General features: G+C 35.3%; 1 pseudogene; it reads left to right on the top strand.

Moving 5' to 3' along the window:
• The first annotated feature begins 73,124 nt into the window (after nt 1–73,124).
• LOC131066533 (probable protein phosphatase 2C 55) lies at nt 73,125–132,554 on the top strand (annotated as a pseudogene).
• Nucleotides 132,555–144,179: the final 11,625 nt, after the last annotated feature.

Below are 144,179 nucleotides of genomic sequence, written 5' to 3'. Positions count from 1 at the left end.
AAATAGTTCTTCAAAAAATATTAAAAAATTTAAATTAAATATAAACATAACCCAAAAGAAATTATTTTATCTTTAGTCCCTAAATCCAAATTATCTAACTCGTCTTCTAAATTTAAATTATCTAGAATTATAGGAAAATTGCAATGACTAGGTCCTTCCTACGATATTTTAATAAACTCTTATTCTTGAAATCTAAATCGTAATTGTATTACCAATGATTTCTCATACATTTCTCATAAGTAGGCAAGTCCTCTCTTACACCAAATTCTTTGCCAAATTTAGAGCACACAAAAAATTTGGTACCATGCTTTCACTTGTAGTTTTTCTATTATTTATAAAATCCCTTTAGCAGTTTTATATGGGAAAAGTGAATGTTTTCCTTGTATCTAGTATATAGTAGAAGCAAGGTTCCAATGTTATTTGAGGTAGTAGGGATAATGTCCATCTCGACGTGTCTAATGATTTAAAAATCTATCTTGTTGGAAACTACAAATCTTAAGCTCCTTATTTTTAACTCTCTTAAGCTCCTTAATAATAGAATTAATTTTGACATTACAAACCTAGCATCTTTTGAGTCTTAAAAAATAACGTTAACCTAGAAATTAATATATTGGGTATGATTCTAATATTTATAGATTCTGTTTTATAGATTCTATATATTCTTTTGGAATTTGGGTACAAAATTTAAAATTGCATTTATTAAAATTTTGTAAATCTTTATTAATGAATTAAAATTTGTGCATATATTGTGATTATGGAGTTCCATGAGACAATATTTCTTTAACTAATTTTGTCAGATACTTGAAATTCCTTGTATATGATTGCACATTTTCTATACAAAGAACTTTAAGTATTTGGCAAAATTAGTTCTATGGGATAATAATTCTTTAACTAATTTTGTCAAAAACTTGACGTTCCTTGTATATGCTTGCATATTGTTAAGGTGTTTCCTACAATTATAACATCTTACAATTTTCCTCTATCATATATACTTTGATGGATGTCAACAAGCCATATTCCAATTCTTCAATTTTGGGTGCTTTTGGGAAGGACTATGGCACCTAGTGCCCTAATCCACAAGGACTATGGAACCTAGAACCATATTCCACAAGGACAATGGAAGCTAGCACCATAGTTCAGCTAGAAAAGGGTGAAACATAGGCAAATGTTGAATCCATAGGTTTCTAGGAAAATCATCTCATGAGTTTATGACGGTAGTTTGGATGTGAAAGGGCAAAAATTGGTTGAAAAGACCTAAAAGGAGGCACACTATGGAAAGGGACCAAAAAGGAGAGTGAAATTGTAAGGGGTTGCAATTTATGACACTATGATTTAAATCACATATTTGGAATAAAGGAATTATTTCTTGGTATATAAGTTTCATAATGTGGAGATTGAATATTTATGCTCTAAAATAATGCTCTTAAGATATCATATAGAAAATTTAGATTAAGAGTTACCAACTAGTTCAAACACCCATCTAAATTGGATTTAAGTTGCCCAACTTAGATTTGCAAAATCTAGTGGATTCCAATATATATAGAGAATTGATGGGATTTTTTTGTACTTAACAATTGCTTCAATATACATATCATATATAGTGAACATGGTACCTAGATTTGTGTTATAATCTAAGAAAACACACTAGATTGTATCTAAGAAGGTACTCAAAGATGAAGGAGGAACATTTAGTTAGAGTCTCATATGTCACTGATGCTAGGAAAATATAAAAATGGCAAAAGTGGGAATGGGTACTATGAGAACAAATAGTGAAACCCCAAAGGATGATGGTGATGGTGAAGGGAATGGAATCGATGGATTCTTTATATTGTTGATGGATATGTTAAGTATTTGGCTTTAGCTTCCACCATGGGCACGTGATGTGTTGGCTTTGTGTCTATTGAAAGAGGCTTGTCTTTGGTTAATGATGGTGTTGGTGCTTGCTATTCTATGACAAATGATGATGTTGTTGGTGTTACCACTACTCAGGACTTTTTGGCTATTTGTGGTGTGGTTGGAGACAATGGTGGGGTTTTATTGGAAGAGGAATACCATTTTCCTTCTTCCCCATCTTCATTTGATATCTCATTTTTTTATGGTGATGACCTTGATGAACACGATGACCTCCTCTTGAATATCCTCTCGGATGCTCGTTTGATGGAGAATAATATTGTTGACATTCTTGTGGTTAATGACATCAATAGTGATGATTTATTTGGTATGATAAAAGGGTTTACATCCCATTGTTCAGGTCGTTTGGCTTCCTTGTTAGAAAACACAATTTTGGATTTTCCATAACTTTTCCATCAAATTTCTTTGATTGTTTTGTTTAACCTTTTGATAAGTTGGAAGACTATGTTGGGAAGGCTACCGAGGATGTTATCACTCCCTTGAAGTGTGTGAAGATAGACATAAATTTTTGTGTTCCTATAAATGTTGCTTCTTCACCTTTGGTTAATTTTTTTGACCCAACCACTATTGTGAGTTCTATTGTACCTATTGTAGGTTCTTCTTTAGAACAATTGACCTTTTTCTGGACCCAACCCCTAATTTTAGCTCTAATATTCCTATGAATTCTCCTTCTCTACTAGTAGCTATTCTTGATCTTAATGCTAAGGGTGTGGAGGAAGTCTTTTCTATTTGGAAATATGTTATGGGAATTTATCCTTTGGATATTGATGATGCGCAGATTTACATTGATGTTCTTGATTCTATTCTTATTGAATCATCTATTTGTCTTAGGAGCTCAGTTGTAGGAGATTCTATGGTAATAAAACCAATAAAAATAATGTTATAAGATGGATCATTTAGGTTTTGAAGCTTCACGAAAGGGTTGAGGTACAATCTATGTTGAATGGTTTTTTCCTCTTTTCATTTTCTTGCCAAGAGGATAGCTCTAGGATTCTTCATAAAGGCCCCTATTTTTTTGGGTTTAAAATGTCTTAGTCTTCAAATTTGGTCTCTTGGTTTCGACCAATGAAAGATATATTCAAGTTTCCTATTTGGATTCGTCTACTAGAGTTATCTTTAAATTTTGGACAATATTGTGCTATTAATAAGATCACTAAATTGATGAGGAGGCTATTGATTGCTAGATTTTGTGCATTTGTGGACAGAAACTAAAAGCTCCTCACTTAGATTCCATTTTCTTCAAAATTTGGTACTTAGCTGCACTAAATAGAGTATGAATTCTTGATGATCTACCATTCTTATGTTAAAGTGGGTCATGCCTCAACTGCCTACTTGATAAATAAATAAATAAAAATTCTAGAAGAAGAAGGATTTACCAAATCCCAAGATGGATTCCCTTATTCTCCTTGACGAGGTTGAAAGTAGATATTAAAGGTAAATCTCAAATGGATTGTTCAATGATGGACTCCTCAATTAATGGTTTAGGCCTTGTTGATGGTTTTGTTAGTGATTCAATGATTCTCCTTTCAAACAAAAAAAGATTCATACAGAAGGATCCCCATTTTGAGATTAAGGAAAGATCTTTGGATCATTTTTAAAACCACCTTAACTTAGAGTGGGTTCTTTAGTTTTTGTAAGTATCTATTCTTAATAGTATTTTTTTGGTACAACCTGTTGTTCGTTGATGTCTGGTTGTTCTTAAAGATTTACCCTTTACTCTATACAATATTTAGAGCACTTTCAAAACCCTCATTATCTTAGCAAATAATATATTAAGTTTAAATTCAAATAATAGGTCGCATCTATAGTTTGAGGCTTATTTAAAGCCAACACTAGTTGTTCAAGTTATTAAGCATCACATTTCGAGCCACTCCTTTGCTAGAGTAGGTCTCTATGTTTGAGATAAAAAAAAATTCTTATTTAGAGAAGATTTGTATAAAAAGACCAGTTACCCCTATTTAAATTCAAATTTTATCTTTGGTGGGTCAAAATTGGAAGTCAAACAATCCCTTTGGCAATAATTTTGTGAAGATAAGATTGAATCATGTTAATTAGGAGTCAACACTTGTATGAGAGAATATTCTTAAACCTAAAGCTCTTCCTTATTCTAATCTAGCTTTTGGGGCTATTAGTGCAACTAATTTATGAAGATTTTATTGTATTTTGATAGATTTATTAAGATATAGCAATCGTAATTTCCCAAAGCATCTAGTTCATGAAAGTTCCCAAACACTTAGACATCTAATTTGGCTTCTTTCTAATAATGATTATGAAAGAAAAATATTCCCACAGTGTCCATTGATATACTTGGTTTATCTATGTTGTAAATGATTAAAGCATTATAGTTTAATTGATTAAGTTTAGTTAATGAGGATGGTGGTGACCTTTAATAATACCATCCAAAAATATTCAATTTTTTTGGAAATATTAACTAAGTCAAATTTAACTTTCCAAAATTTTATATATCAAATTATTTTCAATAAATTTGATTTTAAATACTATTACACAATAATAGAGAAAATGTCTATCCAACCCTTAGGATACACCAATATAGGAATTACCCTTATACATCATTAGTTATATATTGGTGCATCCTATGGACTAGATAGCCACTTCCAAAAATATGATCTTAACAATATTATGTTAATAATCTTTACAATTTTTTATGTTTACCTAAAATTGTATGCCAATGTTCTTTAGTGAAGATTGAAAGTAAAATCTATCACTCATGATTGTAGTTTATTTAATGGATGATAGTGAGCATTTTTTTGTTTAGTTTAGCTATTACTTTTTTATTTCTTGAAAATGAAATGTTATCAAATAGTAGTCAAAATGTTGCTTTCAATATAATGTTTTTTTATGTGACTATCATGATTCTTTTGTCCCTAGTCTTTACAAAGATACCATTGAATCAAATTTAACATAAAAAATAATCTTGATGAACTGGTACCCATTATGTAATTGAATTATCTCAATTCAAAAACATACATGATCTAAAATACTATTACACAAATATATTAAAAAAATTACATATTATGATTTAGACATTTCATCGCAACAAACAAAATAAACAAACAATAAACAAAATAAACAAAATTAAAAATTGTGACTTAGACATTTCATCACACCTATGTGACAAACATGACTAAGCATTACAAAGGAAGTGGAAATGGAATGTACGGTAACACTTAAAAATTCCCTTAAATAGAGTAGAATGATTAAAAGAAGAATCTTTTTGTTTCTAATATAAGACAACAATAATCTTTGAACACGAGGAAAAGTCATACATTCTTAAATTATAAATGAATATTAATTATAAATAAATATTAGAGAAATAAGAAACGGAAATGCAATGTCAGCATAAGGAATAATCTTTGTCAGCACTGTTTTATATAAAATCACTCTCAAACTTATAATTAAGAATAATTAAAAGTAGAATATTTTGGTTTCTAAGATAGTAAAGCAATTAAAGAAGGGGACTTTTCATGGCCTAAGATATGTGATAATAATGGATGAAAGAGAAAAATTTATATGAGAGGATTGTTTATTAAAAAAATAAATATCTATTTGGAAAAACATATAGTAAAACTAAATTAATTAAGTTAAATCTTTATAAGATTTTTTTTTAATCAGTAAAATAATCATTTATATTGATTTATTGATTGTTTTAATATTAAAGGGATATAACTTCAATTTTGAATAGATCTTTTGTTCATGGAGTTGTTAGCATTTGTCTATTTTCTATTGTCATGTAATGGTTATTCCTAAAGCGTATATAAACAACTTGTCTTTGAAGTATTGTAAGAAATTTTTTTTCTACTAATATAATATTATTTATCTTGTGAAATAACATAGTAAGAAGAACTGGACAGTTATTGATCATAAAGTGTTTTTTTAGTTGAATATTTTTATAGAGTGTATTTTTGTTATTTTAAATGAGAATTATAATAATGATTGAGTTATTATTTATTGGTTATCAAGTGATTTGTTAGGAAAAAAATGTTATGGATTAATTGTTTAGTTTTATAAAAGAGAATTGTAGCACTAAAAAAAATTCCTATAATTTTGTGAATTATAGGGAGTATGGTTTTCGAATATATATTGTTTTCAAGTGCATTCCTTCAATTTATTGTTAGTGATTTCATAGTTGAAATTGTAACTGAAGTAAAAGTTAGATATTGCTAGATGTTATTAGTAGTGCTCTATTATAGTAATTGTATATCGCTAATTGTAGGGAAGTTCAATTATTCCTAGTCATTTTGCCAAAAATAAATGAGTCAAGACTAGTAATAGAACATTGTTATAATAAATGTGAGTATCAAATAACATAATTTATGTTTTATAGATCATGGACCAAAAGTTACTATGGGTAGGTTTTTTATAAACTTATAATTGACTAGATACAATATTGAAAGAGCATCATCTAAATATTTGAAAAGAGGCAGAGATTTCTTTTTGAATTGTGAATTTATTTATATGGTGTATTGTCTTCATATTGATTGGTGAATTGTAATGAATGTTGAAAAAAATATAATTAGTAGCAAGGACATCCATCATGAAATTGATGAAGGTAAGATAGAAGGTAAATTTTATCCTATAGAATATACCTTCAAGAATGAGAGACTATCAAATCAAATATGAATGAATTGTTGGGAGGGATTCAAACTTTAGAATTCCACTATATAGAGACACTTATCATAGAACACAAGATCTTACCTTATTGCCCATTATCCATTTTTCTATAATACTTCTATTCTAAATTATAAAGATAGCATATGCATGTCCTCACAAAATTTTAATTATTCCACTTCAATGGACCAAAGAAAGCATATGAAGGTTTTCTCTAGTTTCAGTGCTCTACAACTTGTTTGTGCCAGGGTTTCCTTCGTGTGTGTGAGCCTCCCATCGACGCGAGGGCCGGACAAGCCTCATTCACTGAAGGAATGTACGGTCCCTCCTTCCGATGCCCGTTGGGTTGTTTTTCTCCTCCACATTCATTAGATGGCACATAAATCTCATGGTGGTGAGTGTTCTCTGTCATCGAACAAGACCTTCAAAGAAGCCCTAGTTGATCGCCCCAGCGTGCATTTGGATGCGGCGTTTCTTTTGCAACCAACGACTTCCCTTGACTTTGACAACGATGGAAAAGGTAAGAACTCTAAACCTACTAGACTCATAGTTAGACCTAATTCTCTTATGGCCCAGGCTATTTATTTAAAAAATAATAGACTTAAGACTTCTGCTATTTTCTTTGTTGCCTTGGATTTGAATGCTCTTCCCTTGCGCAATTTTATCAATAGTTGGTTCCAAAATGTATGGGGAAAGAAACTCAAGTTCTTTGTATCATTTTGCAGAATGATTCAAAGAGGCCTTTTCATTATTTTCTTTAACTCTCCTAAGTGGCAATATGAAGTTGTTAAAAAACAATTTTGGAATGTGGGGAAGTGTTGCTTTAGGGCTTTAAGTTGGTCACTTGAGACTAAAAAAGAAGAAGTTATGGCAGTGTCATGCCCTAGATGGGTTCTGGTCTAAAATGTTCATTCATTCTTCTAGAAATTTCTTCCTAAAGCCATGGCTAATCTTGGTGATGTGATCAGAGTCGATAATTCTGCTAGTCTCCTTTGACATCTTGATGCTAGGATGCTTATTGCCATTTACCCTGGTATTAACCTACCTAGAAAGCTAGTTGTTGACCTTGATGAGGAGTCTTTCTCCTACCTTGTGAAATTCTTGGGGGACTTTAATGCTTGTTTTTATTTGTAAAATGGATGGACACCTTTGTAGAGATTTCCCACTCCTTGTGAAGCCCAAGCCCCCTTTTGGTCTCAGTGCGGATTCACCTCCTTCTGTCATTGATGGCTCTCCACCCTTGGCCCCTCCCTCCTCCCCTTTGCCCTCCTTGCCTACCTCCATTTTGGTCTCTGGTTGTGCTTCACCAGTTGACTCTACCTCTCCCTCTCATTTCCCCCCTCCTCCTTCTACCCTCGCCGAGCCCCACCCCACCCCCTCCTCTCACCCTGGGTTGCCCGACTAAATCTATACCCCATCCCTTCCCCCCGAATGCTCAACAACTAGTTTTACAAAAGATTATGAGCCGAACAGTAATTAGGAAGATAATTGAGAATCTTTTTACAGAAGACAACAAGCATGTTGTTGCTAATTCAATTGACAACTACAACACTCCTACTATGGATAGGGGTGGGTTTGTAGGTTCCCATGCCCTCATTCTTAGTAGTGCTAATGAGGTTCCTAAAGTGAGGTCCAATAGGGCCATGCAAGTTGTTTCTAAGGTCTCCTTGGAGGCTAATTCTCAGGACTCAATTTAAGTCGATTTTGAGATTACAAGGGCTTATAATTTTGAGGTCCTACTTATTGATATCCTAATTTCTGTTGAGCCCTCAAGCACTCCTCCCTTCAGGATCCCCAGTAACCCTAATAGGAATGAGGGCTTGAACCTTGTCAAATACTCCTCATCCACTAATATGAATGCTTTTTTTGAAAATACTAAGGCCATAAGAGCCTCTGTTGTAGGCAGTGGTTTCAGCAAGGAAGGCTTGGATTAGAAGAAATGGGCTATAGTGCCTTTTTCTTCTTTTTTTGTTCAAAGGATGATTGAAAAGGCTATGTCTGATATTAGAATTTAGAGTTCTTCGAAGAAGACTCATAGGCCCCACAAGATGTCTAAGAAGAAGACCTCTTCCCATTTAGGGGCTAACCAATCTACTGGTCTTAAAAAACATAGAGGTAGACCATTGGGGTCAACCAATAAAAAAGTAATCTAGGCCCCCCTAAGAAGCATATCCCGAAATGTTATATCCTTTAGGACCCCCATGGACACTAATCGCTAATTATTCCTCTATGACCCTGCATATCATCTCTTGGAATGTTTGGGATTAGAGTCCCTAGATAGAAAATATGTCATTAAAATATTTCTTAGACTGAGGAAAGGGGTGGATTTCCTAATGTTGTAGGAGCTAAAATCAGTCAAATTTGTTCTTGACATAAACCTGAACTGTATATGGAGGGATGCTACTCAATTTAGCACTAAACACATCAAAGTGAAGGGGGGCACTTCCATTCTTGTGTCAAGCAAGTGGGCTAAGTTTGTAGATATGTGGGGTATCTCTCCATGCAGCATAGTTGTTTGGCTCAAGATCAACTTCAATGGTACCTTTTTTAGTATCATCTCATTATATGCCTCCAATGATCATAGAGAGTTCATTACATTATGGAAGTGGTTGGCTAAATTGGATGATATCCCCTAGATTATTGGGAGGGATTTTAACATGATTGAAAATGATGAGGACAAGAGTGGAGGTTCTAAATTTGAATGGAAGCCAAATGAGAGGTTTCCTTAGAATAGGATGATCAACAAGCGGAGCTTAGTGGATCCTATATCTGGAAGGAAACATGATTATGGTGCTATTTGGTATACTTTGTGTAACTATCAACAAGTGTCTTAAAGGATCTACATCAGATTGGATAGGTTCTACTTTAATAGGGTTGCCTTCAATGAGATTTATGGGCTTGATTATGTGAGTGTCAAGACTAGCCCCTACACTATGTCTTATCATCATCCCATTGCCATCTCCATCTGCCCCGTTTTGTCCCCCATCACCAACCATCGCCCTTCAGATGGCTTTGCCCTCAATGTTGGCCTGCTTAAAGATAAATGTGTCACCCATGCTGCCTTCCTCGTTAGACAATACAATTCTTGGTTCCCTACCTTTGAGAATGCAATTGATAGATGAAATCAAAATGTTGACAATTGGAGAGCCCTTTTTTAGATTGTAGGTAAGAATAAAGTAATGGATGGTAGGAAGGTTGAGCTCGATCTGCATAACCATCTCTTGGAAGAAGAAGACTTTATTCAAAAGCATAAGGATGACATTGAGACAACCTTTCACATCAGGGTTACCAGAGACTCCCTAAGAGTTCTTCAGGATAAGAAGATCTAGGGGGCCAAGGTTAGAGCCAGAATTAACTAGGTGGAGTATGGGGACAAGGGATCTAAATTATTTTTAGTCTCCTCACAAATAAAGAGGCTAAGGCGTGGGTGGGCTCAATCAACGAAGGGGATAACTTTATCACTGAGCAAGAAGATATCCTATCTGCCTTCTCTAACTACTATAAGACCATGTTCACTTCAGAGGACCTGGTTCTGAATGTGGATGCTCAATTTTTTTGTTCTCTTATACCCAAGAGGATTGAGGAGGAAGATGCAATGATGCTTGATAAGGACATCACTTTAGGGGATATATCTCTAGCCATCAAATCCCTGAAGAAAGAGAAGGCCCCTGGGCCTACTATACTACCAGTGAAATTCTATCGAGTGAATTGTGATTGGATCTGTGAAGACCTACTACAACTTTATTAGGCAACCATTAATAAGGGATCCCTAGGTTGTAAGATTAACAATGGCACCATTAAACTCATTCCCAAAGAAGGAGACAAAACCCTATTAAAGAATTGGAGACCCATTACTCTTCTAAATGTCTCCTACAAAATAATGGAAAAAATTCTTGTAGATAGGTTAGTAAAGGTTCTTCCCAAAATTATCAACTCCATTCAAATAGGATTCATCAAAGGGAGATACATTCTGTAAAACTTAATTACTTGTTGGGAAATTGTCCACTGGGCAAAACAGTCCAATCAAAATGGGGCAATGTTGTTGACAGATTTTGAAAAGGCATACAATAGGATAGAATGGAACTTTGTCATGAGGATACTAGAAAGTCTTGGCCTCCCTCCTTTCTTTTCCAAGATGGTTCAAACTTTACTCTGAGATGTTTCAACTTGTGTGGAAATCAATGGCCAAAAATATAATGTTTTTACCCTATCTAGATCCATTAGGAAAGGGTGACCACTTGCCCCTACCATGTTTGTTATAGTAGCAGATGCTTTGCACTACCTTCTCAGAGATCGCTCCCTTTCCACAAGAGTATTTGGGATCAAATTGCCTAATAATTCTCAACTCCTAAATGTTCAATTTGCTGATGACATGACCATTCTTCTGGATTTATCTAAGAGCAACTTGGATGCACTAATGACGAAGCTCTTAATTTTTTGTAAGGCCTCGAGGAGAAAAATTTCCCTCTCTAAGTCTATAATGTTGAGTTGGCAATCACACCCCCCTCCTTGGTTTGATAAATACTCTATCTGATGGGGTGGCCTAGAACACCAAGTGAGATATCGTGGTATCCCTTTTATTGTTAACCCCAACCTGAAGGAGATGTGGGAATGGGTTAAGATTAAGATTGATAAGAAACTTAGGAAGTGGAACACACATTATTTATCTATGGGAGGCATATTTCAAATCTGCCAAAAGGTTCTATCTTCGTACAATATCTTCTACTCATCTACATGGTTGTTCTGTAACTATCAGTTTTCTTTTATTTAGAAATTTATTAGAGGTTTCCTATGGTCTGATGGAAAGGGAGGAAGAAAAAGGCATGCAGTCAAATGGAACTAGTGCATTATGAGTAAACACAAAGGTGGCATTGGATTAAAGGATTTAAAAACTCAAGGTATTGCCTTATCTTCTAAATGGGTCTTCAAATACCTAAAAGACGATGAACCTTGGAAAGTCCTCATAAAGCATAACATTGCAAATTATGTCCCCAAACGAGCTCCTTCTTGGAAAGGGCTTCCATTCTATGACATGGTTGCAAGGAACTTTGTTGTGAAACCCATGGGTTCTCCTATTTTTAACTCTCTTTGGAAAGCCTGGGAATGGGCTATAAGTTTTATCTACAACAATGGAATACTAAAAATGATTAGACTATATGGGGGTAGAAATATGGTGGAATTTATTCTGCAAGGATAGGCCTCTTGCTCTTCTTTAGGGGTGTTCAGCTAGAGCTTGGGCGAAGAAGGGGATTCAAGTGTTTGATGATATTTTTCATGATTGGAATCTTCTCTCTTGGCAAGAATTGTTAAGAAAAAAGGGTAGCTTTGACTCTCAATACCACACTTACTCTATTATCCATTCTTCCCTTGCCCCTTTCCCAAGTTCCCTCCTGATTTGCTCTGACCTTGACTATGTTGGATCCTATACATGGCTCTTTGATCTTCTTATGTCCAAAGTCTCCTCTAAGATCATCTACCTCACCCTTTGTGACTCTCAAGATGTTCTTTCTCACCTCTCCCATACCTGGACCCCTCTCCTTGTTGGCTATTGGAGCATGATCCTTTCCTGGCTTTGGTCCTCTCCCATTGAGCCTAAAAAGAAATTCTTTATTTGGAAGTTGATTCTTAATAAACTCTTGGTGTGTCAATCTGATGGTGATATCCCTATTTGTTCTTGTTGTAGAACTCTTGATAATGTACGACATATTTTCTTTGATTTCTTGCTGGCTAAAGAGATGTGGGCCAGCAATAGTTTTTGGTTTGTTTTATCTGTCAATATTCTATGGGCCATATGGAAGATTAGGAATGATTGTGTTTTCAATAGTAGGTCCAGATCTCTTATTGAGTCTCTAAGGAGAATCATCTCTTATGATGATTCCTTCTAACTCTTCTGTTGGTATTATGGATGACTTTGTCATGTGTTGCATTGGTTTTGTCATTGATGTCAACATTTATTCTTCTGGAGGTATACATTGTTAATTTGCCACTCTGGTTATATTGGTTTGTTGTTGAACCGATACATTGTGGTCCCGACATGGATATTGACTTATCCACAGTCACCGGTATATGTTTCACCGACATCTCAGGAAGTTGATGATGACTTGTTATTATCTAGAGATCATTTGGTTATATCGAAGACATGGATTGGATGTTTACATTTGGTGTTTTTCTTATTGGACTAATCAGGTTCACATATTTTCCTTAATTGACAGATAGGTCTAGGTTATGGACCGGTACAAGATATCATGTTCCAATCAGCACGAAATGTTTTGGAAATGGTTTGTTGATTGAATAATGTGTAAATGTATTGAGCCAACATATTGTATTGCATCAAGACTTATTTTGTAATTGTAATATCTTTAATGAGCTGACCTCATAAGATCTTAGGGTTTTGCATAAATAATTGTAAGATCTTAATTTGAAGATCATTATGAGTGTATGTGAATATTGAAGATCGTTGTGAAGAACGGATCCTTGTGCGAATCACACAGATATTATCTAAAGGTTAAAGGAAAGGTTATGAAGGCATTTGGCACTCATGGTCAGAGCTTAAACCAATACTGAATCCAACATTGTAGATGCTATACTGAAGCAGTACATTGTTATTGGATTTAACCATCCAATTGTAGTCAGTGTGACTCCTATTTTTTGATTGAGCAGTGAGCTCTAGGTGGTTGGCCTTTCTACTTGTGTAGACCCCATTATTGTATTCACTCACTATTTGTAGTAGTATCATCTGATTGTGGGTAAGGTTTCCCATTGTGGTTTTTCCCCTTATAGGGTTTCCACATCAAAATCTTTGTCATGTGTTGTGGATGTTGTTTCTCTTTCTATTTCATGCATTAAGTTGTATCGGTACTACTATAACTATTAATATGTTTTACTGACATTGAGTTTTAAGTTGGAATAATTAGTTTTGGCTTGTAATTTATTGACAACTGATTCACCCCCACTCCCTCTCAGTTGTCCTTCCTGGTTCCTAACAATTGGTATCAGAGCCTAGTCCTCTTTTTGCAGAAGCCTAACAGCTTGAGGAGATCCTATGCCAACAAATATCTTTAGGAAGGACAATCCTAAACTTGATGGAACTAACTATGGTATATGGAAGATCAGAATGGAAACACATCTAAACTGCATTGGAAGAGATATATTGGATGTTACAAAGAATGGCTATGTTGGTCCTACTCTGCATAACCCTCATCCACTGACATTGGCTAAAGACTTGGAGAATGACTGCAAAGCAAGAGAAGTACTTCTAAGCACATTATCAGATCAACAAATCATGAGATTATCAGATAGATCTACTACAAAAGCTATTTGGGATAAACTGGAAACATTGAATTAAGGAGATACCAGTGTCAAAATTGTAAAATTGGAATGTTACCGGGTCAGGTATGAAAATTTAAAAATGGAAGAAGATGAAAGAATTTATGCATTTATGGAAAGAGTTAATGAAATTGTTTTAGGAGTACAATGTTGTGGAGGATCTTTAAGTGAAGATGAAATTGTTTCTAAAGTTTTGAGAGCTTTGCCACCAGCTTACAAAATGAAAGTGACTGCTATTAATGAGTTGAGAACAATTCCTAATACATCAGTATCTAGAGATACTTTGGTTGGAAAAATTTCAGCATTTGAGCTTGAAGAATTTGGTCTTGTTGCTACAGTCAAAACTGATATAGCTTTCAAAGCATCATCATCATCATCATCTAACAAATCTGATTGGAAAGCACTTTATGCAAAAGAACTTGAAGATATAAGGAGAGAAAATGAAGAACTTGAAGAACATGAAGCACTATTTGGAAGGAAGATGCCTAAAGGTCCAATAGGAAGTAAGTATGAAGGTGAAGCACCTTTCAAATGTTTTAATTGTAATAAAGATAGTCATATGGCGTCTAGGTGTCCTGATAGACATGCAAGACTAAGAGATGAAGCTAAGAGAACATATAAACCTAACTCTGAATATCAAAGATACAGATTTAAGAAAAATAGAGATAAGACATGTTACTATGCAAATGAAGGTGTTATAGATGATTCAGATGAAGATCCAGTAGATAGTGGATGGGCATTTGTTGCATTAAAAGAAGATCAACCGGTACCTATTGTCAAACTAGTAGAGCAAGCATTGGCAACAAAAATCAAAGAAAAGTATGAATGGATCATTAATAGTGGATAATCGCATCATATGACTCATGATAAAAGAAAATTCTTATCATTACAGGAAATAAATGGAGGTCTAGTAAGATTTGGAGATGACAAAGCTTGTTTAATCAAAGGAAGAGGCACTATATCTTTGGATGGTAAGCACAATATTGATAATGTTTATTATGTTGATGGTTTAAAACATAATCTCTTGAGTGTTGGACAGTTAATGGAAAAAGGATTTCAATTAAAATTCAAGAATGGAAAATGCAAAATCACAAATAAAACTGGATTGGAGATTGCAACCGGTAATCAAACTAAAGGTAATATTTTTCACTTAAATACTAGTGATAAGACATGTTTGATTGCTCATATTGATGAAAGTTGGTTATGGCATAAAGGGATTTGTCATGTGAATTTTGATTGCATTGTAAAGATCAGTTCAACTAAGGAAGTAAGGGATTTACCTAAGATTGTGAAACCTCATAATCTGATATGGAAGGAATGTAAAATGGGAAAGCAAGTTAGAACAACATTTAAGAGTATTTCTAAGAAATCCAATAATATTCTTGATTTAATTCATACTAATTTATGTGGTCTAGCAAGAAAAGGGAGTCTTCAGGGTGATAGATACTTTATGCTAATAATTGATGATTATTCTAGAATGTGATGGGTTACTTTTCTCAGGGAGAAATTAGAAGCTTTTGGGAGATTCAAGATATACAAGGAAATGGTAGAGAATGAAACCGACAAGAAAATAAAATGCTTGAGATCTGATCAAGGAGGAGAATTTACATCTATGGAATTCAATGCATTTTGTGAGGAGAATGGAATCAAAAGACAACTATCAACATCTCGAACACTTCAGCAAAATGGAGTTGTGGAAAGGAAGAACAAAACTATACTGAATGCAACAAGAACCATGATGATGGAAGACAATCTACCTCATGTGTATTGGAGAGAAGCAGTGAATACAACGGTTTATACTTTCAAAAAAGTTCACATCAAAGGTGAAACCGGTAAGACCCCTTATGAACTATGATTTGGTCATACTCCTACTCTTAAATATTTCAGAATATTTGGAAGCAAATTCTATATTAGGAGAGATGAGTCTATTGGAAAATTTGATCCTAGAAGTGATGAAGGAATATTTATTGGTTACTCAACTAGAAGCAAGGCATATAGATGATATAATAAAAGATTGCAGAAAATCATTCAAAGTACTAATGTGAAGATAGATTAACATTTTAGAGGAGATTCAAGATCTGTAGAATCGACAGTAGAAATGTTTATAAATGAACTAGCACAGATTGCATCGAAACAGAATGAAGAACTAGTCACACCGGCATCATCAGAAAACTCAATTGTAACTGAAGAACAACAACCTCTAAATGTAGGTCAGAATAAAGCCAGGTATGTAAGATTGAATCATTTAGAAAATTAGATAATTGGAAATAAAAATCAAGGTGTTATGACTAGAGGAAGATTGGCAAATGAAGAGGTATGTTTAATTTCTCAAGTTGAACCAACATCAGTTGTTGAAGCATGTCAAGATAAAAATTGGATAAAAGCAATGGAAGATGAATTAGAACAAATTGAAAAGAATAATACTTGGACATTAGTTCCCTGACCTAAAGACAAAAATGTAATTGGAACTAAATGGGTATTTAGGAATAAACTTAATGAGGATGGTGAAGTAATAAAAAACAAAGCAAGATTAGTTTGTAAAGGTTATTGTCAGAAAGAAGGAATTGATTATAATGAAACTTTTGCACTGGTAGCCAGGATTGAAGCAGTTAGACTATTTCTTGCATTTTCAGCTCATAAGAACTATAAGCTTTATCAGATGGATGTGAAATGTGCATTTTTGAATGGAGATCTTGAGGAAGAAGTTTATGTATTGAATATCCTGATGGATTTTCATTAACAAATGATAAGGATATGGTTTGCAAGTTAAGGAAAGCTTTATATGGATTGAAGCAAGCTCCCAGAGCTTGGTATTCTAGACTAGATAAATATCTTTAAAGCTTGGATACACAAAAGGTAATGCTGACAGCAATTTGTATTACAAAATCACCAATGATGATATTTTAGTTATTGAAGTATTTGTGGATGATATCATTTTTGGAGGAGAAGAAGACTTATGCAAAGACTTCACTAACAAGATGCAGGAACAACTTGAAATGTCTATGGTTGGGGAAATAAAAAATTTCCTAGGTTTGCAGATTTCTCAAATAGATAAAGGTATATTCATATGTCAAACAAAATACTTGAAGGAACTCTTGAAGAAATTTGGAATGGAAAACTCCAAACTGGTAAGCACTCCTATGACTACAATAGATAAGTTGACATTAAAGGATGATTCAGCTCCTATAAATCCAACAAGGTACAAATCCATGATTGGAGGATTATTGTATTTGTTACAAACCAAACCTGATATAATGAATGCAGTGTGTATTGTTTCAAGATTTCAAAGCAATCCTAAAGAAAATCATGAAATTGTAGTAAAAAGGATTTTTCAGTACCTACAAGGCACAACAAATCTTGGTTTATGGTATCCTAAGGATGAAAATTTTGAGTTATGTGCATATACAGATGCAAATTGGGTAGGAGATGTGGATGACAGAAAGAGTACCACTAGCAATGCATTCTTTCTTGGTAGAAGATTAATTTCATGGATCAACAAGAATCAAACTTGTACATCACTATCTACAACAGAAGCATAATATATTGCTATTATGGATCAAGAAAATTTTGAAGGATATAAAGGTAAAATGAAAATAACCGATAATTATTCATTGTGATAATTCAGCAGCAATAGATATATCAAAGAATCTGGTATTTCACTCTAAAACAAAGCATGTTTCTATTAAGTGCAATTTTCTGAAAGAGAATGTTGAAGCAAATGAAGATTGGTTTATGTGAATACTAAAGAGAAAATTGTAGATACCTTTACAAATCCTTTGCCTGAGGAAATATTTGAATATCTCATAGAGCAACTTGGGGTAAATTCCCTAGTGGCAGAGACTTGAATGATAAAGATTGGCATCAAACCAACAGGGACTAACAGAAAAATATTCTTTCGGCTTTGATGAAGGAGAGCTACTTCTTAGGGGGAGAATTTAGATGTATGTTATGTTCAGATTTTTGGTTCTTGACTACTTTGGCATTTGATGTCAAAGGGGAGAGATACCTATGGAAAAACATTGTACTTGGGGAGAGATGTATTTTGGTTGTATTTTCATTTTGGTTTCTATTTTTGGTATAGAACTTTGTATTGATCTATTTTGGGAGATTGGTGGTATTTGGGATTCTATTTTTGGCACTTAGATGTTTTTTCATCTAGTGTTGCCATTAATGCCAAAGGGGAAGATTGTTGGTATTATGGATGACTTCGTCATGTGTTGCATTGGTTTTGTCATTGATGTCAATACTTATTCTTTTGGAGGTCTACATTGTTGATTTAGCACTCTGGTTATATTGGTTTGTTGTTGAACCGACACATTATGGTCCCGACATGGATATTGGCTTATGCACAGTCACCGATATATGTTTCATTGGTAGCTTCGGAAGTTGATGATGAATTGTTATTATCTTGAGATCATTTGGTTATGCCATAGACATGGATTGGATGTTTACATTTGTTGTTTTTCTTATTGGACTAATCATGTTCACATATTTTCCTTAACCAGCAGATAGGTCTAGGTTATGGACCGGTACAAGAGATCATGTTCCAGATTAGCACGACACATTTTGGAAATGATTTATTGATTGAATAATGTGTAAATGTATTGAGCTGACATATTGTATTGCATCAAGACTTATTTTGTAATTGTAATATCTTTAGTGAGTCGACCTCATAAGTTCTTAGGGTTTTGTTTAAATAATTCTAAGATCTTATTTGAAGATCATTATGAGTGTGTGTGAATATTGAAGATCATTGTGAAGAGCAAATCATTGTGCGAATCATGCAGATATTATCTAAAGGTTGAAGGAAAGGTTATGTAGGTGTTTGGCACTCATGGTCAGAGCTTAAACCGGTACTGAATCCAACATTGTAGATGCTATACTGAAGAAGTACATTGTTATTGGATTTAACCATCCAATTGTAGTCAGTGTGACTCCTATTTTGTGATTGAGCAGTGAGCTCTAGGCGGTTGGCCTTTTTGCATGTGCAGACCCCATTATTATATTCACTTACTATCTGCAATAGTATCTCTAATTGTGGGTAAGGTTTTCCATCATGGTTTTTCCCCTTATAGGGTTTCCATGTCAAAATATTTATGTCAAGTGTTGTGGATGTTGTTTCTCTTTTTATATCATGCATTAAGTTGTATTGGTACTACTATAACTCTTAATCTATTTTACTGGCATTAAGTTTGTTTTACCGACATTGAGTTTTAAGTTGGAATAATTGGTTTTGGGTTGTAATTAATTGACAACTGATTCACTGCCCCCCACTCTCAGTTGTCCTTCCTGGTTCCTAACATCTCCATGGTGGTTGAAGCTAACAGGAAGAAATTTGAAGACCTCATGAAAGATGGGGTTGTTAGACTATTCACGTGGGAAGTATCTCATGGCTTCTCATGGTCCATGAATGACACAACCAGGTCTGATTTTGAGATATCTTTACATAATTTTATGAGAGATCTATCTGTCAGCAAAGGAGATGTTGGAGGGTAGCAGTTGGATAGACTCCCTATCGCTCAACTAGGGGTTCAACCATACTCAGAGCTGATTCAAGAGGACAAAGTGTTAGTTTAGATGGAGGGTCAAGCCAGATGGGCATCATGGACCCAGATGGAGGTCTCCTTCATTCCTATAGATGGATAATTTCAGTTTATTTAGATGACAGCAGAAGTCTCATTGACTTTATATTTTGTTAACAACATGTTTTGTTATGTAATTAGGGCTGGCATATCATACTTTATCTCCTTATTCCCCCTATTTTATTATCTAATCTTGTATGTACAATGTTGATACTTCTAGGAGCAACTGTTGAGGTAGATTTCCTTTTAACTATTATGTATGATTTTCATGATTATCAATAGAAAAAAGAAAGCATATGGAAGGAGTGTGGGTTAGATAATTCTTCTATCCTATGCACATGATACATTCATTAATAAATTTAACAATTAATTTCTATATTTTATGAGCCACATTAGCATCTATAAGATAAGAGATGCCCATTTATTATGAGGTTTTCAATAATTATATCATGTCAATGTATGTAGCATCAAAATTTGAGCCCCATTGTGTTCATATTATTTCTCATGTTAACATTGCAACATTTTTTAGAAACTTATTACTATTCAAAAATGATCAAAGAGACTAGTTTAATTATCTTAAAATATATAAGAAACACAATCCAATCATATCTTAAAAATTGTTAAAAAAAAGAATGAAAAATTTAAATTACATATAAACATTATGTAAAAGAAATTATTTCATCTTTAATCCCCTAAATCTAAATTATCCAACTTATCTTCTAAATTTAAATTATCTTATGTTATAAGAAAATTGCAATGACTAGGTCCTTTCTGCGATATTTTAATAATGTCGTCCTAATTTTATTATGAGAATGATTTCTCATATATTTCTCATTAGTAGGCTAGTCCTCTCTTACACCAAATTCTTTGCCACATTTAGAGTACATCAAAAATTTGGTACCATGCTCTCACTTGTAGTTTTTCTATTATTTCTAAAATCCCTTAAGTGGTATTATAAGAGAAAAGTGAATTTTTCCTTGTATCTACTATATAGTAGAAGCAAAGTCCCACATGGTATTCAAGGTAGTAGGGATTACGTCCATCTCGATGAATCTATCTTGGTGGAACCCTGAATTTTTAATCGCAGGCATATATATGGGTACCATTGTCATAATAAGCTGATTTTTCTTTTATTATACTATTTTTAGTTGTTTTTAATAGGAAATCTTGTAATTGTTTATATTTATGAATGTTAAATAATTTCAAATTTGATTAGACTACATTTTTATCATAATAATGATAAAATAATTTTATGTTTATTGGGTGGTTTGAAGATAAAATTCTTTTGTATTTGATCATGTAATTTTTTTTTCTAATAAATGTCATATATCAAATTATATGATTAGGCTCAGATTCGCCCGATGTACATGGCTTGCGAGCGGTTGTGTACATCCCTAGAGGACTAGTCTCCACTCAGCTTGCCCATTCCTGTCCTTAACTTGGCAATAAAGTAAGACCAGGGTACGGGTTGGACGCTGATTAGGTCGCGGGGATACCTCTAGAGTATGGAAAAAATTAAAAATAAAAATAAATAAAAGAATAATAATTTAAAATCATTATAAATTGAAAATATTATTAGTAATAAAAAAAAAATAATATAGTAATATTATTCAAATATAATATATAATTGGTATAAATCTATTATAAATCTATTATAATATTAATATTTGAAATTTCTTACTATTTGTTTTATTTCTATTGTAATTAATTTTGACATAATTATATTTTGTAAGATGTATAATCTATAATTTTGTTTACTATATCGATTAATCATTCACTTCTATTTAGTTATTATTAATAAAGACAATTTTTACTTTTTATGATTTTTAACCCTTTTCTCTTACACCCCTTTTGGTGCAAGTGCTACTCTTAGCTCTCTTGAGCTCCTTAATAATAGAATTAATTTTGACATAGAAATTTGGCATCTTTTGAGTCTTAAAAAATAATCTTAACCTAGAAACTAATATATTGGGTATGATTGTAATATTTATAGATTGTGTTTTATGGATTCTATATATTCTTTTGGAATTTGGGTACAAAATTTAAAATTGCATTTATTTAAATTTTGTAAACTCTTATTAATGAATTAAACTTTGTGCATATATTGTGATTATGGAGTTTCATCCAAGATGATATTTCTTTAAGTAATTTTGTCAAATACTTGAAGTTCCTTGTATATATTTGCACATTTTCTTTACATATCTATGGGGTTTCCTAAAATTATAACATCTTACAACATTCCTCTGTCATATATACTTTGATGGATGTCAACATCATATTCGAATTCTTCAATTTTGGGCCCTTTTGGGAGGGACTATGGCACCTAGAATCATAATCCACGAGGACTATGGTACCTAGCACCATAGTTCACCTAGAAAAGGGTGGAACATGGGCTAATGTAGAGTCCATAGGTTTCTAGCATAGTAGATCAAATAATCTCATGAGTTTATGATGATAGTTTGGATATGAAAGGGCCAAAAGAGGTTGAAAAGACCTAAAAGGAGGCACACTAAAGAAAGTGCCAAAAAAGGAGTGTGAAATTGTAAGGGGCTAAAATTTACGACATCATATTTTAAAATGACAAATTTGGAATATAGTAATTATTTTCGTGGTATACAAGTAACATAAAGTGGAGATTGAATATTTTTGTTCCAAAATAATTCTCTTAAGATATCTTATAAAAAACTTAGATTAAGAGTTACCAACTAGTTCAAGCACCCATCAAAATTGGACTTAATTTGTCTAACTTAGACTGCAAAATCCAGTGGAATCCAATATAGAGAGAGAATTGATTGGATGTTTTTTGTACTTAACAAGTACTTCAATAGATATCTCATAAACAGTGAACATGGTACCTATATTTGTGTTAGAATGTAACAACGGACACTAGATTGTAGCTAAGAAGGTACTCAAATATGGAGGAACATTTATTTATAATTTGATATGTAAATGATGCTAGGAAAAGAAAAAAAAGGCAAAAGTGGGAATGGATACTATGAGAGTGGGAATTGTAGCGAATAGTAAAACCCTAGAGGATGATGGTGATTGTGAAGGGAATGAAATCGATGGATCCTTTATATTACTGATGGCTATGTTGGTTATTTGGCTTTAGCTTCTGCCATGGGCACATGATTTGTTGGCTCTGTGTCTATTGGAAGAGTCTTGTCTATGGTTAATGATGGTGTTGGTGCTTACTATTCTATGGAAAATAATGATGTTGTTGGTGTTACCACTACTCATGAATTTTTAGTGACTACTGATGTTTTTGGAGACAAGGATGGGGTTTAATGGGAAGAGGAATATCATTATCCTTCTTCCCTACCTTCACTTGATTTCTCATTTTTTGATGTTGATGACCTGGATGAAGAGGATGAGCTCCTCTTGAATATCCTCTTGGATGATCATTTGATGGGGAATAAGATGGTTGAGGTGCTTGTGGTTAAGGCCATGTATAGTGATCATTTCTTAGGTATTATAAAAGGGTTTACATCTCCTTCTTTAGGTCCTTTGGCTTCCATGTTAGAACACAAAGTTCCAGATTTGCCAAATTTTTGCTAGCTTGCTAAAGAAAAAAGGTGTTTCCAATAAAAATTTGTTGATTATTTTGTTTCACCTTTTGATAAGTTGGAAGACTATGTTGGGAATAATACTAAGGATAATGTGTCTCCCTTAGAGTGTCTAAAGATACACATGCATTTTTTTGTTCCTATAGATGTTGCTTCTTCACCTTTGATTGATATTTTAGACCAAACCCCTATTGTGAGTTCTATTGTACCTATTGTTGGTTCTTCTTCTCAAATGATATTTTTTAAGACCCAACCTTTAATTTTAACTCTAATATTCCTATGGATTCTTCTTTTTCTGCTCTCCTAGTATCTATTTTTACTCCTAATGATAAGGGTGTGGAGGAAGTCTATTCTATTGGGTGTTGTATCATAGGAATTCTCCTTTCGATATCAACGATGCACAAATTCACATTGATGTTCTTGATTATATTATTATTGAATCATCTACTTGTCTTGAGAGCTCATTTGTGGGAGATTGTATGGGAATAAACCCAATACATACAATGTTAGAAGATGGATCCTTTAGGTTTTGAAGATTCACGAAAAGGTTGAGGTATCATCTATGTTGAATGGTTTTTTCCATTATCCTTTTTTTTTACCAAGAGGATAGCTCAATGACTCTTCATGAAGGCTCCTTATTTTTGGTTTAAAAGGTCTTAATCTTCAAATTTAGTCACCCAGTTTCAACCAATAAAAAATATGTTCAAGTTTCCTATTTGGGTTCATCTACTAGGGTTGTCCTTAAATTTTGGAATGAAAAGCTTTTCATGATTATTGCTAACTCTTTTGGACAATATTGTGCTATTAATAAGATCACTAAATTGATGAGGAGGATATTGTTTACTAGATTTTGTGCATTTGTGGATGAAAACTAGAAGGTCCCCACTTGGATTCTATTTTATTCAAAATTTGGTACTTAGGTGCACTAAATAGAGTATGAATCCTTGATTATCTACCATTCTTATGGTAAAGTGGATCATACCTCAACTATTTGTAACTTGATAAATAGAAAACACTTTATCTAGAACAAGGAGGATTTACCACATCCCAAGATGGATTCCCTTATTCTCCTTTAGGAGGTTCAAAGTAGATATTAAACATAAATCTCAAATCAATTGTTTGTCGATGGACTCCTCAGTTAAGGGTTTGGGCCTTGTTGATGGTTTTTTTAGTGATTCAATGACTTCTTAAAATTTAGGGAGAAGGATCCCTATTTTGAGATTAAGAAAACCTCTTTGGATCATTTTTAAAACCACCTTGACTTAGAGTGGGCTCTTTGGTTTTTATAAGTATTTGTCCTTAGCAGTCTTTTTGTGGTTCCTCTTTTTGTTCTTTGATGTTTGGTTGTGCTTAAAGATTTATACTTCACTCTATACAAGGTTCAGGGCCCTTTCAAAACCCTAATTATCTTAACAAATAAAAGATTATTTAAAATCAAATAATAGGTCACATCTATAATTTAGGGCTTATTTAAAGTCAACACCAGTTGTTCAAGTTTCTAGTTATCACATTTCCAACCACTCCTTTGCTAGAGTGGTTCTCCATGTTTGAGATGAGAATTTTTCTTATTTGGAGAAGATTTGTATCAAAAGACCAACTGCCTTTGTTTCAATTCAAATTTTATATTTGGTGCATCATAATTGGAAGTCAAATGATCCCTTTGGTGGCACTTTTGTGAAGATAAGGTTGAATCTTGACAATCTGGAGTCAACACTTGTATGAGAGAAGATTCATTCTTTGTTCTTTGCCTAACCAATCTTATATAAGTTTTGCTCGTCGATTGGAAATGATTCATATTGCATTTCAATATAATATATGATTCACGATATTGCCATAACAACTTGGTATTGTATATATTAATAGATTTATAGTAGTATTGTCATCTTAATATTCAATTTTGATTATTATATGTTGAAAGTAAATAAATTTGTCTTCTCCCAAAGTTCATTGTATTACTTGGACACGAGTATTGTTGTTCATATTGTTTCATTTCAAGTAATCTAGATTAATTCTAGTTAAAATATTCTTGGGGTTGGAGCAAAATATAAAATATTGATTGGATATATAGATTACAATTGGGTAGGTTATACATATGACCAAAAGTTTACTTTTGGGTATATTTTTAATATTGGGTCTAGAATATTTTCTTATTGAATGTGTCACTTCCTACTTGATAGAGGAAGGGTACAAAATTCCAACACAAACAATTTAATAAACAATGTTGTTTAGATTGTTATTAGAGGATTCAAAGTGAATAGAAAATGGACCTACCATGTTGTACTCTGACAAAGACATTATAATAAAAATTAGAAAGAGTCCAATGCTTCATAGTAAGACTAAAAATATTGGAATTCAACATTCTTACATCAAGGTCTGTTCGGCTAGGATTGATTGAGGTTAGGTAATATAGTACATATAATGAAAAGAAAATATCTTTCCAAAGCATTTTGTTTATGGAAGACACTTAAACATCTACTTCAGGGTCTTTCTAATAATGATTATGGAGGAAAAATATATCAATAATGTCTATTGATATTCTCGATTTATCTATTTTGTAAATGATTAAAGCATTATAGTTTAATTGATTAAGTATGGTTAATAAGGATGATGATATGATCTTTAATAATACCATCCAAAAAGATTCAAATTTTCTGGAAATATAACTGAATCAAATTTAACTTTTCAAAATATGTCATAAAAATATTACGTTAATATTCTTTACTATTTTTTTTTGTAGTTTAGCTATTTGTTTTTTGATTTCTTGAAAAGGAAATGTTATCAAATAGCAGCCAAAATGTGGCTTTCAATACAATGTTTTATCATGTGACTATCATGATTCTCTTGTCCCTAGGCTTTACATAGATACTATTGAATCAAATTTAACGTAGTAATAATCTTGAAAAAGTGGAATCCATTACACAATTAAATTATCTCAATTCAAAAACATACATGATCTAAAACACCATTACACAATTATATTAAAAAAGTCATATATATTATATAAGTATAATAGACATATACTTAATTCAATGATTTCTACTAAATAGTATAATGTAGTGGGAAGTGCATTGTGCGTGAGAGGATGAACAAGTGCAACAATCCCAAAATAAACAAAATGAAAAATTGAGTGATTTAGACGTCTCATTAGACCCATGTTGCAAACTTGACTAAGCATTACAAAGGAAGTGGAAATGGAATGCCCGTGTCAGCATTGTACGATAACACTTAAAAATTCCCTTAAATAGAGTAGAATGATTAAAAGTAGAATCTTTTTGTTTCTAATATAAGACAACAATAATTTTAAAGTAGGGGAGCTTTCATCGGAAGACATTCTTTTAACACGAGGAAAAGTCATATATTATTAAATTATAAATGAATATTAAAAAATCAAAGCAAGAGTTATTTGTATGGATTGCTGACATATCTCAATTTAATATTAATTAAAAATAAATATTGTTTTAGTTTCATTATAGTGTACGAAAGAAAATAATTTTTTTTGAAAATCTACACTATAATGAAACTAAAATAAAATATTTTGAAAATCTAAATTATATTTGATATATATTCATTTATAATTTAATATTTACTTGAAATACCTATATATTGCATCTCATTAGTGTTAAAAAATGTTGTATTCTATTCTGTTTGGATGTGCTCAAATTTATTATAAGCCTCATTAAAGTCTAAACCTTGTTAAATAATAAAATTTAAAGGTAAAGTTTAAATGGGTCTTAATATTACATTGGAAAAGTCAATTTTACATTAATAACTATAGTTTAATTTAAACTCATTACAATTTTTTGTGATGATTTAATATAAATATTATAATATATAATTAATATAATAAAAAAAATTAACCATAAACCTAATCATAATTGAACAATAAACCTAATTTAACTCAAGTTCTAATTCTAACTATAACCCTAATTGAACTCTCATTATAAGCATGTTGAGATGTTGTCATTGATGGCAACTCATATTAGTTTTGATATCCGCACTTCAAGTTTTCATCATTTCAGTAGATTGAGTTGGGATTGATTGAGTCCAGTGAGGTCCAGGAAGTAGAACAAGTATCTGGTAGTGAACAGTTTTGGTTGGCAAATTATCTTGGTTTTGTATTTTTCTATTCAGATTTTAGAGAAAGTTTGTGGTCATGTAATATGCCTTATTCTTGGATTATGGCCTTCAGTGATGCATTTTGTGTTAGTTGGAACATCTGGTAATCATGTTTTTGGTATGAACAGTGTATAACAGTTATAGTGTGTGGTGATTCGCTTTGTGGATCTTGCGGTTTTTATCTTATGTTTTGTTGATTTATACCTTATTGTTTTTATCTTATGTTCATGTTAATCATTATTTATTTTTGTTGTAATTTCACGGAATATAGGTCTATTGAGCATGGTTAATAGGCTAATTTTTGGCATCATAAAGAAGAAAGATCTAATCATGGAGTTTTCCACAATTAAGGAAACTTAATTTTCAAATTTGCATATGAGTTTCTGATTTTCATGTTGCTTCTATTGAAGCCTTAAATCTCATCCTTTGATTATCTTATTGGATGGAGATTGTGATGAATAATGATGAACAACAGATACCCTAACTGGTACTAAGAGAGGGGAGGGGGGTGAATCAATACAGACAAAAACTTTCTTTGACAACTTATCAGGTTAAAACAATATCAACCAGTTGTCTTCATTACTGAACTTAACAATGGTAATACCAGTTAAACATAGTAAGACTTCAGACAACATAAACTGATAAGTCTGATCACTTCAAATACATTCAATACTTGATAACAACTTCACCCATAAACATATGCATGTGGTAAACCAATAATACCATAACCTAATAGCTCTACATGCATAATCACTCAAACATAGAATACTTAATCATCACATGAAAAATGCACAACTCATGACACACATATTTTTCACGTGGAAACCCAAATGGAAAAAACCACGGTGGGGATGAATACCCACAAGCTTGTTTTGAACTCTTTTGAAGCTCGCTACGTTAGGAGCCTAGTCCGGTTAAAGACTTTACAATAAGGTTCTGCTAGGAACCGATCTTGTTAAAGATCACCCGGTTAAGGGATGGCTATATATCCTATTAAAGGTTGAAACCCTGTTAGAGGTTACCTCGCTAGAGGATTTGAAGAACTCAATGATCTTGAGTCACCTGGTTAAAGGATTTACAATAAGCCTGTTAAAGCTACCCGGTAAAGGGATTTTGCAACTGTTGAAATTGTTAGAAGACAACAGGTAAAACTATGATCTAATAACAACACTACATACCAAGGCAGATCCTTTTCATTTCCTCTAATCTACAATCACTCTCTACAGTTTTCCTCTTACTGGTCTGGCAAGTATCTCATCACTCAGATACACACAACATTTGCCAACAACAAACAATAACAAACATCATCGACCTTATAGACAACACTTAGGTCAATGGCATAAACCCTAAACCCTAAGATCTTAGGTTTGCAATACAAGCGGTCCAATCCTGACCGTCCAAACACTTTGCATAGAGCAATACAATCTCAAACATATCACAAGACAATCTGCATCATCCATTCTTTGCCGCATATGGGAATCAGTAACCCATCACTCCTTCTTCTCATACCACTAGGAAGAATGTTCATTCCCTAGGTAGACATTTAATGCAATCAATCTTCACATGCAAGATCCTCAAGGAAATCCTTCACGCACACAAAACTGACGTGGCACCTCAATATCATTCTTATCTCTTAGCTAACTCATCATAGAGTATCATCAGTTGCATCGGACAAGTTGGATTGCCAAATCGGAAACCCTAGAGCTGAGACTACCAACCGGTAGTCACACTTACTGAAATCTTGACACCGGTTCACTTACAAATCTTCATACCGGTTCACCGTCTTCTTCCAATCTACATACTGGTTCACTTATACTTATTGACATCAATGAAAATAACATTATCATCATATCAACATGTTGGTTCATCATATGCCAACAATATCCAACAGATTGATCTTCACAATCTCTAGTATTGAACTTGCTTATTTCCCAACTATAGCCTTATGACCAAAATTATTGTGCAATTAAAACTGTAGACACCTAAAATTGTCTAGTCTAATTAAATAAATATCTTTATTTATTTAATTAATTCATTTATCCTCTTCTTGCCTTATTTCTCATTTAAATAAATACATTTATTTATTTAAATTCCTATTTTCCTAAATTAAATAAATATTTTATTTATTTAATTGATCCCTATTCTTCTATTAATTAAATAAATCTTTATTTATTTAATTAATTCATTAGCCTTTTCTACCTATGACACATTTCATTCATCTCTTAATTCCTACACTACCTACCCTCTAATCATAGCCGACCTCTTTTACACCTCTCAATCTTATCCCTCCATTTCATATAGTGTCTTCTATATAAGGAGATGCTTTCTTCATTATCAAACCACTGAGTACGCTTTCGAACTTGCATATGCAATCAAGCCTACTTGCAACCACATTTCTGTTCTTTGTTGAGCTCTTGTGCACATATAAAATTTGAGAGCAAATATATCAAGCAAGATCAATGGAGATAGGAAGAGTGGAGATTCAAACCCTATTGGATATTTGATGGTATAATCTTTGTGATTTCATTTGATTTGCATTGTCTTAGGTAATCTTCATATGTTATGGTGGATCTTTGTTGTTGTTAGGCTAGGGTTTTGTGGTTCAATTCATTTGGTCTTTCAATATTGTTGTATCCATTTTCACCATAAACAAAAACAATAATCGAAAAGAGAATAATTAAACCTAGTATTGAATCCTTATCCTCCTTATGCTTGCCTTTTGGATCTTATGTTTTTCCTTTTAACCTAAATGAAACCATTTTTCATCTTCTTTCTCTCTTCATTTGTCATAGCCTTCTCAAACTTTGAGCTTTTAGATCCTTTTTTCTTCTAGATTACTAATTCTACCTTCAAACATTTTTCTACACTCTTTCCCTTCTATTCTTCAGTAAAACCAATACCAATTTTGATATGAGGTGATCTTTAACTTCCAATAATCTAATCCATGATCTTTTTCTATACTTTTTCAAACTTCATCTTCAGCTAATTATTTTCTTTGACAATATGTTTCCTTAATACAATAATCTTTAGTTCTATTTTTTCATAGTTCTTATATTTGTTTAGAAAACTCACTATCAACACTTCAATCCTCTTTTCCTCTTTTATTTTAACATTCACCTCAATAATTTTTCTCTTTACACTTTCAAGTTTCTGAGTTAACTTATCAAATTTCTTTACTTCATCTATCCTCTTCTTTAGTCCTTCAATTTTGATGCAAAAGAAGCTTCTTTACTAGGTTTATTTGATCATCAGCATCATATGATCTCATTCTAGCATTGTTATCTGAAGTCTCTAAGGCCATGAATATGTTGGAATCCAAGAACACTGAGAGGGGGAGATGAATCGGTGTTCTATCGGTAAAGATAGTTTTGAACTTATTGCTTATTAACTGGTTAACTGTACATAAAATTAAAGTGCATACACCAAATAACACATAGAAAGGCAACACCATAACACCAAGATTTATACGTGGAAAACCTTGCAAAGGGAAAAACCATGGTGGGGCTGATACCCACAATATCTATATACTTGATCAAAGTATACAAATATTACATGAGGGGCTCTGCACATGTAGAAAGGCCAATTGCCTAGAGCTCACTTCTCAAACACAAAATAGGAAGTCTCACTGACTTACAAAGTATTAAAAAGTAATTACAAATTAAAATGAACTTATGAAATGCATCTAACCATGCTAGATAAGTTCTGGTGAATGCTTTGATATCCTTCTCTATAAACCGGCTCATTGATGCTCCGATCTACTCTGTTCTTCTATTGGTTATGTCGTGCATGTGAAATTGCACATAGACGCTTCTAATCGCTGACCAAAATGTATACCAATACTCACTGAAACATTTGCATTCCATCACATATCTGATCTATTGCTAAAATGATCTTAAATATCCTTCCACCTTTACCATGTTAGCTTCAATGAGAAATATAAACATGTCGGTTGTCAGTACATAATGAAATCTAGACATAAATCTAATAACCATGTCGGCCATCACATGTTACCTCAAAATCAAGGAAAGAAATAAATGGGACCAAAAGATTTCCTATCTAGATCCTATCCATTACCGGGTTCCATATACATGTTACTAGGATTGGGACTTAGCTAGGTATGAAGTGAATGTCAGTGCCGATGTAAAGTAATGTGAATACCGGTTAAGTGCAATGAATATCGGTTAACTAAACAATCAAACCATTTATCTTGAGATGATGACTTGCCATCAATGACAACCCAAAATGCCATTAACTGTTATCGGATGAGGGTCAATTTCCAACAGTCTCCCCCTTTGGCATTGATGGCAACACTCATGTGAAAAATGGTACCATCCATGAAATTTCCACTGAATCTCCATAACCTCCTGACCTGTATATGAATCTACCATATACATTTGATGCTCCCCCTGAGAAATATATGCATTTTTCACTTATTCCTCCCCCTTTGACATCAATGACAAAGCGGGGTGCCCACAACGAATTTTGTACAGTTATAAACATGAGCCGGTTCTATACGAACTTCAAAATATCTGCATACATATTCTTCAAAAATGAAAAGTAGTTATCCCAACCCTGCTTAAGAGATTCAAGAATGGATATGAAACCATTCAAGTGATGAATAATGATGAATAGTAAGTACTCAACAGATACTAAGAGGGGGGGGTGAATCAGTAGAGACAAAAACTTCCTTAAACCAATTTGACTACAAAGACTGAACTAACTGGGAAATAGTATCACCGATCTAAAACAGGGTACTACTAGTAAAACACGGTATGACTGTGAAAGACATAAACTGGTAACACTTAGATCTTCACCACACCTAATATCTCCTTTCCACTTCACCCATATGTATAAATAAGCAATACATCAGAAATATAAAGACCACAAGATCAACATGCATTACCACTTAATAGAAAATACTAATCATCACATGAAAAAGGAACACACATGACACACTAATTTTTCACGTGGAAACCCAACTAGGAAAAATGACGGTGGAGATGAATACCCACAAGTTGTTATTTGAACTCTTCTAAAGTTGACTCTATTAGGAGCCTAATCTCGTTAAGGACTTTACAATAGGTTTTGCTAGGAACCGATCCTACTAGGGATCACCCACTTAAGGGATGGCTAAATACCTAGTTAAAGGTTAGAACCCTGCTAAAGGTTACCTCACAAGAGGATTTGACGAACTCAATGAATTTGAGTCACCCTATTAAAGGATTTACAGAAATCCTTTTAAAGCTACCCAGTTAAGAGATTTTCCAACTACTAAAATGGTTAGAAGTCAACAGGTAATACACTAATATGATAACAACACTCAATGCCAATGTAGATCCACTTTAGTTCCTTTGCTTATACAATCACACTCTGCAGGTATCAACATTTCTTCGGTCTGGCAAGAATCAAGTATCTCTTCACTTGGTACATGCATAACATTTGCCAACAACTTCACAATGCAAATCATCATCGACCTTATAGGAAACATATAGGTCGGTAGCATAAACCCTAAACCCTAAAAATTTAGGTTATCAATACAGTCGGTCCAATCCTGATCGTTAAAATACATTGCATTGAATAAAATAGTCTTGAATAGATCTCAAGATGTTCTCCATCATTTGTTCTTTACCACTTCTGGAAGCTGATAACCCATCATGCGCTCTCCACCATTTACTAAGACTTCGCACATTCCTGAGGTAGCTAGGATCAATCTTCTTCATGCAAGATCCTCAAGGAAATCCTTCATGTGCACAAGGCTAACGTGGCAACACGATATGATCTCCATTTCAATTGTAACCCATCACAGGATGTCAACGGTCGAGTAACACAAAATTGAAATGCATCGACCAAAAACCCTGAAGCTGAGACTACCAACTGGTAGTCATATCAAATGAAACCCTGATACAAAACTTTGCACATACCGGTTCTCATTCCAATATACCTCTTCACCTTTTCACATATATCGGTTCACATCATCATATTGGTTCTCTTTCTAGTTTGCTTACTTAAATATACTGGTTCATACTACAACATATTGACATCAATGACAACATACAATATCATCATGTCATCAAGCTCTCCACATATGCCAACAATCTCCCCCTTTGGCATTGATGGCAATATACAAAGGTATCTCTCTGCTTCACATCGTCTCCCCAATCTCTTCCATATTGTGTTTTCAAAATTGTAGATATCTTCTCTTCTTCACATCTTCTCCCCCTTTGACAACAATGCCAAAGTGGAGGCATAGGCATCCATGTTCCACTATGCTTCTTCCCTTGAGGAGCAGCATCCTTCAACACATCAATCCTGAAAATATTTGTCAATACAATACCTGACTGATGTGGAGCACATACCTTTAGTTCACCTCTTGAATGGGTAACACCCCTAATTCAGCTCTTAAATAGGTAAATGTAGCCTTCGGTAGAGGCTTGGTGAATATGTCTGCTAACTGCTCCTTACTAGAAACATGTTCCAATACAACCTCTTTGTTCTGAACTTTCTCCCTCAAGAAATGATACTTGAGCTCTAAATACTTGGTTCTAGCATGTAATACCAGATTTTTGGAAATATTAATTGCACTTGTGTTATCACAAAATATGCTCACCGGTTCAGATACAGGGACTTTGAAACCACTTAGTACATGGTTCATCCAAATTGTCCGAGTGCAGTTCATAAATCCTGCTACATATTTACTTCTACTGTAGACTTAGAGATACAACTCTTCTTCTTACTCATCCATGAGACTAGTCTACCACCGAGAAAGAATGCACAACCAGTTGTGCTCTTCCTGTCGTCCACATTACCAGCCCAATCGGCATCTGTAAACACTTTGAGATTGAAATCATTACTATATGGATACCACAATCCATAGTCAATAGTTCCCTTCAGATATCTAACAATCCGCTTGACTGCTACAAAGTGGGATTCTCTTGGACTTTTCTGGAAACGTGCAGTAATGCCCATTGCATGTGCAATGTCTAGTCTACTGTCTACTACATAGTGCAACTTACCAGTCATTGATTGGTATTCCTTCTTATTCACCAACACTAAGTCATCTTCTTTTGACAATTTACAACCAGACACCATTGGTGTACCAATTGATTTGCTATCTTCCATGCCAAAGGTCTTCAACACCTCTTTGACATACTTGGACTAAGTGATAAATATACCATCTTTCATTTGTTGAATGTGTAGTCCAATGAAGAACTTAATCTCTCCGATAAGTGACATCTCAAATTCCTTCTTCATCTTATCTGCAAAATCATGACTCATCTTGTCATCTCTGCCAAAATTTATGTCATCAACAAATACTTCACAAATTAAAATCTGATCTCCTTCTGACTTTAGATAGATATTGCTATCTTCACTTGTTCTTTCAAATCCAATCTTCACAAGATGGGAGTGTAAACTTTCATACCATGCTCTAGGTGCTTGCTTTAATCCATACAAAGCTTTATGTAGCCTACACACCATATCACTGTCTTCTGATAGGGAAAACCCATCTAGTTTCTCTATATACACTTCCTCTTCAAGTATTCCATTCAGGAATGCAGATTTAACATCCATTTGATACACTTTGAATCCCTTGAAGGCTACATATGAAAGAAGAATTCAAACTCCTTCCAATATAGCTATTGGAGAAAAGTTTTCTCCATAGTCTTCTCCTTCTTCTTGAGCATATCCCTTACACACCAGTCTGGCTTTATTTCTTACCAATGTGCCATCTTCATTCAACTTGTTTCTGAAAATCCATTTGGTGCCAATAACATTTTTATGCTCAAGTCTGGGTACCAAAGACCATGTACCATTCTTTTCTATCTGGTCAAGTTCCTCTTCCATAGCCTTGATCTAGTATTCATCATTATGTGCCTCTTTAAATGTTTTAGGCTCAAATTCAGAGATCATGCAAGAGTTTTCTCTAACCTTTCTTCTTGTAAGAATTCTTGCATCCTTATCTCCTATGATTTTCTTTGGATCATGATTCAGCTTTACATACCTAGGAATGATCTTAACAGATTCCTCTTGCTTTTCTTCTTCATCCTCATCTTCATTAGCATCAACATCTACTGGTGTAGGAGCCTTGTTACTGGTACTTGGTTGTTTTGCAACCAGTTCCTAGAAGGTTACAACTGGTTCATCTACCACTTGCTCACTATCGGTTTCCTCAGGTTTCTTAGAGGTTTCATCAACTCTAACATTGATACTTTCCACAATTCTTTGAGTCTTATTATTGAAACACTTGAGAGCTTTGCTCTTGGTGGAATATCCTAGGAATATTCCCTCATCACATTTTGCATCAAACTTGCTCTAGTGTTCACTCCTCTTGATTTACACTTACTACCAAACACTCTAAAGTAGCTTACTACAGGAGTCTTACCGGTCCAATACTCATAAGGTGTTTTATCCTTACCTTTCTTGATGAGTGCCCAGTTCATAGTGTAGATTGCAGTACTCACCACTTCTCTCCAAAACGTATGAGTAACCTTTCCTTGAATCAACATTGTTTTGGCTGCTTCAACTATAGTCTGGTTGTTCCTTTCTGCTAGGCCATTCTGTTATGGAGTCCGAGGGGTAGACAGTTGCCTCTTGATGACATTTTCTTCATCGTACTTATTGAGCTCACTAGAAGTGAACTCATCTGCTTGGTTAGTTCTAAGGCATTTGATTATCTTACCACTTTCTTTTTCAACCAGTGCTCTAAAGGCTTTGAACTTTCCAAAAGCTTCAGACTTTTCTTTCAAGAATGTGACCCACATCATTCTTGAGCAATCATTAGTAAGAATCATAAAGTACCTATCTCCTTGAACACTCCTAGTTTTCAGAGGACCACACAAATCAGTATGCATAAGATCAAGTAAATTTTCTGTTGTGAAAGATTTACCTTTAAAGGTTGAGGAAGACATTTTCCCCAGTTGACATTTTCTGCATAGAGCATTCTCTGGTTTGTTCAGTATAGGCAATCCTCTAACTGCCTTGATCTTACTGGCCTTCACAATATTATCAAAATTTACATGACAAAGTCTCCTATGCCATATCCAACTATCATCAAACTTAGTCATTAGACATTGGTTGATATTTGCATTTAACTGAAATAGGTTACCTTTGGTCTGCATACCGGTGGCCATCAGTTCACCACTCTTTCCTTTTATTTTGCACACTCCATCTTTGAATTCCAGAGTGAGTCCATTATCATTCAGATGAGCAACACTAAGAAGGTTATGTCTGAGACCTTCTACCCAATACACATTATCAGCACTACTTTTTCCATTTAGAGAGATGGACCCTTTTCCTTTTACCATAAAAGGTGCATCATTACCAAATCAGACTACACCTCCATCATACTCTTAGAAAGACAAAAACTTTCTATGGTCACCAGTAATGTGGTGAGAACAACCACTGTCAATAATCCATTCATTAGAATTATCAAAGCGAGAGACAAGAGCCTTCTTGTCTGACACATCTTCCTTGACAACTACAAATACTATGTCTTCACTTTCTTCATCTTTTGATTCATCATTAGTGACACCTTCATCAATTGCAACAAGACAGTTTTTCCTATTTCCTCCTTTGAACTTTTTGAACCTCTCCAATTTGTCCTTATTATCACCATTAGGATAGTTAACAACAATGTGTCCAATCCTATTGCAAGAAAAGCATTTCAAAGGGAGCTTACCTTTGTATTTACTAGTTCCCTTAGGAAGTCTCTTGGCCAGAAGAGCTTCAAATTCCATTAGGATCTCCTCATCATCCATATCTCTTCTTTGTATAGGTTCACAACTAGTACTAACTTCTTTACCCTTTCTAGATAGTGCAGTAGATGCTTTAAAGGCTGAATCAGTCTTTTGAACACTACCATCATAATTGTTTATCTCATAAGCGGTCAACTTAGCAATGATATAATCAAGGGATACCTTTGTCTTGTCAATAGATCTCAACTCCTGAATAGTGGCAACCCTTATTGCATAGACTAGTAATAAGGTTCTCAAAACTTTGCTAACAATGGTGGAATCATCCATTGTACCTCTTTCTCTCTTGATGTCTCCAACAATAGATTTAATCCTTATCACATATTGTTGAATGGTCTCTCCTTCAACCATCTGCATATCTTCAAACTTTCCTCTAAGGCTTTCTTCCTTGGCCTACTTCGCATGCTCATCACCGCCATACATAGACTCCAGAGTATCCCATACATCTTTGGGATTATCTTTTTCTTGAACATTAATAAACTCAACATTAGATAGGTTGCTGATAAGAGCTTCCATGACTTGTCCATTCTCTTGAATTTCTCTTTTTTGATCATTGGTCAGAGTACCGATAGGGACAACATAAGTATTCTCAACATAGCTCTAGTGTTGAGCACCCATGCTTTTAATGTATATCTTCATTCTGTCCTTCCAATTCTTAAAGATGTCTCTATTGAACTTAGGAACTTCCTTCTTCATCATTAGAATAGGATCTTTTCCTCAAGTGGTTAAGCTTACAACATAGAGGACCTCAAGGACGCTCTGATACCAATTGATGAATAATGATGAATAGTAAGTACTCAATAGATACTGAGAGGGGGGGGTGAATCAGTATAGACAAAAACTTCCTTAAACCACTTTGACTGCAAAGATTGAACTAACTGGTAAACAGTATCACCGATCTAAAATAGGGTACTACTGGTAAAACACAGTATGACTGTGAAAGACATAAACAGGTAACACTTAGATCTTCACCACACCTAATATCACCTTTCCACTTCACCCATATGCATAAACAAGTAATACATCATAAATATAAAGACCACTGAATCAATATGCATTACCACTTAACAGAAAATACTAATCATCACATGAAAAAGCATCACACATGACACACTGATTTTTCACGTGGAAACCCAACTAGGAAAAACCACAGTGGGGATGAATACCCACAAGTTGTTCTTTGAACTCTTTCGAAGTCTGCTTTGTTAGGAGCCTAATCCGGTTAAGGACTTTACAATAGGTTCTGCTAGGAACTGATCCTACTAGGGATTACCCGGTTAAAGGTTAGAACCCTACTAAAGGTTACCTCGCAAGAGGATTTGAAGAACTCAATGAATTTGAGTCACCCTGTTAAAGGATTTACAGAAAGCCTGTTAAAGCTACCCAGTTAAGGGATTTTCCAACTGCTGAAATGGTTAGAAGTCAACAAGTAATACATTGATATGATAACAACACTCAATGCCAATGCAGATCCACTTTAGTTCCTTTGCTTCTGCAATCACACTCTACAGGTATCAACACACTTCTCTAGTCTGGCAAGAATCAAGTATCTCTTCACTTGGTACACGCATAACATTTGCCAACAACTTCACAATGAAAATCATCATCGACCTTATAGGAAACAGATGGGTCGGTAGCATAAATGCTAAACCCTAAACATTTAGGTTATCAATACAGTTGGTTCAATCTTGACCGTTCAAACACATTGCATTGAATAAAATAGTCTTGAACAGATCTCAAGATGTTCTCCATCATTCGTTCTTTACCACTTCTAGAAGCTGATAACCCATCATGCGCTCTCCACCATTTACTGAGACTTCGCACATTCCTGAGGTAGATAGGATCAATCTTCTTCATGCAAGATCATCAAGGAAATCCTTCATGCACACAAGGCTGATGTGGCAACATGATCTGATCTCCATTCCAATGCTAACCCATCACAAGATGTCGATGGTCGAATCACATAGACTTGAAATGCATCAACCGGAAACCATGAAGCTGGGACTGCCAATCGGTAGTCATATCAAATGAAACCCTGATACAAAACTTTTCAGATACTGGTTCTCATTCCAACATACCACTTCACCTTTTCATATATACTAGTTCACATCATCATACCGGTTCTCTTGCTAGTTTGCTTACTTCAATATACCGGTTCATAGTACAACATATTGACATCAATGACAACATACAATATCATCATGTCATCAAGATCTACACATATGCCAACATCAAGATACTAGCATAATATTCAGTTTCATCTGAAGTAGTGGGAACCTCCTTGTGCAAGTTACAAATACACTCTGTTTTATCAAACAATAAATTATCAAGTTAGGGACCAATAAGATTTAAGAGCTCATTTGCTCTCCTTATTATTTTGTCCCTATCCTTCTCCAATTTTAAAATTTGATCCATAACCACCAAAATTGGACCATCCAAAGAGTTTGTTAGATTGACTGCCAGGTTGTAAGAGTTAGAAATCTTAAATAAGTTTTTCTTACAGTCTAATAGTTTCTTGTCTATGAAGCCGGTGAGCTTATCAAAATCTAGAAAAGTCATATATACACTACCTCCTTCAACCAAAACTACATCAATGGATTGCAAGCAGGTCTGGAGTTTATCCTTATCAATCTCAATCATTTACAAAAATGTTAACTTCCAGGCCGCCACAAAATTTTCTTTAGCCTCTATTAGTGAAATTTTCAATAAAGAATCATAGTGCTTTGGAATGAAATCAATAAGTTCCTCCAATTTGTCAGGAGAGCTTGCACTCTCTTGAGCTTGAAATTCTGGGATTAACCTATTCAAAACCTCAAAACTACATTCAATCAATTTTTTGTCCTTTGACTCTTCATGAGCCGATTCCTGGGTTGCTTGTGCCTGAAGAGCTACTGCTGCCAAAATCTTCTCTCTCAGTGACATTTTGTGGTAGGGTTTGTCAAAACTGATGGAAAGTTGTGATAAATTTCCTTTAGCTATGGCAAAAATATCATTTGCCAAGCCAGAGGAGAGATCCACCATAGTATCAACCAGTGAGATAACTTTTGAATCTTTCAACTCTTGTGCACTGGTGGCTTCACTACTTGGTGCCTCATCCAAAACTTGAGTATCCTTTGTATCCTTATTCTCTAAATCCTTATTTACATCAGCCTCTATATCCTCTACAATCTTTATATTTTCTACTAGGGTGTCCTTTGTTACAAAATGTGACTCAGTAACCGGTACAGTGGTATCTAGTGGAGTGCTTGTCGATTTCTCAATATCTACAATATGTTGATCTTTCAGTTGCTTCTCCTTAGGCAATTGTATATTTTCTGACTGCACAAAAATGGAACTCAACTCATAGCCAAAACTCAAAAGAATCCTTACCCAGATATCAATGGTTTCCTTCCTAATCTCTTCTAATTTGTCCAACATAAGACTGTTTATTCTATGTTTAGTGTTGGATTCTGACGACCCTGTTTTATTGATCAAGTCAACCATCTCTGGAGGAGTTATTGTGGGACAAAGATTGACCATTTTGTTTCTTTAATCTGTTGGTGCAAAGACTGAGTGTGTAGTTTCCTGAATTCTAACTTATCAATTTTTCCATTGCTACCTTGGTCATCTTCTTCAAGATTGTCAGAGCTACCTATGTGTGATGAAATTTCAAACCTTTCTCTTGAGCAGTACCAAATATGAACTTTCAAACCTTTCTCTTGGGCAGTGCCAAATTTTTCTTCCCTCATCCACCGATGTCTGCAATAGATGTTATGCATAGGTCAACTTCGTATCCCATAGGCATTATCTAGATTATTCTAGGTTGTACGAGCTCCATCATACATTCATCTTTATTGACCATAAAAAAAATTGTATCCTTATACTTCTCTATTATAGATTTGGGGATCCAGGACCTATTCTTCATTTTCTCCTAAAATATCTTTATAAATGCTCATAAATTCGCTTTGCTAAGCTTTCCCCCTTGCCTATCCAAAATTTGTGCTATTTGAGTTTCTACGGAGCAATCAAAAGCCCATTGAATCTTTCCAAAATCGAGAATAGTGCCCAAAAAGTAAAATACCAAATAGATAACTATAGATCCATACCAGAAGGTGTTCTTCTTATCTTGCTTGATCTTTTGTAGGTTAGTCATGAACTTTCAACATTACACTGCATAAATCATAATGGGCATCCTCCTTAACCATCTGATGTGCTATCAAAATTGTTTTGCCACACAAAAAATTTAGCCGGTTTGACTGATAAACCTTATGTCCGATAATCATCACTACACACTTCACATCTACATCTCTAACATCATCTACTATTATTGAACATCCATCAAAAGTTGTGCCAGCAAGTTTATTGAGCTCTATGTTAGATAACTTACACCTTGTGTCGGGAATGCCTCCTATTTTGTGCAAACAGGTAATATTTTTTATGACTTCCTCTGTGATCTTGTATGACCGGTCCAACCATATGAAATATCCATGAATGCAGCTCAAAACATATCGCACCCATTCTACCTCATCAAAAGTTGGAAAATCTGTGAACTATGTAAAACCCTTCCTCTGCAGGTGTGCAAATTTCAGTTTCAGTTGGTTGTCAAAAATTAGATTTTGAGTGAAAATGCAGGACAACTCATAACCTCCAATTTCTTCAATATCATAATGGATATAAACCCTAATACCCTGAGTATGAAGAACTTCATGATGAACCTTCGAAAATGCTCCCAATGGTCATCCAAAAGAGATTTTTATGGATGCTTCTTGAAAATGGGATGAGGGTGGTTCTTAATCTCAACCACCGAAGGAGTATCGATGGTGCTCCGAATGGCCATTATAACCAAACACGAAAACTAAGGTTTATGCAAACAAAAATACCTTGAAAATGCTGTCGGGAGATCAAATTGCCTTGAAAGAAATTTCTCTCTCAAATCACCTTTGAACTCTAAAATTCTCTCAAAATTTTCTTGTCTAAATGCTTGATCACTATGTGAAGAAAATAACTTTACGTTTTCCCTTTTATCATTGTTAACCCTAATTTTTCATTCTCATAAATGCTACTAGTTAGACTTGACTGACTCTCACATTCTGCAAGTAGGTTTTGATAAACAATTGAAATCTTTTGAGTACCCATCCGCAATCAAAATTTTCTGACTATAGACCTAATTTGGGGAATTTGCATGATCTTCAATAATTTGCCTACCCCTAAGGCAGAGTGCCTTACTTACCAGTTGTATCTATTACCAGTGTAGGACCTGATGACTCTACCAGATGTTTTGTCTGTGGTGTATTAGATCTTCTTACCTATCTCATCTCATGTTGCTTCCTAATGTCTTCCACTTTTGCCTTTCCCTTCTCATCTGCATTTCCATTAGTTGTCAATGGGTTCTTACTTTTTCAATATTTAGCAATATGCCCAATCTTGTTGCATGCATAATAGACAATATTGTTTTTTTTTTAATTGCCTTGTTAACCCCTTGATTTCCTTGATTTCCTTTTGATCTGCATTAGTTAGCCATATGTCCAAATCTACTACATGCATGACATCTTACATTTCCAAGATAGGTGAATGATGCATTGTTCTGATTATTCCTATTTCTATATTGGTTAACCATATGACCATATTTATTGCAAATAAAGCATGTACCATTGAATTTGTGAGCATTAGGTTATCTTACTAGTGATTTTTGGTTCCGGTTTTCATGATTCTACTTTTATCTATATGATTGATCTTGTTGTGCAATATGGGAGCTTTCTCCTTTTTCATAACCAAGACCTCTTTTCTCATTAGCATCTCTCTAATTCTTCAGCATTTCATCAAGTTTGGCAGAGCTAGTTTGAAATTTTTCCTTGTACTCATTTTCAATAACTAAGTCATCTCTCATGATTATAATATGTCTTTCAAGTTCATGTTCCTTGTTTCGAGACTGGGTCAGCTCAAGTTTCAGCATATCATTCTCATGTGTCAGTCTATTGCATTCCTTAGATCTATCCTTCAATGCTTGATCTAGGTTTTCTTCATTTTTCTTTATGTCCTTAATCTCCTTGCCCATTCTCATATTTAAGGCTTGCATCTCATTCTTCAAGGTAGTGTTCTCTTGAGTAAGTTTCTAACAATGATCCTTCATAGCATCTTCCTCATCACTATTATGATTTTGCAATTGATCACAAAGTTCCTTCCTCTTAACCTTGACAATTGAATGCTTTCCTTGCAATGAAATGATGTGTTCTTTGGCTTGCTTCAGTTCATTTTTTAGTTTATTGTTCTCAATCTACTCATTATCAACATCCTCAAGAGCTAGTGGAAGTTGTTGTTGTAGACTGGTTTCCATTGATTCCAAATTTCAGATCTTTCTCAAGTGGTTAAACTTCTTTCGAGGAACCAAGCTCTGATACCAATTGTTGGAATCCAAGAACAATGATAGGAGGGGGGTGAATCAGTGTTCAACAAGTAAAGATAGTTTTGAACTTATTGCTTATTAACCAGTTAATAGTATATAAAATTAAATTGCATACACCAAATAACACATAGAAAGGCAACACCATAACACCTGGATTTGTATGTGGAAAACCCTACAAAGGGAAAAACCATGGTGGGGCTAATACCCATAGTATCTATATACTTGATCAAGGTATACAAATATTACATGAGGGGGTCTGCACATGCAAAAAGGCCAACTTCCTAGAGCTCAATGCTCAAACACAAAATAGGAAGTCTCTCTGACTTACAAAGTAATTACAAACTGAAATGAACTTATGAAATGCATTTAACCATGCTGGATAAGTTCTGGCGGATGCTCTGATATCCTTCTCTATAAACTGGTTCACTGATGCTTTGATCTACTCTATTCTGCTATCGGTTATGATGTGCACATGAAACTGTACACAAACACGTCTAATCACTAACCAAAACATATACTGATACTCACTAAAACATTTGCAACCAAAAATTTGCATTCCATCATATATCTGATCTATCGCTGAAATGATCTTTTTAAATATCCTTCCAACTTTACCATGTCGGCTTCAATGAGAAATATAAACATGTCAGTTGTCGGTACATAATGAAATCCAAACATAAATCTAATGACGATGTCGGCCATCACACGTTAATCCATGAAAGAAATAATCAAGACCAAAAGATTTCTTATCTAGGTCCTATCCATTACCCAATTCCATATACACGTTACTAAGATCAAGACATGTTATTGGGATCAGGACTTAGTCGGGCATGAAGTGAATGCTAGTGTTGGTGTAAAGCAATGTGAATACTAGTTAACTACAATGAGTGTCGGATAACCAAACAATGAAACCATTTACCCTGAGATGATGAGTTACCACATTAACTCTTACCGGATGAGTGTCAATTGCCAACAAAATAGATATTTATCACTACTATTTCTAACTTAGTGTTTTGATCCCCTTCTTCATTAGATGATCCACTGCCTTCATTCACAAAGAAACTTTTATGATTTTTTCTTAAAAAAATCTTCTTATTGAAATAATTTTTTTCATTCTTTTCATGTTCATTGTTAGAATCCTTATAAGGGAACTTGGCCATAAAATATCATATCTATCCATAGATAAAATATTTGAAAGGTAATTTATCTTTGTACTTATCGAAACCTCATTCTAGTCTTCTAACAAAGTTTGATTCTTTTGAATCTAATTCTTGCATCAAAATCTAACTCATCTTCATTTTTGGATACTTTGAAAGAATATTACTTTCCTATGTATCTCTCATCATCAAATATCATCTCAAAAGAGGTTAGTGATCCATTCAACTCATCCAAAGTCAAATTGTTTATATCTTTATCTTCTTTCATTATAGCCACCTTAGCATTAAATCTTAGTGTTAGGGATCTGAGTATCTTCTTCCCTATAACTAGTTCTTTTGATTCTTCAACAAGTCCACTGATGCAACAAACTATCTTATCCACTCAAAGGAAAAATGCAGACATATATTCATCCTTGTTGATCCTCAAACCTTCAAACTCAGCTCTACTATTTTGAAAATTTTCTTCCTTGACCTTTTCATCTTTTTAATAGATTGAATTCAAATTGACCCATACATCCTTAGCTATTTTTGAATGCATCAATTTTACATATTTAGAGTTTGTCATCACAAATAATAGAATTTCCAACCTTGGCATCATTTTCACAAGATTTATTACCACCCTAATCCCTTAGGAAAATTTTAGGAATCTCATAACCATCTATAACAAATTGCCAATCCTCAAAACTCAGAGCCATCAATTAGGACTCCATCCTTCCACTCCAAAGAGCATAATTGGATCCATCAAAGAAAGGTGAATTTTTTGAAGATAAAGCTTGTTGAGAAAATGAGAGTGTCATCTAAGATCCTCATTAATTTTTTAAGCTTTATCAAAGGAACCTTGCTCAAATATTCATTGAAGGGCACACAATATATAAAGTGGGGGGATGAATTAGTATGTCCAATTTTTATTCTATATTAAATATTAATTACCATAAATAACTTATCCAATCAATAAACATGAATCAAAAAATAATATTATTCTAAGTTCCTCAATGATGTAGCAATTTAAAACATGTAAATAAACAAACATCCACACAATGAGTACAAAATATATGTGCAAAACCAGGATGGGAAAATCTATGGTGATAATAGTTGCTTGGATCTATACTATCCAAAACTAGCTTCACAAAATGATGAATCACTTACAAAGATTTAGTAGACATTAACCTAATGGAGACAACAATCCCCTTACGTATTGTAAGAACAAATCCACTAGAGACACCAATCTCATATGCCTGGGCCTAAGAAAGAATTCAAGAAGTATGACCTCAATCTCAACAATATGAATTATATGATTTTAAGACCTTCAACACATAACTTGCCTCTGATTAAATTAGGATTCAAACACTCTCCTTTGCAACTTATGATATTTAGATAGTGGTGCACATAAATTAGGAAACTGCATTCTATCTCATTCTCTAATCTACATGATATAAACTTGTATCCTCGGAATTACATGCACATCACTTAGAACAGTCACTAAAATGAATCTAGGAAACTCATATACATGTGTCACAATTATAATTACAAGTAGGCCTAAAACATAATTTAATTATTTCTCATGTTGTTATATCCTATGTTTCTAACTTTTATTGTCATATCACTTTTGTGTGACCACTTGGTGAGGTGGCATCCTACATGGAAGGTGAGACTATGAAATGGATTCCTATTTTATAGGAATTTGGTGATCACTTTATAGGTCCTAAATTTTAGGGTAATAGTATCATAAGATATGATGTTTGGACTATGACAATTTCCCATTATGACTATGACAACTACTAGTTTGGTGGAAGAGTCATGGAGAGTTCATGTTTTAGCACTTCACATCTATGGTGGAATTCAATTTTGACAAGTGGTGTGAGGTAAGGAAAGTCCCTATTATTGGATATGGCATTATCTATGCTAAACATGCATTGTGCTAGGCAAGATGCTAATTTTGGATGTTAGTCCTTTGGAGACTGTTATGTGCAACATGTCATGGAAATACCAATTTTTTGTTTTTGACATTGGACTTACCTCTTAGTTATGGGAGTTGGGTTTGGAAATCATGTATGCCTACCTTTCGATGTTGAGCCATAATAAATATGTTGGTGTCTTACTTAATTTTATGAGACAAGTTGATTATTTTCTGAGATTTTATTATGCTATCGAAAATGATTTGGAATTTGTTGTTGTTGTAACTACTCCTATAGAGAATTGGCTTAGTGCATTGTATTGTAATTTTTGTTGTTGTAATACAATTTAGATTTGTGTTTGGAAATTGTTTTTTTTTTTTAAAGGGTTTTACCACATAAATCTGATGTTATAGTTTTATTTGTTTAAATTTGAAATTTATATGTGCATCTAATTTGTAATTGTTTAAGAGTTTGTAATAGTTTTTGCATTCACTATCATGTTTGATTAGTGCTGCATGTGTTATTCTGCACTTATCTTCCTTCAAATAAGGAGTTAATATGGTTTCATAGACATTTGGGTGAATTACAAGTGAAACAGAATATCATGGTGCTGCATTGTGGCAACCAAAGTGCTTTATGCTTAGCACAAAACTAATCATATCATGCCACAAACAAATCATAATGGTATTCAATATTACTTTGTATGTGAGGGCGTGGAAGGAGGAAAAATATCTCTATTCAAGATACACACCAATATAGACCCAATAGATATCATGATGAAGCCCATTGGTCAATAGAAGTTCATCTAGCATAAAACTTCTCTAAGATAGCACAATATTACTTGATGATTTTTAGAGATTTTTTGTTTGAATAGGAGCCTATAACATGGATGCCATATGCTATGTAAACTCATTTTTTCTAAACTTTATAAATATTGTTGTAATTGTGATTTTTTTTTGAGAAATAAAATATGAAAAATCTTTGCTTGTAGTTTTTTTTTTGTATAATTTTACTAGGCTTTCCACATAAATATGTTTGTTTATTATTTATAACTCTCTTTCAATAATTTTTTAGTATAAATTTTCACAATGTGCATTAAATATATAAAACACTTGAGAGGTGATGGGAAAAGAGAGGATGTAAGATAGAGTGTGATAGGCAGAAGATATAGGAGATAAAAAAAAAAAGATAAGAGAATGAAGTAGGAAATATAAGGAGAGATTTTAGTAGACCTAGGAGAACTATGTGAAGATCATTCTATGGACAGTAATATTTTGTTAAAATAATGTTTGTACATCAAAAATATTATGATAAATATATGATGTTTTATGCTATAAGATATGGGACTATCTAATGGATGCATGATTCAAGTACAAGTTAATTTTATTAATTTATATTCAGATACATGGATCTATAACTCACCACCATAGTTATATTCCTCCTCTTAGGTTCGTTTAAACTAGGGTATAAACTACAAGTTTGAATCTAGCATACAGCTAGATAATTTTGTTTGCATTGAATTGATGGTGATGGTGATGATAAATACTTAGTTTTTTTATTGTACAAATTTAACCTCAACAATATTTAAATCAAAAAATGAAACACTAAAAGTGAATCCAAAGGAAGGTTACCAAAAATAATTTCACACAATGAAGCTCTAACCCTATAAGGATAAATATAACTCTACAAGGAACTAACAAAGAGGGAAACGTTCCTAACAAGATATAAATATTATAAAACATTACATAAGACAATTACGAAAAACACCTTATTGTACAGAGAGAAAAATTCTAATGTAAACCCAAAGAGAGTCTAGAAATGTCAAATTTACAAAAGATGTGAGAAGAAAAAATCCCATAACATTTAAATCTGAGTTAACTAAAAGATGCAAACAATCAAATATTAAATTAACCTTGAGTGAGTTATGAGTGAAATTAAATCCAAGAGACAAAGAGGATTATCTCTCAAATCAATGATGGAATAGAGATGTTAAAAATATGTAGAATCAATTTGTCATGATATAAAATCTGATGTCTTTAACGAATTCATTATCGACTCTACACCGATCCAAAAACTTACAATTGAAACTTAAGTGATGCAAATCAACCTTGAATACATGAACCTTTTGAAGAATCAATTAAAAAAGTGTCTTGATAATAAGGTGAATGTCTAGAAATAGGTGTAAATAATAAAATGTGTTGAAATAAATGTTATGAGAATAAATGTAGATGAACTAAAATAAATTAATGAATCAAATTTAACAGAAGAGTAAGCCACCAAACTGCAATCGAAAGTGAATCGCTGCCAAACTGAAACTGAAATGCTACCAAACTGCAATTGAAACATGGCTTTTCATTTATTATCAACTATCTGTTTAATTTATTCCCTTCATACATTCCATTAAACCTCGTACACAGTTGTCTTCCAACTGCCTCTGGAAGTTGGTCGAACGTCTAGATTAAATCAATGAGAGAATAATAATAAATTATCTAATTTAATATTTGGATAAATGTAAAGAACAAGTTTCCATTCAAAGATGTTGGTAGATAATCAAAAAGAAAATTCTAAATGAAAGCTAAGTTAACTAAGGTGCGACGATCAAGATTCTAAAATGAGATGGAGCTAACTAATATAATAGAAGTTCTAAATAAATTAAAATGGATAATTAGACCTTTTTGAATTAAATAATAAAATTTTTAATTAAATTGATAGTTAAAAAATAGAAATTATTTATTAATAAATCATATTTGGTGCCATAAATTATTAGACAAAAATGGGATTATAAATCATATTCAATGAATGATAAGTATTATGATTAATCCTATAATGATAAGAAGGGTCTAATGATCTAGAGGAATAACTTTATTATCTATAGATACTATAAGCTACAAGACTAGAATGAATACATGGATGTGTACAAGTTAATTTAACTATTTTATATTCATCTATACTAATCCATAATTCACTACATTGTTAAATCCTCCTCTTAGATCCTTTGACACCATAGTATAAACTACAAATTCGGATAACATACATCTAGATCTTTTGTTTGCACTCAGTCTTCTGCTAATAGAGATGATAATGATAATAAATGTGTAGATGTGTTAGATGGTAGTAAATTAACTTTAATATTAAAAAAAAAAAAAAACACTTAAGGTGAATCAAAGGAAGGTTGTAAGTTTGGAAAAATGAAATTAACAAAATGAAGTTCAAACCTAAAAAGGAGAGGTATAGCTCTATAAAGAACCAATGAAGAGGAATATATCCTTATCAAGATATGAAAATTGTAAAGCATTGCATGATATAGACTAGCATACCTATATTTTATAAATAAGATTTATGTAGAAGACATCAAAAGATATCAAATTTAAAAAATCTTTACCTATAGCATAGATTAATTAATTTTATAAGGTTAATATTTATTAGAATTTAGTCTTATTAGTAGTTGTCATAGGCAAATACTATTGCATTCACTCAAGCCCAATCAAACAATTAGTTTGCACTAATCAAAAGTGATTATTATTTATGCTTTCAAAATAAACTTGGTTTTTGTAAAGTTGAGATTTATATTTTTAAATTTAAGATATTGTGAAAATTGTTTATCTATACTATGATTAGTTTAAAAAATTTGGTGTTAAAGAAGCAAATTTTTAGAAATGATAGAATTTTTAGGTTTTGTGTGGATTTCTTTATATTTTAAAAAAATGAAATTTCTATTCTAAATATTTTTTTTATTTTTTATTATTTATAGTATTGTAAATAATTTTATTTTTTTAAATAGATATAGAAACTTTAATTGTTATTTTTTTCATCTCAAAATATAGATGATAAAACAAATTATAGGGATTTGATTTAGTTTAAATTAAATTAAATACAATATTTTTATTAAAAAAATAAACTTAATTATTATATGGATTCTTTATATATCTATTTGAAATTATTCTATGTTTTAATACTTTTTGAAAATCATAATTTTTTAATCATTTTTTTTGGTTGGTAATTATATGTATTTTATTAATATTCAAAACAATGTACATAAGTTGTAGTATTATTTATCCCAATTCACAAAGAAACATTGCCAAAATTTGCTCCAAAACGATATCCATAGTCTGACAAAACATCAACCAAAATCCTACCCCTACTTGCCATTATTATGACCTATACACCTATTTATATAATTTAATAGTTTAACACATATAATAGTTGATCAACTACATAAACAAGATTTAAACAAAAAAATGTGTTTTTCTTTTCATTCATTCCTCACTACTTTCAAAGGCCCATTAACCCACTAGTCTTTTAGCTCAAATCTTGCTTCTAGTTCTTCTTCTGGTCCTTCCTTTCCCTTTCCTTTCACCCACTCTTGTTTCATCACTCGTAGGTAATGAATCAACGAATCCCAACCAATATATGCTTCTGCCCGATGCTCATCCTTATTTGTCCCCTACACCCAGTGAATAAATGACATCAACTGTTGATGAGTCTCCTCGTCTATGCCCATGGCCACCTCCACAAGCATAAACCCTACCCTAAATATTTCCATTTCCAACATTGAATGCAAACCATATAGCCAATCATTTTCCACACAACCCTTCAACACCCATTCAAAATCTTCTTTCTATCCAACTTCCACATCGTCACCATTGACATAATGTCTATATTTGTCTTGTACCTATGTTCAATCATCAAAAACTCTTCACCCAAAAGAATTCCCATGATCTGAATGAAAAAATCTTCATCAAATTGGAAAATATTTTTTATTCTTTTCTTAGTGACTTTTCTCATAAATGCTAAAATTTTGTTGTCTTGGCATAATCAATAAAAAGGTGGCCTCGATATTGAAATGCATCCGCCACCCATCTTCAATTGTGAGCGCCATGTGCTACCCATGTCACAACATCCTGCCACCACACTCTTTCATGAATAGCTTTTGAAAATAGTGGCATGTTATTCCAACTCAATGATTGAACTCAAGATTATGAAAATCTCCCATCATACTTTTCACCCCATCATCAAGAGTCACTACCCATTTGGATAACTTGCTTGTAATGTTGTTCCTTGATCTCATCACTTTCCCAAATTTGAATTCCTCAAAAGTTTCTAATACATACTTGTCAATAAAAGGAGAATGCCTCAGATTTTTTCTGGTCTCTTATCAGCTCCACAAGATAGAAATCTTGAAAATGACAAGGATGAAGAAGAATTATTGCATTCAATTACAACATTGGTTTCTATAAAAGATAATGAAGATCTTCTGAGACCATTTACACTAGAAGAACTTAGATCAGTTGTATTTTCTTTGTCTCCACACAAAGCTCTTGGTCTAGATGGATTTACAACTCTATTTATTCAAAAATGTTGGGACATTTTGTGTTTTGACCTTTTATGGGCTATAGAAGAATCAAGAAGATCAAGGTCTTTACTTAAGCAATTCAATGTAACAAACATAGTTATCATTCCCAAAGTTAAAGACCCAAAATCATTTGCAGAATACATGCCAATATCTCTTTGCAACATAGTATATAAGATCTTCTCCAAGGCAATTTACCTATGACCACAACCTATTATTCCAAAGATTATTTCTTAAGAAAAAGGGGGTTTCATTATGGGAAGAGAGACTCATGAAGGGGCCATTGTAGCTCATGAGACCTTGCACTCAATTTCAGTTAATAAAATTCCATCTATCATCATCAAACTAGATATGATGCAGGCCTATGATAATGTCAATTGGAAATTTTTGAGAAAATTGTTGCTAAAATTTGGGTTTTGTATGAAATGGTACAAATGGATATTGGCATACCTCTTAGGAGCTAAATTTTCAATCATTCTTAATGATTCTACAGTAGGCTTTTTTAGTGCATCACAAGGTGTGAGGCAATGGGACCCACTCTCTCCTTTTCCATTTATTATCATGGCTGAGGCATTGAGTAGATTCATCATTGACAAACATTCTCAAGGATATGGAAAGGTATCCAAATTGAAAATACAGAGTTAGTGGTCACACGTTCACTTTTTGCGGATGATACTAACTTATATGGAAGAGAAACATTGGCAAAAGCAAAACAAATTAAAGAGGTTTTAAATAAATACTCATCAGCTTTGGGCCAAAAAATTAATGCTACAAAATTTAAAATCTATATCCTTAACACAAATGAGGTCATTGAAAAAAATATAGTTGAGACTCTTGGTTTCCAAAAAGCAGCCTTGTCATGCTCATATTTAGGAGTACCCTTCTTTTTAGGCCCAAATAAGTCGGCATATTGGGTGAAAGTGATAGAAAGAATTAAATCAATAATCTTGGTATGGAACGCAAGATGGTTATCTCTTGTAGGAAGAATCTTATTTGTAAAGGCAGTGCTATCCTCAATTCCTAATTATTTCCTTGTATTTTTAAAGGCTCCACAATCTATCATTGTTGAAATTGAGAAAGTGATCAGAAGTTTCATTTGGAAAGAAAATATTAATAACCAAGAAGGTTCCACTAATTTTTCTTGATACTATGTCATGTGATAAACTTCAAGGTGAAACAGGTATCATGAACCTTCCGAAAAGGAATAGGGCTTTCGGTGCAAAGTTATCTTGGAAAATGTATGTTAACCCAGAAGCCACATGGTGTAAAATATTGCAAGAAAAATATTTGGATAGTTCAGATCCCACAAGAATCTTTACTGTTGCTAATCCACCCAAAGGTTCAGCTATATGGAATTTTTTAGTATCATGCAGGAAATTAGTTGCTACTTACATTTTGTGGGAGGTAAACAATGGTCAAAGAGTTAAATTTTGGTTGGACTCTTGGAATGGGTACCCCAACTACAAAATAACCTTGATTTACTTCAGGTAAGAGATATTTTAAAAGAATCCTATAGAGAATCTTTATTGGATTATATTCAGTCGACTGAGCCCATCTCAGGTAAAGTAATCTGTAAAACAATAACACACCCTTCTTTGTCCACTCAACAGTGTAGTATGTTACAACAAGAGCTGAAGGCTAGAACAATTTATATCTCTTCAAAGTCGGATAAATTGTTTTGGGAACCCTCAAAGGATGGTAACTATATGATCAAACAAGGATGTAAAGCCTTAAGTCATAATTTTGGACACCTTCTTACCCATCAAGCTTACTCCTTTTGTTCGGATAGTAAAATTTTGCCGAAGGTAGGGAGTTTCACATGGTTGGCTTTGAGGAAGCAAATTCTAACCAATGATTTGTTAGCTAAATTGAGAATTGATAACCCTTTCATATGCCTATTATGTAATGAGGGGATTCAGGAGGTAGATAACTTATTTGTTAGATGCAAGTTTGCACAACAAAGCTGGGGTTTTGTCCTTAATAAAATTAATTTCTGCACCCCATTGCCAAACAATTTATGGGACTTGTTTCAAAGTTGGCCAATTGTTTATAAATCTTCTTTTTTGCCAGTATATGGAGAGTCATCCTAGCTCTAGTCATATGGAACCTTTGGGGAGAGAGAAATTCATGCATTTTCAAGAAAGCAACATCTTCAATTGAAGTTGTAAATGTTAAAATTGAAAAAACAATCTCAAAGGTAGTAAATTCAAGTGTTCAAGAGTACAAAGATATTAGTTCACCTTTCACTAATTGGGTCAACTGTACTTTACAGAACTAGAAACAATTAAAATTGCCTTTCCCAGGCAGTCTGTTCCAGCCTAAGGCAAAAAAGTGCAACAAAAAACATGTTAAATGGAAGGCTCCAAAGGATGTTTTCATCAAATTCAACTTTGATGGCTCTTCCAAAGGGAATCCAGGAGATTCAAGGGCAAGTTTTTGATTGCGTGATTCTAAAGGGAAGATAATAGCATTAAGTTTGAAATATCTTCTCATAGGTTCCAACAATTTAGCTGAAACAAAAGTTTTGCTGCTAGGATTAGAAATGGCTTTGAATTTGGGTATAAAGAACCTACACATCAAAGGGGACTCCCTATTGATAGTTAATGCTTGCAAAGAAAAAAGAATTCAAAATTGGAGCCTTTGTTATGTCCTTCAAAGAGTATGGAAAATGCTTGATAAATTTCAAAGTTTTTTGATCATGCATAGGTATAAAGAAGGCAACAAACAAGCTGACTGTTTAGCCAACATGGGTAGCATCAAGCAAGAAATATTCTTGTCACATGATCTCTCTTCACTATTAGATTTTCCACAAATAGTAGAAATCACTCAATAGGATGCTCACCCAACTTTGCATTGATATGTGTTTTTGCAATACATTTATTATGCGTATCGTGATATTATAGATAAATCATACGACCACATCATGTTTTTGAACACTTGTGGCCACCCAACACTCATCAACAAGAGAAACATTATTGGTGAACATCTGAGATCTCACACCGATAGTTGATAGCCTAAGTCTCCCTGACATCCTAAGTAGCATTGAAACCATGAGCATCGGCAAGAGACACACCGAACTCACTGTCAACTAGCAATAGCTTATCAACAATAGTCTCACTAATGAAAAACATGACCAAGTTCATCAGCAAGACTTCAATAGTTGAAAGGAATTCCTTCAAGTCATCTCGAAGACCGACATAGATTCATATCGGCAAGACTTATCCCAAAAACTATTCACAATTGTTCATTAGCCAAAGTCACACTGATGCTCAACAAGGTAGATCCATCGGACATTAGTATGAAATAGGTTTTGATGAAAAGAAGGTCATCGACATAACCAAAGGGATTAGGATGTGTTATTTTGAGTTACCCTGGTGCCTAATAAAAGACATCGATAATGGAACATACTTCATCAGGAAAGCATTTCCTATCATTGTAATTCATTCCAAGCTACCCTATACCTGATGGAAGAGTTGGTTGATTATGTGGAACAAGGATGTCATTGGGAAGACCTATAATGATGGAACTGACTACAATGGGAAGAGTTGCACCAAAGGAGAAAGTCATTGGGGAAACAATGTTCATTTCTATGACACTTAATGAGCTAACCCAGCTCCTAATAGGAGTATCAGGTTGAGTTACCCCGATGCCTGAAAAAGACATTGGTAAAGCATTAACCGATGGAACATACTTCATCAGGAAAGCTTTTCTTATCTTTGTAATTCATTCCAAGCTATCCCTATATCCGATGAAAGAGTTGTTCGATTAAGTGGAATGAGGATGTCATCAGGAAGACCTATAATGATGGAACCGACTACAACCGGAAGACCTGTGCCAAAGGAGAAAGTCATCAGGGAAACAATGCTCCTCGCTATGACATCTAATGAGATAATTTGATGCACAATGGGAGTATTAGGTTAACTTACACCGATACAGTAGAAGATAAGTTATATCCATAGGTTTTAGTATTTTTGTAGTGTCGAGTCAAGCTATAACTAGAGGTTTTCTTCCTGGCTCTTTCCTGTCGGTATGCTCACTAAACTAGGTTTTTTGTAATTATTTTATTATATTAATATATATAAGTAGTCTTCCATTTTTGCCAAAAAAAAAAATACATACTTGTCAATAGTTATATATATATTCAAATTCTAGGCATGTATTTCACCCTTTTTTTATTGCATTAATAATAATCAAGAAATCTCCTTCAAGTTGTATTTTTGAGAAGACCTTTTTTCCCCCATTTTCAACACTTCAAGAGTTGTTTGAGCCTCGGCTTCATTATTCATTCCCTCCACAAGTTTTGAAGCTCCAATTGCTACAATATTGCTCTCAATGTCATGCCACAAATCCAACTCCCAATGGTCTTGGGTTACCTTTTGAGACCCCCATCAAAGTTAATTTTATACCATCCTTCCCTCGACTTTGACCACTCCACCACCTTCACCTTCTTAGACTCTGGATTAGCCCACGCAAGCCCATTAATAGGTTAGTGTTTTAATCATTTTAATATATACAAAATAATTTAATAAATTATAATCATAAATTTAAATATTTTTCATTAAGTATTCAAAAAATGTCTATTTTCACTTTTATAATTATTAATAGTTATTTTACTAAGACCAATTACTATTAATATATTTTATTTTATTTTGATAAAAGTGGGCATGCCACTAAACTATATTTTATTAATTTTGAAAAATCTTTTTGATTACAACAGGTTCAAAGGGCATACTTGCAAGAAAGAACCCAAAAGAAAACCTCTGGTTGTGGCCCAAAAAAGCAAAAAAAGTAAGTACCCGATAATCCCAATTACATAATCAGATTGTAATCACCCTCCCATTACACGGCTTTCAAAGATATACATATAAATGTCCATACAACCATCAAAAAATGAAAGAGAATCACCCAGCCCATGAGATGTGATCTGTAGAAGTAGATTCATAGCATCAAAGCTTCTCAGGCTCGCAAAAAATTCAAGCATATCAACAGTTCAAAAACCTGCATCAAAAAGATATCAACCAACAATACTTGCATAAAGTAGTTAAATCGGAAACCAAGAACTTGAGCTCTCAATAGGAGGCTCTCCATCCATGGAGGAGCTAAAGACAAAAAACCAAAAGAGAGAAAAGAATGTAATCCCATAATCAGAACCAATGCCTTATCCACAAGCTATGAAGGAACCCAATCTAGTAAGATTTCTAATGATTTCAAAGTATCCCCCAATCTGTCACACAATAAACCCATTTTCAACTCAAACAATAATTCCCCACACCTCCCATTATCTAACAAGTCAGAGTGAGGAAGAAAGCCCACATAATAAAAAGAGCCCAGCTCAAAATGATAACTATCTGATACAGTACTAACAAGCTCCAGGAGCAAATCAAGGGAGGAATGAATGCAGAAACCAAGAGTTGGAGTAAACCCTCATCAAGCAAAATATCATGGCAAATAGTAAGAAATCGAGACAAAATCTTAGAGCTAGAAAAAGTAGAACTAGACTACAACCAGAGTGTTCCCACCAACCTACGAACCTCAAAATCCACCTAAGGAGAAAGAAAGCAAAACACTTTTCCAAGCATCTCAGAACTATTCCCTGAAACCTCATTATATTCCTCAAGTTGGCATTCAACAATGACCTTGTATCTTGAAAGAGCAATGACACTCGACATATGAATAACCCAAAAAGTGTTAGGATTCCCACAATACTGAGAGCGGGGGGGTGAATCAGTATTGTACCGGTTAGCTAAAATTCTTAACTTAAAACATGCAGAACATATTAATATTATGTACCAATGTACAAAGAGTAATGCAATAAACAAAGATAACAACAACTACATGAAAAGCACACCATAACACAATATTTTAATGAGGAAACCCAGTGTGGGAAAAACCTCGGTGGGATTTGTGACCCACAATATTCACTTACTAGCCAATAAGAGAATATTACTCCTACAATAGGGTGTTGCACATGCAGGAAGGCCAAGTGCCGAGAGCTCACTGCTCAAATACAAAATAGGTAGTCTCACTGACTTACAAACTGGACTATATAACTCCATTGTCTTGTACCGCTTCAAAATAGCATCTACTATGCTAGATCCAGTACTGGTTTCTGCTTTGCTTCTTACATAAACCCTTAACCTATAATTTGCATAATAGGTCTACCTTATTTCACCTAATTACATTGCTCCATACACACATAATTATTCTATAATTATCTCTTATATATATGAGTCATTTTACAATTTGCCAAGTCGGCTTATAATGATTTTACAATAATAAACAAAATTCTTGTCGGTCTCTGTGCCAGTATGCTTCCTTTCCCTACCGGTGTTGGTGGTTTGAGTGCCAGTGTAGAGTCTGATCTTGCTAGTGGTGGTGGAATGCCTTGTCGATGTCATAGGATTGTAAGGTTGCCATCAATGACAAAACCTTCAATCACCTACAATGTCTCATTGGAGTGTGCATTTGCCAAGAATCTCCCCCTTTGGCATTGATGGCAACACTCATGAGAAAAATTCAAAAGTGTATCCAAAAATTGAAGTCCAAAAATGTTACCAAAAATGTGTGCTCCCCCTAAGCAGATGATCCCTTAGTTATTGGATTTTTCTCATACCACTACTCCCCCTTTTGCATCAATGACAAAGGTTGTCAAAGTGTCATTAGAGTGTAGTTTCCTATTTTACCATTGTAATTGGTTGGTTACAATTTGAAAAAGGTCCACCAAAACCAAATTAAGGTTTTCAAGAAACTTTTTACTATCTTTTATTGCTACCTCTATTCTTTGAACTGTACCGGTGAGGTGTTGCATTTTCTCTGCTAGTGTTTTCTATCCTTGTACTAATGCATCAGATATTTCTTTCCTTAAACATGTGAGGTAGTCCAACTTTGGACTTAATCTCCATTTCAAATCCTTAGCCTTTCTTTTTATTTTCTCCTTTTCTCTTTCTAGCTTTAGTAACTCTTCCTCAAAACTTGTTATCTTTTGCTCAAAAATTGATAATGAATCAGGTGAATTAATAAAATTGTCAACTAGCTTATTAATTTCCTCCTGTATCTTGCTCATTTTCATGTCTATGTCAACTATCAAAAAGTTTGTCTTACAAGTGTCTCTATACAAAGTTTTGAATTCCTTAAGTGTACTACATAGTTCCGGTAGAAGTGTCTCAAATTTCCTTGTACACTTCTTTATTTCATCCTCAAAGAATTTTTGTTTTTCCTTTTCTAATCTCTCCTTGAATTCTTCTTCCTTTATTTGCTCAACTGTCACTATGTTGTTAGTAATATACTTAGACAAAGTCTCAAGTTGACTCAAAGAATCCTTATTATCTATATTGCATTTTGGAGCTATCATCTTCAAAATTGGAATTGTATCATCTATAGCTTTATATGCCTGTGAACTACAATCTGTTATTTTCTTTATGGACTCTAAAAGAACTTCAATTACATTAGTTGTTTTGAATCCTGTAGTTGAAGGGCCAACACTCTGTATCCCGCTAGTGGGAGCAATATCCTTGCTTGTGGTGACCTCTAGTAGGTCAGTCTGTGTTTCCATTTCCTTAAGTAATGGTCCGCCTTGTTCACCAGTTGCCGATGACACTGATTCTGTATTAACCTGTTGTTGTCATGGAGCCTGTTGCTCTGCTTGTTTCTCTATTTGTGTCTCTATTTGAGTCTCTACCTATTGCCTTGAGTTATCATCTACCGGTTTACCTTTATCTGTTACCGGTGGCTCACTAGCCATATCTGTCTTACCAATTGTATCCTTGTCTACCACAATGTTTCCTTTCTGAGTATCAACATTAACTGTGTATAATACCTCAGAATTAGGATTTGTATCCTCTTGTGATACATCCATACTCTCATTTCCTGGTTGATTTTCAGTTGTTGCTACTGGTGGAGTAACTAGAGGTGGTGGAGGTAGATTATTAGTTATTTTTAAGTTGAGTGGTCCACCAACCTTGTTTTTTCCCTTATCCCTTTCTTTCTGGTATACCTTGAATGTTTTTGGTTTCAAATATTCTTCCTACTTTTCTTTTTCTACAAGGAATATATCCCATGCATCTGATGTTTCCTTTGTTACTTGATTTACTCTACCTAGCATAAGTGCTACATGCTGGTGTGCAGTTGAAAATACTGACCGGTTAGCCTCAGAGATTAAATCATCTATTTCTTTAGTAGAGTTTACCGGATGTATAGCAAGTAGTTTTTCAATTTTTATTTTCTTGTCAAGGTCAATGATAGCCTGCCTTCTAGCTTCAATTCTTTTGTACAAATCTGCCAGTATTTCATCCACAATTTTCATCAAAAATTTCTTATAGATATCCAAGTGTATAATTACACTGTTTTCAACTTTCTCTTTGTCATCAACTGATAATGTATCATATAATTTGTTGATGTTTTTCAATATACCATCCTCTATGATTTCATTTACAAGTTCATCAACCAAAAGAATGGTTTGTTGAGTTTTCTTTTTGGGTGTTACCTTCTTCTTTGGAGTTAGTTTCTTGGCTGGGAGCCTTATTGCCTGTTGTTTTTGTCTATTTTTTCTAGGAGAAGGTGTGGATACCGGTGAAGGTTTCCTTTTCCTTTCAACTCTTTTAAATGATGCAGGCATGTCACTCTCTGAAGAAGTAGCTACCAGTGAAAGGTGAGTTTTAGGTTGAGGAGGTTCTAATTCACTTTCACTTAGACCAGTTTGTTTTAGCACATCATCTTTTAATGCTTTTGCTTGTCGGGTACCTCTTCTCATAGTTGCTTCAACCTTTTTGAGCTTTTTCTTTGATTGAATTTGACTCTCTTTGGTTTCAGCATTTCCAAATACCTCTTCTGTAGGATCCTCGGGTACTTCGAGAAGGACTTTTGCATATGTTTCAATGATGTGGTCATCAGTCTCATAACCCATTTTAGTAACCCAAATTGTTCTTCGGATAACTGCTTCCATCCAGATCTCATCCTTTTTTATGACAAAGCAGATTTCCTTTTTGTACTTGTTCACAATTTCTTGTGACAGTCTGACTCTTGTCTTCATCTGGGCATTTAATGCTAGAAAATACTCATTGATGTTCTTCTCTTTGTTTTCACCCATATTGTTCAATAAGTCAGATAACTATTTCCCTACTGGTATGTCAAATCCAAGGTTCTTGTTACCTATACTAGGCACCTGTTTTGTTATATGTAGCACTAGACATACAAGTAAATTCCCAAATCTAAATGTCCCTTTCTTGTCCTTCTTGATCTTTCCAAGATTGTCAATAAGTTCATCCTTTAACCATTCACATACATCAATTTTCACATTATCTTTGACCATATCATTAGCACTCTTTATGCATAAACTAGAAACTGAATTTAACCTATTTGCATGAGTTGTTTTGTAACCTAGAATCATGCTAATGAATCTCACATTTGTGTCAGTTACATCATTCACCCTTAAGGAACTTTTGTTGGATGTTGCACCGGTTAGGTTCATTACTAGGTCATTTGAGACCTTCTTTGTCTTGTCGGGTTTGTTACCGATGGAGGGTAACCCTGTTACAGCTTTCACAACTTCCTTGGTAATTTTATGAACAAAATATAGCCAAAAGAACTCACCATGTACCCTGCTAAATACTATCCTAATAACTTCCTTTGGAAAATATGGAATACCAAGGATTTCAGTGAATCCTAGGGTTTCAATGATTTTATGTTTAGGTTTCACACTACCAGAATCATCACATATGACAGTTTTGTACATGTTCTTGACTTCTTCATCACCTAGTTCTTCTATGTGGCAATGGATATACATTCTAGGGTCTTCTACAAAAGCTACTCCTTTGGGGATTTGAGAGAATGCACCACTATTATCATCCTTTCTTTCTATTTCAGTAACTAACTAATATACGAGCCTAGGGCGCTTGATTACTTCCACTATAGTAGGGTTTGCTATAAATTCAGGTACAAAGGAGGATGCATGATTATAAATACCTTTTTCTACCTTAGGAATGATTGCTTGATGAGTTGCTTGCTTCTTTGCTTGAAATTCCTTAGCTCTTGAAATTCATGCTCTTCGAAGATTTGAATGCTTGGTGAAATGAAAATGGAGTCAAAAACACTATTTTATAATGTTGAATTTGCCAACTACCACATTTAATGCTTGTCGGTTAAGTAGTCACTTAATTTTATTTACCAGTATAGAATTAATTTCTACTTCTCTCCATCAACCGAGGGAATAATAGCATATTTCACATTTTATTGCCAAACCCTCAAAGAAATTTTCTTCAATTACATGAAGAACTTCTTGTCGATGGAGTGTTACTCTGTCTTGCTAGTGGAGTGTTACTGGGTTCTACCGGTGGAGGAGTATTCCCAAAATTATTTAGATCTGACTTCCTGATCCATTGTCTTGAGAATTCTTGCTTAACTTCTTCAACTTTTTCTTTTCCTTTCAAAATAGAACCTTTGTTGTCTACCGGTGATGCCTTACTTCTGCAGAATTTTGTAATATGTCCAATCTTGTTACAGGCATAACAAGTCACATTATTTTCCTGAATAGCCTTTCCATATCCTATGCCAGTTTGTGTTCTACATTCATTAGATAGATGTCCAAATCTTCCACAAACATAACATCTTACATTCATTCTACAATTCTCAGAATTATGACCAACTTTGTTGCATTTTGAACATTGACCGGTGGGTGCATTGGTATTCTAATAATCTCTAGATCTACATTGATTTGCTCTATGACCATACTTGTTACAATTAAAGCATTTGCCATTGAATTTATAAGCATTTGGTTGTCTTACTAGTTTGCTATGATCCTGTGTGTTTGCAGTACCGAAGCTTTCACCAACTTCAAAGCCTAAACCATTATTGTCACCATTTGGTTTCTGATTCTTCATCATGTCACTAAGTTCTTCTGAGATTTTCTTGAATTTCTCCTCGTGTTGATTTGCAGTAGCCAATTCTATTTCCAAGATTTCTTTCTGTCTCATGAGTTCATTTGAGTCATTTTGTGTATGCATCAGATCTATTTTCAACAAATCATTTTCATAGCTAAGTCTTGTATTGGTATTTTCAGCATCATTTAGTCTTCTAGTCAATTCTTCTTCATTCTTCTTCCTATCTTCAATTTCTTTACAAAATCTCATAGTCATATCCTACATCTCATTCTTTGTTGCCATGTTCTCTTGTTTCAACTTGCCTATCAGATCACTAAGAGTTTCTTTTTCATCATTCTCATTCTGCATCTTTTCACAAAGTTCTCTTCTCTTGTTTCTTGCAATGGTAATATTTTCTTGGAGTGCTTGAATAATATCCTGCGCGGCCTTTAGATGATCTTCAAGTTTGATGTTTTTCAATTTTTGTGTATCATAGTCTGAGAGAGCTGCTTCCAGTTGCTTCATCAAGTTTTCCATCTCTACCGGTGTCAAGATCTTCCTCAAGCTGTTAGGCTTCTGAAAATAGAGGACCAAGCTCTGATACCAATTGTTAGGATTCCCACAATACTGAGAGTGGGGGGGGGGTGAATCAGTATTGTATCAGTTAGCTAAAATTCTTAATTTAAAACATGCAAAACATATTAATACTATGTCCCAGTGAACAAAGAGTAATGCAATAAACAAAGATAACAACAACCACATGAAAAGCACACCATAACACAATATTTTAATTAGGAAACCTGATGTGGGAAAAACCTCAATGGGATTTATGACCCATAATATTCACTTACTGGCCAATAAGAGAATATTACTACTACAATAGGGGCCTGCACATGCAGGAAGGCCAAGCGCCTAGAGCTCACTGCTCAAATACAAAATAGGAAGTCTCACTAACTTACAAAATGGACTATATAAATCCAATGTCTTGTACTGCTTCAAAATAGTATCTACTATGCCAGGGCCAGTACAGGTTTCTGCTCTGCTTCTTACATAAACCCTTAACCTATAATTCGCATAATAGGTCTACCTTATTTCTCCTAATTACATTCCTCCATACATACATAATTGTTCTATAATGATCTCTTATATATGAGTCATTTTACGATTTGCCAAGTCGGCTTATAATGATTTTACAATAATAAACAAAATAAATTATAAACAAAATTCTTGTTGGCCTCTATGCCAGTATGCTTCCTTTCCTTGCCGGTGTCGGTGGTCTGAGTGCCGGTGTAGAGTCTGATCTTGATAGTGCTGGTGGAATGCCTTGCCGGTGTCATAGGATTGTAAGGTTGCCATAAATGACAAAACCTTCAATCACCTACAATGTCTCATTGGAGTGTGCATTTGCCAACAAAAAGAACGAGACAAAGTCTAATGCCGGATTGAAAAATGCTATTGGCTTTTAAAGACAACAGCCACCAAAAATGTGAGCAAGAAGAACCACACCTCTTCATGATTACAAGTGAAGGAATTTAAGCAAGATTAAAACTCATGCGAGATACATCATAAATGAAAAACTTCTCACGATGGTGGTAGCGGAAAAAGTAGTACTTAATATCGCATCCAATGCCACATAACAAAATTCTTACCCAAACATGATCATGGCACAAAAACCATGCCCGAATGCAACAAATGCACATTCCCTACATATAGCATGAAACAATCAAAGCACTTTAAGCACTCGTGCGATAACAGAGTGAATAAACCAAGCCAAAAACATGACTGCTGAAAGGTACTCACCCTTGCTACCTATGCTAGATCATAACCATACTTTGTAGCTAAAAAGAAATTCTTACCTACAAAGCATCCTTGCCACCTGTACATATACAACAAACATGCCTACCTCCCAAGGAAGAAGGGTAGGAAAATTTTCATAATGGCTATATTAAAGGAAGAACCTAAAGACTTATTGCAGATATTTCAGAAGTGAAGTCAGGATCTCTTCCATGCTTACATTACATAAATTGGCATTGTTGTCTATAGCTAAATTTGCCAAGAAATCTGCAATTCTATTAATTTCTCTGAAATAATGAGAAATCAAGAAAGAATCAAAAAATGCCAATTGTTGTAAAATTAAGTGTAGAACATATTGCAATTTCCAACAAAAGAATAAAAAAATGCCAACTATTGTAAAATTAAATGTAGAACATATTGCAATTTCCAACAATTAGATTTCTTCTTCATAACACATTGTATGATCACCATCGAATCCCCTTCAATTACAAGATCCTTATTTCCTGGGGATATAGTCATATCCAAGCCTAGAGACAAGGCATTAAACTCTACAAAATTATTAGTCTTATGTCCAATGGCATGACACCTATCTTGGACAAAGTTGGCATGATGATCAAAAGTCACCATACCTACCCTTGCCTAGCCAAGATTTCCACAAGAGGCACCATCAAAATTCAGTTTAAAATGCCCATGAGGAGGAGGCTTCCAGATAGCCAAATTTCTCTTGGGTAAAGCAACATTCTTTTTCAAAATTGACCCATGAGAAGGCAAGGTAGATAGAAACTTCCAAACCCTAGACACCCTACTATCCTAGTGTGAGAAAGAGGAAAGATTTTCTAATTTCTTTTAGATATAAGACAAGACAGCTTCCAAAATAGAAGATTCAATTTTCAATAAGAGCTCTTCAAGAGAAGAACTAGTTTTTTTAAAGATCCCATTATTTCATTCTAACCAAATATTCCAAATTAAAATAGATGGAGAAACAATCCAAAGACAAGCATAGAAAGATGAGGCAAACAAAAAAGGTCAGGCTCTAAAGTGAGATATAAGATATTTCCCTATAACAAAAGTCAAATTCAATTTATCAAATAGTCATTGCCAACATCGATATGAAAAATCACAGTGAAGGAAAATATGGGAGGAGGATTCCAAATTTTTATTGCATAATACACAAGGAAAAACAACAGTGATACTGAGTCTATCCAAGCGCATGCCTGTAAGAACCCTGTCTTGAACTACTAACCAAGCAAAAGCCCCAGCTTTCAGCAGACAGGCCGAATGCCAAAAAAAGCTTATATGGCCAAGAGGATCAGTCTTTAATAGACATAAGAGAATTATATCCATCTTTAACTGTATATTTGCTCGAGATGTTCTTTGTCCAAATGAGTTCATCTTTGGACTCAGATAAGATAATCATTCTTTCTCCCAAAACCTTTACAAAATGCATTTTGAGATCATGATCAACATCCAAAAACTCAATGGACTTCCACTTAGCCATCTTAATATTTCCACTATGAATTACCTCAAAGTAAACTACCACAAAGGCCCCCCAAAGGGAAGAAAGGGTAGATATCAGAGGGGACCAATCCCTTATATTTCATAAAGGAGTGTGACCATTCCACACCTCATCCCAAAATATAACCTTCTTCCTATTATGAACAATCCAAGAGAGATGTGGCAAGATGACATTCCTACATTTGCAAATAAAGCTTCACATTATCAAACCTGAAGGTAAGTTTGAAATTTGAAAATATACTCCCTAGGCCCATTATTCAAATACTTTGCAAACATAATTTGTGCCCAAAAAGAATCAGAATGCTTATACAATTTCCAGACCAATTTAGCTCCAAGGGGTAGATTCTGTTTTTCCAAGTTCCTAATACCTGTACTCCCAAGATTCTTAGGCAAACAGACTCTATCCCAGGCTACAAAAGGTAGTTTTTTCCTTCCATCCTTATTACTACTCCAGAGAAAGGACCTAAGAGTGTCCTGCAAGCTTACAATCATAGATTTAGGGGATTTTAACACTGACATAAGGTAAATAGGATCTGCATTCAACACAGATTTGATAAGAACAATTTTCCCTGCAAGGCTTAACCATTTGTGGTTCCAAGATAAAATTCTATTTGAAATGATAGAAATAAGCTTATCCCAAAAGGTTAATTTGTCTTGTTTGATGAAGAAAGGTATACCAAGATACTTACAAGGAAGGATACTAGGTTCAAAACCCCAAAAGGACTACAATCTATGTTGAACTAACTGGGATGTATTAAGGAAGAATATTTTTGACTTCTCAATATTCACTTTTTGCCCTGAAAAAGCCGCATACTTTTGAATAATTCCATTTATAATATTTGCCTCCCTCAAAGAAGCCTGACCAAATAACAAAGTATCATCTGCAAATAAACAATGTGAGAGAGAAACTGGAACCCTAGGGATCGTAATCCCCTTCCAAAGCCCTTTCAATTTTGCAGCCTTAATAGCCCAACAATTATAATTAATATTACATAAATATAATTAAAACAATATAATATTACACTGCAAAATAATAATTAAATTTGAGTTTAATTTAATTATTGTAATTATACTTATATAGATCTTTTAAATTGAATTATGATTATACTTTTAAGAAAAATATATATTTTCACTATTAAATTTGTATTATATTATAATTATTTATATTATTTTATTAAAGTAAGAGTTATAGTTAATATTACATAAATATAATTATACTAATATAATTTTAAAATAACAATTATTAAAAATTATAATAATTAAAAATTGAAATAAATATTTATTACAATTCAAAAATTATAATAATTAAAAATTAAAAATTAATATTTTATTACAATAGGGAAAATACTCGCCACTATGTAGCACTTGTTTTATTTTAAAATATGAATGATTTGCATGTAAAAAAAATAGAAGTTTCTTTTAAATCTAGATTTAAAAGCACACCTTTTTAAAATTAGAAGTTTCTTTAAATTTAGACTTAAAAATATAATTTTTAGAACATAATCGTAGAATATGAAATAATTTGCTTAATAATAGGAAATTTCTTTTTAATTTGGATTTGTTTCTTTTAATTTTAGAATAATAACTATAATTTTTTTTGTCTTTAATACAAAATTGCTTTTTAATTTAGATTTTAGCATTGAACTTATTTTTAAATTATCTGTTGTCTAGTCATTAAAATGATATGGATAAGAAAGTTGGGTAGTGCCATTGTAGTGTTATACCTTTCGGCATAATTACAAAACCAATTATTGTAAAGAGGGACAAAATCTAAGGAAAATCATACTTAAAATAAAATCAAAAGGATGAAAAAAATCAAACTCAAGTTAACCTTGATTGAATTATAAGTTGGGAATGATAATAAATTAAAAATGTTTTTGTATGAAACTAAATGATGTGGAGAATGTGTAGAATCAATTCATTGTGGTATAAAATATGATGCCTTTGATGAGGTTACCATTTTTTACCCAAAATATTATGGTTGAATCTTAAGTGGTTCATCTTCAAGCCTAAGTGACGCAAATTGAGCTTATAATGCACAAACTTTTTTATAGAGAATCAATGGAAAATGTATCTTCAACAAAAGAAAATCGGCAAAGGGGAACAAGTTCCCTCTTTTGATTGTAACAAAAACTTCGTAAGTGAGGTTCTTTCCTTTGCAAAAATTTAAGAATGAATCCTTTTATACACCAAAGGATGGTGAGGTTCTTTTTAAAGCTAGGTTTGCAAAAAGAAAAGTTTGTATTGTTCTTTTTAGAGCCTAAAATAAAAAATTTCTCCTATGAAAGCAAGAAAATTTCTGATAATGGTTCTTTTTATAGCCTAAAAACAAAGTGAGTTCAATTTTAAGAAAAGGAAAATCAAATTTTAAACATAAGTAAGTTAGTAAAAATCTAACTATCTCAATCCTAAGATGAAGCTCCCATCTACAATAAAGTTGTTAAAATCTTGCAAAATAACCAGTGAAAGATGTTAGATAACTTGGTAGACTTCCAAAAGTCTAATTTTTAACTTTTGGTTACAATTTTTATTATTAGTTTTTGTTTCTGCCTGTGATGCACTACAGAACAAATTGTACATGCTACAAAATCACAGTGATGCACTAAAAGAAATTAGTGATGCGCTATACTGTCTTCAAGATGCACTACTCTATGTTCCAAAAGCGCTGCTCTATTTTTCTCCTACATCGAGACCTATAGGAAAAATTTAGTATTCTGATGCGCTAATAAACAGACTTGAAGCGCTAGATGATGGACGCAATGCGCTGAATAGTGAACTGGATGCGCTGGGCTGTTAACCGAATATGCTAAACAGTTAACCCAACACGCTAATTCATTTTTCCCGCGTACCTATAAAACGGGTTAAATTTAAAAAATGATTTGATATATGGGGTCGGGCCCCACTGTGGGTGCCATAAATGTATGCAGGAAAAGTGGGTCGATAGAACTCAATATGTGAAAAATGGAGCTCTAGGGAGCCTTGCTCACACACCCACGGGACTTCTTAGTGCAAGCTATGGAGTCATGAAGTATGACTCAGCTTCCCAAGGTTAGATCCATAGTTCTCTATCTTACACGATCCCTCAAACCAATGTTTTTGCTCTCAGATCACTGAGTAAAATGGTTTACAGATGACAAATGCAAGAACGAGGGATGCTTTTGTTGATTTTAATATGAGATGCATCCTAAGCTATGCATGATGCTACAAATGCAATAAACTAGCTATAAGATAATAAGGTTAATAAACAAGACTATCCTAGCATACTATATTAGTTCATGATTTAAGCTAAATGATAAGGAATTTACTTCTAAACATGCATATTTAGACTAATTCCTAGTTAAAAGAGAGGCTAAATGATGAGCATATATGAAATGTGAAAGCTTGAATGTATTTGAGCATAAGTATGATACTAAAAACTTGGATATCAAATGCAGGAATGAAAGCTCTATTTATAGCAAAAATAGGGCTATGGATGGTCAGGATTGAAAGAGATAATCAAGGGTTGAGTTTGAAAGTTGGGGATCCATGTTTGCAATTGACAACAATGAAATGGTGACAAATGTCAACATAGGGTTGGGTTGAGAGAAGGGGTTGGAGACATTAAATGCCTGAGAAGACCTCATGGTTATCCTAGGGGTGAGGGTTAAGGTTAAGTTAGGGTTACCCATTGGATCAATCTTTAATCTTAAGGATAAACTTTTATGCAAAAGATTAGGGGATAACCATGGTCAAAGCATTGAAGGCTTGATGAGACCCTTGGGTTACATGGAGGTTAAGTTTAGAGAAAGTCTCTAATCATGCTAGAGGGTTGAGTTGACCATTAATGGTTTGGGAGACTTTTGGAAAATTAAGTGGTTGAAGACTTGAAGCCTTTAATGGTCATCAAAGACTTTAAGGGTTTGAGAAGTGACTTCCCTTTGCTTAGAGATGTGACAAAGTTTAGGAGATGGGTTAGGCTAATTAGAAGCAATTAGAAGAGTCTAGAAGGGGGGTTAAGAATAGGGTTTAGGAAGCAAGTGGGAGATGTAGGATTTTGCAAGTGGATGAAGGGATAATAAGATTTAATTGAATTTAATGAATTTCATTCAATTTGGTTGCAATTAAATAAATTAGATTTATTTAATTTAGGATAACTATTTAATTAAATTTGAATTTAATTAAAAGTGGATAGGGGATTTAATTGAATAAAATGATTTATTCATTTAAATGGTAAAAGAGGTCTAGTGAATTTAATTTAAATAAATTGAGTAATTTACTTAATTAAATAGAGGAATGTGGGCAATTCAATTAAATTGGATTTAATTAAATAGAGAAATGAACATAAAATATTCATTTAGGAATATGGTCATTTTTATACGTCTACATTTTGCTCCTCTTTGAAGTGACATGTGTGCACATGTTAATTCAAAGAAAATGATGTGTCGTTGCAATATTATGATTAATGTTGTTTTTATGGATTTTTATGTCATGCCCTAGATTTGATGTGTGATGCCCCAAATTTGATAAACGATGATGATAATGCCCCCTCAGGAGATGAATCAATATTTTGAAAAATTTGATTTGATTTAATAATTTGTGTTTGGTGTGTAAGATTTTGGCTAGGTGAAATGTTTAGATTGATTCATCTCTCGATAATTGACACATTTTTTAGGGTATGAGGGAGACCGCAAGAAAATTACATACTCATTTCCCTAACCCTAATTTCATTTTTCTCCTATAAAAGGGAAAAAGTGCTTTGTTTTGTCTCATTTGTGCTTGTTGACTTTGGAGAAAGAGACTTGTGGAGAGAAGACAAAATGCACATTCCTTATTCTACGCATCATTTCGAGTGCGTTTGGAGGCATTGAAGACCTACCGCGTATGAACCACCAGTAAGTTAACACTTTTGACCCCTTTTTGATTTTTGATTTGGTCATTTTTGGTCAATTTTTTATTTTTAAAATTCGGTTTTAATGTTTTAGCACATAGAAGTTGTAGTTTAGCGCATACAATAAATTAGGTAGCGCATAGGGTATTAATTTAGGGTTCTGTCTGAAATGAATAGTGTAGCACATGAAAGTTTTACGTTAGCGCATGATGAACATAGGGTAGCGCGTTAGGTTAGAAGAGTAGTGCATGGGTTAGACCTAGTGCATAGGGGCCACAGGGGTTCGCATGGGTAAGGGGATTTAGCGTGTAGGTTAGACCTAGGGCATAGGGATGAATAGATAGCATGAACATGGTATAGGCTAGCGCATAGGTCAGTTGTAGCACTTACGGTGGGTTGGTTGGCGCATGGAGAAGAAAGGATAGCGCGTAGAGTCAGTCTAGCACATAGGGTAAATAGACTAGCATGTGGAGAAAACAACGTAGTGCATGGGTGTATTTTAGTGCATAACCAGGTTTAAGTAGCGCATGGATCGGGTTTTGCAAGATTTTTTGATTTTTGAATGGTGAAAATTACATAGAAAAAGGTCAGTTTTGCCTGGGGAGATGGATATTTGCCATTTTGCTGTGTCTTTTGATCATGTTTTTGAAAATGTGTCCAATATGAGTATTGATATAACCTGGTTTAATTTGCAATTGTTCAAGTTATTGATGTAGATATTAATGTGTTGTTTTGATCGAATCATGATTTGATTTGCACTGTTTTTCAAGTTCAAATGTGTGGAGCTTGATTTGTGTTAAAAGCTGATATGGGTTGGAAACTTGAGTTGTTTTACAAGCTGATATAGGTAGGAAACTTGATTTGTTTTACAAGTTTATGTGATGTGGAGACTTGAGTTGTTTTAAAAGTTTTGATATGGTTTTTGAAAACTTGAGTTGTGTTACAAGTTGATAGGATATGATGTTGAACTTGATTGGATGAGCAAATTGTTTCATGCTTTTGATGTAAATTTGATTTTGATATCTTTGTTTTGATGTGGAAACTGATATTGGATTCATTTTGTGTTTTGATAGGAGCGATTAGGAGTGGTGCAGTCACGGGAGCGGTTCCCTAGACCCTGGGCATTGATTCCAGAGTTGGCACAGGCTGACCTAGATGTGATTGAGAAATGTGGGTTATCATCCTTGCTAGACATGCCTCGGTTCACTGTGAACTGGGGTCTATTGACAACACTTGCTGAGAGGTGGCACAGTGATACAAACACCTTTCATTTTGCTACCGGTGAGATGACAGTCACTCCAGAGGACTATTATAGGATTTTGAGGATTCCAGTAGTAGGTGCTTTATTGCCATATGAGCAAATGGAGGAGGGTGGTACTGAGGCACTGTGGTGCATTTTCCATGATGAGACAGTATGTGGGTATGAGATCCCATGGCAGGAGTTCCTCAATTTATATTATGTGCCTCTCCCGTCAATACTAGCAGGGTTCATCGGTGGATTCCTTTGTCCTGATCGCAGGTCAAAGGGATTCTCTATGGGTTGGGGATTAGTTCTTGAGGAGATGGTGACCCAGGGCTACAGGTTTGCGTGGGGATCAGCCATGTTAGCCCACTTGTACAGGGACCTACATGAGGTTGTATACTTGGATTATGACAGTTTGTCAGCTGGCGTGACACTTTTATAGGTATGGTGCTGGGAACACATTACAACAGCAAGAACACTGGTAGACAGAGACAGGCCTACTGGGCGGGCATATGCTTATGGTTACAGGGGTCTAGTTGTCCAGCGTAAGCTGGGCAAACTGGAGCATTGGGGGAGGATCTTGGATGATATAGATACGGTCGTTTGGCAACCGTATATAGATTATGAGGTTTAGGCAGAGGATGGGCTAGAGATGCCATTTGTATTCATGAGCTAGTTTTTGATAGGGTGGATGCCCTTTGTGATAGAGAGATTTCAGGTGAGCAGGGTGCTGAGGCAGTATGGGTGGTAGTAGGGTATACCGTAGGGGACCTGCTTGTATGCATAGTGGAGACAGGATGTACCTGATTGGGGTCCCACTATTGACAGCGGGGTAGCCATAGAGGAGTTCTCTAGCTTAGCAGCTCAGATATGGGACTATGCTCCTGAGGTACATGATGTAGGGATGAACCATGAGTTCACGGGTTTGTTCGCAGTGCGTGCTATTGCCAGGATATCAGATCCTAAGGAGATGCGGTTGGCATTCGATGATGATGTTGGGGGAGATGGAGATGATGGAAATGATGGAGGCAGAGGAGGATGACGGGGGAGAGGATATCGAGGGAGGAGAGGAGATAGGGGTAGAGATATGGGGGTACACCTGGAGAGAGTATTTCATCAACCTATGATGGACAAGGGGAGAGGAGGGCTAGCGAATGGGGTAGAGGAGGTGGGGAGAGTGTGAGAGGTGATGGTAGCGGTGGGAGGGACAGATGATTGGAGGTTGTCAGCACAGAGGAGGAGGACTGATGAGTTACCTCCACCAGCGCCTAGGATAGGCAAAGGGATAGGAGGTACCCCTTCACAGGTACCCCTACGGGTCTGAGTCTCGACACATGTGGAGGATGCGCAGATCAAGAATCTGTCTGCAGGCACAACTATTGACGCAGCAGCATTAGATTACTCAGCTGACTTTAGAGCGAGATACAGAGATACAGTGACGGGGTCGAGCAGAGGAGCTTGCAGCGAGTGTGTAGAGAGCAGCAGTAGGTGGTCTGATGGGAGACACCTTGAGAGAGCTTTCATTGAAAGCTCAGGAGGTGGAGTACTACCATCATCATTACAAGGCTACAGTGCCTAGGGATTGCTGAGTACAGAGCTTTACACAGTTGAGGTCTAGTCGATCTTGAGAGACTGGGTCGCAGTCGGAGAGAAGGGGTGTGACAGGGCCACCGAGACATGATCCACCTGGAGATCTAGGGGCGGGGAGTTCTGCAGCGAGATCATCTCCCTCAGGAGATAGTCATACTTGAGAGATGATGTTTCCATTGTATTTTGATCATTGTATTTTTATTTGATAGAGACATGACATAATTTGTATTGTGATCATGTTGGAGATATATATATATATATATATATATATATATATATATATATATATATATATATATATATATATATATATATAAACGACACCATTTTCGTTGATCTTCATGTGATGTGTTATGGATTTATGCTTTCTATATGCTGTTGTTTATTTTATGATGATGCAATGCTTAGATAGATGTAAATGCATGATGAATATGTGTTATGATGTTTGATTTATGAGATGTATCTTGAAAATGAGATGTATGATTTGATATGCTGTGAGATATATCTTGAAAATGAGATGTATGATATGATATGCTGTGAGATGTGTAATTAATTGTAAATGATGTGCAACTAATTGTGAAATGATATGTAAATGATGTGAAACTAATTGTAAAATGATATGTAAATGATGTGCAACTAATGATATGCAACTAATTATTTTTGGAGCACCCTCATTCTACATTGTCATCCTGATATAACCACTTTTATTTGCTTTTGATACATGTGTCATCATTGAGCATTGATTTATTTTGGGATATGTTGGAAATTTATACAAGCATAATGGTATAATTGAACCATAATGACCTAAGAAAAATTTACATGATGTTTGATTTTGCAAGGTAGCACAAGCGTCAAGGTATAATTGAACCAGGACGACCTGAGTGCGGATTGCATATAAACAGACAAGATTAAACCATTTGTATGCATAAAGTGGAATCATGTCTTTAGTGATATTCGTTGTATCACGTCTCAAGACAAGTATCTACACAGTACAAATGATTGCCTCACAGACAGAAGACTAAGAAAAATATTGGAGTTTCTTGATTTTCTCTAGCATGGAAGCATTGTTGAGAAAATTTAAAGAATCCAATAATTCAAAAAGTTCAAATGCAAAAGTAGTCAAAACTTTATGTAAAATGCAAACATTTATTACTTTAGAAAATCATCCATCATAGTACTCTTGGGAATCTTTTGTTTATCGATCAATTCTTTACTTTGTGATTGCACTAGTTTGATTTGCTAGACAAGATGTTCTGAGTTTGCTTCTAGTGTTTGACGGCCTGAATATGTTGCAAGTTTTGACGAATGTTGCCCCTAGTTAAGTGTGTCTCTCGATGTGGATATGTATAGTGATTACCAAGCCATGGTAAGGTGTGATGAAGGAATATGTGGATAAATTAGGATAGTGACTACGCTATGTCCTGGATGGATATTGATAATAGAAATGTCGGTTGATGGCTGATATGAATAAAATGGTATGGATATAGATAGAGGAGCTGTTCTCTCACAATATTGCATGTTGCTAGGTTTTCATCCATTGCTTTTATTTTACCTTTTTTTATTTGCTTTTTCTTGATTTTTTGATTGTTTTTTATTTTTTTGACTTTTCTGTGCATTAGACTTCCTTAGGTATAGTATTTCTTCAAGTGAATGTTGTTAGTTGGTTCTTCGAGCACATCTCCTTTGGAAGTTGTTAGCTAATATGTGCCTAATCCATAGGCTGATATGATGACATAGGGACCTAACCAATTAGGCTCAAATTTTCTTTTCTTTTCCTGATCTTGTTGGTTTTTAGGATTTTCTTTGAGTACCAAGTTGCCAATTTTGAAGATTTGAGAAATGACTTTGTGGCTATAGCTACGGCACATGCGTTGCTAATATGCTTTGAGATGAGTGTAGGCACGCTGGCATCTTTCATCTAGAAGTTCAAGTTCTTGCAATCGGTTAACTCGATACTCTTCATCTGGGAATAAGCCTTTCAAAGAGACTCTGAGAGATGGGATTTCTACCTCCAAAGGTAAAATGGCTTTTGATCCATATACCAATGAGTATGGTGTTGCTCCTGTAGGCATGCGGATGTTGGTTCTGTATGCCCAAAGTGCTGGATTAAGTTGTACATGCCAATCTTTGCCTACATCATTCACTATTTTTTTAAGGATTTTTAGTATTGTCTTGTTAGATGCTTCTGCTTGACCATTCCCTTGTGGGTAGTAAGGTGTAGAGAACCGATGTTGGATTTTAAAATTTTCACATAGTTCTTGTACATCTTGGTTTTTGAAAGGTCATCCATTATCTGTGATGATTGAACTTGGAATACCATATCTACAAATCAGATAATTAAGGATAAAAGAAGCAATTTGTTTGCTAGTTACTGTGGTCATGGGGATTGCTTCTATCCATTTGGTAAAGTATTTTGTAGTAGTTATAATGAACTTGTGTCCATTTGAAGATGAAGGATGAATTTTGCCGACCAAGTCTAGTCCCCACTAATAGAAGGGCCAAGATGTTGTAAATGGCTATAGTTCCTATGCTGGTGCATGTATCAGATTGCCATGGATCTGGCATTTAGGACATTTCTTAGCAAAGTGATAAGAGTCTTTCTCCATTGTCGGCTAGTAATATCCCATTCTCAATAGCTTTTTAGAAAGAGTAGTACCACTTGAATGTGTGCCACAGATACCTTCACAAAGCTCATGTAAAGTGGAGTCAGATTCATTACAATCAAGACAACAAAGAAGAGTACCATCTAGACCTTGATGGTACAAAGTATTATCAGTGAGGGTATAATGGGTGGCTTGCTAGATAAAGTTACATTTTTGGTTTTGAGATAGGTCAATGGGTAAGCTATTGTTCTTGAGATAGTCATATATCAGTCCATATAATGGAGAGTTAGAACTGGTTAAGGCATAGATAACATGGGATTCAGAATGGTCATAGGCGGAGGAGAACAGTTGCTCTACCAGAAACTTGTAATGACTCTGTTGGTCTGGAATTTGTAGTAGTGAAGTGATAGTAGCCATTGCATCAGCTGCTCTATTGTTCAACCTTGGTATTTGCTCAAAGGTGATGTGCACAAAGTACTATTTGAAGTCATCCACCATTCTTTTGTAGGGTAGCAACTTGTCATCTTTTGTCTAATAGTCATCATTAATTTGATTGATGACTAGTTGTGAATCTCCGTAGACTTTGATTTCTGTGATTTTCCATTCTACTGCCATCTTGATGCCTATAACCAATGCCTCATATTCAGCAACATTATTTGTGCATGGAAACATAAGCTTATATGACCTTGGTATGGTGTTCCCTTCATGAGTGATGAATAAAATGCCGGCACCTGATCCATGTTGAGTGAATGATCCATCAAAATATAAGGTCCATTGTGTTCTAGAGATAGTAAGAACATCTCTATCTAGAAACTCGGTCTCCATTGGCTACTTACTAGGTAGTGGTGCTTCTACTAGTTGATCTACTATTACTTGTCCTTTGATAGCTCGACACTCTATGTAGTGGATATCAAATTCACTAAGAATCATGACCCATTTAGCCACTCGGCCTATAAGAGCTGCTTTGCTGAGTAAATATTTGAGAGGATCAATCTTTGCAACTAGCTTGGTTGTGTGAGCAGCATGTAATGTCGGAACTTTTGAGAGGCGAAGACCATAGCCAAGTAGACTTTCTCAATAAATGTGTAGTTGAGTTCATAGTCATTTAATGTCCTGCTGATGTAATAGATAGCCCATTCCTTTCCTTGTTGATCTTCTTGTGCTAACAGTGCCCCTAGTGGTACATCTGTTGTTGAAATATAGAGAATAAGTGGTTTCCCTGTTACTGGTGGTACTAGAACTGGTGGGTTCATTAGATATTGCTTGATTTGATAGAAGGATTTAGTACATTTGGCTTCCCATCTGAATGGTACATTCTTATGTAGTAGATGATTGAATGGTAAGCTTTTGTCTACTAGTTGAGCGATGAATTGCTTGATTGATTGGAGTCATCCTTGTAGAGACCTGAGCTAACTAATATTCTTTGGTGGTGGCATCTCCATGATGGCTTGTACCTTTGTTGGATCCACTTCAATACCTTTAGCTGAAACTATGTAGCCTAGTAACTTGCGTGATGTAACCTCGAAGACACACTTCTTAGGGTTGAGTCTGACTTGGAATTTCTCCAATCTATCAAAGATCTTCTCTAAGATGTCTAGATGTTCTTCTCAAGTGAACGATTTAGCTAGTAAATCATCCACGTAGTCCTCCATGAAGGTATGCATCATGTCATGGAAGATTGTTGTCATTGCTCTTTGATAAGTTGCCCTAGCATTTTTCAAGCTGAAAGGCATGACGTTCCAACAATACGTTCCCCAAGGATAGGTGAACATTGTTCTATCTTGATCCTTTGGAGAAATTTTGATTTTATTATAGCCTAAAAAATTGTCCATTAGTGATAGCATTGCACGGCCTGCTGTGAGATCCACAATTATGTCAATACTTGGCAAAGGAAAATCATCCTTTGGACAGGCATTGTTGACATCTCTAAAGTCTGTGCATATCCTGATACTACCATCTGGTTTGGAAACTGGTACAATGTTTGAAATCCACTCAGCATAATCTATGGGTCAAATAAATCCGACGTCCAATAGTTTCTTGAGTTTAGCTTTAACCATGAGTGCCACATGTGGATTCATCTTTCGTAGTTTTTGCTTAACTGTTTTAGTTCCTGGAGCAATAGATAAGTGATGCATGATTAATTGTGGATCAATTCCAGGCATATCTATATATGACCAAGCAAAATTGATTTGCTTTTCCTTGAAGAATTTGATAAATGCTGGTTTTTCTTCTATTGTAAGAGATTCTGCTAGATGTATATTTCTGGCTGCTTCTATAGTAGCAATGTTGATTGATTGAGTGGGCTCAACCAATATGGGTGATCACTCATGGTAATGTTCTGGAAGAGTGTCAAGTCTCCCATCTTTAGGTGCCTTAAAAAGGTTTTCACCCTTAGATGCATCCTTTATTTTTTCTTTTTTGTGATCTAGAGCTGCCATTGATTGGTTTTTAGCATCAGATCTTTTATTTGGCTCATTTTTGCGACTGAGAGACTTGGCACTCCCAGGACTGTAGATGTCATTATTTTGTTTACTAGTAGAGTCTGCTTTCGGGTTAATGGTGCATAAGTAATGGATAATATATTTGTCATCTGGGAAAATTGGTATCATGGATTTTAGGTTCATCCCAGTCTATGAGGTCAGGAAAGACAAGTGGTAAAGAATCATTAGGTGGATCAAGGTCAACTATTGTGATTGTCATGATTGATGTATCTTTGTGATTGGATTGGATGTTAAAGAAGTTAAGGATTTCATCTAGGTCTTTGATGGTATCATCTTCTGTATAGACATGTGCATAATGTCGCTGCTCATTTTCCTCAGCATCATAGATATTTTGTGGACCAAATTCAAGTGGTCTAGTTTCTGTGCCGTCTGCATTTTGAGAAATGGGTGTATGACTGTCATTGTCACAAATATCCTCAAAAATATTAGAAAAATTGCCCCATTCATATCCATTGGAATCGGTCTCAGAAGTAGTATCCCAGATTCTCTCTGTGTTGTAGACTGGTATGTTGTAGGGTGAGAACAGGTCCTTGATAATTGATACAAGTTTTATAGTTTTCTCGGACTCTATGTCAGATCCTGCTTCTACCTTTTGTATTTGTTCATATATTGTCCCTTGTTGAGAAGGAATGATATTATCAGGAGGTGATTCTATTGGTTTCTAAGATATTGGTGTTTGGATATGGGCTATTGCTGCAGATATGGCCCTTTTGTGATTGAGAAGCTTTTCCTGATGTTGTTTCTGTTCTTACCGTTCACATGCCTTGCGGATCGTTTTTGCTGACTCAAATAGTGCTTCTTGCTAGGATTCTTCTTTATACTTCTTCTTTTCTTTCCATTGAGGTTTTGGAGTTATGAGTGGTGTCTTTCTTAATAGGAAAGTGAGTTTACAACCCAATCCTATTTTGTCTCTACTGGGCTGTGAAGGAAGATCTATGGGTTTGGTGACTCCGTCTTTGTGTTTTCCAATAGGTCCTTTACCATCATATCCCATTTGTTGCATGATTAAGTAGCCCTTTCCATATAGGTGTGTTGGTAGAACTATGTCTAGAGTAGCTGCTCTATTACCTTCCTCTTCATCTTTGTATAACTAGCTAAGGATGTCCTTTTCCTTTGATTCATGTTCTAGAGTGCCCAATTGGATAAATGTGCCATCAAGTTTGGTGATGGGCTGATTTACCTGACATGCTGATGTAGTAGGTAATCCATGAGATTTAGGTGATGTAGGTAATTTGGCCAAACACATGGGTTCTAAGGAATATTCTCCCAGGTCGTGCTCTTTGATCTGTATTTTCTATTTGAAATCTCTAGACAGTGATGCAAATTTTTCCTGCTGAATATCTGGTGTTAAAGGATTTTGTTTTTCTCTATTGTGCGGAACCAAGCTATCTTGGGCTGCCCCCATTGCATTGCATTGCTGAAATGGATTATGATCAGCTGATATAGAAATCTCCTGCCCATTGTAGGGAAATTTTACACATTGGTGATAGGTGGAAGGCACTACTTGCATTTCATGTATCCAGGGTCGACCTAATAAGATGTTGTAGGTGAGGTCTATGTCTAATACCTGGCACATAGTATCTTTCTGTATCGGTCCTACTTGTATTGGTAACATCACTATTCCTTTAGAGGATCTTTCTTCATCATAATATGCCTTTATAGTAATCTTTTTGCGTGGATCAATAGACTCCTCAGAGAAGCCTAATGCATGGACAAGTTTTAAGGTACAAATATTGAGCCCAGCTCCTCCATCTATTAATACTCTCTTGACTCTGTGTTTATACACCATGACTTTAATATGGAGAGGAGTATTATGTGGATGGCTCAATGAGGTATTGTCATGCTCAGAAAAAGTGAGATTATGAGGTCCTGTCATATGGGCAACCATGGCTTGGAATTTGTTAGCATCTAGATCTTGAGGTACATTTGTTTCCAATAATGCTTGTTCCAATATGTCTTTGTGTTTTGGTGAAAGTTTTAGCAGCTCTAGTATGGATATTTGTGTTAGAGTTTTGCGCAATTGGCTAATTAGATCATATTGAAGTTTGGGTACGGTATTTGTTGTGGACATATGTCCCTTCAAGACATATTTTTGAGCTCTGGTTGTTACATTGACCGATTCATGATTATGATGGTCTTGGATCGTGATGATGTTTACATGATTGTCTACAGCTAATATATGATTGATGGTGTTATTGTAAACGTGATTAATATGCGCTCCACGGGTATCATTTGAAGTTGAAGCTCCATCTTTGTTGTAGTTTGGAAGACGATTCTTGAAAGCTCCATGGTCACTATTTGTCTTGAGACCTTCTACTATTAAATCACCTCTATCGATCATATCTTGAACAATGTTTTTCAATCTCATGCAATCATTTGTTTGATGACCTTTGTTGTGATGAAAATCACAAAAGTGTGAGTCATTTCACCAAGGTGGTTTGATTTGTAGTTCGTAGTTGTTGATTGCGGGTAAAGAGATAATCTTGTTTGCCAGGAGTTATCTGAATGCTAACTCCAGTGATTGACCCAATGGTGTATAGGTGCATTTTTGATAAGTTTTGGTAGTACCCCGTGAATTATTGTTAGGCCCTCGATTTGTGTTATTGTTCTAAGCATTGTTGGTATTGTTTGTATTCAGTTGATTGGTATTAGGTGCGCAAGTGTTAATGTCAGGGTTAACACCTTTGGGATTTTTTGTAGCTTGAGGATTTCCTGATAATGTGAGCATGGGCTGCTTGGATTTTGGATCATTTGGTTCATTGCCTCCTTCATTTCCATTGTTTTTATTTCTGGTCCAGAATCTAGATTTGTCTAAGTTGTTGATGTTTTGATTGTTGTAATTCGATGAACTTGTTCTTTCTTTGAAGAATTTTAGTGTTCCTTTCTTGACACATGCCTCCTCTATTTGAATGTCATTTTCTATCAGTTTAGCAAAAGATGGTATGCATTGGAGCTTGAGCTTGTAACTCATCTCACTATTCAAGTTATCGATGAAAATTTCCATCTTTTCCTTTTCAGGATTATCATGAGGATATCTTGAAGCCATACATCTCCAGCGTTGAAGGAATATCATGAATGTTTCATTGTTTTTCTGTTTGGTATTACAGACGTCTAGCATGGTGATATCATGTTGAATGTTATAGGAATATTATGTTATAAATTTGTTGACTAGTTCATCAAATGATCTGACAAGAGGTGTGATCTTGGATAACCATTCCATTGTTTGTCCTCCCATTCTTGGGAATAACCTCATTAGATAGGTGTCATCATGAGCGAATTCCAGACTCATTGTACAAAATTCTCGAACATGATCATGAGGATCACTTATCCCATCATATTTGTCAAATTTGGGAACGTCTGAGTTTGGAGGAAAAGGCACCATGTTCAATCTTCTGTCAAATGGATAAGGACAGATTTCATTTAATGAGTATCGTACTATTGTTCCTTGTTGCATGTCTTGCATTTGTCTTTGTAAAACTTGCATTTGTTGAGTAAGAGAAACCAAAAGTGCATTATTTTGCCGAAGGAGAAACTCTTCCCTCGTATTAGTTCTTAGTTGAAAAGGTGTGTTGAATGATATGTTTTGCTTTGGAGTTTCTAGCTCGGGTATATGCATTTCTAGTATATGTTGTTCTGGAATGTGTTGTTCAGGTAGGTTTTGGTCAGGATCATGAGTTCCCTCTTCTCTTTGTTATTCTTGATATGCATATTGTTGAGATCTGGTTCTAAAGATGTTTGCATCTAAATCTTCTGGAAGTTTAACGCCTTTACTTGTGAGCATGAGTAGATACTTCTCTTTGTCATTTTCCATGAGTCTTTCCACAAGTTTTTGAAAAGAAGTGCTTTCTTGACATTCGTGAAGGAGTTCTTCCATGATCTCAGGTTCTTCTAGATGTGGTCCTTCAAATGGATTTGATAATCTTCGAGTCATGCTTGATTCTGGTGTTTCAGTATTCTGTTTGTTTTGTTTGTTTTGTTGAGAGCGAGTGACATGCATTTTAGTAGAAGCTTTCTGTGATAAAGGGGACGAAATCCTCTTTGATAAGTTGCTCTGAGGTTGGTGGTTCAAATTGGGGTGTGTTGTAAGTGATGCACTTGTCAAGGAAGAATGCAAGATTAATTTTTCCCCCACAATTAATTTGTTGACTGAATGCAGATTTTTGACAGAATGCTTTAGTTTTCAAAGGCTCTTTGTCAAATTCATTGGATTTGTTCTTGATATAGCATTAAATGTGATGAAAAAATGTTAGATGAGATTTTAAAAGTTGATGATTGATGTACAAAAATTTATTTCTTTTGAAAAATTTGGGAAAACTTGGTTGTTGCTTCTTCAACGTGATGTTACGATAAATATTCTTTCATCTCAGAATATGAGGATTAGTCATGCATGAGTGATTCAATGGTTTCCTTTGATTTGTTTTGGATTTGGTTGATCTTGTTGTGAAAACTCAAGTTTTACTTTTTCAAAGTGAAGGTTTAGATGGCCCTTCATGATAAAGTGTGTCAAATGATATGGATAAAGTTTCCTAATATGGAAACTTTATTTGACAACTTAAGATTTTGAGCAAGTGTTTTTGAGATATAATCCGTGAGATGAAAAGGACCTATTTGTCACTTGTGATGATGTTTCGTAATTTTGATAAGATGGATATGTTTATCACGTGATCAATTTTAGTTTTTTACAACATTTGTTTGACACAAATTTGACTCAAGAAATAGTTTGTAAAGCTATATTTTTGCTACTTTGTTTTGACAAAAAATGATGCTGATGAAAAGAGGCTTCCAAAGATGTTTTCTAAATTTTCAAAATTCCTTACTGTTTTGCCCTTTATTTTTCTGGTTTTGGTCATGCCTAAAATAGAGACATGATGTGCTACCAAATTTGCTCCTTGCGCTAAGTAAAGGACTAGACGTGCTAAGCTGCCCCCTGCCACGCACTAAATTTTTTGATTGTTTAAAATTTATTTTCTAGCTGTTTGAAAAGTTACACGCTAATCTAGGTCTGTGACATGCTAATTGTTAAACCCTACACGCTAGAGTTTGGATCGCATGCGCTAAGTTGTTGCTTCAACGCGCTAGGCTATTTTCCCATTGCGCTAATTATTTAACACTATTTTGACCAGACATGCTAACTTGATGCTTTGATGTGCTAATAAAAGTACTTCATGTGCTAAGAAGTTGCTCTCATGCGCTAAATTGCCCTGATTTTTCCTTTGGTTGGTTTTTGCAATTTTTGAATTTTTGTTGTGAATTTTTCAATCTTAATGGATGATTTTCTGAAGTAGTAAATGCAAGCATAGCACAAAAAAGACAACCATTTTGCCTAATCTAACAAAAAGTGTATGTTCTGCGAGGATGTGTTCGAATCCCCAATGTTTTAACAGGTTTGGATATGAATAATACACTTTAGGAAGACTCTTTATTCAAAGGTCATAAATAACATCATAGCCCACTAGTCTCGATACTCCGTCAGCTCAAACAGTCGTGTCACCCCCTAGAGGGTGCCCCTTTTTTTGCCTTTTGCCAGAAATTAACTCAAAGTGAATTGCTTCACAATTGAGTAGTTATCTTGGGAGATATATGGTGAGTAATCTTGGGGGTGGATTCTTCCCCACCCTTACACTATGATGTTATAAATGTTTGGTTACTGACTCAGCTCAAGGTTTCTATTTCTATGGTTTATAATTAGGATTCTTGTTCGACCATCAGTGATAAACTCCCTCAGGAGGCTTCCCAAGCTTTAGAACAAAGGCTTTATGTATCTCAAGGATATTAGGGGAGGCTAATCGCTGCGTACAACTATTGAAAAGGACTTTTTTCACTTTCCACTTTTGATTATAGTGGGTTGGAACACTTGGCATCAAATTCATTTCCCACTTAGGTCATTCCCTTCACACCAGCCATAAATGGCTTTAAGAGTTGATTCCAACTCCTCGGGAAGGCAAGCTTGCTAAAGGATGTATTGCCTGAAATAAAGAAATCTTAAGAGTGGTTTGGCTTTTTGATCACCCAATTAAGGGGAGAGCATATACCTTCCACTTTCGAGACAAGGCAAACAAAGTTCTTTTTACCTTTCAAGTCAGTGATTTGCTAATTTCTACTTAGAGATGTTGCTCCAAAAAGCATGGTGTTTATTTTATTTTCGTAAAGCAATGATTATTTATTCTAGTGAAAGAACCTGGTCAACAAAGCAAAATTTTTGACGTGGTCAACAAAAGAAAATTGGCAAAGGGGAACAAGTTCCCTCTTTTGATTGTAACAAAAACTTCATAAGTGAGGTTCTTTCCTTTGCAAAAATTTAAGAATGAATCCTTTTATACACCAAAGGATGGTGAGGTTCTTTTTAAAGCTATGTTTTCAGAAAGAAAAATTTGTATTGTTCTTTTTAGAGCCTAAAATAAAATTTTTCTCCTATGAAAGCAAGAAAATTTCTGATAGTGGTTCTTTTTATAGCCTAAAAACAAAGTGAGATCAATTTTAAGAAAAGGAAAATCAAATTTTAAACTTAAGTAAGTTAGTAAAAATATAACTATCTCAATCCTAAGACGAAGCTCCCATCCACAATAAAGTTGTTAGAATCCTGCAAAATAACCAGTGAAAGACGTTAGATAACTTGGTGGACTTCCACAAGTCTAATTTTTAACATTCGGTTACAATTTTTATTATTATTTTTTGTTTCTACCTATGATGCGCTACAGAGCAAACTGTACGTGCTAAAAAATCATAGTGATGCGCTAAAAGAATCAGTGATGCGCTATACTGTCTTCGGGATGCTACTCTATGTTCCAAAAGCACTACTCTATTTTTCTCCCGCGCTGAGACCTACAGGAAAAGTTTAGTATTTTGATGAGCTAATAAACATACTTGAAGCACTACATGATGGACCCAATGCACTAAACAGTGAACTAGATGTGCTAGGCTGTTAACCGGATGCGCTAAACAGTTAACCCAATGTGCTAATTCATTTTTCCCATGTACCTGTAAAAGGGGTTAAATTTAAAAAATGATTTGATATAAGGGGTCGGGCCCCACAGTGGGTGCCAGAAATGTATGCGGGAAAAGCGGGTCGATAGAACTCAATATGTGAAGAATGGAGCTCTAGGAAGCCTTGCTCGCACACCCACAAGACTTCTTAGTGCAAGCTATGGAGTCATGAAGTATGACTCAACTTACCAAAGTTAGTTCCATGGTTCTCTATCTTACACGATCCCTCAAACCAATGTTTTTTCTCTCAGATCACTGAGCAAAATGGTTTAGGGATGACAAATGCAAGAACGAGGGATGCTTTTGTTGATTTTAATATGAGATGCACCCTAAGCTATGCATGATGCTACAAATGCAATAAACTAGCTATAAGATAACAAGGTTAATAAACAAGACTATCCTAGCATACTATATTAGTTCATGATTTAAGCTAAATGATAAGGAATATACTTCTAAACATGCATATTTAGTTAAAAGAGAGGCTAAATGATGAGCATATATGAAATGTGAAAGCTTGAATGTATTTGAGCATAAGTATGATACTAAAAACTTGGATATCAAAATGGAGGAATGAGAGCTCTATTTATAGCAAAAATAGGGCTATGGATGGTTAGGATTGAAAGAGATAATCAACGGTTGAGTTTGAAAGTTGGGGATCCATGTTTACAATTGGCACCAATGAAATGGTGACAAATGTCAACATAGGGTTGGGTTGAGAGAAGGGGTTGGAGACATTAAATTCCTAAGAAGACTTCACGGTTAGCCTAGGGGTGAGGGTTAAGGTTAAGTTTGGATTACCCATTGGATCAAGCTTTAATCCTAAGGATAAACTTTTGTGCAAAAGATTACGGGATAACCATGGTCAAAGCATTGAAGGCTTGATGAGACCCTTGGGTTACATCGAGGATAAGTTTAGAGAAAGTCTCTAATCATGCTAGAGGGTTGAGTTAACCATTAATGGTTTGGGAGACTTTTGGAAAATTAAGTGGTTGAAGACTTGAAGCCTTTAATGGTTATCAAAGACTTTAAGGGTTTGAGAAGTGACTTCCCGTTGCTTAGGGATGTGACAAAGTTGAGGAGATGGGTTAGGCTAATTAGAAGCGATTAGAAGAGTCTAGAAGGGGGGTTAGGAATAGGGTTTAGGAAGCAAGTGGGAGATGTAGGATTTTGCAAGTGGATGAAGGGATAATAGGATTTAATTGAATTTAATGAATTTCATTCAATTTGGTTGCAATTAAATAAATTAGATTTATTTAATTTAAGATAACTATTTAATTAAATTTGAATTTAATTAAAAGTGGAAGGGGATTTAATTGAATAAAATGAGTTATTCATTTAAATGGTAAAAGAGGTCTAGTGAATTTAATTTAAATAAATTGAGTAATTTACTTAATTAAATAGAGGAATGTGGGTAATTCAATTAAATTGGATTTAATTAAATAGAGAAATGAGCATAAAATATTCATTTAGGAATATGGTCATTTTTATACGTCTATAGTACTAATAGCTGCTCATTTTTTATCTTTTTTGGACCATAATTGGCTCATTTGTGCACTGTTATTGGTACTCATAGCACACGACTAGTGGAGCATTTATGCATAAGTATTGGTGATTTTAAGTGCATGGTTATTGGGGCATCTTTAAACAGGTATTAGGCGACACTTTAAAAAGTGTACTTTGTGACCCTTGCATGTATAACGAATCCCACAATGTGCATTGTTACTACCCAGAAGCCAAAACAATGGCTATAAGTACTTAAGTCGCATGCAGAAACAACAACAACAAAAATTTCAAAATTTGATGTACCGTTTATAATTTGTGGGTGCACAAAGTTAGCTATAACAACTACTTGTATGCTTCCCCTAGTAAGAATTTCAAAAATAGTTATGTAGGCATCTAAAAATGGTCAATGCTTGCAGTGTCATACTTTAACATGTTCATGGTACCTTCTTTTAGGTTTTTTCATTTGAATAACACTTCCTCTATGTTGCACATTTAGTCTTTATCATTTCTCAACATTGTGTAATTCTTTTTCTTTCTCTCCTATTTGGTCGTATTCAGTTGTTTCAATCTAGGTCTTATCGATGTCAATCTCAATTGTCACTTCATGATCATGGTTAGCCAATCTCACATAATCATCATTTTAATCCTAATCAATTTTGATTAGGATCCACCTCAATCGATTCTAATCAATTCTAAATGTCATGTCGTCAATCATTATCAATCAATTATCATTTATCAATCATCAATCGATTTTCCATCAATCATTTATCTTTGTCAATTCCATCAATCATTTATCTTTGTCAATTGTCCTTGTCATTTCAATCATTATGATCGATATTGAACATGATTTCAATCAATTTTAGTTAATTTGTCAATCATTATATCAATCAATCAATTCAATTATTAAATCCTTATACTGATCATGTTAATTGTTCCATCACATCAACTTGACTTTTCTCTCTCTCCTAGGGTTAAATAATTCTTTAATTATTAATCCTTTACTAATATTTTTTTTAGGATAAATGAATTTCTTCATTTACCCTATGTCTTGTGTCACAATCAAATTATTTATTTAATTGACTAATTGTCTTTTTGTGAAAGAAATTAATAAATAAGAAATTATTAATTTATCCCACCTTTCTCTCTTCTAATTTTCCTCCCCACTTTTCTCTCCCTTGATTTTCTCCTAATTTGTCATCCCTAATTTCATGCTTCCCATTTCCTACATTTTCTCCCACCTTTTTCTCCACTAATTCCTCAAATAATGAAGCTATTTTTGCTCAAATTTCTCATAATTCAATAAGCTATAATTGAGGCCAATTTGTCATAAATCATGCAGCATAAATCTCTCTTCAATTTGTTATACTTTGTTATAGCAATTTGTCATATTTGTCATAAATTATGTCATTCAATTGCCATTTTTGAATCAATTTGCCTTTTTCAATTTCCTTGATTCTCTCTTACCATTTTGATGGTCAATTTTCTATAAATTGAGCTCCTTTATCATTGGTTTTCATGCACATTTGGAGTAACAATATGCTATCAAATTAACTTCAAATCTTTGAATCTTCTCACCCTTTCTTTCAACACACTTGCAATTTCAATTTTGAGAGCCACATACTATTTGATTACAAAAACAAGAAGGACAATGAAGGGGATCATTTCGAGCATATGAGGGAATCACTTATCTTAATTCCTTGTTTATGTTTTATTTGTGTACTTTCATTGATGTGAGATTTATGGATTTTATTAAATGCCTAACTTTTTCCTCTCTTACCAAATTACAATTGAAAAAAGGGTGACAATTTACACTTGTACTTATCCTTCAGCTGTCAATTCATCGAGCTAACAATGCACTCTTCTTATTATGTGGCTATCAATGACCAGATATAAAATTCCACTAAAAGAGAAAGAAAGATAATATATTCAAGAGAAAAAATTATACAAGACAAAAAGATTCCTCTTAAAGAGAAAGCAAGATAATATATTCAAGATATAAAAAATTCCTCTTAAAGAGGAAGCAAGATAAACTATTCAAGACAAAAGATTCCTCTTAAAGGTAATCTTATATTTGATTCAGTATATAGTATAGTATTTCCCACTTTCTTCTTATTTTATTCCCTTCACAAATTTCATTAAAACCTCGTACACAATTGTCTTTCAACCACGTCTGCACAGTTGTTGATTTTTTCTCTATTTTCCCACTCGATCTCATTCATAACTAAGCTCAGATTCATTACATACCTAAGTTCATAAAGAGTTTCAGTTTTAAGGACAACTTAATCAGAGGAAAAAGGTCCATAGTTAGGTTCCTTTCTATTATTCATCTAGTATTTTTGGTTCTAAGATTTAATCAGGGTACATATATCTATTATAGTATTAATATATGTCATATAATAAAGTAAAAGGTAAGTATAGTAAATATCTTGAAATTTAATATGTATTATGAAAGGCTGTTTAAAAGAAATTATGATAATTTAATATTTGATATATTAGATCATGTTTCTGTTATAGAAATTGAAACAAAAATGTAAACCCTATGTTGCTATCCTTGATCCATTGAAGACTAGAATACACTTGATCTTCTTTTTCTTTGTAAGAAAATAACTTATCAAGAAGATTTTTAGTTTTAGCAACTATGGTTGGAAGGATACATTAATGGGATTAGAAATCAAAAGAGAATGATTGTGTTCATATGGATTTTTCAAATCTATAGCATTTGGTAGTAGCTCTATGCCCATAGTCATGAAGAAATAATGTACAAGGAGCAATGCTCTCCCACCAACTAATAGACTCGTAGTATTGAGGCTTGGTTCAACTCTCCAAGTTGCTAAAAGGCCATCAATATAGTCTCGCTAATTTAGGTGGGAAACATTTAACTTTTGAGGAAGTTCATTTGGGATAAGAGGGGAATTGGCAAAGGTAATGGTACTAAAGATGTGGAGGTGATTAGATAGAGTAAACAAGAGATAAAAACAAACCAAAGGGGAAACATTTAACTTTTGAGGAAGTCCATTGGGGATAAGAGGGCAGTGGTGTAAGTAATGGTAGTAAAGATGGGAAGCTGATTAGATAGAGTAACGAAGAGATAAAAATGAACCAAAAAACCAACATGAGATGGAAGAATATCATAGTTAAGGGAAATATAAATCAATCTGAATGACTCATTTTCATGAAAAAAATTCTCATGATAACTAGTCCAAGTAAAGAAGTTTGGGATTTGAGTTTTCATTTTTTCCAAGAGAAGGTCATAGACTCCTAGGCAATTTTGAACCAAATTCCAAGATTCAAATTTAGTATGGGATATGAGTGAAGAGTTATCAAATCTATGTTGAGATAGGTGTTCAAAACATGTTGAAATCATCCCCCAAAATCTACTCAATAATAGGAAGATGAAGTCAAAGCCAATCCCAACAAAGAGTTCTCTTTGAGGGGGACTTTGAATAAAACTTTTGACAAAAGCCACATTAATTTCCTTGAAAAAGAATAGTAGTACAAACAAGTAGTTATGCAAGTCAAATCTAGAAGCCACAACATATTTGGCAAGACAAGGATCAATACCCAAGATGGTGATAAATATTATTTTCACATACGCTAACCCTTCATTCTCAACATGTTAAAATGGTTAGGATTTGGACCCAAGATTTACGAGAAAATTAAAATGTTGGTCCTTGATGCTAATGCTACATTTGCAATATATGTAGCCTTATCCCACTTATTTCCCTTGAAAAAATATATTTTCCTATGTGTACCTAGAAACATCGACAATCAATAGTAAGACATATAAAGCCCTATTGAAATATAGATTTAGAAATGGTCTTGCCAAGTCATTATGAAATCTCTAGAATTTACATTACCCTACACAGTTTATCTTTATCATATTTCTCTTCAAAATGCTTGCCAAGAATACATACATACATATATATATATATATATATATATATATATATATATATATATATATATATATATATATATATATATATATATATATATATATACATACATATATATATGTATGTACATGTATATATATGTATATATATATCTATGTACATGTATATATATATGTATATATATATGTATGTATGTATATATAAATAAAGAGAGAGATACATACATACACACATACATACATACATACATATACATACATATATAGATATTGTAGCATCATAAAATTGTGACCATTGCAATTTTCAACCGCATTTGGGTCTTTACATTAGTGGACGAATCCCTAAGCCTAATCGGAGACCCAAGACATGCTCAAAACATAAAAAACTTGCATCTTCCACCATTTTGTACTGTGTATTGTCACTGCGTGTCCTAAATTAGGGCAGGACAGGGGTGTGGTACCCCTGGCACCCTTGTGCTAGCCCTATTTTGGGCCCCCCTTGATCCTATCTCTCATTGGGCTTGCCAATAGTTGAGCGAAATTGTTTTCCTATGTCAGCCTAAGATGGAAAATTATCTAAACACCCCTAATTGGCAAGTATATAAGGAGGGCTTCCCCTCCTATTTGCATAAGTTCAATAAGTGAAATTAAGTTGATAAGCGAAGCGACGATAAGTTACAAGCAAGTTGATTATCAAGTGCAAGCATTCAAACATCCAAGAATTTACTCAAGCATTGAGCATTTCAAGTCTCCTTCAAGGCTAGGTATTGCATTCAAGTCAAGGATTCAACCATTGAAGAGGAGATTCCTATCAACACTCAAGACATCCTATTTCACATATCCTTTCAATCGAAATTCATCAACATTTCAATTACATCCACTTCTTGAGGTGGATTTTACTTCAGACATTTCCTTTCATTTACTTGCAGCATTTTTCAATCACTTGTTAATTCCAAAATGGGGTTTGACCTAAAGGCAAATCCCCAATCCCAACAACATTTTCCTCTCTTTTCTATGTGTAGGTTTGAGGTGCGTAGCTATAATTGCAGGTTTAGGCTTCATTTTTAGACATGGAAAAACCCTTTTCAGTGCACGGATTTTTCGGAGGATCGAGCACAAGTTCAACCCAATCCCTACAAATTTCACTTAGATTTATAGGGAAGCTTCATCTCAATATTTCACTGCTAACTCCAGGTGCATAGCTTCATCCCGCATCTCTATCTCAAGATATAGTTTCTTCTTTGTCATTCCTACACTTAGTCTCAATTTGCTTGATTCAACTAGTCTATTATAAAAGAGGGTTAATTTACTTTCCTAATAAATTCCAAATTCCCTACAATTCACTTAGTATTCAATCCCTTTCCATTGGGATTGGATCTAGTGAATTCAACTCCTCTTTGAAATGTATTGTGTGTGAAAAGTTGAAGAGAATCCTTTGTGAAACTTTCATCCCTCGTTTGAGTGGAGTAAAGCTTTCCACTTGATCTCCCCTCATCACTTTTCACATATTAAATTTTGTTGAATCTGACGTCTTACATGCTTTACATTGAAAATCATTCCATATTTTTCATTTACAAGATTAATTTTCTTGCAATTTATAAAACTTATGGTTAATTCATTCAAAACCCTAGTTATTAAAATTGAAATTGAACTTGTATTTTACAAAAATTTCTATCTATTGTCTTAGATCTGAAAATTGTATTGCTTGTCAAATTTAATTCTTTCATTGTCTTGTTCAAATTGCAAATCAAAATTACAAAATTAAGTGGTTAATTGTCAAAACCCTAATTTTCAAACATCAACTTGAACTTGTGCAAAAATTGGATTTACATTTAATTTTCAGATTTGTGATTGTCTTCAGACTTGTCTTCTTGCCTAAAATTCAAATTTTCGATTTCCCTCCTTTTCCCAAAATTCAAAATTTCAAAATTTAGTGGTTAGGTCCTAAAACCCTAATTTTCAAATTTAATTGGATTTTCTATAAATTTCAATCAATTTCAACCAATTTTAGTTTTCTAAATATTATTTAAGGTGGGCCCTATTCATTAGGTTTGACCGTTTTCAAAATTGCAATTGAATTTCTTATCTTTTTCAAAACCCTAATAGGGTCCTATTTTGACATTCAAACCTTAATTTCGCCCATCTAGAGATCGTAAAATAAATCAATTTTTTGGTTTTAGCTCTCAAATCATCGTATCTTTCATCCTTGAAAATTTTTGAAAAAGTTGGGAGGACCGGGTGCAACTTTAACCCAGTCCCTAACTTTTTTCTCAAAATTTTGGGAGACTGTTATGACTATATTTAATTGCTTAAATCTAGAAAATTGGCTGATTTTGTTGGATTTTGATCCCTCTAAAATTAAAAACACTTCCCAATTTCAACATTACAACTTTCAAGGAAACATTTAAAATTAAGTGGTTAATTATAATCTATCCTAATTTCAATATCTTAATTTTGTCAATTTTAAATTTGAAATTAAGTGGTATCCCATTGGCCCTAATTTTAAATTTCAATCTTTCTCAAAGATTGTGTCAGTTCTTCTTTCCACAAAGTTTAAATTGTATAATCATCATTTTCTTGAATTTTGCATTATTTAATTTTGCAAACTTTGTTCCCAAATTTCAAAATTCAAATTCAAATTTCAAATTTATCCTCTAGTGCATGAGTTTTATAACTATTAATCCTACCTATACTATCCTCGTTAGATGAAGCATTAGAATTAAGGCTTCCCAAGGTTTAATTCCTAAAGAGATGGAGCCTAATTTGGGTGACTTCTACAATGAGGATATTGTTAATTCTTCACATCCTAATAATATTTCTATTTACCCAATTGATGATTCTCATGATGAAGAAGAATCTTTGACTAGAGTTTCCATAGATCAACTTTCAAAATTGGACAGTCAATTTGACAACTTCCAACAATGGATGTCCCAAGAATATCCTAATAGTGAAACTCTTTCAATGATTGAAGGCCTAAAATGTCTGATTCAAAATGATAATAATGGAATTGATATATTGCATGATATTGCTCATATTGTTTATTCTAATGTTATGCCTATGAAGAGTTGTGCTGAGACCTTAGGTTATTCACAACCTCCTACACAAATCAATCATTCTATTCCTTTGAACACTTCTATGGCTAGTATTCCTACTTTCACTTCAAACATCATGGCTACTTCAACTCAAAATGTCATACCTACAACCATAAGTCATGGGGGAAATCCCTCTTCTTCATTCAATCCTACATCTTTATCTATGCCTTCAATGAGTATTCCTGTTGTCTCTCAACCAATCAATGTGACACAAGGGGGCAATTCGTTCAATAATTTCACTTCTCCTATTAGTGTCCTATTCCCTACTCAATCATCACCTATGCCTAATTACCATAGTGTTCTGCCACCTTATTCTCAATCAATGCCTTCTTTCAATAACATCACACCACCTTCTCAATCAAACATGTCTAACATAAATTCTTCGACCGAAGCAACCATTAATAACCTTACTCAAACTATGTCTTCATTGCAACAAACAAATTGCTTCTATGAGTCAATCCAAGTTTAGTGTGCCCACATTTGATGTTGCGAGCCCACTTTCTCTTGATATTGTTAGAGTTGTCCCTCCTAAACATGTTGAATTCCCTCAACTGGAACTCTATAATGGAAAAGGTGATCCTTTAACACATGTCAAAAAATTCCAAACTTTGTGTACTGACTTTGCTTATGATCAAATATTGTTTTCCAAATTGTTTACTTAACATTAAGAGATAAGGCTTTACAATGGTATTTCTCTTTGCCTTCTTATTCTATTACTTCCTTTCAACAATTAGCAAATTCTTTTATTCAACAATTTCAAAACAACATAGGTCCTAAAATCACTATGACTGATTTAATGCATTGTAAACAATGTGTTAAATAAAAAGTGACTGATTTCATTGGTAGATGCAAGCATTTGTGTTCTCAATTTTATTTTCTAGTTCCTAATGATGATATTCAAAGAATTTTCATTTCTAATTTGCAAAAAGACATTAGGGAAAAACTTCTCTTTTCTGAGTTTACTTCATTTCCATAGTTGTGCGCAACACTTCACAATTATCAACTGACTGTGAGTCAAATGGAGCAATATACTCCTATGGCTCTGAGTGATAAGGGTGATAGTTCTCAACAACCATTTGCGAAGTTTAAACCAAACAAAGGCTTCATCATATTCAATGACACCATCAACAACAATGTGAATGCTACAACAGGTGTGCCTCCTATTTCTAATTTTTTTAAAAGAGAGAGAGAGAGAATTTACTACTTTGAATGAATCTTTGCATAGAATTATGTCTCAGTTGTTAGAAAGAAATGTTATCAAACTTCCTCCAATAAAACTAGTTGACCCCTCTAAGGAAACTTCACCTCACTTTGATAATAATTCTTTTTGTCAATTTCATCGTCAACCTGGTCATGATACTGAAAAAAAATTTGCATTAAAAAGTAATATTCAAGACTTGATTGATAATAATACTATCTTTGTGGTAGGTGTGAATGATAAGGGAAACAAATCAGTAGCTCCTCCTAATCAAAATCTTAATATTTTCATTGATCCTTTACCCTCTCATACCTCTAATGTTATTGAGACTGGACATACTTCTTTCTCTCCTTTTGATTTCACTTTCATAGCTCCACATGTGGTTAATATGGTAGAGAAACAAGAAATACCTAAGGATCCATGTATCGCATTTGGCCCTAGTGAGACCATTAGAGCACCTGATGGCCCTTTATACATAGTTGCGAAGATCAAAGGCAAACCTCATCATCATGTCCTTATTGATCCCTCTTGCATGGTTAATGTCATCACTAAAGAATATCTTTATACTTTACATTTGCATCAACCAATCTATGATGATACTAACGTAGTCATTAAGTTATTTGATGGATTTTCTTGTCCTACTATTAGTTCTATCACACTTCTTATTGAGTTTCATACTAAATCTATAGATATCAACTTTGTTTTCATTCCTTCATCTGAACGATTCTGTGTGAAGTTAGGCTGCCCTTGGCTATCTTCCATGAAGGATATTGCTTCTCCAATCCATAAGTGTTTGAAATTTCCCCACAATGGATAAATCATAACTATTAACTATAGCCTATTTTGACCAACCAAAAGAAGCCTAGGTGTTCCTATTGATTACTTTTGGCCTCAACAATTTGGATCTCTTCCACCAAGAAGTGATGCTCTCTTTAAATTTTATCAAAACTGGAAGAAAGATATGATCTTATCCTTAAGCCAACCTAGGACTCCAAAACTTGATATTCCTATCATTCTTGAAGATGAAGTTCTTCCCCTAACGGATAGAACTAATCTTCCTCCTAAGGAAGATGTCCAACCTATTCCTATGGATAAGACTATGCCTTCTCTTAATAAAAATAATAATATTCCTCCTAAGGTTAGACCTATACCTCCTCCTCATGATGGTCTTGGTCTCCTTCCTACACCAAACATTCCTCCTTTCTATGGCGCAGTTCAACCTCATTCCTCTTATAGAGAGGAGAGACTTATCCAACCTAGAATACCTCAACCTAACCATCCAATTACCAAAGATGAGAACATTCCTCCTTCAACAAATATTCCTCAGTCTTCTTAGCCTTCCACTAAGACTCGATGGAATCGTTGTGCGAGAGAACAGTGACAAAAACATTGTGCTAGAGCTTGTGAAGTTGTTTCTCAAACTATTCAATCTCCCAAAACACCAACAGTTGACATAATTCCATTTTCTCCTCAGCAAGATATTGAACCTAAATCTCCAAACAATAAGTTGCAAAAACCATGTGATGGTTTTACTTCTATTCATGTTAGATCTCCTCTTTTTATAAATCTTGATGAAGAAATGGGTGAAAATGTTATTCATGATGGCAATACAACTCCTAATTCTTTTGATAGTGAATATGAATATGTTGATGTCGACAAACATTTATCTGTAGAATTTTCAAAAGCCTTAATCCTATCTCTTTGAGACAAACATAGTGACTTAGCACATGAGCATAGTCCTTGTTTGGATCTTGAGATAGCTCCATTTTTTGTGCTTGATGTCTCTCCTCTGGCATGTTTCCCGCCTTTTCGAAATAATGATCAGCAAGATTGGGAGGTGGATGTAATGCTATACTAGCTACATTAGCACCGTGAATCCTCTACCTCTCTCCTTTCTTGTTCTTTTGTGACCATTCTTCTATGTGTATCCCTATTCTTCTATTTCTTTTCCCTAGTGATGTCTACTTGAGGATGATGCAAAGCATTGAGATCTCTTTCGGTATCTTTCATGTTGACTCAAAAGACACATGTGTTCCCTTTCTTCCAAGGTGGTTTCCTTTCTTTAGGGAATGAGGACTATTCTATACATATATATACATGATATACATGAGTTATCATACAGAATGCTAACCCCAAGGAAAGTGAAGCCATTTCACATTTTCTGTTTTCTATTTTCTATTCATTATCCTTGGGTTTATTCCTCTCTTGGGGGCTAAATCCTTGTGATAACATGCTCCCTCTCTTTCTCTCTCTTAGGTGTATCTTGTTAGGACCCGAAAGGCAACTGAGAGGGGAGGGGTGAATAATTTGTCTATTAATTTCAACCCAAATATAACTTAATCAAACTTGGTACTTAATACTGATAAACCAAACTTAATGTCGGTTAATAGATTAACAGTTAATATCAATACCAGTGAAACTTAATGCATGAAACAGAAAGAGAAACAACATCCACAACACATAGCACATAGATTTTAACGTGGAAACCCTGTAAGGGGAAAAAGCATGGTGGGAAACCTTACCCACAATCAAATGATACTACTATAGATAGTATGTGTATACTAATGGGGTCTGCACATGCAGAAAGGCCAACCACCTAGAGCACACTACTCAAATGGAAGTCGTAATGACTACAGTAGGATAGTTAAATCCTAGAATAATGTACTACTCAAAATAGCATCTCCAATGTTGGATTCAATATCGGTTAAGCTTTGATAATCACCTTCAAACCTTCCTTGAATCTTCACTATGGTCTTCTCATATGATCTTCAATATTCACACATACCATGTTACAATACCATAACCTTACATATCATATCCCATATCTCATCAATTGAGATCTTACATATATACAAAACCTCAGACCAAATGTGTAGGTTGGCTCACTAAGAATATTACAATAAAATCAATAAAAAATAAGTCAAGATGTGATGCATCATGTCGGCTCAATACATTTACAATAATATCCAATAAATAAATCATCTCCATAATGTGTCGTGCTGATCTGGAATAGATAATGCATACTAGTCCATAACCTAGACCAATTTGCCACTAATAGGAAATATGTCAACCCGATTAGACCAATAACCAAAATACCAAAACCAAGTATCCAAACCATGCCTTTGACATAACCAAGTGATCTCCAAATGATAACAAGTCATCCTTAGTGCTGATGAACAATATAACTTGTCGGTAAAGAATATACTGGTGACTAGGCATAAGTCACTAAACATGCCAGTGAACACAATGTGTCGGTTCAACATAACCAAAGATCTCTAGAAGGATAAGTGTTGACATCAATGACAAAACTAATGCAACACATCCATAATACCAACATATCCTACCTTAAAGCAATCACTCCCGATAAGGTATGTGTGATCGCTTTAACGTGGGGGCATACACTCCGCTCAAATTTTCCTTTTTAATACTTAAAGTTACTTGGAAAACCTTGGCTTTCCTTTGTAATTTTTGGTATCCTTTCTTGTCATGACTCATAGTGAGTGGAACTCCATTACTTGCAGTCATGGTTTTGGTCCCTTTTACTTTGTCAATCGAAGTTGTAAGATCCGTAGTCTACTTGGGGCTTAGTGTATCTTTCCTCCTTGATGTGGTGAAAGTCATTCAATCTTGTCTCCTTGTACTTTACTGCTAGTATTGGCATATGTTTATACTCCTGCTAAAGTGGGGGCTAAATGTAGCATCATAAAATTGTGACCCTTGCAATTTTTTACCATATTTGGGTCTTTACATTAGCGAACGAATCCCCAAGCCTAATCAGAGACTCGAGACATGTTCAAAACATCAAAAAATTTCATCTTCCACCATTCTACACTGCCTATTGTCACTGCCTATCCTAAATTAGAGAAGAATAAGGGCGTGGTGCCCCTATCCCCCCTAGGCCCCTACCCTAGGCATGGTGCCCTTCTCTTAGCCCTATTTTGGCCCCCCCTTAATCCTATCTTGCATTGAGCTTGTCAATTGTCAAGTGGTAAAAGTTTTCCTATTTCAGCCTAACACGAAAAATTGTCTAAACACCCCTAATTGGAAAGTATATAGGGAGCACTTCCCCTCCTATTTTCATAAGTTCAATAAATGATATTAATTTGATAAGAGAAGCCATAATAAGTGACAAGCAAGTTGATTATCAAGTGCAAGAATTCAAAAATCCAAGCATTCACTTAGGCATTGAGCATTTCAAGTCTCCTTTCAAGGATATGTGTTGCATTCAAGTCAAGGATTCAACCATTGAAGAGGAGATTCCTATCAACACTCAAGACATCCTATTTCACATATCCTTTCAAGAGAAATTCATCAACATTTCAATTACATCCCCTTCTTGAGGTGGATTTTACTTCAGACATTTACTTTCATTAACTTGAAGCATTTTTCAATCACTTGGCTAATTCCAAAATGGGGTTTGACCTAAAGGAAAATTCCCAATCCCAACAACATTTTGCTTTCTTTTATGTGTGTAGGTTACAAGTGCACTATTGTAATTGCAGGTTTAGGCTTCATTTTCAAAGACAGAAAAACCCTTTTCGGCATGTGGATTTCTTGGAGGACCGAGTGCAACTTCAACCCGGTTCCTGCAACTTTTGCTCATATTTGTAGGGAAGCTTCATCTTGACATTTCACTACTAATTCCAGGCACACACCTTCATCTCGCATCTCTAACTCAAGATATAATTACTTCTTTGTCATTCCTACACTTAGTCTTAATTTTATTAATTCAACTAGTCTATTATAAAAGAGGGTTAATTTACTTTCCTAATATATTCCAAATTCCTTACAATACACTTAGTATTCAATCCCTTTCCATTGGGATTGGATCTAGTGAATTCAACCCCTCTTTTAAATGTAATATGTGTGAAAAGTTGAAGGGAATCTTCTGTGAAACTTTCATCCCTCATTTGAGGGGAGTAAATATTTCCACTTCATCTCCCCTCATCACTTTTCACCATACATACATACATACATACATATGTATGTATGTATGTATGTATGTATGTATACAGACATATATATATATATATGTGTGTGTGTGTGTGTGTGTGTGTGTGTGTGTGTTTATCTATAGATATATGTATGTATATATCTATATGTATGTATATATCTATATGTGTGTGTACATATATATATACATATGTGTGTGTACATATATATATACATATATACATACATATATATATATATACATATATACATATATATATACACATATATACATACATATATATATGTTGGAATCTAAGAACACTAAGAGGGGCGGGTGAATCAGTGTTCTATCGGTAGTGTTAGTTTTGAACTTATTGCTTATTAACCGATTGACAGTAAATAAAATTAAAGTGCATACACCAAATAACACATAAAGAGGCAACACCAATATTTATACATGAAAAACCCTGCAAAGGGAAAAACCACGGTGGGACTGATACCCACAATATCTATATACTTGATCAAGGTATACAAATATTACATGAAGAGGATTGCACATGCAATCAGGCCAACCACATAGAGCTCACTACTCAACATAGAATGAGAAGTCTCACTAAATTACAAAGTGTAGACACCTAAAATTATCCAGTCTAATTAAATAAATATCTTTATTTATTTAATTATTTAAGCCTAATTCTTCTATTAATTAAATAAATCCTTATTTATTTAATTAATTCATTTATCCTCTTCTATCCTTATTTCTCATTTAAATAAATACATTTATTTATTTAAATTCCCCTTTTCCTAAATTAAATAAATATCTTATTTATTTAATTGATCCCACCTTCCTCTATTAATTAAATGAATCTTTATTTATTTAATTAATTCATTAGCCTTTTCTACCCATGACACATGTCATTCATCTCTTAATTCATACACTACCTACCCTTTGATTATTTTCTTATTTTCTTTACCTACCCTCTAATCATAGCCGACCATTTATCTTTTACACCTCTCAATCTTAGCCCTCCATTTTCTATTGTGTCTTCTATATAAGGAGATGCTTCCTTCATTATCAACCCTAATCAATGGACTACTTGACTACACTACGCTTTTGAACATACATATGCGATCCTACTTGCAACCACATTTCCATTCTTTGTTGAGCTCTTGTGATTTCATTTGATTGGCATTGTCTTAGGTAATCTTCATATGTTATGGTGGATCTTTATTGATTGTTAGGCTAGGGTTTTGTGGTTGAATTCATTTAGTCTTTCAATATCATTATTGGTGTATCCATTTTCACCATATACATTTTGGCACACCCAGTGGGACTCTTGTCCCTTTTTGCACTTAACATCTTTGTTTGTAGATTTTGTGATTTTGAAGTTACAGATCTGACATTTCCAACAACATTTCGACATTTTTGCGTCTGCGCATTTTCGGATCACATTTTTGGTTTTCTTCCGCATCTGTGACATCTGCAATCGCGTGTGTGCCTTCGACAATATTTATCTTTTTTGCAGATTCCTAGAAATGTGTCTATGTTCCCTAATCATGTCTGTGAGGCATCTAGGCACGTCTGTGTTTTCAAACCACGTCTGCATTTTGGAGACGCATTTGTGTTAGATCTAGGCATGTCTACGTGATTGTATAGCATTTGTGTTTCTGATAACCATTTGTGTGTTCATCTTTGTTGCATTTTGGTTTCATTGATTCAGTTTTTTGTCATTTGGCTTTCAGATCTGGTTTATATTGAGCTAACATTTTCAGATCTAGCTAACGAAACTGGTTCAGTTTCCTTGAAAGCAAAATCGTTTTGTCGAAGGCTCCTATTTCAAAAAGCCTTTTGGATCTAAAATTTACCTAACTTGTGTACTTGCAGGAGGGGTATTATTGCAAAACTACTAACAAATCTTTGTTGCAAAATTTTGGCAAGGGTTTTTGATCTTTATTGTGTACCTTGTTTTCATAGACTAGCAAACACTTCCATTGGTGCACTAAAATTGAACCATTATCTTTTGTGTCTTGAGCAATAGGCTCTTTTTGTTTAATCTTTAGAGGGCCTGTCTCCCCGTGTGGTCATTAGGACTACTAGTGAGGAGAGAACGACCCAAGTGGTAGCAAGGAAAACCCACCTCTTCCGAACCACTATAAATAACTATATTCATGGTGAAAACTATGGATAATGTGTGCTGATTAGTTCATACCGACACTATGTCTCCCCATAAATCCGTTTGATCAAATTTATTTGATCATTTGTATGGCGTAACCCCTACCGACTGGGAGCCTTCTATATTTACAGAGCTGAAAGTGCCATGTGTATGGCCACATGAGCGGATGCCCTTACTAGCACCTTTTTATTTTAGAAGCCAAAATCCTTCTAGTTGTTGGGGTAGGAGGTCAGACCTCTGGTAGCGGCCCACACACATACAGTTCTTAGTAGAGATACAAAGTTCACCATGGGGATTTTTCATGGGGATTGATGCTTGGCTGACCTAAGAAGTGAGTGCTGAGGGTGGAGCCAATGAGGTCAAGCATCTAAGTATCTGCTCTAAATAGCGTAGCCTCTCGTGGGATCAACAACTATTGTCCTGGCCAACCATAATAATTGTGCTTGACTTATTTTGAAACAATCAAACATTCAAGATCAAACAGCAAAACATTATGTCTTTTGTGTCTTCAAGTGTATGCAAAAATTTCTTTACATAAAACAACACACTTTCTTTTGAGTCATTTTGAGTCTAAACATTTGCAAACATTGAGTCCTCATCAACACTATGTCCTCTTGTCACGGAAAACAGTCAAAACATTCAGATTTGGTCACAACAAGCAACTTCACAAATTGAAAAAATTGCACAAAATTTCCAGAAACGTGTCTGTGTCTGATAGAATAGCGTCTGTGTCATATAACCGCATCTGTGAAGGGCAAAAACATGTTTGTGTTCTCAAAATCAACATTGCATTTGCAAAATCTTAGAATCGCGTCCATGTTTAATAGAACCACGTCTATGTCAGGAAACCATGCCTATGCAGTATATAGGCACGTCTGTGTCTAGAATTGAAAAACTTTTAAAGACCAACAAACAAACACAGTTAGTTTTGAAATTCTTGAGCTTCCTAGGTCATTTCTCTAGGGTTTCATCTAGCATTCAACCTATTTTTGGGTCTCACAAAGTCCATCATTGCTTTACACCTTACATTGCATTCACATTTGTCTAAACTTGAGTCAAAAGGTCACTTGCTTGTCCTCATCATACTTTTTCAACATACTACATACAACAATAGATTGCTGAGCGGTCCCTCATCAAGGTCTATCACCTTTGGGTCTCATTTGGTCTTACTTAGAGTCAAGGTCAACTTACCTCATCAAGAGAAACTATCCTCTCTTTGGAAGCCACACCTACTCTACTACATACATACTTGGTCTTACACTTTGGACATTGCAAGAAAACTTCAAATTCATTTACATTCCATCCAACTCTTGGTCTTCCATACTCTTTCCATCTTCATCTAGTCTCCCACATTTTGGTCAAGACCTAGTTCATGGTTGAAACCCATTATCAAAAATTTAGGAGAGAAACTAAAGAGGCTCAAGAGTCTGCAAACATGAGTTCTTATGAGTATGACAATGATATCTTCTTCAATTCTGATCACACTACATTACCAGACATGGATGCCTATTGAAACATTCCAAATGTTGAGAACATGGACACTACAAATAACAATGATACACACAATGAAAATATGGACAACTTTTCTGTACATTCAGCAGAAGTGGAAGACACCATTATGAATCCTCATTTCAATCGAATAGTTGAGGAAATAATGAGGAGAGATAGACAATATTTCTTACAAGAGATGGCACAAAGTGGAGCCAAGATCCCTCATGATTTTGACATGTCTCAAATAATGGAAAATTGACCTTTGCAACAACCTCAATCCAACATGGATCAAAGGAGGCCTAATAGTGGAGGCAATAGAGGACCACATATGGTGCTTGAATCACCATCATCTTTGTTTCGAAAACTTGAGGTCCCACATACACATGGTCAAGCATATGATACAAACTTTCATAGACCATTATGGAGATCTTATACAGAAAAATATACTCAACCACATACCAATGCTAAGGATCCACCTCAAAAGCAATTGGATATTCAAAGGCATGATCAAAATTTGGACACAAGGAAACCTCGTGTCAAATTTGGGGACAACACATTAGAACAAAATCATGAAATGCCTGTAGAGTATGGTATACATGGACAAAGTAGATATTCTATTCCTCATCATGACTCTAGACCAAGTGGTCCATATACACAGCATCACTATAGACCTCCTCCATATGAACATGTGTATGATCAATATCATCCATATATGCAGTATGCTCCTCCTCCACCAGATGGTTTAGGCATGGGGTATGGTCCAAGAAGTCAGTCTCTACCTAAGAATAATTTGGAACAGCAAATCAAGGACTTACAAAAGAAAATGGAGGACATAAATACACCGAAGCCAACTTACACAATGAGAGACATATGCCCTTATCCATTTGACAAGAGCATTCCAATGCCTCCTTTTCCTACACACTTTGTGACACCTAAATTTGATAAGTACAGAGGCAGAGGGGATCCTAAGGCACATATAAGATAGTTTTTCACAGCTTGCATAGAGGTAGTAGCAGAAGAGACATATTTGATGAGACTATTCCCACAAAGCTTAGGTGATCAAGCTATGGAATGGTTTTCCCAACTCCCACCTGGAATTAAGTCATGAGTGACCTAGCAGAGGCATTCATCCAATACTTCTCATACAATATACAGACAGACATATCAGTCACTACTTTGTGCAACACCAAGCAAAAGGATGGAGAGTCTTTTTCATCATTCCTACAAAGATGGAGAAATCTGGCCAGTAGATGCTCTTGTGAAATTCCACAAAAACAAATGGTAGAGATGTTCACCCAAAATGTTAACAAGGACATTGATTATGACTTGAGAAAAGCTTGTTTGTCCACCTTCAAGGATGTCATTGAAAAGGGCTTAGCAACAGAAAGGGTCCTAATTGAGCAAGGCATCATCAAAATATTCAAGGAAAACAAAGAGGACTTTAAAGGAAAAGACAAGCCAAGATTTTAGAATAAAAACAAGAACACAGTCAATTATGGTGTTGTGGATGCCAATACAGTATGACCCAAAATTGTCTTTTCCGAATCAAGCTCTACAAACAATCAAGTGAATACTCAAACAACTTCCAAATCATGAAGGAAGTACACCCTATTGGGAGAACCACTAGAGTCAGTTTTCAAAAAGCTAGTGGCAAACAAAGTAACAATTCCAGATTTTCCTCCATATGAGCCAAAGGTTAAACCAAATTGGTGGAATGATGATGAATATTGTGAATTTCATAAGAGCAAAGGTCATAAGACAAGAAATTGTCATCGACTAAAGAACATCATAAAAGATCTTATTGATAGAGGTGACATTGAGATTGAAGGACACTCATCCAACCAGGAACATGAGATGTGTAACGAACCATTCCCAAAATATGACAAGGGAAAAGCTAAAGCCATAGATGACCAAACCAACTATACTAGAGCATCCTACAACTATGATTCAACTATCAAACATATCTCAATGGACAATTATGTCTCTACCATTATCATCAAAGACAAAACACCTGAGAATTCTACCCAGAGACCCAAGATTGTCCTAAAAGGCATTGGATCTTTGTCCGAACCTACCTCTAAATATAATGTTACAACTCATTGAGGTAAATTCACTTTGCAAGGTACTCCATCTAAAAACACCGCTTCTCCATCAACCAAACCTGAGTATGACCTTGTAGAATAATTAGGGAAAACACCCATGCTTATCTCAATCCTTGAAATCTTACGCATATCCCCCGCACATAAAGCCATTCTTGACAAAATCTTGAGAAACATTGTCGTCCCTACCGATCTAAACATGGACCAGTTTCAAGCCATGGTGGGATACCTTTCCATTCCACATTCTCTCACATTCACTGAAGCTGATGATGCCTCCATGAGCCAACCACATAATGCACCTTTACACATTGAAGCCTTCCTACACAAACATTGAATAAAATGAGTCCTAATAGATGGAGAAGCTGGTCTAAACATTTGTACATTGAGTACCATTAAACAATTGGGATATTCAAACAAAGTTGTGAATTCTACAAACAAAATCACCATCAAGGCATATGATGATGAAGAGCGTTCATCCAAAGGCACAGTCACCTTACCTCTTAGAGTTGGACTGGTTATGAAGGATGTGGTTTGTCAAGTCCTTGATCTAAATCTCACATACAACATACTTTTGGGACGTCCATGGATTCATGAGATGAATGCACTCCCATCTACATATCATCGATGTATCAAGTTTCCACACAATGGAGTTGAAGTGACCATCAAAGGTGATCCAAATCCTTTCATATATTGCAAAAATCTATAGCCAAAATCAAAAACAATAGTCCCAGTCAATCGAGAGGCTATTCCTTCATCAACATATCCAAAATCCTTGAAAGCTTCTACATCAAAACAAGCAGAGATCAAAGAAAAATTCAAGGTTAAAGACATGGGATGTGGTGAGTATATCTTTCATGTTGATCAACTCCCACTATCTTCTAAGACATTCAGTCGACAAGAACAACCTACAAATAATTTGCAATGCCAAGGAATTGGGTGTGAATCGCCTAGTGTTGTGGCTACTAAGTTTGAATGCAAATCTCCTCTAGTGGTGCAAGAAACTCTTGATATCAATAATCCTAAGAGTGGTTCTAACAAAGAATCTATTGAGCATATCGCCAACCCTCTTGAGAACTCACATAACCTTACCATATCATCCACTCATTCCATTTCCACTGCACTTCCAAACTTGGATCAACAAGAATCAAAAAAGCCCTTACTAATTAAGGATCATTACTCAAGCTTTGAAAAGAAAAATCCAAAAGTAAAAAATAAAGAAAAGTCCTTCAGTCCAAATCAAAATCAAAAGTTATTGGACTCTGAAAAAATAAAGGTTAAGAATAAAAATCCTATGAAAGAAAAAGAGAAAGATTTGATCTCCCCTAATATCAAAATAACTGGGGGCAAAAGTTCTACAATTTTAATTCAAAAAGCATACTTGTTGATCCTAAGTCTCCATCATTTCATCCTACTTTCACTTCTTTTCATGGTCATAAACCTTCATAACTCATCCACTTGCTCCGCACATACTTTCCCTTCTGGCGATACATCATGGACCATTAATGGAGCTTCCTCGAGGGACTTTATTGTCAGGGATACCCAAACTTCTTTAGGTGACACGCATATGGCCAAACATAGTCCACATGCTAGTAATTCTATCTTAGTTCCTTCATCAAGGAAGATAGTCACTCGAGCTACACATCATTCAGTTAAGGAACAACACAGTTACAATCATAAGGTTAAGCCTCACACATTTGAGGTGGGTGACTTAGTTCTTAAGGAAAATCCTAAAAATCAGCAAGAGAAAGAGAGAAGAAAGGCAAGTTTGATCCAAATTGGCTTGGTCCTTACATCATTACAGCAGCCTATGGATCCAGTGCATATCAGCTTTCAACACTAGATGGTGAAACTTTTGAGGATCCTATCAACACCATGCACCTTCGTAGGTTTTACACATAGATCTTCAGAGTATCCCAATTCAAAAATACAAAAAAAATCAAAAAACTCAAAAACACAAAAAAAAAATTCAAAAATACAAAAAAAAAAAAAAGTAAAGAAAAACATTTCGTCCAACAGTGAAAACCCTTTCAGTGGTGCCTTGGGAAAGTACCATGGTGAAAAGCGGGTCACCAGTGCCATGCATAGAGACATTGCTCCTCCCTCCTTCAGGATTCCATTTCATCCTTTCACTTTGCAAACACTCATATCCTATCCATTCATAATAAACTTACCCATTCCCATCATGGCTTGTTATTGATCTACCTAAGATTCATTAGCCATTCATAATAAACCTTCCTTTTCACCTAACCTTCCATAATAAATCAGCTCCTATCTGTGGCTAAGGCAAATCCTACGTCTAGTGATGGGTGTGGAACTGAAAACATCACATGTATCAAGGAGTACAGTTTCTTCCAACTTTCTTCTATCTATCCGTGCACAATCCGCAATAAAACAACACTTGCATCGCCAATCCGCAATAAAGTTCCATCTTCTTCACAATAAAGTATTAGTTTCATGGATTCAGTTAGTTTCAGATGAGACATAGCAGCAACAATGGGCTTCAACAAATCAAATCTTTCAATAGACTCAGACAACATATGGTTCAGTGCTATCTATCCTTTTGTGAAAGTAAACATTGTGACCACAATCAAATAGACTTATACGAGTGATAAGAGACACTAAACTTGAGGACTACACTAGATGTTGGTGTCAAGTCTTGGTTTTATTTTGATTTTTTCTTTTTGGTGACATTTCTTTTAGCTTTTCTAGGATGTCTCTGACTAGAGATTCTATCTCCAAGATGTCTTTGACTAGAAAGGCGAGGATGAGGTATCATCACCTATTTTTCTTTGACTGTCTGTGGATTGTCTCTTAGTAATGCTAGTACTTGTCCAAGGATATGAGGACACTGTGAGTCTAGTGTGAACTGGGGCATTCCTTGTTTACGACTGTCTTATCTCCATGCAAACGGGTACAATGATTTTCTGGGTCACACATATGCCTAGATTTTCATAACCTATTTTTCCATAATAAGCTCAATTATGTTAACGCACAAGAAGCTCTTTCACTTTCATATGTTCTATCTTCCATCCCCCTTTCTTGATTGACCTCCATCATCCGTCATGAGTCTAGGTAGCCTGCTATCACATGACTGAGTATAATGACACACCAAAAATATTTGCATCTCATGTATTTGCACCTGCACTATCACATGTCAGCATTTCATACATACATATAGATATCACAAATGCATCACATCCTGCACACAACACATGTTAGCACATTTTTCATTTCATCATGTAAATAATCATTTGCATTATCATATTCATATGAATTTCATACATTCACATTTGCATTTGCATAACACATTTAAAAACATAAAAAGAACAAAAATAATGCATTGCATCCATATCATAACCAACATACACACATTTCATCACATAGGTACACATGAATATAGCTGCCGCAAAGATGAATCTCATATATATAATCACAAGTGTCATGATATAATGATGTCAAAATCATATGACTACAATCACCTGAAGGTGTCTACATCATAATACAACATGATACAAAACTGATACATAGGGAGCCCTCTAGGGCTATGATGAACTCCCTCCCTTGGAGCCGCCTGGCCTCAACAGAGTCTGATCCTTGGAAGGACCCTCCCCAGGATCATCTCTCCTATCCCCTCTATCTGATGGTAGTGGAGGATCCATGACCCCACCGCTAGATTCCTGTCTCTTGTCTCTCCCTCCAGTGGTCGTTGTTGTCTGTGATGGTCTATGGAAGCTCCTGGCCCTCTGCTCTGGTGGCACTACCGCATAGTACAGGTCTCGCCAGTACCCTATCTCCTCTCTTACCCATAGAACATAGGCATATCCAGCCCCTATGTCCTCTGCCGCCTGCCTCCCAGCCCTCAGTGTTGTCTCAGCCTCAGTATAATACTGGATAACTTGGTCTCGCTCCCATTCAGTGTCCTTGAGATGTCTCCTGAGTCGATCCCTCTCCCTCTCCAAAACCTAGATCTCATCTGCCTATCCTTGGTAGATCTCCCTCAGCTCTAGTAGCTCATCCTCCTCCTTCGCCCCCTCTTCCTGTGGCTCCCCCTATACTAGTGGCTGTACATGTAGCTGCCCCTATACCCACCTCTGTCCCTATCCTTGCACCTGCCTCGGATCCTATGTTGTTGGCACCTGTAATGGCAAACCACCTCGACCTCTCACCACCTGAGCCTGTCTCTCCTCTCCACCCTCCCTCCATGGAGCCACTCTCCTCTCGGCTACTGCACCCCGCCTCCTCTGCCAGCCTCTACCTCTTCCATCTCCATCATCATCCTCATCCCCTCTGCCATCCCCATCAACTAGCTCTTCTGGATCTGTCAATCGTGGAACTGGATGCTCTGCCCAATATGCAGTGTACTCTACATCCATCTCAGCATCCTCAATCTCTGGCCACATATCCCAAGGCAAGGGAATCATCTCTACCATCTGAGTAACAGCCTGACCATATGACAACAGTGGCCAAAAGTGCACCTGATCATATTCATATGCATTTCATACATTCACATTTGCATTTGCATAACACATTTAAAAACATAAAAAGAACAAAAATATTGCATTGCATCCATATCATAAGCAACATACACACATTTCGTCACATAGGTACACATGCATATAGCTGCTACAAAGATGAATCTCATATATATAATCACAAGTGTCATGATATAATGATGTCAAAATCATATGGCTACAATCACCCGAAGGTGTCTACATCATAATACAACATGATACAAAACTGATACATAGGGAGCCCTCTAGGGCTATGATGAACTCCCTCCCTCGGAGCCGCCTAGCCTCAATGGAGTTTAATCCCTGGAAGGACCCTCCCCAGGATCATCTCTCCTGTCCCCTCTATCTGGTGGTGGTGGAGGACCCATGACCCCACCGCTAGACGCCTGTCTCTTGTCTCTCCCTCCAGTGGTCGTTGTTGTTCGCAATGGTCTATGGAAGCTCCTGGCTCTCTGCTCTGGTGGCACTGCCGCATAGTACAGGTCTCGCCAGTACCCTATCTCCTCTCCTATCTATAAAACATAGGCATATCCAGCCCCTGTGTCCTCTGCCGCCTACCTCCCAGGCCTTAGTGCTGTCTCAGCCTCAGTATAATGCTAGATAGCCTAGTCTCACTCCCGCTTAGTTTCCTTGAGCTGTCTCCTGCGTCGATCCCTCTCCCTCTCCAGAACCTGGATCTCATCTACTTGTCCTTGGTAGATCTCCCTCATCTCTAGTAGCTCATCCTCCTCCTCCTCTGCCCCCTCTTCCTGTGGCTCCCCGTATACTGGTGGCTGTACATGTACCTGCCCCTGTACCCGCCTCTGTCCCTATCCCTACACCTACCTCGGATCTTGTGCTGCTGGCACCTGTAATGGCAAACCACCTCGGCCTCTCACCACCCGAGTGTTGGGAAAAATGGTGTCTCAACCTTGCATTTATGCGAGGTTACTATTTATAGTAAGTTTTCATTTGAGCACAAAATGGTGTGAAACTCTCCCTGAAGCTTCTGGTTGGCTAGATAAGCATTCCGGTAAAGTTTCATCGCAAGGTCACAGCTAGTTTTGAAGATATTAAAGTTTTCGTCTTGGAGGGGTGCAATAAAATGTTTAAACTTAATTTTGGGGACTTTAGAGGCTCTGAAACGCCCTGAAAAGTGGTCGTAACTGGCGAAACGGGTTACAAGGTGATAGAGCACTTCACGAGCTTTCCGACGCTTCAAACGGTTCGTCAATCGGACACCCGGTTCTCAAGTTATGGCCTCCGGAAGTTTGTACTCCTAAAATAGGAAAAATAATTTATATCGGATACATAAATGAGCTGTAAAAGGGAGCAACACGTGTTGATGTGTGCTTTAACATGTCATAGGGCATCTAGAAGGGAGATAAGGTCAGCTACACCTTATTGGGTGGTTTTAGCCCATGGTTTTGTAATACCGTTTGATGGTTTCTTGTATTGTATCTCCTATTTATGAGGTGTGTGAGATAGAGGTTGTGTGTAAGAGTCTTATGGCTATTGAGTTGCCTCTGAATCTCTGATTAGTGGTACTCCTACGAAGAGCTTGCTCTGCAAGTATTTTGTAATCTGTTTTTGATTGCTGAATAAAATATTGAGCTACTTTTGGAGGGTGGGGTTTTTCTCCCGAAAGGGTTTTCCCCACGTAAATCATTGTGTTGTGGTATGAATGCTATTATATCTATTTCTATTTTCTGTAACTGTTGTAATGATCTGAAAAAGTTTTGCATTACCCTCCTCTCAAGGTTAGTGTAGGAAGTTGTTTCCGCTACTTAACTTCCTTACAAGTGGTATCAGAGCCTGATCACCTTTGGTTTCAATTGTGGGCAGTTGGGTTTTTTGAACTAATCCAGATTTGAGTGGGAGCTTGTGCAGAAGACACTTTTTGATCTTGTTGCAGGAATATTCAGATGGCGAGTTTGTCAGGGAGAATAGAGGTGGAGAAATTTAATGGAAGTAATTTTGAGATGTGGAAGCTGAAGATGGAAGATCTGCTAATAGATCGAGATCTTTGGGATGCTGTTGATGCGAATGTCCACAGACCCTCAGATCCTACTGCAGCAGCTCAGTATGATGTTATGGACCGAAAAGCCAAGGGTCTAATCAGACTGTGCCTGGCAGACTCTGTTCTAATCAATGTCCATGAAGAAAACTCTGCAAAGAAGCTATGGACTAAGCTTGGTGAGATGTATCAAGTGAAATCTTTATTAAATCAAATTTTCTTAAGAAAGAAATTGTATTCCTTGAAGATGGAAGAGGGTGGACAAATTGCAGACCACCTAGAAGCATTTAATATGATTGTGGCTCAATTAGTATCCATCGGTGTTAAGATGGATGAGGAGGAGAAATGTCAGATCTTGCTTTGTTCTTTGCCTGATTCGTGGGATTCTCTTGTTATGGCTATCGGTAGTACTTCTGTTGTTTTGAAATCTGAAGACGTGGTGGGTGCCCTACTCGGTGAAGAGATGCGAAGGAAGGTATCCATCAGTTCAAAGGAAGCCCTAACCGTTCGTGGAAGACCTAAGGAGAAAGGCAAGAAGAATGAGAAGCGCGGCAAGTCCACATCCAAAGGGAGATCGAAATCTCTTGGAAAGTCCAAAGTCATTTGCTAGAATTGCGGTAAACCGGGTCACATCCGTAAGGACTGCAAAGAAGAAAAGAAGAAGAAAAAGAAAAAGTTCGATTCTGATTCTGAGTCCGACAAGGAAGATGGCGATGCATTTATTGCAGCTTTGGCGACTCATGCAGGTAATGATGCTTGGCTAATTGACTCAGGTGCATCTTTTCATATGACTTCCAATAGAAATTGGTTTTCTGAATATGAAGGATTTAATGGAGGTAAGGTGTACTTGGGTGATGATTCACCTCTAGACATTGTTGGTCGAGGTAAAGTTAGAATCAGGTTTTTTGATGGTAGAATAAAAAGGATTAATGGTGTGTTGCATATCCCTGGATTAAAACAAAACCTGTTATCTGTGAGCAAACTAATAGATGCAGGTGTGCAGGTAGTCTTTTCTGAAACAGGATGTAAGATGATTAAGGGTGCTATGGTAGTTGCTAGAGGTGTCAGGTTTGGCACTTTGTATAAGCTTGAAGCATACACTGTTGAGTGTAATAGCACTTCTGTAAAAAGTAAATCTGTGGATACTTCACTGGAAGATTTGAAGGTTTCACCTTCAGCAGATGTAAATGGTTTTTGGGTACCTAAGGGTGCTCTTTCGTCTGAAGCAAAGTTACCTGCAGAGAAGACTATGTTATGGCACCAGAGACTTGGCCACATTGGAGAAAAGGGTCTAAGGACCTTGAAAAATAAAAATCTTGTTGAAGGTTTGAATGATTGTAATCTTGACTTTGATTTCTGTGAGCATTGCATTTATGGAAAACAAAACCGCGTTCAGTTTTACTCGAGTTCTCATAAAACTTGTGGTGTTTTGGACCTTATCCATTCTGATGTGTTTGGTCCAGTAGATGTCTCTTCGATTGGAAAATCCACATATTATGTTTCATTTATTGATGATTTTAGTAGAAGGACATGGGTATATTTTCTAAAGAGCAAATCTGAAGTTTTTAGTCATTTTAAAGAATTTAAAGCAATGGTTGAGTTGCAGACTGGAAAGAAAATAAAATGTTTGAGAACTGATAATGGCGGTGAGTTTTGCTCTAATGATTTTGATAGATTCTGTAAAGACTGTGGAATTAACAGGCAGAAGACAACTCCGTATTCTCCACAGTAGAATGGAGTTGCAGAAAGAATGAATAGGACACTGATGGAGAAGGCTAGGAGTATGTTGAGTGGTGCTGGTCTCGAACAAAAGTTTTGGGCTGAAGCTGTTGCCACTGCTTGCTACCTGATTAACAGGTCTCCTACATCAGCTCTTGTTGATAAAACGCCTATGGAAGCATGGTCAGGTCACAAGCCTTCATTGAGACATCTTAGAGTTTTTGGTTGCAAGGCATATGCACATGTGCCAAAGGAGAAGCGAACAAAGTTAGAGAACAAGGCTGTGAAATGTATCTTCATCGGGTATAGTTATGGTGTGAAAGGATACAAGCTTTGGGACCCTATTGCACAAAAGGTAATTCACAGTAGAAGTGTTATTTTTAGAGAAATTAAGTCTCCTTCTGTTACATTGCAACCAAAACAGAATAAAAAGGAAGATGTGATTCAACTTCCTTCTACACTTGAAAGAGTTGAATCGAGACCCCTAGATAGGCAAGAATTTGAGGAGAGCTCGTCTAGCTCTGAGTCTTCAGAAGAGGAGGAAGAACCTCCAACTCAGCTTGTTCGAAGGTCTACAAGACATAGACAACCACCTGAAAGGTATTCACCTGATGATTGGAGATGTATTTTTGCTCTGAATACTAGTGTGGATGAACCGAAATCTGTAGAAGAGGCATTAGGTATGAATGATACAGAATCCTGGAAGATTGCTATGGAAGAAGAAATGGCAGCTTTGAAAAAGAATGATACATGGGATCTTGTACCATTGCCTGAAGGATGAAAACCTGTTGGTTGTAAATGGGTGTTCAAGAAAAAGATTGGTTCAGATGGAAGCATTGAGAAGTATAAAGCAAGGTTGGTTGCAAAAGGCTACTCTCAAGTTGAGGGTGTTGATTACGGTGAGATATTTTCTCCTGTTGCAAAAATGATGTCCATTAGATTTTTGCTTTCTATTGCTACTGCTTATGATTTAGAGGTTGAGCAAGTGGATGTGAAAACTGCTTTCCTTCATGGTGATTTGGAGGAAGATATTTATATGACACAGCCGGAGCACTATGTGGTGAAAGGCAAAAGTAATTTGGTCTGTAAATTGAAAAAATCTTTGTATGGCCTCAAACAAAGTCCTAGGATGTGGTACCAGAAATTTGATACATATGTGTTGAGTTTGGGATTTGAACGTTCTAAATCAGATCACTGTGTTTATTATAAATCTTATGGTGATCATTTCTTATTCATTGCATTGTATGTTGATGATATGTTATTCATTGGTAAAGGGAAAGGTATGATTTCAGAACTGAAGTCTCAGCTCGCTGCTAAATTTGAAATGAAAGATCTTGGTGCAACAAAGTACATTCTTGGGATGGAAATTAGAAGAGATAGGGTGAACAGAAAGCTATGGCTAGGCCAGAGTAAGTATGTGAATTCAGTGTTACAGAGGTTCAACATGCAAAATTGTAGACCATTGAGTGTTCCTTTTACAGTTGGAATGAAACTATCTATTTCAGATTGTCCTACATCCCCATTGGAGATGGAAGACATGAGCAGAGTGCCTTACCAGAGTGCGGTTGGAAGCTTGATGTATGCTATGGTCTGTACTAGACCAGACATTGCCCAAGCAGTGGGAGTACTTTCTAGATATATGTCTAATCCTGGTAGAGTTCATTGGGATGCAGTCAAAAGAGTCTTTAGATATTTGAAGGGCACTTCAGAGTATTCTTTGTGTTATCATGGTAATTCAGTTGGAGACATGACTTCCCTTGATATCCATGGTTATGTGGATTCAGATTGGGCAGGTGATATTGATAGCAGAAGATCCACCAGTGCTTATGTGTTTACTTTGTTTGGTGGTGCAATTAGTTGGATGAGTAAGCGACAGGCTGTGGTTGCTTTATCCACTACTGAAGTAGAGTATATGGTAGCTACTCATGCTTGTAAAGAGGCCATTTGGCTTAAGAGACTGTGTTCGGATATTGGAATAAAACAAGGTACAGTGACAGTTTACTGTGACAGTCAGAGTGCAATTAGCCTAGCTAAGAACCCAACATTTCATGCCCGGACCAAACATATTGATGTTCAGTATCATTTTGTTAGAGATATGGTCGAAGATGGTAGGGTGAAGCTGGTTAAGGTGGAAACTTTGATGAATGTTGCAGATGCTTTAACTAAGGCTGTGAGCACAGAGAAGTTCAGATGGTGTTCAGAGTCTATGGGCCTTATGGCCCCTAGCAATTGATTCATTGTGTTGACATTCCCTTTCGCTCATGCAAGGTGTTCGACAAGTGGGAGATTTGTTGGGAAAAATGGTGTCTCAACCTTGCATTTATGCGAGGTTACTATTTATAGTAAGTTTTCATTTGAGCACGAAATGGTGCGAAACTCTCCCTGAAGCTTCTGGTTGGCTAGATAAGCATTCCGGTAAAGTTTCGTCGCAAGGTCATAGCTAGTTTTGAAGATATTAAAGTTTTCGTCTTGGAGGGGTGCAATAAAATGTTTAAACTTAATTTTGGGGACTTTAGAGGCTCTGAAACGCCCTGAAAAGTGGCTATAACCGGCGAAGCGGGTTACGAGGTGATAGAGCACTTCGCGAGCTTTCCGACGCTTCAAACGGTTCGTCAATCGGACACCCGGTTCTCAAGTTATGGCCTCCGGAAGTTTGTACTCCTAAAATAGGAAAAATAATTTGTATCGGATACATAAATGAGCTGTAAAAGGGAGCAACACGTGTTGATGTGTGCTTTAACATGTCATAGGGCATCTAGAAGGGAGATAAGGTCGGCTACACCTTATTGGGTGGTTTTAGCCCATGGTTTTGTAATACCGTTTGATGGTTTCTTGTATTGTATCTCCTATTTATGAGGTGTGTGAGATAGAGGTTGTGTGTAAGAGTCTTATGGCTATTGAGTTGCCTCTGAATCTCTGATTAGTGGTACTCCTGCGAAGAGCTTGCTCTGCAAGTATTTTGTAATCTGTTTTTGATTGCTGAATAAAATATTGAGCTGCTTTTGGAGGGTGGGGTTTTTCTCCCGAAAGGGTTTTCCCCACGTAAATCATTGTGTTGTGGTATGAATTCTATTATATCTATTTCTATTTTCTGTAACTGTTGTAATGATCTGAAAAAGTTTTGCATTACCCTCCTCTCAAGGTTAGTGTAGGAAGTTGTTTCCGCTACTTAACTTCCTTACACCGAGCCTATCTCTCTTCTCCACCCTCCCTCCGCGGAGCCACTCTCTTCTTTCCTACTGCACCCTGCCTCCTCCGTCGGCCTCTACCTCTGCCATCTCCATCATCATCCTCATCCCCTCTGCCATCCCCATCCACCAGCTCTTATGGATCTGTCAATCATGGAACTGGATGCTCCGCCCAATATGCAGTGTACTCTACATCCATCCCGACATCCTCAATCTCTGGCCACATATCCCAAGGCAAGGGAATCATCTCTGCCATCTGAGTAATGGCCTGATCATATGACAACAGCGGCCCAAAGTGTACCTGATCCCTCACTGTCCGAGCATACATCCCAGAACCCTATGGCATCCACTGAATCCTGCCAAACTGTCTGCCAACCCTATCTACCAGCCGCCTCTTGAGTACATAGGGCATCCGCCCAATTAGATATCTGCTCCTGAAGGTAGAGGGTAGCTCTATTGTGTCATCCTCCCATGCCTCACACTCTCAGTATGGCCTCCATACCACAGTGTCGATCTCATCAAGGACTCGCCGCCAGTGCTCGAACTTGCCAATCTATGGCTGAGAAGTATTCATATCATACAAGTGCACAAAACTGTGTCCATGGCCCCTACCTCTGAAGTATATCGGTCGTGTCACTAGTAGATGCTCATATGCCCACACCTATAGCAATGTGACTCCGTAGCCCAATCCAATGGATCCATGGTAAACAAACTGATGCAGCTCATAGTATAAATGTGTCAGCATGCATGATCCTCAGACATATCTGGTGTGCTGAGTAACTAGTGTCTCCGGTGCACCTCCCTAGCCCACAGCCAACCCTCGTCTCACTCTGTCTAGACACAAGAACCCACTGATCACTCCTCTTAGTACCACTAGTAGCGCTAACCCTGTTGCTGCCATGGTATCCCAAGCAACATGTCCAGCCCTCATCTCCAATGTCGAATCCTGGAACACTCATCTCAGGGCCTCCTGGTCTCCATCTCGATCATAGGGTATCAACTCCCCATCGATCAGTATCCTTAGAATCCTGTTAATATCCTCCAAGGTGAGTGTCATCTCACCCATCGGCAAATGGAATGTGTAAGTCTCTGAGTGCCATCTCTCAGCAAGCGCAATTAGCAAACCCATGTTTTCCTGAAATTCAGGAACATACAAAATGTGGCGCAAGCCCATAACCTCAATAGCAGCTCTATCCTCAAATGTCAGCTCGGGTCGCAACCTCTAAGTCGATGGGAATCTCTTCTGTGACTCTAGCATAGGCAAGTACTCTTGCAGTCAAGCAAATCAATCATGTCAGTCAAAGTGACACTCCTTGTTCATCACAAAGTGTTGCTTCTATCCTAGTGACACTCACTATTCATCAGAAAGTGTTGCTATCTATCCTAAGTGGTACTCACTGTTCATCACAAAGTACTACGTTTTTGCACTCCTTGTTAATCACAAAGTGCTGCTTACATTTTGCACTCCCTGTTCATCACAAAGTGCTGCTCCTTTTAGTACTCCCTATTCATCACAAAGTACTATGTTTTGGTACTCCCTGTTCATCACAAAGTGCCTTGATCTATTTTGGTCTTCCCTAGAGGACCTACTTGAGTGAATCCTCTTAGTAGCTTATCCAATCGACAGCGTATGTTCATCACAGAACTGCCAATTTGCCCTAGAAGACACACATGCACTTACATGACATAAACGTGCTCACATACTACACAAATGTGCCTGCTCTACACAGACGCACCTGAACGACACAAACGTGCCCCTACTCTGCATAGACGCGCCTGTATTGCACAAACATGCCCACATTTCACAAATGCACTTGAAATACACAGATGCACTCGCATTTTGCATAGACGCCTTTACATTCATAGACGCACCTGGCACCAACGCAGACATGCCTACACGTTCTTGACATTTTTGGACATTATCCTAAAAGGCATTTATTGCGCTACCTAGCATGCATTAATGACAACATTTATTGTGATAAAATACAAGGAGGTTTTATGGTACTCACCGGCTCTCCTACGTCTACTGGCCTCTAAAATCGGTGAACATGATCGAATCTATGCACCATTGCCATCGCTGCTGACTGTTGCTACTCTTTCTCTCTTTGCACTCTAATCTCTTGGATGTGTGGATGATAATGAGGATGTATTCCCCTCATGGCCTATTTTATAGACTGCCCTAGCCCTAGCCCTCATCTCCCAGGTCAGTATTCTTTATCCCGTGACTCTGTCACTTTTATTCGGTCAGTCCATCCTAGCCTTCTTTCTTATCGAGAGATTGTCTGCAATCTTTCAGACATTTTCATCCAATCTCTCAAGGGGGCATATCATTCCCATCTTGGGGCAACTTTGTATCAGTTCATATTATCTTTTTTGAAACAACGCAACAAGCTGCATTGTCTCAAAGAGGGGCAAAATGTAGACACCTAAAATTGTCCAGTCTAATTAAATAAATATTTTTATTTATTTAATTATTTAAGCCTAATTCTTCTATTAATTAAATAAATCCTTATTTATTTAATTAATTCATTTATCCTCTTCTATCCTTATTTCTCATTTAAATAAATACATTTATTTATTTAAATTCCCCTTTTCCTAAATTAAATAAATATCTTATTTATTTAATTGATCCCACCTTCCTCTATTAATTAAATGAATCTTTATTTATTTAATTAATTCATTAGCCTTTTCTACCCATGACACATGTCATTCATCTCTTAATTCATACACTACCTACCCTTTGATTATTTTCTTATTTTCTTTACCTACCCTCTAATCATAGCTGACCATTTATCTTTTACACCTCTCAATCTTAGCCCTCCATTTTCTATTGTGTCTTCTATATAAGGAGATGCTTCCTTCATTATCAACCCTAATCAGTGGACTACTTGACTACACTATGCTTTTGAACATACATATGTGATCCTACTTGCAACCACATTTCCATTCTTTGTTGAGCTCTTGTGCACACATAAAGTCTGAGAGCAAATATATCAAGCAAGATCAATGGAGATAGGAAGAATGGAGATCCAAACCCTATTGGACATGTAATGGTATAATCTTTGTGATTTCATTTGATTGGCATTGTCTTAGGTAATCTTCACATGTTATGTTGGATCTTTATTGATTGTTAGGCTAGGGTTTTGTGGTTGAATTCATATAGTCTTTCAATATCATTATTGTTGTATCCATTTTCACCATATACACAAAGAATTACAAAGTAATTACAAGAAGTATGAACTTATGAGATGCATCTAACCATGCTAGTTAAGTTTTGGTTCATGCTCTAATAACCTTCACTATGTACTAGTTTGTTGATGCTCTGTTTTGCTTTGTTCTGCTTTGTTTTGCTACGAGTTAGGTTGTGCACATGAAACTACACACAAAAGCTTCTAATCACTGACCAAAATGCATATTGATAATCCCTGAATAATTCACAACCAAAATTTGCATTACAAAACTTATTTAATCCATCACTGAAAAGATCTCCTTAAATATCCTCCTATCTTCCACCATGTCAGCTTCAATTAAAAGTATAAACCTGTCACTACCGAATCATAATGAATTTCAAACATAATCCCAATGATCATGTCGGCCTTCACACATTACCATAAATTCCATGAAAGAAATAATCGGGGCCATAAGATCACCTAGTTGGGTCCTATCCATTATCAGGTTCCAAATATACGTTACTGAGATTAGTCATCGAGATTAGGTCTTAGTCAGTTGTGAAGCAAAGTGAATGTCGATTAAGTGTAATGAATATCGATTAACCCAAACAAAACAAAGTAATGAATCCCGATAGAATATTTACACCTAAAGATGAGTTGCCATCAATGACAACCCAAAATGTCATTAACTCTTACTAGATCAGTGTCAATTGCCAACAATCTCCATCTTTGGTATTGATGGAAACACTCATGCAAAAAATGGTGCTATCACTAAATCTGCCTCTGAATTTACATGACCTCCAGACCTATACATGAATCTGCTATATACTCTGATGCTCCCCTTGAGTAATATAGACATTTTTCACTTTATTCCTCCCTTTTGACATCAATAATAAAGTGGGGTGCCCACAAAGAATTCTGTACAATTATAAAAATAGGTCGATTCTATACAAATTTTAAAATGTCTGCATGCATATTCTTCAAAAATGAAAAATAGGTATCCCAACCTTTCTTGAGTGAGTCAAGAATGAAGATAAATCCATTGAAGAGATTGGCATAATATTCAATTTCTTGTAATGTACTGGGATCCTCCTTTTACATGTTAGAAATACACTCAGTCTTATGAAAAAATAAATTATCTAATCGGGGACCAATAAGATTTTGGAGCTCATTTGCTCTCTTTATTATGATGTCCCTATCCTTCTCCAATTTCAAAATTTGATCCATAACTACCAAAATTGGACCATCCAAAGAAATTGTAAGATTGACTGTCGGGTTGTACTTGAGTTAGAAATCTGAATTAAATTGTTCCTGGGTGAACCCACAATAGTGGGTTACACTTTTTTACCAACTTTGACACTTCAATTTTCATTTTCAGAAAAAACCTCACATTCAGACACTTATTACTGCTAAACCATAAGGAATTTGTAGATGATGTGAACTAGTGATTTGTGACATTTTGTTTGTAGATGCTAAATATATTTTTTTGAAATTTTTTTCAATCAATTTATTTTCATTTTTTTATCTCCCTCGAAAATTAGTTTTTTACAAAAAACAACATTTTTTAAGAGTAATACTCATTTGGTATGGCATAACTTTTTTCTAAAATATATAGGAATGTGATTCTTTTGAATTTAGTTTTGTGACATACATATCTAATGTTACCAACTGGTTTCATAACATTATCTTCAATATTTCATATTTTATTAAGTTTTGAAGTCAAGTTAATTGTAGTTTTGACATATGTTCATTTGGTTGATCATAACTTGTTGTGTATGTATCCAAATTCAAATTTTTTTTTGTTGGAAAGAGGACTTCGATACCTAGTGCATATATATTTTTCAAAATTTTTTTTCACTTGTTTACTATTTTTCCATAACCATTGAACTCAGAAGTTGATGTTTGGTATGAAACCTATGTTTAGTTAATCTAAAAAAAAAATCATAATAAACTCTTTATATATTAAAATAATAGTCATTAGAAAGCTTGCCTCGAGTACTACTATAATGGATTTGGGTTTGTCAAAATTCATCCATTTGAGCCCCCAATTTGAGCTTTGAAGGACAAAAATCTATAGAAACCATGAGAGGCCTGGGGAGAGTCCAAAACCAAGCAGGTTCGATAGAACATATTTTCTATCAAAGGGGGTTCGATCAAACCCCCTAGGGTTCGATCAAACCCCCTAATGCAAATTTTGCATTTTATATTTTTTGGGGTTCGATCAGAAGTGGGTTTCAATCAAAAGTGTTTTTTACATTCAATCAAAAGGGAGTTTTGATAGAACATGGCTAAATCAAGTTTTTGACAAAAGAGTCAATTTTTTTCGTCTGAAAAAGTGTAACCCACTATTGTGGGTTCACCCTCCTACAATCTAATAGTTGCTTGTCTATGAATGTTGTGAGCTTATCAAAATCTAGAAAAGTCTTATATACACTACCTACCTTTGCCAATTCTACATTAATGGATTGCAAGCAAGTTTGGAGTTTACCCTTGTCAAACTCAATCATCTGCAAAAATGTCTGCTTCTGGGTCTCAACAAATTTGTCTTTGGCCTCTGTTAATGAAATTTTTAGTAAAGAATCATAGTGTTGGGGAATAAAATTAATAATTTCTTCTAGTTTACCAGATGAGCTTGTGCTCTCTTGTTCTTGAAATTCTGGTACCAACCGGTTCAAAACTTCAAAACTATGTTCAGTTAATTTCCTATCTTTTGACTCTTTCTGAGCCAACTCCTACGTTGCCTATTCTAGAAGTGTTGCTGCCACCAAAATTTTCTCAGCCAGTGACATCTTGTGGCAGGGTTTGTCAAAACTGATAGAAAATTGTGACAAGTTCCCTTTGGCTATAGCTAAAGTGTCAATTCCCAAGCCAGAAGAGAGATCTGTCATAGTTTCCTTACCCTTGTCTATCGAAGAGATAGCCTTAGAATCTTTTAACTCTTTTGCACCAGTGGCTTCACCACTTAGTGCCCTATCCAGATCCTATACATCCTCTCCACCCTTATTGCCTATATCCTTATCTAAATTAGCCTATGTGTCCTCTGCATTTTGTACATTATCTATTGGTAAATCCTCTATTGCAAAAGTTGACTCACTAACTGGTACAGTGGTAGCTAGTGGAGTGCTAGACAATTGCTCAGTATTTACACTTGGTTATTCTACTAGTTGCTAAGATTTTGGCAACTGAATATTCTAAAACTGTACAAAATTGGGAGTCAGTTCATAACCCAAACTCAAAAGAATCCTTACCCAAATATCTACAATTTCCTTTTGAATCTCCTCAAACCTTTCCAACATTATGTTGTCTATTTTGTACTTAGGATTGAATTCGGATGAGCTAGTTTTATTTATTAGATCTGCCATCTCTAGAGTGGTTATTGTGGGACAGTGATTAACCAATTATGTCTCTTTTATCTATCCGTCTAGAGTCCAAGCATGTAATTTTCTAGCCTCTAACTTATCATACAACTCTTTAGGCAAAATTTTCTCAAGTTCAATTAATGTCCGACTAAAAGAATCAAGATGTAAAAGAATTGCTTCCTCAATTTTCTTTTTGTCCTTCTCCTCAAATCCATCAAAGAATAAAGAAATTTTATCTAAGCTCCCATCATTAATAATTTGACCAATTAGATCCTGAGCATCCAGTTTCTTCTTACCGGTTCTCCTATTGGCTTTCAATTTGAGCTGCTCATTTGACTTGGGTTTTCACTTATGTACAATTGTTATTTTGGGCTTCTGGGGAGTCTCCTTAATAGGTTCTTTCTTTTGATCCTCCTACTTCTCCCTCACTACTCCTTTCTTCTTTAGAATTTCCTTAATACCCTCATATGATTTTGTTTCCTCAGAAGAAACAGTCGCGTATTGCTGGGTAGCCTTCTTCTTTTTCTTTGTAGGCTCAATCAGTTTAGGACTAGAAGGCTCAATGGATGATGCTTCTGATTTCTTAGAAGTCTCTATTTGTACCAGGACCACATTAGGAGTGGATTGAGCTGTCTTCCAGGCTTGCCTTTCCTCTTTCCTCTTCTAGTTCATCTCTTCTTTCATCCAGGCTTCAACAATTTTAACTTTTTGTTCAACTTCTTCTCTATCATGTCCTTCACCTATAAGAGATTCTGCTACAACCTTTTTCATTTTATTCCTTATTGTCAGTGCAACCTACTCTTGGTGAACCTTAAGCCCTTTTTCTTGGGTTGTCCCAAATTTTTCTTCTTTTTCATCTATTGGTTCCTACAGTAAGTGTTGTGCATAGGCATCCATTGTGGACTCGTCCACCTCATAGCCCATAGGAATGATCCATATAATTCCTAGTTGTGTAGCTTTCATCATGCACTTGTCTTTATTAACCATAAAATATATAGTTTTCTTATACTTTTCTACTATTGATTTAGGAATCCTAGATCTATTTTTCATTTCTTCTTGGAAAGTCTTGAAAAATGCCCATAAATTAGCCTTGCTTAGCTTGTCCCCTTACCTATGCAAAATTTGACCTATCTGAGATGCTACCAGGTGGTCAAAAGCCCATTGAATCTTTCCAAAACTAGGAACAGTGCCCAAAGAGTAAAAGATTAGACAGATAACAAAAGAGCCATACTGAAAAGTATTCTTCTTATCTTGATTGATTTTCTAGAGGTTTGTCATGATTTCTTTCAGCTATACACTGCAAAGATCATAGTGTGTATCCTCCTTCACCATTTGATGAGCAACCAAAATATTATTGTCGGAGACAGAGTTCAATCAGTTACACTAGTAGACCTTGCAACCGATAATCATCGCAACAAACTTGACATCAATATCTCTCACAACATCAACCCTCATAGATCGCCCATCAAAAGTGGCATCGCTGAGTTTGTTCGATTTGGCATTAGATAGCTTACACCTAGGGCTGGGCACACCTCCAACCTTGTGTAAACAGGTGACATTCTTAATCACTTCCTCTGTAATTTTGTACGACCGGTCCAACCAGATAAACTCTCCATGAATGCCACTCAAATCGTATCGCACCCATTCTACCTCATGAAAAGTGGGAAAATCCATGAACTGCTTGAAACCCTTCCTCTGCAAGTGAGAAAATTCCAGTTTCAGCTAGTTGTCGGTGATTAGGTTTTCTATGAAAATATAGGACAACTCATATCCTCCGAGCTCCTCAATATTACAACGAATGTATGCCCTAATATCTTCTGTGTGAAGAATACCATGGCAAACACTTGAAAATGTTCCCAAAGATTCATCTAGAAGTGACTTGAAAAGATGCTTCTTGAAAATAAGATGGGGGCGGTTCTTGATTTCCACCACCAAAGAAGTGTTGACACTGGATGATGAATAAGCAATGATAACCAAATACTAAAACTAAGGTTTCTACAAATGAAAATACCTCAAGACATTACCGGGAGATGAAATTTCTTTCGAAAGAAAGTGCTTGCACAAATCGCCTTGGACTCTGAATCACTTTGGAAATCACTCGTCTAAATGCTAGATCGCTATGTAAAGAAAATAACTTTACTTTTTCCTTTTATTGTCGTTAACCCTAATTTTTTACTATCATAAATGCTATCGGGAGGCATTACCGAGTCGTATAGTCTGCAAGTAGATTCTAGTAAACAACTCAAATTTCTTCAGTACCCATCCACAATTATAATTCTCTGACTACAGATCTAATCTGGGGTATTTGCATGATCTTCAATGATTTTCCTACCCCTAAGGCAGAGTGGCTTAATTACCGGTTGTGTCTGCTACCGATGTAGGACCTAATGACTCTACTAGGTGATCTGCCTGTGGTGTATCCAATCTTCTTACCCATCTTTACTCATGTTTTTTTCTGATGTCTTCCACTTTTGCCTTTCCCTTCTCATCTGTATTTCTATTAGTTGCCGATGGGTTCTTACTTCTGGAATATCTAGCAATGTGTCCAGCTTTGTTGCATGCATAACATACAATATTGTTCTTTTGAATTTCTTTGTTAAACCCTTGATTTCCTTTAGATCTACATTGGTTAGCCATATGTCCAAATTTTCTACATGCATGACATCTTACATTTCGAAGACCGATGATTGATGTATTGTTCTGATTATTCCTATTTTTGCACTGACTAGCCATATGACCATATTTATTCCAAACAAAGAATGTACCATTGTATTTGTGAGCATTAGGTTGTCTTACCTTTGATTTCTAGTTCTGGTTGTTGGTATAATTCTTCTTTTGTCTGGGTGATTGATCTTGTAGTGTAGTACTAGAGCTTTCTCCTTCTTCATAACCAAGACCTCTCTTATCATTTGCATCTCTTTGAATCTTCAGTAGTTCATCAAGTTTAGCAGAGCTATCCTTGAACTTGTCCTTGTACTCATTTGCAATAACCAAGTCATCTCTCATGATTATAATCTGTCTCCCAAGTTCTTGTTCATTGTTCTAGGACTAGGTCAACTCAAGTTTTAACATGTCATTCTCATGTGTCAGTCTGTTGTATTCATCAGATCTATCCTTCAATGCTTGAGCTAGGTTTTCTTCATTTTTCTTTCTGTCCTCAATTTCCTTGCACATCCTCATGGTTAGGGCTTGCATTTCATTATTCAAGATAGTGTTATCCTGAGTGAGTTTATGACATTGATCCTTCGTAGCATCTTCCTCATCACTGATCTGATTTTACAATTGATCACAAAGTTCCTTTCTCTTAGCCTTAACAACTGAAAGATTTCCTTGCAATGAAATGATGTGTTCTCTAGCTTGCTTTAGTTCATTTTTCAATTCATTGTTCTCCATCTTCTCATTATCAAGATCCTCAAGAACAAGTCAAAGTTGTTGCTGTAGAATGGTCTCCATTGATTCCAAATTCTGGATCTTCCTTAACTGGTTAAACTTCTTCCAAGGAACCAAGCTCTGATACCAATTGTTAGAATCCAAGAACATTGAGAGGCAGGGTGTGAATTAGTTTTCTACCAGTAATCTTAGTTTTGAACTTATTGCTTATTAACTAGTTGATAGTAAATAAAATTAAAGTACATACACCAAATAACACATAAAGAGGCAACACCATAACACCAATATTTACACGTGGAAAACCCTGCAAAGGGAAAAACCAGGGTGGGGTTGATACCCACAATATATATATACTTGATCAAGCTATACAAATATTACATGAAGGGGATCACACATGCAATTAGGCCAACTGCCTAGAGCTCACTGCTCAACACAAAATGAGAAGTCTCAGTGACTTATAAAGCATTACAAAGTAATTACAAGAAGTATGAACTTATCAGATGCATCTGACCATGCTAGATAACTTCCAATTCATGCTCTGATAACCTTTGATGTGTACCAGTTTGTTGATTCTTTGTTCGCCTTTGTTATGGTATCAGTTAGGCTGTCCACGTGAAACTGCACACAAAAGCTTCTAATCGCTGACCAAAATGCATACCAATAATCCCTAAATAATTCACAACCAAAATTCGCATTACAAAACTTATTTAATCCATCGCTGAAAGGAGCTCCTTAAATATCCTCCTATCTTCCACCACGTTGGCTTCAATGAAAAGTATAAACCTGTTGGCTGTCGGATCATAATGAATTTCAAACATAATCCCAATCATCATGTCGGCCTTCACACGTTACCATAAATTCCATGAAAGAAATAATCGGGGCCAAAAGATCAGCTAGTTGGGTCCTATCCATTACCAGGTTCCAAATACATGTTACTGGGATCAATTATTGAGATTAGGACTTAGCCAGTTGTGAAGAAAAGTCAATGTCGGTTAAGTGTAATTAATGTTGGTTAACCCAAACAAAATAAAGTAATGAATCCCAATAGAATATTTACACCTAAAGATGAGTTGCCATCAATGACAACCCAAAATGCCATTAACTCTTACCGGATGAGTGTCAATTGCCAACAATATACACACATATATACACACATATATACACATATATATGCACATAGACATATGTGTGTGTGTGCACACACGCACACACACACACACGTGTGTGTGTATATGTACACACAAACACACATGTATGTATGTATATACACTCATGTGTGTATATGTGTATATATGTCTATATATACATGTGTATATATGCATATATGTGTGTGTAAAATGGTGATCAACAAAATAGCTATTGTAGGCACACATTTTGACTGCCAAAGCTTGTGCTAAGATGACATCCCAATTAGGTTACAAAGGTTGCCACTCTAGTGGGCACACAACTATTGGTATAAATAATAAGGTAGTAATGGTAGCATCTAGTGAGTAGTGTTGTCACTACTATACAAATGTGAGTGCTAAAAAATAAATTAAAAATCCTTACAATAAGATAATCTATATAGTTTAAGACAAAAAAATTTGTCTCAGAAGCTCTTAACTTTAATTTCATTAATTTGACACTTGATTTTTATGGCTTATGAACCTTTCAAGTACATGGTTGATGCATAATTAGTAGTAACCATGTCCTTTCATATTAACCGCACCTAAATAACTTTAAAATACCTAATAATAAGTATAGGAAAATTAAATATCCTTAATGTAAAAAATAAAAAAACTTGCACTACTATAAATCAAATATTAAATCTGACAATGAAAAGATTATTCTTAATCTTAATATAAATTATTAAATATTATCTAAAATATTGTTAAAAATACTCATACCTAATACCATTTTTTAAAAATCCAATCCATATTATAAACTATACAAATATTATGTAATCCATATTATAAACTATACGAATATTATGTACTCCACTTGGAAATAAAAATTTCACAAAAAATTATTCAATGAACTATATGCCCACATACTCTAAGTTGGTATGTAATCATACCTTTGTCTATCCAGACATCAAAAATGAGAATCTTGTGGAAAACAGTAATCATAAGAAAGATGATCATAGACGACAATTATCCCTTATGGTTTTTGATAGTTTTCTTATAATTTCCTCTGAGGATCATCATAGACAACGTAGACCACACTGGGTGACATATTTGAGAAGAGAGAGTGCTCAAAATTTAAATGGCTATATTTGACTGCGTTGAAAGCCAATTCATCCAAATACTTCACTTGGAAATTTTTCTCATTTGCCTGCAATTTTTCTGATAAAGACGTTGATTATTGTAATGTTTAGTCTCGCTCGATCACCTACAAATGATTCTCCCAATAATGATGTTGAACATTTCAAAACCTAATCTAACAAGGTCTCTTCATCTTATTCATACTAAAACAATCTGTGAGCTCATCAACAATGTGGCCTGTGAGCCCACCAACTTCTCAATCCGTGCAGAGAAACACGAGATTGTCTATAAGTTTCGCATCACACATTATATGAGAAAACCTGCAAAAGCAGAAGAATTTAAAAAGACCCTCTTTGTAATTAGTAAGGATGAATCATGGAATTGTGTTGTTAGTGGTGTTAGCCACTTTGAGTGTTGCAGACCAGCATGGTTGTAATGGACAACAAAGCACTCCTACTTCTCTTCCTCTTCCTCCTCCTCTTATCCCTCCTCCTCCTTCTGAGCCCGCCATTGTTGTAAATTGTTGTAATGAACAATTTGCACCTCCTCAACCTTTTTAACTACCACCACCACCACCTCCTCTTCTCTATGGTTCTGATCCATACAATTACTATTATTATAATGACGACTCTAAGTCTGGAATCAATATTGTGATGATTGTTGTGGTGGCGGCCATAGCCATTGTTCTCCTCGTCGCCATTGTTCTCATCGAAAGGAAATTCAGGACCATTTCATTGGGCCTCGAGCTCCTTTACACAATTCTCGAGAGCATTGTTAAGAGCCTTGGGGGCATTTCAACAGGCATCGGCAACATTTCAAAGGGCGTGGATAACATTAATTTAGGCATCGGCAAAATTTCTTCTAGCGTCGACAAAATTTTGTAAGCGCCTCGATGACATTACCCCGGAGACCAAAATGTCTGTAATTTTAGTGCAATGTCGTAGTTGTGGTTCTACATATCGTTATGGATCTATGTGTAGTTATGGTTAAACCTGGAGTACATGTCCCTGTAGTGGTTCTACCTATACCTGTGGTTCTAGCTGTAGTACATGTCGTTGCTAGAACTTGTCTATACCTGTTATGCCCTGGTTATAAGTACATATACATATAGCTAAAAAAAAAAATAGAATAAAGTTTAGAATGTTATATAGCAATACATATGCTAAACAAAAACCATTACAAATTTCAAATTTTGAAACATAACATTCTAATTTAAATTCAGTTTTCAATATCAAAAAGATCAAACTAGAATCTCATGATAGATAAGTTCTGAGTTCACTAATCAGCACTGTAGGTATTAAGAATATTAAAAAGATCAAACTAGAATCACTAAACATTTCAGCTTCTAAAAACACAGACCTTGGATGTACCCACAGGAAATTCATTTCAGAATCTGATTCCTGTACGTTTTGTACCCGGAATCGCCCGAGAAATCCCACGATTCAGCAACTTAGTATTTTTATAATTTCATATGGATTCCTCTGATTAATTGCAATGGACATGATGATTCTCGGTTAAAATTTTGTTTGACATTCTGAAAATTGAAGATCCAACCAAATGCTATTTATAAGGGTTTTCTCTGTATTCTTTATAATTGAATCTTGAATTGAGTATTTGTGGCTGTCAGTTATGTAAATTTGTTTTGTTTAAACATGTAAAACTATCTGTATATTTTTTTTCCTTGATGTATTTATGTGAGTATGTTTCCTTTTCTTCTTTCACTGGTGTCAATTGGTAGAGTTAGTTATTTTACTAAACAGTTTAAAGCTCTTTCCCTATATTTGATACTTTTTGATCTGTAAGTTTCTTGGCATATTATCAAATCTCGTTTACATTACTTTTTTGGTCTGTAGGGATCTTCTTGGTGACAGAGTATTGAAACTGCAATCAGGTGCATGTTGCCTCCCACATCCTGATAAGGAGGAAACAGGTGGTGACGATGCTCACTTTATATGTACAGCTGAACAGGCTATTGGTGTTGCTGATGGTGTGGGAGGATGGGTTGACGAGGGTGTTAATTCAGGTATGTATGCCCGTGAACTAATGGATCATTGTGTGGCTGCAATTCAAGAGGAACCTCGAGGTTCTATTGATCTGTCAAGGGTATTGGAGAAAGCTTATGTAAGTACAAAATCCAAGGGATCATCAACAGCTTGTATGTTAGCCCTTTCTGATCAGGTAACTTCAATTTATGGAAATATGCTTCTTTCCCTTATTATCTTCTGATCACTGCAGTAGGTGTTGATGTTTGCAATTTTTTCTCCAAATAACTTCATCAAATGAATTAGCTTCTGTTCATCTTCTTTATGAATGTAGTTAATCTGACACAAATGTCATGTTTTTTCTAGGGTCTTCATGTTGTCAATTTGGGGTATAGTGGATTTTTAGTAGTGAGGGATGGATGTACAATGTTCAGATCTCCTGTCCAGCAACATGAGTTCAATTACCCATATCAACTGGGAGGTGGTAATGACCTCCCAAGCTCTGCACAGGTGAAGCAATGTCCTTAATAATTTTTTTAGTTATATTCTGTTCCTAACATTTGATTGAATTTGATTTCTTGTTTTGATATTTTAATCTTTTTGAGATATACAGATGTTCACCCTTCAAGTTGCTCCAGGGGATGTAATTATAGCTAGTACAGATGGGCTCTTTGATAATCTATACAATAGTGAAGTAACTGCTGTGGTAGTTCATGCTGTAAGAGCTGGTCTGGGGCCACAGGTTACTGCTCAAAAAATTGCTGCACTGGCAAGGCAGTGAGCACAAGATAAACACAGACAAACTCCCTTTTCTACTCATGCCCAAGATGCAGGAAAAACACATTATGGTGGAAAACTGGATGATATTACTGTTGTTGTATCATATGTTGCAAGCTCCAATTCTAACCCAGAAGAGTAGAAGATTCCTTGGATGGTTTATCTTACAGTCTATTGCCAAGGCTTGAGAAGATATTTACTTCTCTAAATGTTTATGCTGTGTTCATGCAAATTGTGTAAATTGTGTTATTGGAAATATAAGCATTGCTCAAGTACTCAGTAATTTGCCTAGAGAACAATGCATCAAGTGGTGGGAATGGTCAAGAAAAGGGAAATTTTTTCTAATCCCAAGCCATTGAAGGCTAACCCTATTGATTGCATTGATGTAAAGTTCCAGTAATGGGTACGCATATCAAAATGGTTAATTTTGGCATATGTAAAGCATTTACTATCACATTCTCGTTCGAGGGTAAAAAGGCAGGTTTAGTAATGGTAGAATTGTTTTTGGTATGTTCTAGGAATCTATCTAAGCACAAGTAGTTGGAAACTTGGAAGTAACCGCAAAACATGGACTGTACTATATTGGACACTACAAGCAATTCGATTTCGAAAGAGGATTTTGTACACAATAATGCTTTAAGAAATTTTGCTTTCCTTGGCAAAAATATAGTAATTATAACTATTGAAAAACCTGGTTGAGTGTAGTTCTCTGTTTTGTCCTAGTTAGAAATTACTGATTTGTGTTTCAGTTTGGTAATTACATTTTTAGTGTATTTAAGGCATGTTTCCATGCGGCTGCTTAGCTTATTTATTTTTATGCTTATTTTTAAGAGAAATCTTAAAATTGGCATTAATAATATTAGTAATAATTTGTGCACAAGAAAAAATAGAAATAAAATGTTAAAAAAAAAGATGGAAACAAATTTGTGGAGCCACGTGACATTTTTGGCAATATGCAGTTGCTGCTTATTTCCACCCCCTATTTTCCCATAGCTTTTTTTCAATTCCTAAATAATAGCTGCTCAACTTAAATAGCAAAAGATTCTAAATTATCCTTTACCAACAATTTTAAATTTGCATGAGAACACTCCAACTGCTTAAAATTAACCAGAAAATAGAGTTAAACAGCTAACCAGAAAATAATATTAAGCAGCGACATGAGAACATGAATATCTTTGTATTTCTCAAAATTTAAATGTTTATAGGTTCGGACTTACAATTTTTGATAAATTAGATCTTTGAGTTTTGATAATGATCCTTTCTGTTTGAGAAGGATTCATAACTTTTTCACCAAGGTTGATTGTCATGTGTTGTCAGGTTCTCGTAACGTATATGCTATGTTGACTTGTGCTAGATTCTTACAAGATTGGCTAGCAGATTCTCAGATGTTCACCTTGGCTTCCTGAAATGTTTGTAGTGTGAGAGTCTGCCAGTTGTCACGGTCTTGAGAGGGTTTTCGTTCCTTTTGATTTGTGTTTCATGGGATAAATGATTATTTAATTTTACGAATGGTTTTTATCGAAAGTCCTTCGCAGCAGACTTCCTAGTTTCTATCTTCTAACTGCTGTAAAGCTTTATTGAATCTGAGAGCGTTTTGAATTGGGTTACATTTTCGGCTTCATATCCCAATTTTGTTATTATCTTTTAGAATAGTTTTCCAGTGGATAGATGGATTTACGGTGAACTGGCTGAGTGCAACATTGTTTGGCTGACCATGGCATGTACTGATGTGTCAATTAGGTTAGTTGTTTTGGAATCAATTTGTTTCTGAGCTACAAGTGTCATTTCCTTTCAACTCTCAGATTTTGGAGGTGCTGAGTTCTATTTTGTTTTAATGCTTTCGGTGCTTTTGTAGATTCTAAACGCTATAAACTAGTTTGATACTTTTTAGCATCTGGGTGTCAAAATGAAATAAAGTTTGCCGAAGGTATTGAATTCCTAGGTGCTGAATGGCAGTTTGACAGGATTTCAGATCTGAAATCATTTAAAATTCAGTTTAATGTTGATTTCAGATCTTATTTTAGCCACACTGGATTTCTATGTTCTTGGGCAGTTGGCTCCCCGAGTGTAGGATATAAATATCTTTCAAATGCGGTTAATCGAGGATTTCAGATTTGTGTATTTGACCATCGAATATATTTTATGCGGTCTTGCCATGGTTTTGGAAGGGAAGATAATTGTTGATTTTCAATTGATTTGTTTGTAGCCTTTTGGATTTGATCGTGTAGATTTTATTGTTGCTGTGGTCTTGGAGGGGAGAAGAGAAATATCTTTCAAATGTGGTTAATCAAGGATTTCGGATTTGGTTATTTGACCATTGAATATGTTTTATGCAATCTTGTCGTGGTCTTGGAGAGGAAGATAATTGTTGATTTCCAATTGATTTGTTCATATTCTGTGTAGATTTTATGGACTGGAAATTTCATGATTTTGGTTTTTAATTGGTTGGTGCTTGATGGTGTGTAGACATCCACACAAATCTTGGAGGCTTGCAGTGACACCAAAGGTCAGAATGTGTTGTCGAAAGCAAGGTTTATGATTAGACTGTGGCTTGAAAAGGACTGACAAATAAGGATGGATCTGATTCGTTTAGGCTCTGCGAAACCAAGGGGTTTTTATAAAAAGACTAAAAGCACACAATGACAAAATGAAAAGAGGCAAACCATATCTCACAATATATAGAACTCCAATAAATTTATCATGAAGTACTAATGTACTGGTTTACCTTGGATCAAGGGTATAACACCACAAGCATGTAGAGACCATTCTTTCTTAACCCCTCAAGCTTTGCAATATGTTATGTTAGTTCATACATGTATACGGTGGTAACAATATTGTAGATTTAATTGTGAATGGCCTTTCCGAGGTTTATGATATATTCTTATGCTAGTGGGACTCTGAAATTAGAGGGATATGGTGGTCAACTAACTTTAAATCAACGATTAAGGTAGATGTTTGTTGTTTTCTATAAAATGTGTCGTGGTGGACTGATCATAGACAGGTACCTTCATCTAAGAAGGGCAATAAAGTCATATTAGATTTTTACGAACAATGGACATTACTCAAGTAAAACATTACGTCCATGGATCTAACTTTCAGTCTACATACTAAGATGGCAAACAAATGACATTGCAGGTTAACCACAATAACATATCTTACATATTAATCGACATAATTGCATACTTGTATTATTTTGAGAGGATACTTTGTGAAAATGTTTAAAGGTGTTTTAAAATCTCTCCAAAGACAAATTAATCAAATACAATACTTTAGTAAAAAAAATGGTGATTAGGAGAACTTGTCAAACTATAAAAAGTATATATACATTCATGGAGACATCCACATGATGAGGTTGCACTTTATAATTGTGTATGGTGATTGTCAAGGTAGTGTGGCATAGGCACAATGAAAATTGGACACATACATTGAAAACTAGACAAATATATGGATATTGGATAGTACAATATAAAGACACAAGGCTAACTTTACACATTTAGATCATTAAAGGTTGCACGTTATATTCTCTCTTTTGCTGATTAAAAATGCAATGTCACATTGGCACGATACATTTAATATTGCTTCGTATGATACATGAGACAATGCAAACTTTTTACCTTCCTTTTTCTCTTTATTCTACAATCACATGTTGGTCAACCAATTTGTCAACCTACCAACCCTTTTTGCATCTACTTCTTATCAATATATAATATTTAGATTAAGATAGGGAATTTAAATTGTCATTTTGTGGCCAATAGGAATATAACTTTTTTGATTAGAAGAGCGCACAAGATTACACAAGCTCAACCCAATAATCACCTTGAGAGTTGACATCGTGAATGTGAACCACCCAATTGTTTAATGGTAAAAGAGACTACCTAGTAATACTAGAAATTGCCTCAAGATCACTAGTTGATCAAATAAGCATTAAACACATTCATTATAGTATGCACAAATCCAGTCCATATCCTACGATAGTCTATCAACTCACAAGAGACATTAGGGACAAACCATGTTAAGGAGACAAACAACCACCAACTAGGCCAACCACAAGGGTTTAAACATTTGAAAAATAATTGGTGAACATTGAAGCACAAGCCATGATAGGTGGGATGAATAGTAGATGATGGGGTACACAAATATTTCAAACCTTGCTTATATATTGGATGTCCATATGGAAACAAGGAACATTTAATAGTAGACAATTGTAAGTTATACATCAAACACTAAGGAACCATGAAGCCACTTGTAGGCACCTAAAAATGGTCAATGCCTGCGGAGTCATACTTTAACATTTGTGCATTGCCTCATTTTAGGTTTTTGCATCGCATTAAAATTTCTCCTATGATTCGCACTTGGTCTTTATCATTTGTGAGCATCGAGTCATTCTTTTGCATTCTCCATTTGTCTCACTTTCAAATTTGGTCTTGTCGACAACAATCTTCAGTCATGATTTTGGTCAAACTTATCCTGTCGCATCAATGTGCGTGCTTATTTGTCATCATTTTGGACATTATCAATCCTAATTAGGGTTTTGTCCTCTTGTCAATCTTATCATCATGCGATCGATTTTGTCATCGATCATGGTCATTTTCAATCTTGTCATTTATTTTGTAATCGATCCTTATCCTCTTGTCAATTTTGTCATTTTGCAATCAATTTATCATCAATTGTCATCATCTTTATCAATCATGTCAATTTGGATCAATTAGTCATTGTTCCTCATCAATTGGCGCCTTTGTCAATCAAATCATTTATCACATTGGTCATTTATTAATTTGAAATCATGATCAAATCAAATCAACATTAATTATCTTTTGTCAAGACCTAATTGTCATCCTTGCATTTCTAATTCATCTTCTAAGGTTTTATGATTTATTCATTTAACCTAATTTGTCATTTCTTCCTCTAGGTTAAATAATTTATTTATTTATCCTAAGTCTTCTAATCGCAATTAAATGATCATTTAATTTTCTAATTATTCCTCTTTTTGTGAATTAATTAATAAATGACAAATTATTAATTAATTTGCCTAATTTTCTAATTTTCCATCATTTCTAATTCTTAATTTCCACCTATTTTCTAATTTCCTAATTGCAATTTCCACCTAATTAAATTGTCTCTAGTTCTCCCTATTTTTGTGCTTCGGTGGAAGCATGAATTTCTCATGCGTCATACTCTTGGCATAGCAAGATGTCATAAGGTTCTAGTTCTCTAAGCTTTGCATTGGAAATATGTCATAATTCATGACATAGGTGTCATAACCTTCCTCTTTCCACTCAGTTGTGCCATTTTCAAAATCAATTGCCAAAATATCAATGTCATGCTAATCTTGTCTTTTCTCCAATTTATCTATAAATTGGATGATTTCCTTCAATCAAAACCACTAATCACTTTGTCGAATGAATAATCAGATTATCGAATTTCTAATCACTTTGTCAAATCAATCACGCTTTGAGTACTCTTGTGCCAATGTCAGTCTTGCTTTCACAATAGGTTTATGCACTTGAAGGTGAGATCCACAAACAAAGGCTATTTGGAGAAGAAAGAAGGACAATGGAGCTGCATGAAGGAAGCATTTAGATCTACATTTGGTTTGCTTAGTTTTTAGTTTTGAATGTTTTGTTTTTCATGTCTTTATTGAGTGTGTTAGGATAGGTCATTGCATTTTAGTTTTTGTGATTGAGCTAGATTAGTTTTGATATGCTTTGATGATTTCTGATTTCCTAGCTACATTAATTGGTGAACCCAATGTGAACTAACCCTCTAATCATGTCTTGAGTGCCTTTTGAGCTGATTTGCAGGTGAAAAATCCAAGAAATAGAGCAATTCAGACCTTTCTGGGCACTTTTGCGCCTGTGTAAGCACTTCTGCGCCTGTGTAAGGTGTTCTGCGCCTGTGTAAGGTACATAGGCGCAACTTTATGGGTTTTGCGCTTGTGTTAAGGCAATTTGCGCTTGTGTAAAAAAATTTTTTTTTTTTTTTTTGCATTCTGTTTTCTGCATTTTTGGTTTTATGGTACTAATTCTTTATGCAACGCCTTGGCATTATGCATGACAAAGACAACAAATGAAACTACTAACACATTTCATGCAGGTTCAATAGTCGAAGAGTAAGCATATCAAACTTCTGACTTGGGTTTTGTAGGTTACCTTGGATTACAACTAAACTTTGTGTTTGCAATTAATATTTTAGGCACCTAGTATGATTTCTAAATAGGATGGAATGATAGTATGTTTGCTTTGATTGTTGAGTTTGACATTGGAGTAGGAGAGTATGCTCTCATCCTTCTTAGGGTGATCAGAAATCCAAATCTTCGATACCATGCTCATGTTGTTGATTGTGTGTCACCTTTAGAGGGCCTGCCTTCCCAACCATTTGCTTTTGCAAGCAAGTGATAATTGTGAGAAGGGAATGACCCAAAGTGAGTACGGCTAGAATACCTTGGCATTCTAACTCACTATAAACAAATACCTGATGAGCGAAAGCTTTGAAGGAAGGGTTACATGGGAGTTGTAGTTACTTGGGAAGTGATGACCCTTGAACTCTTTCTCATATCAACATCTAAGTAGGGCCTCACAGTCTAAATCGTGCTTGCATGACTACATTTGTTTGGTATCTTGGTGGGCTTAATGTCTCAATCACGCTTGCATGACATCAAGGAGTAACACTTAACAGAAATCCTTACTAAACACCTTGTTTTTAGAGGCCAAAAACCCTTCTAGTTGCTTGGGAAGGACAAGTTCAGATACTTGGAAGAGATACTAAGTTCACCATGGGGATATTTCCATGGGGACTGATGCTTGGCTGCTCTGAGAAGTGAGTGCCGTGGAGGGGAGCCCATGGGGTCAAGCATCTATGTATTCTCCTTGAATCCCATAATGAGTCTACCTCTCAAGTACCTAATGTCCTTGCCTACCATAAGAAATGTGTGAATGAGCATGATTGTCTTAAGTCTAAGTGGAAATATCTTGTCTTCTTTGCTTGTCAAAAGTTGAATTGCATCTCATTTCAAAAGCAAGACAAATTGATTCAAAACAAGGTCAAACACAAGAGTATTTCACTCAACAAAGTTCAAAACACATCTTCAAACATGGTTGTCAAACATTGTTGCAAAATCTTGTATCAACATTCATGTCACTTAGATTTAGTTTCATCCTAGGTTTGCATTTTGCAAAGTCATTGTCAACTATCAAGGTTAAGTTTCATCTAGGTCATACTCCTTTGCATATCAATAAGAGTCATCCATTTGCATATGTCCTCTTGCATTAGAGTAATACCATTGTCATCCATTCATATTTGCATACCCTAGGCCTCTTCATTAAGCTTAAGTCATTGTCACATCATAGTAAGGTCATTTGCATACTAATTGTCCCCTTGCATATAGTGTCACAACTAGGTTTTGTTATACTTGAGTAATCCAAATCTTTGATAAACCCCAAGTCATTGATAAGAAGTCTTGACCTTATCAAACTTTTATCTTTTGTCATTTCATCAAACCTAGCTTAGTATCCAAGCATATAGGGGAGACATTGTCATTTTGTCCTTTTGTCACTTGGTCTTTTTGTCCTTTGAGGTTTAGACATCGTTTCAATTTCCTAAGGGTCTCTTTTAGATTTGCATTCAAAAGTTTGTCAAAATCTTCAAAAACATAGGTTGCATTCCTGCCATAGATTGCATTTTCACCTATTTAGTTTGCATTTAGTTGCATATCATATATTATCCTTGAAAAAATTCCAAAAAAAATATTGGACTGCATAGTGACATGTCTATTGAAACAAGGTTCCAAGCACCAATGATGCAACAAAGTTTGATGTATCAACCAACAATGCAATCGAATTTTAATCCAAGGCAATCACAATTATATCCAACCCAACAGCAAGGCAATATCGATCAAACTTTTTATGATGAAACAAGTCTCCAAATACAAAAACTAGAGGAGAAACTAGCTCAAGAAGAGGAGATATTGGAACAAAAAGTGAAAAACATTGAGAAGAATAGATCACAAATGTCCAAAATTTTTCAAAAATTTCCAAGTCGAAATCCAAAGATTGAGCCAATTGATGTAAGATCTCTTCTTGAACGATCAGACACACCAGCTCTCCTCTCACAAATAGAGATGATGAAACAATTTCAAGAAAAGAGACAACATCAATTTCAACATTATGTGCTGCCACAACAAGAACACGAAGGTGTTTACTATCAATCAGATTTTCAACCAATACAACCAATGGTCCAATTTCAATAATATGTCCAACCAACTATACAATGTCAACAAAGGGTTCAACCAATGGTGGAATATAAATGTCAACAACTACAACCAAACATTCAAAAACAAAGGTTGCAGCACGCACCAACCCAAGTTTCAAACATGTCAGAACAATTGAACCAAGTCCAATATCAAAACATGACATTAGATCAGAACCAACTCCTTGCCAAACAAGTTCAAATTCCAGATACAACTATGTCAAAACCTCGAAAGAAAGGTGGCTTTGTTGCAATGATCTTAAGGAAACTACCAAGTGAGTTTATTGAGGAAGATCAAGATAATACACTTATGTCTAGCAATGCCTCATCCCCCTGCAAACAAATTGACTCTCCAGTGGCATCTATCCCTACACCTTTAGAAGTTTCACAAGAACCTTCTATATTGTCCTCATCAAACAATACACCCAAGGATGCAATTATCCAAGAGCAATCCATAATTGATTGCCAAGATAATACAATTCATGATGCCCATCCTTGTCATGTTTTAGAAATACAAGACCCAATGTCACCATGCACTTTATTGCCATTACCTGTTTTAGAGGACGCCATTCAAAGTCCCTCTTCCTCATGTTCAAGCATTGATTCCTTGCTAGAATCCATCACAAATGTTCAAAGTGCATTTCCTTCATGCCAAAACATTGATCCCTTGTTAGAACCCCCCATGCATATCCAAAGTCCAACCCCATGTCAAGAGGATAATTTAGAGCATGAAGAAATGAGTCCTAAAGATGATCAAGATCAAGATCCTGAAACCTTATCATCCCATCCAATTGTTGACCAGGACCCCATGTTCCCAGACACTCACGATGATTCCCCTATTCTTGTCTATCCTATCCAAAGTCCTATTGACACTCCATTCCCTGAGCAAGATCAAGATATCCCAATCCATCCAATCCCAAACAATCCCTTTCCATTTCATGAAAAAAATGTCCTTTCAAATCCCATTGACATTCCACTTCCTAAGAAAGATCAAGATATCCCTTCCATCCTTTCTGATGATCCCATTGAAAGTCCAGAGCAAAGCACCTTTAAAGAGGATTCCAATGATCTTCCTCCTTGTCAAGATCAAATTATTCCTTCAGATCCTCCACAAGATCGACTTGTTCCTCCATCTCCTTGTCTTAATGCTCCATATACACTCCAAGGTTTCATTTCTTTTGATGATCCCATTATTTCTCCCATTCCATCTCTTGAAGAGCCTGTCATTGAACCATGTCCACTACACAATCCTAGTCCCCCTCATGATCCTGATACCCCTCATGATTCTAATGTGTCAGTGCAAGATGTTCATGAACCCTCGACATGCATAATGGGTTCTTCCACTTTGGTGCAATCTGATCCACTCCAAGATCTCATTATTTCTCTCATATCATATCCACCTCATAATGGACTCGTGTCTTCTTCCCAAAGAAAAGAGTATCCTACAAGTCAAGATATTCATAAAGGCAAAGGGGTAGACCTTCACAAGAAAGAACCCCTTCATATCAAAGAGTATACTAATGGTCATGTCTACACAACTCACTCTCAAGACGTTGGTATCCCTCCATCACAATCCAAACATATCCCTTCCCCATGATACTTTCCATTCATCTTAGGTCCCTATATCCCTCCATCTCCTATGCAACATCAACAAAGGCACACATCTTGGAAAACCTTCCATCCATCCCACATGCCTCCATATCATTCCCATCCACACTAGCATTCATTCCCTCTTCCAAGCAATTTGGATGCCAAGTATAAGCATCATAAGTCTAAAAATACACATGTATTCAAGGATCAACATGTCCAATATAATCGACTTGTCAAAACAAAGAACAATATGATCTATAAAGAAAAAGAAATATCCAAAAGGTCAGAAAGGCCCACTGAGAAAAATAAAGAAAAGTCAAAATATATATGGGTTCCTAAATCCCTTGTGCAAGCAATGCACTCCAAGGAACCACAAAAGCATGAAAAATCAAAAACCATGTGGATCCCTAAGAAGATCCTTGGAGCACAAAAAGAACAACCCAGATTGGCATCCAAAGTTGCTATTCCTCCATCAACTTCTTCATCCATTTTGGGCCCTTATGTCCCAAAATCCCAACCTATTCCTCCATCCAAATCTCACAATATGAGATCCATTTGTCCTCCATCAATCCACCACCCATCAAGGTGTGTGCCAATGTTGATCTTGCCTTCATTTCCATCCACTCAAGCCCAATTCTTCCAATACCCTATCCATTATCCAATGCATATTTTCCATCCTTCCATCCCTCTGGTCCAATCCTTTGCATAAATCCTCGCCTTAGTTTCATCTTATTTTCCATATCCTTATCCTACCAACGTCTTTGAGCATACTTTTAAAGGTCATGGTCCATTTTTTTTTCAAGGCTACTATCCGAAAAAAAAAAAAAGACACCTGAGTCCTTCTTCCATCCCCTATCATGTGTCCATCTTCTATTGAAAAAATCAAAAAAATACAAAAATACAAAAAAAAAAGTGAAAAAACAAAGAAAAAAGAGCAAAAAAGTAAAGCAAAAATAATTCGTTCACTAGTGAAAACCTGGTAAACAGGCACTTTGGGCAAAGTACCATGATGAAAACCTGGCAAACAGGCATCATGCGTAATCTATGAACTTCTTGCATACCATACTTGGGGGCAGGTTTCCTCCTATCATATCCTTTTGTCCTTCATTGTTCCATTATCCTATCAAACCCCTATCATTACCCTTCATATCCTATTGTCCCTCATGTCCATTTCCTCTTTCCACCTTTGATCTTGACAAGGCCGAGGATCGTCATGAGCATCATGCATCTTGTTTGTAGCTTTTAGGCCATCATAGCTTTTGGTCTTTATCCATTTGCTTATTATAGCCTTTCATCCATATTTCCTGTCTTATTGCAACTTTCTGCCACTATCCCTTAGCCAATCCCGACCTTTAGTCCATGTCCCTTATCCATTCTTGGTCTTCCTTATCCTATCCATATCTTATCACTATCCATACACTCTTTTTCATTCCTTGATCGTGATCTGACATAAGGATGCAAAATTTAAACATGGTTTCAAAAACCTCTTGACATGTCCCTCATGCCATGTCACTACTCTACATTGTCATATCCAGTCTCTTGTCCCATCACGCAATAGCCCTTGAAAATTGCATCTGTGTTGTCTCCATGATAAAAGGCCTTTGTTTTCCCTCTATCCACCAACATTTCAGAAAGCTTATTTATTCACTTGTCATATTCCTTGCCTTGCTAGACACTGGGTGCAAAATCATAAAAATTGAAAAATGTCCTGAAATAATTCTAAAAAAATCAAATAATGTCTTGAAAAAAATCCATAAACATCAAATAAGTCTTAGAAAATTTTTCAAAAGAATTAAAAAAAAAAATCCAAACAAATCAAATAAGTCCTGAAAAAATAAACACAAAAAAATTATAAAACTCGCAAAAACAAGCATTTTGTAATAAATCATCCCTTTGTGCATAGACAGATCGTTGAGCATACATCCAACAAAAATCAATCAAACACTGTGCTTTAATGAAATCATGCGTTAATAGATGAACTTTTTCCATAAAACAAGACATTCAAACTGA

The sequence above is a fragment of the Cryptomeria japonica genome, chromosome 3 (genome assembly GCF_030272615.1).
Source record: "Cryptomeria japonica chromosome 3, Sugi_1.0, whole genome shotgun sequence".
Classification (NCBI taxonomy): Eukaryota; Viridiplantae; Streptophyta; class Pinopsida; order Cupressales; family Cupressaceae; genus Cryptomeria; species Cryptomeria japonica.
The sequence above is the reverse complement of the archived record's forward strand: the minus strand, read 5'-3'. Positions and strand labels throughout refer to the sequence as shown.